At 46.0% G+C, this 144,179-nt stretch overlaps 4 protein-coding genes across 16 annotated transcripts in view; 1 reads left to right on the top strand and 3 right to left on the bottom strand.

The window, feature by feature from the left end:
* Positions 1 to 19,694: 19,694 nt before the first annotated feature.
* LOC119465372 (acyl-coenzyme A diphosphatase FITM2) lies at positions 19,695 to 21,623 on the bottom strand. The gene is made up of 2 exons (XM_049669319.1): positions 20,248 to 21,623; positions 19,695 to 20,201 (listed from the first exon to the last, which is right to left on the bottom strand). Exon 1 carries the CDS (start codon positions 21,597 to 21,599, stop codon positions 20,625 to 20,627), a length of 975 nt encoding a protein of 324 aa, XP_049525276.1. The 5' UTR covers positions 21,600 to 21,623; the 3' UTR covers positions 19,695 to 20,201; positions 20,248 to 20,624.
* A 609-nt stretch (positions 21,624 to 22,232) lies between these two features.
* LOC119465401 (uncharacterized) lies at positions 22,233 to 42,120 on the top strand. The gene is made up of 5 exons (XM_037726168.2): positions 22,233 to 22,413; positions 22,541 to 22,714; positions 24,805 to 24,906; positions 32,979 to 33,047; positions 38,528 to 42,120. The coding sequence occupies exons 1-5, from the start codon at positions 22,381 to 22,383 to the stop codon at positions 38,723 to 38,725; spliced, it is 576 nt and encodes a 191-aa protein (XP_037582096.1). The 5' UTR covers positions 22,233 to 22,380; the 3' UTR covers positions 38,726 to 42,120.
* On the bottom strand, positions 33,073 to 83,558 carry LOC119465384 (U-scoloptoxin(11)-Ssd3a). Of its 3 annotated transcripts, none has more exons than XM_049669378.1 (4): positions 83,441 to 83,558; positions 76,486 to 76,677; positions 75,811 to 76,044; positions 33,073 to 34,108 (listed from the first exon to the last, which is right to left on the bottom strand). In XM_049669378.1, the coding sequence occupies exons 1-4, from the start codon at positions 83,537 to 83,539 to the stop codon at positions 34,043 to 34,045; spliced, it is 591 nt and encodes a 196-aa protein (XP_049525335.1). In that variant the 5' UTR covers positions 83,540 to 83,558; the 3' UTR covers positions 33,073 to 34,042. The 3 variants fall into 3 exon arrangements, with proteins under 3 accessions (XP_049525335.1, XP_037582095.1, XP_049525330.1); XM_037726167.2 differs by lacking the exon at positions 33,073 to 34,108 and adding an exon at positions 70,681 to 71,640; XM_049669373.1 differs by lacking the exon at positions 33,073 to 34,108 and adding an exon at positions 71,515 to 71,713.
* Positions 83,559 to 108,620: 25,062 nt separating this feature from the next.
* LOC119465417 (uncharacterized) overlaps positions 108,621 to 144,179 on the bottom strand; it is a 67,595-nt gene continuing 32,036 nt past the window's right edge. For 5 of the 11 annotated variants that reach the window (XM_049669336.1, XM_049669344.1, XM_049669346.1 and 2 more), the window contains 2 exons: positions 142,771 to 142,881; positions 108,621 to 117,023 (listed from right to left, as the gene is read on the bottom strand). In XM_049669336.1, the coding sequence (XP_049525293.1) occupies positions 115,958 to 117,023; positions 142,771 to 142,778 (1,074 nt within the window). In that variant the 5' untranslated portion in view covers positions 142,779 to 142,881 and the 3' untranslated portion in view covers positions 108,621 to 115,957. Of the gene's footprint in view, positions 117,024 to 132,963; positions 133,240 to 142,770; positions 142,882 to 144,179 lie in introns of those variants that run through there. The other 6 variants (XM_049669332.1, XM_049669351.1, XM_049669358.1 and 3 more) reach the window with 2 other exon arrangements.

A 144,179-nucleotide genomic window follows, 5' to 3' on the forward strand; every position in this document is an offset into this window, starting at 1 on the left:
TAACTGGAAACTGTTGCTGTGAAATTTGCCTAAAGGTGGTAGCACCGTCGCCATGCAAGTGTGGATGGGTGGTCGATGGCATGCATTGAAATGTATGCCAAACTACTTTGCTGTTGAGGGATTACTGCTGTTTAAATGTGCTGACTGCAATGAAATGCTAAGATACTGGCCACCAACGTCTCATTTCTGCACAAAATGCGCAGCACCTTATACGTGTAAGTGTGACCTGTCAGGCAACGGCACTCGCATTCAGTCGCACAGTCTTTATTTTGGCACTTCCTTGGTGCTTTTCGTGTATGCTCAGCTTGTGTTCTGCCTAATGATTTGATGTTGTTGCTTAACCAAACTAATGCCACATTTTCTGTTAAATCTTGCACTATTATACAAAACCTTACATTACTGCACAACGAAGTTAAAGGGACGCCAAAGAGAAACACCATATATCAGTTTAAACTGACAAAGTATTCTTTCAGAATTGCTTTTATGGTAATTTTGTGGTAATAGGTGGATTATTAGAAGATAAAATTCATGTATAAGTTTCATTTTCCGAATTTAGCACCAAAATCCCAGTTCCAGTGTGTCATTGACGTCACGGATTTCAAGGTATTGTATTTGAGCCACTGTGGCGTAGTAAAGGTTCATTATAACTTATGTAATTACAGTAACTTAGTAATTACAGTGTAGACCGCTTATAACGTAAGTCGCCGGAGTTGCAATTATCTGCACTATAAGCGGTACCGCACTATAACCAAAACAAACATTTTATTGTGATAGCAACTATATGGACACTCCAGGCACATTTCTGCCGTCACCGTGAGGGCGACTGGCGATGGTCCAAGGGTATATCCAAAGGCGATAAAATCGTCGCCATGCACCGTATGCTGTATGTGCAAGTGAAAGCGTGCAAGGGTGAGCCAGCTATCGCAGCTCAATCTCGTGCACGCAAGGGAGTCTAGAGGCTGACTGGCGATCCTGAATTCTTGTTCCCTTGCCAGGCTATTGAACATTATCTTTGTTTTCTGCATATTAATCGTCAACCCCACTCTTGCACTTTCTCGGTTAAGGTCCTCAATCATTTGTTGTAACTCGTCACCATTGTTGCATATATGTAATGTTAAGTGCTTGTTTCGAATATGAGGTCCAATTTTGTTTTTATCATTTGGTTTTAACTTTATGCAAGCTTCCATGAATTCATTTTTAGTCTCTCAACTATTGTTATAGGGTAGGCAGAGCAATAAAGTTGGTCTGACGGCATTCCTTAAATCATACAGAAGCCATTGATACTCTGCTTAGTGAAATCTGAGGAACTAATATTTTGCAAATCTTTGCAGAAAAATAACGGAAGCTTGCGTAAAATTAGAAGCACAGGAGAAAAACAAAAATGGACCTCGTATTTGAAATAAGCTCATAACATCACATATGTACAAAGTGTTTAGCATCATAACTACGAAAACCAAAGATTTTTCAAAATTGTTGCTCTAAGGCCTAACTCTCTCCTTAAAGTTTTTTATAGCAGAGAAACATAATCGAGAGGTGCCACAATTTCTTTATAAGACAAAATTAGCTTTCCGTGATGATAGCAGAGCCGTTTTTCTCATTTTCAGGAAAGTAACGCCTCATGCACACCTTGAGGCTAGTCGTGTAGAAGATAAATAGAAGTCATGCAATTACATGTGTAAAATCAGGCACATTAGATAACTAGACATGAGTGTTTAAGCTTTTGTTATTACTCATGAGTGATCTTCATGCCACCTGATTCATGTTTTGTGGCATAACAAAGGTTGGAGAATATAGAACATGTCACAACAAGGAGTCTCGTGTCCTGTAGCAGCCATTTTATTAGTCAAACACCTTCTATGGTGTGCTTGAATTCAAGAACAAAGCGGCAATGAAATTCAAATGGTCTTGGTCAGCGGTGTGAGATCGCGCAGCAGTAATTTATCGCAGCACAAGGCCGGATTATAAAAAAAATGCGGAAAAATAGTACGGGTGCGCAATAATTGTAGTAAAAACTGTTTTTAGAGAATATTTGCACCGTAGCTTGTGTACTGCATGAGGCACAAGCAGATGACATGAGGTATCCAAACTAGACTTGGTTTAGCCAGTCTGTCAGGCAGCGGCACGGCTCGATCTCTCATCAAACATTAAGAATCGCATCCATTGTTTTGAGCTTACAGTGAGAAAGTAAAAAAAAGTGGAAAGGAGCTTTTATTATTGTTTCTACACTTGCAAGTTTTGTGGAAAACAGGCCAGCTGTATCAGCTGTTCAAAGTAGCTGTCCTTTGCTCACATGAATGTTCCCATTGTTAGGATGTTTTAGACGTAGAAGTCTACGTCTTTTTCGGAGTAATACTACATCAGGGACTTCTTACTTAAAACCTAATGCTGGGTTTTGCTCGCAGGTGTGATTCAAGTGCAGTGCAAATTAACTTCATTTAGGTTGGTTGACCAAACGCTGTGAGAGTATCCCCTCATCCTGCACCCTTCTTCCCTTCTGTCTGTTGCCAGGAATGAAATGAAAAGGTGTTTATTACATGCATAACATGAAACCCAGCTGTGCATATCCCTCAGTTGTCTCATTTAGGAATGTGTATTGTTGCCTTTTAGTTTATTAGGTGATGTAGTTGAGTAACTACATGATGTAAATATATACTGACCATAATTCTGTGAGTGGTATTGTGCTTAGCTAGTACTTTGTAATTGTGAGCCTTACATTGACGTTTTTCTCGCTGTCCTTTGTTGTAGGATAGTGTATTGTGCCGCTGTTTACTAGTATTAGGTCTGTGTAGTGGAAATGCTCCATATTTTCTTTCATAAACAGGATGCAAAGCAATAAATAAGCCTCTTTTTTTCCCTTCTGTTGTAAATTTAGAGTACTTCTATTTGGAAGGTCAAATAGGACTCATTAGTTCCCTATATTTTGCCAGTGGCATCCTGTTTTGGCTGTGTATATTTGTTAGCCAAGATTTCGGGGGCACATTTTTGTTTGTCTTTTGTTATTAATATTGTGCTCAATTGTAAACTGTACAAGGTGCATCTTGTTTATGAATAAACCCTGCATTTGAAAAAAAAACTCTATTCGTTTCTGCTGGCTGTTTGCAAGTTTCAAGGCATTACTGTGTAGTCTCGCTACACAAAGTATTGCATGAATAAACAATAGTAGTAGTACAGATACACATACAAGCCTTTCTAGCTATTTCTACAGTTGGACCTTGTTACAACAAATGTTGTGCTAATTTCCATGGCTATGGAGGAGTTTGGAATCCTTTAATTGTGACATATTGTATTGCTTTGTATTGCTTTAGTGAGATAAAGCAAGACTTCTGGCTATTTCATTTCCAGAATAATGAAAACCTAATGCACAGAATTTCACGAACAAGGCAAACACCACACATTGCGAACTGTGAATGTGGTTTTGGAGTGGGTTGTGCTTTCCTTTGCCTTCGGTACAATAGTCTGGCATTTCTTTCAGGCACTAACAGACTGCAGGAATTTGAAGCTTTATGTTGGTAATGAAATGTACCTCGCAGCTTAGATGGCACAGGATGGCATCATAGGTGGCACATTCTTATGTAATCGAGAGGCCTAATATGCTTGAATGTGAAAAGCAAGCCTTGCACAAAGAGTCGAATGCTGAGAGATAGCGATGACATAGCGTGCTGCTACGTGCTTAGTAATTTCAAAAGCAGATGAGATGTTGCCGTTAATTATGCGTCAAATAATATTTCGGTGCCATTTTCCACTCGGTCTAGGTCTGAAACCATCTTTCACACAGTTGCTTTTGCTGCTCGAAGCAGCTAAGTATGTGCGCAACGCCTCGGGGCTAATTTTAATTTGTTCTCATGGGCAGGTTTAAAGATATACGGATGTAAGATTTTGCATAGTCAAACTGAAGATGGGGGGGGGGGGGGGGGAATAATTGAAATTTCAATATTGTGCAGTAATTAGCATAGACATTATTGCGAAAAATTGGTGCCTGTAATGTCACATTGTAGTGAAACACTTGAAAGTGCACACACTAAATTGTTTTCTTCGCTACGCTAAAACGGAGAAAGCAATAACATTTGGCATGGAGAGAGTCAATGAGTGGGAAACAAGGGAGTGGCAAAATTCCAATCTTGAGATATTTGGCATAGTCTCGTAACAGCTAAAAAGGACAAGAAACCTTTGGCCAAGGGAAGTGTGGTTCACAGCACTTCAGCATAGCAGTCATTCTTGGTATTCACCTGCTGCTGTAGCTTAGTGGCTATGGCATTGCACTGCCGAGCTCAAGGTCGCAGGTTTCATCCCGGCTGTGGTGGCCACATTTCAATGGGGGCGAAAGCAGAAGACTCTCATACACTCATTTGGGTGCATGTTATTACTGTAACCCCAGGGGGTCAAAATTAATCCAGAATCCCCAACACTGCGTGCCTTAATCAAATCTTAATTTTGGCATGTATAATTCGATAGTTTAAGTTCCCTGTTCCTGTCACAATGACAGATCTCCACCGTCTTATATGTCGACCAACAAAGTGTCGTCATGTCATCGTTTTAGTGCTGCCACTGTCATGCTGCCTTCTTCATCATTGTCATTCAGCAATTCTTGTAATATATACTATAATATAATATCCGACTAGTGCCCCCATCTGTCGAACTTCTAGTTTACTGCTCCCTAGTCAGGCCTAAACTCTAATATGCATGTGCACTTCCGGATCCTGACTAGTATAACCATTTTAGCATGCTTGAATCAATGCAGAGCTGTGCAGTACAACTTATTTTTTCTTACTATTCATACACCTCTAGCTCATTGGAACTTAAATTGCAAGCCAACCTCCCCAGCCTTGGAACATGCCGCCAAGTTACCCGTCTTTCTCTCTTCCACAAACTTTTTCACACATCGCCTCGAACAGATATTATTACACTAGCTTACCACAACTCAAGCCGCACCAACCACGACAGGACCGTATACCCACCTCAAGCCTGTACTGTTTCTCATTCTTCATCCAGACATCAAAGAACTGGAATAACCCCTGCCAACGCCGTGCTTCAATCAAACCTAAACCACTTCAGACGCATCATTGAAGAACTAATGTACGAAAACAGCCCACCCGTCATGCAAAACCCCTCCTCGGGCATTTGAGGTAATAAAAATAAATTGCTTCGTGCAGTAAATGACTTATAGATGCCAAAGGTGACTTGTTTCCCTCCCTTTTTTGCCAGGTTTAAGATTGCCAGAAAAAGCTCTTGGTTTCTTGGCAAAGGTGTATCCTGTTGAATATTGTCGTGGAATTAAACTGTACTGCAACATGATTTTAGTACTTTGTTTCCACAGATGGATACAAATAAAGGCCAATTGCAACAAAATTCTAGGCTGTGTAAAAAGCCTAGTTTCAGATCAAAGCCATGCAGCCTTTGTGCAAAATTTTAAGTCTGAAATACGAGTGGATGTGTTGCAAAAAGCTCGCAAAAGTAGATGTCTTTCATACTGAAACTGAAAACAGCATCATTACCTCTTTCTGGAAGTGATGTACGACTCTGGCCAAACTCGCATTGAGCAAGCACATGTGCACTAGTGCACCTTTATATCTGCCAGTCTCTTTCTTTCTCTGCAACCACACTCACCTGCACTGTTTTTCTGTGATCATACAAGTTAGCCACTGATGCCCCAAAGTGCCATTCAATGTCTTTCCTATCTTACCTGGTGGACGATAGTCATGACTTGTCTACCTGCACTCCAAGCGATCCTTATGCCTACGTCATCGATGACATTTTTCGGGCCGTTTATGATATCGGTTAGCATGGTCCCGTAACATCTTCGAGCCAGGATATAATACCCACACCATGCGCTTCTGGCTTCAGTGGGTGAAGCAACAGCAGCGACAACAGTATGCTCATCCGCACTCTGCTTTATGTGCAGGTATGTTATCTTGTAGGAGCTACCACTGTTCGCTCAGACGATCGTTGCCTGCTGTTTCCTCGCCCACATGGTCATGGTTTTTTGCTTGTTTCTTTGCACTCTTATGTCATGTATTGCTTCAGCACACTGCTTCTGAGCGGTGACGTTGAGTTGAATCCAGGCCCTCCCAAACCATGTAAAGGTAACTCCGAAAAGGTGACTCGTTTTAGAGGCAATTCTACCGCAGACTTAACATATTCTGGATCTTCGGACGGCAAATCTGACGACATGGCTTCTTTCAGTATAAATCCTAACATAGGCAATATGCTTGCTCAGCTACTTGAAGGACAAAAGAGAATGGCAGAAGATATCAGCAACATTAAACAGTTTCAACATACAGTTAACTCTCGCTTTGATGCACTTGAAAAACGAGTATGCGATCTTGAGTCCCTGTCTACCGCTTCTCAAATCAGTACTTCCGGTAATAGTGCTACCCGTGTTGAAATCCGATCATTGAATAATACAGTAAACAAACTTTTGTCTTGGAATGGCGATCTCTATAACCGTTCACGTAGAAATAATCTTTTATTTTGCATGTAATTTCTCAACTAGCAGAAGAAACTAACGAAGCTTTGATAAGTCAGGTCTCGCAATTATTTACAGGACAGTTAAAAATTAAATGCCCCCCAATCGAGCGATGCCATAGGATAGGTAAAAGAAATGGCGATCGACCGCGTCCCATCATCATTAGGCTTCAGGACTACCGCAACAAATTGGTTGTTCTTAAGAATGCATTTAGACTGAAAGGCACTGATATTCATATAACTGAAGATTTCTAGGCTCGTGTACGATCAATCAGATAAAGTCTGGGGAGTTACCGCTTCTTACAGGAATAATGGTCACATAGTCGGTTTGCGCTATGATAATGCCTTCATTGGCAATGTGAAATACACCTGGGATGACAGTGAGAAAACCTTGATAAATACTTTACTACTTTTTCAAAGAGTCACTCAGCTGTGAAACGAGCTGGTTCACACTGACTTTGCCAAGATTCTTACGATAACCTTCGGCTTTTGAATACTAATGCCAGAAGTTTAATAAATTTTCTGATTTCGTATCCTTAACAACTGCTTACTCACCTCATATTGTCTGAATCACCAAAACGTGGCTACATGACGAAATCTGTGACTCAGAAATATCTCCATCAGTTTTAATGTAGTTCAGAGCGATCATAAAGATGGAAGAAGAGGCGGCGGTATCACACTGTTTCTGAGGTCTGACCTCAACTTCTCTGTGCTTGAAGGGCCTCATGAGCTTGAGACAGTTTGTTGTAAGGTTAAACTTCATAAGAAAACTCTTTTAATTGGTGTTGTCTATTGCCCTCCCGGATCACCTGCTACAGATCTTCATACGTTAAGCAATTTCATGAACGAACATAATGCTTCTTCAGCTAATGTTATATAAATGGGTGACTTTAATGCTCCTGGTATACACTGGCCAGGTTTATCTGTATCCGGTCACGATGTCCTATTGTGCAAAGAGCTGGTGGACCTTTCACTTTCATTTGGTATAAAGCAGATCGTTGATTGCAGTACCCGAGGGGCAGCCGTTTTGAACCTTGTGTTTGTCAGTGCATGTTTTCCTGATGACGAGTATATGAATGTGAAGTAGTAGATGGTCTGTCGGATCACAAAGCTGTACTGGTGTCAATTTCCTTTAGTGTCCCTGCATCTAGTTGTATTTATACTACTTTTCACAATTTCAATCAGGCTGATGATGACTAAATTATGATGTGTTATGTTGAACGAGCAGTTCAAACAGCTTAACGCGTCCTGCAATGTTAATGCATTTGTCTCGTTTTTCAAAACATTGTCCTCAGGTGCATCCATAGCTTTGCTCCTCTGAAAACTAAGAAACAAAACCCAAAGGTCCCTTGGATGACTAGAGAATTACTACACATGTCCCGTCGCATTTCCAGATTGAGACGCCTAAAGCGTGCGGGTGACATCCATGTTACAGCACAGTTTCATATTATTAAGGATGAATATCGCGCTAAGTCCAAGAAAGCCAGTGATTTTTACTATGTTACCGTAACTAACTTATTGTGCCCTAGAAAATTCTGTACCGCAATTTTTCAGAACACAAGTTCTAACAACACTTTTCTGGTTAACAATGTGCCCTCTAGTGATCCTAAGCTAATCGCCATGGCATTTTAATGCGAATTTTCAATCTGTTTTCACAATAGACAACCGCAAAATTTCTCCTTTCAGCAGTGATGTATATCCCCCTATTGAAGATGCCTTTGTCTCTGAGGAAGGTGTTCTTAACATGATCCTGAACCTTGACATGAAAAAGAGCTGCGGCCCAGATGAGATTCCCAATACTTTTCTGCGTCGTTATTCTCTTTGGTGTTGTCGCTACCTAACGCAATTATATTCAAGAAATCACTATCAACTAGTTTAGTCCCTTGAGAATGGAAAACAGCAATAGTTATTCCATTATGTATAAATCTGGCGACAAACAGTATCTGTTAAATTACAGGCCGATCTCTCTAACATCCTACTCGTGTAAAATGTTGGAGCACATACTACACAGGCATATTTCTGACTAACTTAATTGTTAATAACAATATTTTATCTAACTTTCAACATGGTTTTCGACGTGGTTACAGTACTGTTACTCAATTGGTAGAATTTAGTCACGACATTGTCAGTGAACTTGATTTAGGTTACCAAATTGATTCTATCTTTAACAACCTCTCCAAAGCTTTTGATACAGTTACTCATTCCAGACTGTTATGCAAGCTTGACTCGATATTTAACAATCCCTCTCTTGTTAACTGGATCGCTAGGTTTCTTAGTAACCGTGCACAAAGCGTTTCTTTCAGGAACACTAACTCTTCTGCTGTTGACGTAACTTCCGGTGTACCGCAGGGTTCTGTCCTGGGATGATTACTCTTTTTCCTGTATATTAATTATTTAATTAATGTTTATATGCAGACAACTGCGTGCTGTATCAAACTATAAACTCACCTAAAGATCATATTTTTCTTAATGATTCTTTTGACAATTTCTGCCAATGGTGTCAAACCTGGCAAGTTTCAAGAAAACCGTGTACATGTCATTTTGTAGGCGCTTGTTTCCATCCACGTTTCCTTATGCATTTAACGGTTTCGCACTGCAAAGAGTCTCCGAATATAAATACCTGGGTCTTTATTTTACTAATAACATGTCATGGTCTCATCATATAAATTATATTTGCAACAAAGCACTTAAGCTCGGCTACTTGCGGCGTACTTTACGTACAACTCCTTTAAATACTAAAGTAGTCACTTACAAATCAGTTATCCGGCCACTTCTGGAGTATGCCTGTGTGGTATGTAGTATGGAATCCACATAAGAAATCAGACACCATGAAGTTGGAAATGGTCCAGAAAAAAGCTATCCAGTTTATCTACCGTTGATATGACAGCAACTTTTCTCGGTCTTCTAAACTTTGAGAGTTAAATCCAACAACTCCCAGCATCCGTCACAACATAGAATCCCTAAAGCTATTGCACTCACTAATTAACTCATCGAAAACTTCTTGCCTTAGCACATACATAAAATTTGCGGAACCTTCCTCATCTAGGAGGTATCACCATCTTAATATTGTACCATATCAGTCACGAACTGATGCATTTAAATATAGTTTTTTTCCTTTAACCATTGAATATTGGGACTCTCTGCCTGGTGCCATTAGTTCCCTTCCATTGGACAATTTCTTGTTTAAACTTGAATGTTATTGATCTATGTTTTGTGTTGTTTATGTTTTTTGCTCTCGTGCTGCTTATATTTGCACTTTGTGTACGCACTACAACTATATAGTTCCCCACTCCTGCCATAGCCCTAACAGGGCTTCAGTATGTAAAAATAAACAAATAAAAAAAATATCTGTTGAAGTGGTTGTGTGGAGGTGAATTATTTTCATGGCATGAAATGACCTCAGAGATGCAAATGCATGCTACAGTGCACCAGATACGCCAATTATACATTCTTTATGTGTTCGGTGTAGCAAGAAATTTCACCAGAATGTGTGAATACCATGCCATGCAGTCGCTCGTGGAGTGCAAAAACTTGGCCATGGTGCAGCCCAGAATGAGCTGCAGCCAAAACTGATTTTCAGAAAAAAAAAATGCATTTCTGGTTTCCACTACACATTTTTTTTGTATCCTGTTGAATATTGGCATGGAACTAAACTACTGCAGCGTGACTGTTCTGGTTCAAATAGTACTTTGTTTCCACAGACTGATACCTGATACATATATAGGATAACCCTCCCCTACTGTGTTGACATGCTCACTTGGAAGAAAGATGTACATAAAAGTAACATTACAACCGTTTGTTCTTCTAAAATACAGAGGTCTTTCAAAACACAACTTTCCTTCATTGTTGTTTGACATCAGTGCAACCTTGCTGGTGTTAGTGGTATTGTAGTCTGTAGTCTTTGAGAGGGAGTCCATGTTTGTGAGTCTGACCTGAAGATAGCATACTGTGGTTGTGGCTGTCATCATAGTGTAATCTAATAAACTGGCATAAACCATAAGGGGAATAGAGAGAGGTGGCATGTGATAAACTTACGATTTGTTTGTTCTGGCATTCAAAATGTGGGCAAACTTGTTAAAAGAAAACAGACAGGGGGTGGTCGGTTTTTCTCTCTCTACTAAAACCATTCATTCTCTGTTTCTCAACAGTCGAAACATCTGAATGAACCACAGGGAATCAGAGCTCTGCATCATGGGCACAGTGGTTCAACTTTGCCTGTGCACTTGTTTTTTAAAATTCCAGCAGATGTGAAAATGAGCAGATTTAACTAAGTTACAATCACATTTGCATCCTGGAATAGGAAAGGAGGTGTCAGTGCATGAGGCCAAGTGTGCCTCCATGAAGACAAAACTGGCCAGTTTGCCACAGCTGTTATCAATTGCACCATGAAGGGCATGTTTATGCAAGAATGCTTCATAGGCGGAGCCATGGTGCCAAACTTTTCCTATTGATGAGGCTCATCAGCCTGCTTCTTCAATGTTATAGCTGCTCATGGAGTGTTCACTTGAAAGGTTACAATTAACAGACAACTATTGCGAAATACAGTGGAACCTCGCTGATAAGATTTTGCGTAATGTTTTTCTGGATGATATGTTTTTTTTTTCTTTTCCTGATAATACGATTAGGTTGGATAATACATTGGATGATACGATTTTCGGATGATACACTTTATTTTCCTGTTCCCGTGAAGACTGTATCAACGAGGTTCCACTACACGTACTGGAAGTCCACGGAGCTATAATTTAGACAAGTTAAATGACTTCATAGTGTTGCAACATCATGTGCTAAGAGAAATCAATAGGAAAGTACATATAGGACACCTTGGGCATCGCCTGATTGCAGGCTGTAAGTGTAATAAAGCTAAAGCTTAGGTGATAATTCTCACTATGGTGCAGCCTGAAATAAAAATTGTCACATGAAAAGCTCGATAAGCTAAAAAAAGGTGCAGTTTCGCCCCAAAGGCCAAGCATATATATATATATATATATATATATATATATATATATAGATTGCAATAGCAAATTATTAGCTATATGCAGTAAGGCTACAGTAGTTTTATCAGCTGCAACACTGCTGTAAACATTCGTTTGCTAACTAAATAAACAAGCACGGTGTCACGCACACACAGACAAATATAAACCTCTCACTCGATCGATGACTGCAGCGGACACTCGCTGTGCCAACGCTGGCGTGATGATGAGTGACAGCAGCGGTGAGCGAATTCCCCTTCGTGTAGCCTCTCGCTTCAACATGAACTAGGCGCATGAGAACACAGCACACATGAAGCGATCAGCTATCTCGGGTCGGTTAGCTTTCGAATCCACTGCAGATTACCTCCAAGATAGGATGCGGGCGGCTGCGCTCAGCCATGCCATGCGCAGCCACGGCTGGAGTAGAAGTGGAGAACTGTGCCCCTGTGCCCCCCTCTGCGCACTAGAAAAGTTGGCGCACACCCTCCCCATGTTACTTTCTTGTGCGCGCGAGCAGACGCCGCCGCACCAAGTCGGCGTCCTTCTCGGCTCACCCCCGTACGCTTTCTCTCGCACTTACTGCATATGGCACACGGCCGCAATGGTATTGCACTTGGACTTCATACGGAACATCACGGCAACGGCAGAAATTCGACTGGAGTGTCCATATAATTGCTTAACGCAATAAAAATCAGGGAAGGTGCTGTCTGTCTTTGTTTATCACCAATTGTTGACAGACTCTTGACTTGCAAGAAAGCATGGATGCATTGCTGAAGGTGTCATGTGCTTCGACCTCACATGATCAAATGCGAGATAGACTCCTGTGTCTGCAAGGCAACGCAAGGTGAACCAAGAAGCTAAATATGAAACGCAGTGGAGTGAGTGAAAGAAACAAGAGGAAACAGATGAAAAAGAAGATTGGTGACATGGTTCCCATGTGATTGGGAACCATGTCAGCACTGGTCCCATTTAAATGTGATGTGATATCAGCACTGGTCCCATTTAAAGGCATTCTAACAGCTTTATTTTCTCCAACTCAAAATTCAGTTTCGTGTAGCATGACTGAGCATTATATGGGGAGGGGAGTTCAACATGCCTGTAAAGTATGTAGAGGAGGAGCTTAACTTTCTTGTACGGATGAGCTGAACTAATTGTCAACCATTTGCTTGCTGAAAATACCAAAAGCTTCAGCTTTCTGTCGATATAGTCCAAAAAGCAGCTCAAACTCGCCAATCCCTGAGCACTTTTCCATAACACCACCTGGTGGCATAAAGATGCTGTTGAAGGGAAATTTTTTGACATTTAGTTGATGTACGTATTATGCTTTGCTTTAAAACAGCAGCCTGACTGCAGCATAGCCTTATATACAACACTGTGCTTCTGTATGTTCCAAACACTTATAAGAACAGAGCAGCTGCAATTGTGATGCTTCTGTCACAAAAGCTTTCAACGCTTTTGAGATACATTAGTACTATATATACATGTTTCTTTGTTGTTAAAAGTGTTATACCATAAAAAATACCAGGTGTTTCACGTAAACAAGCTATAAAAAAAGTGATACAGATAGTATTAGGTGGACTCATCCGAGTAAATAAAAAGATTGGCGTTCCAGTTAATTTTGTGCTTGAATGCATAAAGCGACGTTTTGTTAAGATACTAACTGGAACGCCAGCCAATGCATTTCTCCATCAATACTTCTTTTTGGGCGAGTTGGTACATCTTGAAACTTTGGGTAACAGCGCAAACAGACGACCACAAGAAGGGAGACACGGACACACAGGCGCTGACTAACAACTGGTTTTATTGTGAAGGAAAGCACACCTTATATATGCCAGAGTGAAGCAAGGGAAAGGGGAAAACATAACAAGGGTAACATCGTGCCAACAACGCAAGCGCAAAACAGCCAACCAAGCGCAACAAGACGCAAACAATTATTTTTCTTTCTAATCTGAACCCCCGATAGCCGCTTCCAGAAGATAAAATTCAGCGTCAAAGAGAGCAAGGGAAGGGGTGCTGAAGCACTTGCTACCGAACTTCCTGATGTGGTAGGCTTCCAAACTGATGCGCGCTGTCTTGTCACTACTCTTTCCTAGAATCGTCGTCTCCTTTAACCGGGCCACACAATCAGTGCACTTGCTAACGTGCGCAACTATATGTGCGTATTTGTCATCTCGTTTTTTCAGTTTTAGAGCGTGTTCCCCTAAACGGTCATTGACACAGCGGCCAGTTTCGCCGACGTAAAACATCCCACAAGACATGGGAATGCAATACACCACTCCAGTGGAACATTTAACGAACAGCGGTTGGTGGTTCTTCTGGCATCCACGTTTACTGGTGTTGCAGATACGTGGGCACAACTTTCCCAGCTTGTTAGGGGCAGAAAAACATATTGGCACGCCGTGCCTACTTGCCACCTTCTTCGGATTGTGGGAGAGTTTATGGATGTAGGGGACCACCTCAGGTCTATGTGCCTTCCGGTGATCCTCCGCCGTTGTAGTTCCCGTTCCACGCTTGAATTTTTGAAGGAGCGTTTCAGAAACAGCAGTCAAGACCGAGACGGGAAACCCTGCGGCCAAAAGACGGCTTACCTGATTGTTAAAACTGAGCGTCATCTGATGTGGGCACGATTTCTGGAGAGCCGATTCCATACACATCACCGCTATTCCTCTCTTAATTGTCTTGGAATGTGCCGAGTCATAGGGCAGTAGCTCCTTCTTAGCCCGTGGGTAGTAGCCCCAGCAAACGTGTCCATCACAGAACGTGATTTTAAGGTCTAAAAACTGTAAAATTGAAGAGTCCGGAAGTTCATGGGTGAAACGCAACCCACGTCCATGTTTGCTAAAAAAAGATAAAACTTCACCTACAGTAGAGGAGTAGGTGGAGGCAGGCTGCTTTTTTAAAAGCACTAAAAAATCGTCAACATACCTAAAAGTTTTTAAAACCGGCCCCCCATTAAACACCTGTTCTAGTGTGTCGTCCACCTTGGCCAAAAAAATGTCACAAAGAATAGGGGCTACGCAAGACCCTATGCAGATGCCATCACGCTGCAAAAAAGGCTGATCGTCAAATACAATAAAAGTAGAATTCAAGTAAAACTGCAGTAAAGACAGAAAATTATCAACAGACACGCCGGCGGTGTTCTGGAAGGATACGTCGCCGTTAGCTTCAATGCACTCTTTGACACACGCTAACAGTTGATTCTGCGGGACAGAATAAAACAAGTCCTGCACGTCAACAGAAAAACCAAAACCAACACGATCATTTCCCTCTAGAAACTGTGCTACTGCGGCTGAATTTTTGACCAGAAATGGGTCGTTCACAACAAGCGTCTTCAGTTTCTTTAACAAAAACTGGCTGACACACTTCTGCCACGATCCCTCTTCACTAACAATAGTCCTAAACTATTTCTCCGCAAAGTTCAGAAATTATCTTGAAACTGGTGTCATCCTGAGAATTCATTCCAAGTGGATCTGCCTTGCAAACTCCACGGCGACAATTTGAATTGCAACGTGGGTCATCAGGTAATTAGTTAAACCCTAATTAGTGAATCATTGGTAATTATTCAATTATGCATTTCAATTTCTTGTGCAAGTAATGTCTGCCTCTTCGAGTAGACCATCTCGTGAACTAAAATTGTGCTATCTGCCACAGGCAACCCTTAAAAATTTTTGAAAGTGTTCGCTGAAACACCCTGTATATATATCCCACAAAGCAAACCTAAACAGGATTCCAGCTGTCAGAAACAGGTTTGCTATAGCCTTAGTACTGCATGCATATATAGCTATAACTCATTCCAATTACTTTGAATGGGTTCATACACTGGAAATATGATTTTCCAGTTGGTTACGTTCTAGTTTATTCCTATGGGTAGTCCAATTAGACTTAGTAGTTGGGAAGGTAGCTGGTTCAAACTGGCAAGTCCAATCGGACTCAATTGGTTGCATCCCCGACTCAATCGTAACCAGTTGGAACTAGGGATTTTTCAATCGGTTCCAATGGGGTCCAGTTCATTACAATTGGCAACTCCAATTGGTTCCTCCTCTGACCCAATCGTAACCAGTTGGAAGTAAGGATTTTCCAGTTGGTTCCTGTTGGTCCCAGTTGATTCCTATTGGAAAAGCCAATTGGAGTCAATTGTTTTTTTTTTACTGGGCACCGTCAGTAGGAGTCAGCTGTGCTTGGTTGACCAGGGGCGTGCGCTCACGCAAATCTTTCACCAGCAAAAGTGCCTGTCACACAGTTTTTCACCTTGTTTGCATGCTGAACATACAACGGCAAATCTAGACAAACTAATTTGTGGTAACCCAGAGCCACAACTGCACCCAGAGCCACAACTGCACCATGGAAGGCAGCAAAGATGCCGGACATTGATAATTCCCAATTCGAGGACAGAAAGGAGGAAAAAATTTCAGACAGTATATCTGAAGTCCTTGGCCTCTAGGTGTCCTCGGTTGAGGTGACCTGGAGAGCCCAGGTCGTAAGGTTTTCTTGGATGGTCTTGTCTTCTGACCTTAAGAGGGACTGCCAGGCTCCCTCTGAGGGAGCTGGCAGTTTTTTCAGAGGGGGCTTGACAGAGCATCCCCATAAGATATGATTTTGGGTGGCCAGCTGTTTCTGGCCGCAATTTAGGCAAATTGGGTCCACCTGTCCGCACGTAATATATGCCAATCTGTGTGGGCAGGGGAAAGAGTCAGCTTGTATCTGACGTAAAATCGTGGCCTGTTCCCTGGATAGCTCCTTATTAGGAACTGGATAGATTTTCCTAATCTCCTTGAAAAATCTGGTAAGTTCATTAAATATGGTCACTGGCTCGCTCCAGGGAGGAAGGAGAGAGGCAAAGAAGAGTAGCATGGAATGACAACCATATATCACTTGTAAATGCTCGAAGGCAAACTGCTTTCATGGACCTTTAAAAAATTTAGCACGAGATTCGCTTAATAGGCCGATTCGTTGAGTGGTAGTAGTGCAGTGCATGGTAGCATTTGTGAGATTTTACTAAAACTTTGTTTATACTCGGCACATTGTCCATCTTTCAGTGTCGTATTAAGTTTTTTTCGCGCTGTTTGTCTCAAGAATGGAATACTAATTCACCCAGCAAGCCATCCTTCTGAAGCTAATAATATGTCCACCATTGTGATTGACTGGCATCTGCTCTTATGAATAATTTTAGTGCATGGACTTTTTTTTTTTGTGAATTCAGGCCCTGATATGTACTAGTTAAGCAATACCTTGTAGGATAGTGTGTTTGCTTATCAAAAGGGCAAAATAGTTATCATAAAGCACTTATTAGATGGTAACTGCAAATAGCTATCATGTAAGTGGACGATATACCGTATCACTGGACGAGACTGTTGTTTCGGCTTAAACAAGTAAGCCGGCAGGCATTCATAAATCTTCAGGATGGCGTCTGCTTTGAGCTCAGATCGCTCATGTTGCAGTGAGAGAACATTTTTTCAGGCAAAAACGAAATGTTTTTCCCTCATGCAAAAGTGTTTCGAATCATGTGAAGCTGAGAATTTCTCACCGCCGAATTGCTCGCTTCCACTTGTCTCTTAGGTGCACGTTGATAGAGAAACAAAACATGTACTTTTTCGTTGATGCCTTTGTAACCAAACATGTAGGCACACAACAAATGTTATGCATCGTCACTGTCGCAAAGAATTGCTGTCACCGCACTAGGCAAGATGTACAGAAATGGAACGCCAAATTGCACTTCGCGCTCACAATGTTCACACACCACAAATGGCAGCCGACCTTTGCAAAGTACTTGGTGTATGTACAGAACGCCTATGGCATCCATCTGGTGTCTGCTCCAACACCCTTCTGTCTGTACCAGCGCCGTGGCATAGCGTTGCAGTTTTTTTTTTTCACCGTAAAAAAAAAAAAAAAGCTGTTGAAGGACCCTGCTGGCACCATTGCTTCCTGGTACTCACTTCCTTTCACCAAGAGAAATATTATGAAGCTGCGATATCTGTTAAAAATTCTCAATTAGATTATGGGGTTTTGCGTGCCAAAACCACGATCTGATTATGAGGCATGCCGTAGTGGGGGCCTCCAGAAATTCGGACCACCTGGGGTTCTTTAACGTGCACCTAAATCTAAGTACACGGGTGTTTTCGCATTTCGCCCCCATCGAAATGCGGCCGCCGTGGCCGGGATTCGATCCCGCGACCTCGTGCTCAGCAGCCCAACACCATAGCCACTGAGCAACCACGGCGGGTTGCGATATCTGTTGGACACCTCAACTATAGCATTAGGTTCCAGTCAGAAATAAAGGACTTCACATTCCAATACCCATGCTCTGGCTGTGTGAAATTATTAAGGCAAAATTATAGGCATTCTCTCCTTGGGCAGTACATGGGGTTTACATAGTATTCATTGCCAAGCTTCTCGCTTTGTTGAATGTTCATTTTGATGCAACAGTGCTACCCAAAGTGTTACCTTGGGCACGTTTGCCTTTTCGTTAAACCATTTTGTTTCTTCAACCTTACAGCACAGTGCTACTCTCCGCTTTGTTGTCACCTTCTGATATGCAGTTATTCATGGCAGTAAACTTTTTTTTTTTTTTTAGTTAGCAACTGCACTAACAAAAGGCCCTGCAGGCAATTTGTATATGGAATTGTGTGGCTGTGTTTGTACTGCAACGAGATGACGTTCTAGATAAGGGCGCTTGGATGCGGCTGCACTTGCAGCACCAGTGCTCAACAGCACTGAAAGTTTGTCATGCAAGGCGTCTTGTTGCAAGAGTAAATTAAAAAAAGTGCAGTAACAGACTAGCAGTGTCGTATGCCACAGCACAGGTATCTGGATAATAACCTCTCACATCGAATATGCACACGGAAATTCAGTCCATTTTGATTCTCGCTGTGAACTCCACCGGAGCATTAGTGCATGGTGGCAACAAAGTGGTGATCACTCATGTGATTTGTTCACCTAAGAACACAGCATACAGGAAAGTAATCCAGCTGAATAGAACTTATTGTGCCGCAACTCGTACAAGCATGTTGTCCCAATAATCAATCCTTCAAGCACTATACATGTACTCACCTCATTCTGTCTGTTTAATTAAACAGTATTGTGAAACACTCTGAACTGAATACAATAAGCCGACAAGCACAGAGCCACGTCTCCTGAAAACAGCTTGCATGATTGCTGGCTTGCACTTCCTGAACTAGCGCCGCAAGTGAAGGCAGATCAAAGATATATATAGGCTTCTGAACCCAGAATAGGAGGGTTCCAATCCCATATGTGCCATTAAACACTTTTCTTTATGCAATTATGAACTGATAAACATCCCACAGCACTTGCTTCAACTTCCTAGTGCAGGCCAGCAATGTAATGGCCAAAACAGGGAGTGCCGAGCTGACAGTCCGAAAAGCAAGCAGTGTTGCAGCCAAAAATCTTGGATGAAGGGGCCTAGTTATGGAAAGTCCGTGCAAGAGCTTGATATAGTAGGCTTAAAAATGCAGTACTATTAAACTGGGCCACAATGGACATCGCTTGTTTTTGTTTTCTGCAGACACCATTTAATATTGCAAAGTACTGATTATCACCTAACAACCAGACCACCCCCGTAAAGGGTTTATCATTCCATATTCCAAAGTGCACTGATGGGTACATCACATTTATAACCATACAAGCACCTGTTTCACAGAATGAGATAGCTTCATAGTGCAGAAAATGACAACTTAAAGTATTGCTTACCTTTTGAATCCATTTCATGCTTGAGACACGGCACTAATAACATTGAATGACACCACAGACTTTAGGTTTTAATGCGTGTGCATCTTTTTTAGAGCAAAGTTGTATACGACTCGGGATTCTAGGATTTCTTCATCTCCGTCGACAGAACAGTCAATAGAAAACCATTCCACGAATTGAAGCGAAAGGTGGCAATCTCAATTGTAATTACGCATGCAGGACACACCCCAGCACTTGTTTCAAAAAACAAGTGTGAAAACCACATGACAGATAAGGCGCTTCAGAAAAATGCGAAGCATGTAGCGTTCACCACGGGTGTTTCCCAGTAAAGATTACGGTAGCATAAGCTGCAGCTGCCGGGAAGCGGCAACTGTAGCTTACAATGCAGGGAGTTTTAATCTCATTCCAAAGAAATAAAGTCTTGGTACAGTGCATTTAATTGTCTTGCTGTCAATCATTTCATGTAGTGCATTGCTCAATCGTTAACTACGTCACATTGGTCTATCAGATCAAGTGATACAAAAGCTTCGCTGGCCAACCACATTCACAACATGGATTGGAGCCTATTAAAATTACAGGACAACTTTTCTGCCTCCAAATGCAATACAATTTATGTAAAAACAAGTGCTCAATTACTAATGCCTGGTCTGAGTTATAAGCTACATGTATTTCTCATACTAAACACAAGTTTGCAAAGACAGCATTATATCATAATATAGTAATGTTACCACTGCTCCAATACTATGTAGTTAAAGTGAGAGCATTAAGTTGAGTTGAGAGAACCAGGACTTTCACATAAAATCCACTGTTCTATATATTTTTAGCAGGGTCTATTTTCATAGCAACTGCAAGAATTTCTGCCCAGAATTATTTTAGGCAGCTGAGAGGTGCCCTTTATATAGTGATGGTAGCAGAATTCTGCGACGCGAGGCACTATGGCCAAGGGTCGGCCAATGAATGAAAAGAAGCACACATCTTTTGTAAAGTTCAATTGTTAAAGCACCAACTTTTGTCATTGTTAAACTACAGCACGCACAAGAAGTATGCGGGTAAGTTAACAAACAGGCGCTGTAATGGGCGCCTATTTGTTAACGGGTGTGTATACAAACACAACAAACTTCTTTTTAAAATCATGAAAAGAAAGTTCAACGCGACAGTTTATAGGTTACATTTTTATGTGTATGAAGCTAAACATGACAGAGAAAGTTGACCAGCTGTTGTTAAACTAATTTTTTTTCCATTGTTGCAATATAAATGTGTGCACAAATATAAGCGTTTTCACGCAGCAATGCAACGCACTTCCAATTATCACAGCAACACCTACGGCCGTTTCAGGCTTCCGTGTGTTGTACACTTCACTGTCTTTCTTGCACCGGTCTACTCGTACTTCCAGATGGCTTGATACTAAACACCAGTCACCAATGATGTCTGCTGATGGAGGCACACCTGATGTAACGAGGGTAAGTCAACGTATAAACACTAGACAACTCCTCAGTTCCGAGACCCTTGCGTTTTCTTCCTTTGGACGTCACGATACTTGAAAGGTCCTTTTCCAGGGAGGCCCGGAGACCAAGTCATTGTGTACCAGACGCGATACAGCATGTACCACTCAACAATACCTATTACGCCGCCAAGTATTTTCTGGGCCATGCTGTGAAAGTACAGCACTGTGCACACAAGCATTAAATCCCAGAGAAGCGAAAGGTAGGTCAAAGCCACGAACAGCAGGCGCACAAACGGCGTCAGCCGTGGGTACGCGTCGTGCAGCAGGCGCAGCTGCTCGGCTGGCAGCTCCTTCAGAGGGCTGTCATCATCGTACTTCTCATTCCTAAGCAAGTCTCCGATCCTCTCCCAGCCACAGAAACTTCGTGCTTCTTCGGCAATCATTAGATTACAGAAAATGAGCAGAAACGCATGGCCCGAAATGTCAAATCCAAACCAACGTTGGCCAGCCCTGAAGCATGCTTCCCTCGTTCCGTGTTTGTCAACAGTACAGCGGCCGGTATACGTTTCAAACATTACAAAAAAATTCGTCGTCAAGAACCACGCAGCCGTGCCGACGGCAAGGCGACTCAAATGCCGCCTGACAAGTCCGCGATCACCGCAACAGTATACCCAACTTGAGACGGCTACGAACAGTCCCACCGTGATGAGTGTCCAGCCCCAGGCGACCTTGACGAAATACGTATTAAACACGTTGTCCTTGCGCGACAGGTAAGTACGCGGAATGGGGAAGAAGTCGCACATCACGGACCCGATCAGCAATACACCAAGGTACAGGGGTACTTTAACACGCGGTTCAACCCCCACCACACGACGACACAGGTGCAGTCCTACCATTACAAGAACCTGTGGGACAGACATAGGTTCTCCAAGAGGTTTCCGGCCTGTGGCTGTCTGTTTCGCAGTAGCAGCATCCCATTTCATAGCACCCGACACTTTGCTGCGCCTTTGATTGCCTGCCATCTTGCGCGTTGGTTTGGATTGGCTCTGCTAGAGGAGGCGCTGGCTCTGCTAAGGGCATCTATGGCTTATGGTCTCGAGGGGAGAGGGGGAAAAGAAGGAAGAGGGCTAAATCACTGATAGTGGAGATCAGTGGGCTAAATTAATCCTGTTTACAACATGGCGGCCATGACGTACTATGACGAGAGCAACCGCAAGCCATGCCGTGAGCAAAAGCATAGCCTTTGGGAGCTGGGGCTGGGGCGTGGATGGCGCATAGATTTGGGCATCACCTGAAAGATTTACAACAGTAAAAATGTGACTTCTAGCTTTTCTTTTGAATAATTATCTGCAAAAACTTTTTATCAAAGATTTGACATAAATAAAAATTAACGTAAACTCGCAGCACCACACTAAACTTGTGATGCCTTTTGTCATATCATTCGGGAATGTGGTATTTTATTGGTGCTTTTAACGTTACTGTTAGGGGAATCGATTATTAATTTTGCAGTGGAAGACATGTTTTGGATGTGGTACATAGAACGTATGCGTTCTTGGATCATGGGGGGATAGCCACCGTAGCCTTGGCTAACGATGCTGGCGACTACTAGCGGCGATAGAGGCTAAAGCTAAACGGCTAAACAAGTTGGTTCTTTATTCTATGGCTAAACTAGCCACTGTAGCTAAACGCGAACGCTAGTTTGTGGCTGTTTCGACAAAGCGTTTGTAAGTTCCGCTTTTGCGCAGCAGCGTCAACTCGAGTGAACAAATTGTTGGTGCAAAGCAGTTTGCAGTGTTTTGTACGATGTCAGGATCTGACGAGCCAGATGTTTATGAGGTACGCTGTCAAATTCGGCGCTCCATTTTGTGCGTTCCGTTTGAACTTCCCGTTACAGTGTGCATTGCAAACAGCTGTTTTCTCCTGTTATATTGAAATGACACTTTCTTTTCAAAAACCTAAATAGGTAGAGAAGATATTAAAGTACCGGATCCGTCGCAAGGGCAAGAAGAAAATTGAAGAATATCTGATAAGATGGAAAAACTTCGGTCCGAGTGAAGACACTTGGGAACCTAGGAAGAACCTCCTGGATTGTGAGGAACTATTAATAGAATTTGAAAAAAACTTGACCAAATCAGAGGTAAGTTTCTCTCCTCTGCTTGAGAAGTGTGCCTGATTTACATTTAAGTGAAAATTTATTACTGTGCAAACGTGACGCATGTCGATATATGCATGCTTGTCCACATTAGTTGTCAGGCTACTGTACTTCTCGTTATGCCCCGTGCAGACATGCAGCAACCAGCAGGGACAGCGAATGTACCGTGTTATTCTAAATTAGAAATTTGGGATCACATGAAGTGCTTCAGCGAAGTAAGTACATGTAAAACGCTTCGAAACGCGATATTTGTGCTCCTGTCCTTTTTCGCACACCCACATTTATGTTTCGCTGTTTCTTATAAACGATCATTATGAACGCTATCGCGCCAAACGCCGACTCTTTCGCTCATTACCTGTAGCCAGCGTTCAGTGTGCTTGAACTTGTCTCATACTTCCGAGGCAGTCGGACGGCCATAACCATATCACATAACCATCGGCAACTGAGTTGAGTGCATTTGTTGGAGTGGGTCAGTGGACACACAGGAAGAAATATGAGGGCCTGTACTGCTGTGTTGAAGGATTCCCATGGCGTATGAAAGGCAGCTTAGCATGAAGCATTACATGCTTCCTTGCAGACTATGAAAAGGAACTTGAACTTAGTTAACCTACAGTAGCCTGACGATCTATGTTATGCAAGATGCATCTTTTTAATAATAACCACGACCTGGCGCTTGCATTCTTGTAGAACAGCGAAATTTTTTCGGGGTGCCTGAGTGCTCTATTGCCTTTATGTGTGTCATGCAACGCCTGAAGTTTCCCCATTGTAGGCCTTGTGCTTGCATATGGAACAAGTTTCAGGAGTGATGGGGTCATTTCCCTTGTCTATTGCTGCAGAAATAGCTGACATGCAAAACTTATTGAGACAGCTGTCCCAGCATATTGTGAACAGCCATTTAATTAATTTCCTAGTAGTGCCTTTGTATGACCCCATAGTTTGAACGCATTTGTAAACGTATCTTCCGAATTAAATGATTGTGCTGGATTAAAGCCTACAAGTTATTAGCTTACTTTTGCGCAAACCTTCGCGATATTAATGCTTGATGACTTCACGAATTAAGCTTGGTTCCTCTTTCTCTTTTTACTCAATATTGAAATAAAACTGCTTTCTGGATTGCAAGGACAAGTACAATAAGTTTTTTAAAAGGCATTTAATGTGTTGAATTTCTTTCAAAATGCATGTGCAACTGGGAACCAACCCCAGCCATTCAATAGCTGAACAAAAATGCTTTTATTCATTTGTAAATTTATTTAAATGCATGTAAACCTTTTGCACCTGATCTCATAAGCTGCTTATTGCAAGCAATACGAGAAATGTGGTTGGGAAGAAAACTAGGAAGAAAATAATTTGGTGGAACAGTGTCATCATTGCAGGAACAGGTTGGGGTTTGCAGAACACTGTAATGTGTTCACCAAATAGGATCTATTCAGGAAGCTAGGTAGTCTGTAGGTGTGTTCATTCTGCAAATAAATGCTGGCTTGACTTGTGTAATGTGCTCAGCATTGTACCCCATGCTGGCAGGCGTCGGCAGTCGAAGTTGCAAGAGGCTAGCTTGTGTCGTCACCTACTTTGCAGAGACGTAGTGCATCTAACGGTTCTAAATTTCCTGTGCACCTGCACTGTGTTGCTCATTGCTCTATTCGTCAAACAGAATAGATGTTGCAGACAGTGTGGGTCAGTGTGTGCTCAGATAAGTGCTTATTTATTCTAGTTTAGTGTGTGGCATGCCACAAGGACGCTGACAGCTGCATAAGAAAAAAAAAAGTATTGGGTAGGTTTTTACAGACTACCAAGATTTGGCAGATCATGGCCACAGTGACCTAGAACAGTGCAATCACTGCTGCATCATCCATGTAGCTTCAGTGGTGAATGCACCATGCGCTGCCACAAGTAGGCAGGCCAACAAGGGATGCGACTAGTTTCGTGCACATAGTGACACAGTTAGGGACTTTCACTGTGCAATGAAAACAGGCCAGGGGTTCATGTAATAGCACAGCCAATGATGCCAAATGGCAGTTTAATTTCTTTTTAATTATTGCTAGTGTTGTGCAACATAATTTGTACATTATTTACAGTACGTTCCGAGGAATGAAGAAGGCACAGAACTGATGCCTACGCCATCACCACAAAAGTCGCCAAGACACTTCGACAGTGTTTTGGAGGCATCTGCTAGCAAGGTATCGTTACACCTCCATTTTGGCCATGAAATGCATTTTTGCAATTTAAAATTTTTTGCAGCGCACTTTTAGATGACTAATGGAATTGCTGGGTTGCAGTCATGTTAATACAGTTAAATCCTCGAAGCTTTAAAAACTACAAGAAAAGTCGAGATAAGTTGAGTTTTGAGATAAGCGAAATCATGAAAATAGAAGCCCGCTGGCCACCCATAGACCACATGGAAAGTTTCCAAAATGCTGCCAGTAATATTCTCGGTCACTTTTTTCGCATGCATCGGTAATTGACAAGTTGGCATCTTCAGGCAACGTCATTACTGGTACTGTGCCAAGACTATTGATCTTAATGCAATAATTGAAGCCAGTCATCTGAGCATAACCGGTTCCCTGCATTCAAAAAGCTGTATGGGTAACGCCTGTTACTTCAGTATCACCTTATTGTGTTTTTAAAACAAGCAGCAGATGCTTGTGATCAGATTAATATATGCTGTCAGTTTTAAGCACTTCACTCCTAGCATAGCCTTGGAACATTAACGCTCAAGTGCGAGGAGCATGAAGCTGTGCTAGTGCAAACTGGCGCAGAATTGAAACAGGCTAGCAAAGTGTGCAATGCAATGCTTGTGGCACGCACAGTACGTAGCATCAATGTGACCGCGGGCATAGCTCCGAAACGAGTGTAAAGTCGTGCGCATTTGACGCTGCCAGCAAGGTTTTGCCCACGTACAGGCCTTGCTTATTGTGCGTCCTTTACTGGCTGCAGAGACTGCATTATATTTTCATCAAATGAATATGAGTGTGCCTCTACTGAGCAGACTTTCATAGCTGCACTTTTTTCTATATGTATGCAAAATAGCTGGCATTTAGTCCGCATGCAGACCTATTGCCTTGGTATATGATAGCCAAGTTATTCGTGGAACCCTGTTTATGATAGAGCCATAGCAAGCAAGCATAACACCTGTGTACTATGCCCAAAACATTGTAATCAAACTTTTGCAGAGAGTATCTATTTGCTGTAACGGATGGCACTGCGCTACCCTAGTTCTCTGGCAGCTGTAATAGATAACATAAAGTTAAAGGAGGTTAGAAATTCTCTTACCTTATTGATTGACCACAGTAACAACTGTATAATTGTACTTTTTAGGATACAACTATTTGCAAATTTTGTTACAAAAGTCACAAATAGCATGTGTGCTGGTCTTGCTTGCTGTCTGCTACAGCTATTTAACAAGACAGCTTTTCAGTGTGCCACCAGGGCTGTGCTACCATCTCGTTGCACACTCCCTGTATAGCCAGACTGGTTAAATTTGTCACTGAGAGATGGCATTGTTGTGATCCTTAGTTGCCCTTCAGGTAACTAAGGACTACTACAAGCACACCTCGCAGCAGCAGTGGCATACCGAAAATCAAATCTGTCTATTGAAGTCAGTGTAAAAAATTTGCATAATTTTCAGAAAGTTCAATGCTGGGAATTTCTGGTCTGTTAAAAATAATTATATATATATATATATATATATATATATATATATATTGGGGGGGTAGTGGGGAAGAGAGTCCACAGCCATTGAGAGAGGATGACGAAGCCCAGCCGCCCGGAGAGCGCGAGACAGTGACCGACGCTCTTGGGCCAAGGCTGTTGTTACGTAGCCCCTGCTTGTAAATAAACCCCCTTACAGTTTGGTGGAAAGGTGCTGGGTATCTCCTAGTCTCCCAACCTGGAACTATGTAGCCGTACCCTGCCTCCAGCGCCAGCGATGGCTGAAGAAACCACCACCCAAGGTCCTTCTCAGACTCAACCCACCGTCTGTCCCGACGTGCTGCCTTAGCGTCACCCGCCGATATTCAGCGGGACTGACGACCAAGACGTCGAGGACTGGTTGGCAACTTACCAGAGGGTGAGCGCAGTCAACAAATGGGACGATGCGACTAGGCTGACCAATGTCATATTTTACTTGACTGGCGTCGCCAGTCTCTGGTTCCGCAATCACGAAGCGGATATTCATAACTGGGCCTCGTTCAAGACCACTTTTTCGGAAATCTTCGGCCGCCCCGCAGTACGCAAGCTCCGCACTGAACAGCGACTTCGTGAACGTGCTCAACAACCCGGTGAGAACTTCACCAGTTATATATATTGAAGACGTCGTGGACTTGTGTAAGCGTATCAACCCATCGATGCACGAGTCGGATAAGATCAAGCAAATCCTGAAAGGAATAGCCGATGACGCGTTTCAAATGTTATTGGCCAAAGACCCCCGAACCGTCGCAGATGTCAGCTTGTGCCAGAGTTTCGACGAATTGCGCAAGCAACGCGCCCAAACTCGACGCCCTTTGGAACAGAACGACTCGATCGCGGCCTTGACTCTGGGTGACCAGAATGCACTGTTGATTCAGATAAAGCAGTTCGTGCGTGAGGAGGTCGCCAGACAACTCTATTTTATCGAGCACGCTCGAGCCAGCACAGGCACAACATCTGGCCCCAGTCATACGCGAAGCTATCCAGGAAGAGGTCACTGACGCTTTGCCTTTCGCTCGTCCGCTACCTCCGGAGCCTGCGCCCTTGTCCTATGCGCAAGTCGTCGCTGCCGGGCCGCCTCGTCAACCGACCTATTCTTCCGCGTCGGCACCCGTTCGGCCCCCACCAGTTCCGTTCAGCCGACCAGTCCCCACAAATCCATGGCGCACTGCGGACAATCGCCCTATCTGTTATTCTTGCGGCTATGCAGGACATGTGGCGCGCTTCTGTCGCCGTCGCCCTCCTGTTCCAATAGATGTCATGCGACCGTCTGCTTACGATCCTGGGTGCTTTGACGGCACAGCGCGGCTACAACAATCCTCTTCGCCCGAGCACATGCCCTCAGCTACCCGCCGATCTCCATCCCCCCGACGTCGCTCTCTGTCACCTATGCGCCGTCGACCCTGCCCTTCTGACGCGGAAAACTAAACGTCGCAGTTCCCGAGGCACGAACTGCGTCATCGTCGAAAAATTCAAGTCCTCGAATTTCTCCAGCGAACCTCATTGACGTTATTGTGGATGGCTTTCGTACCCTTGCGCTTGTAGACACTGGTGCTGCCGTTTCAGTGATTGACGTAAAATTTTGCCGCTTGCTTCGGAAGGTTACGACGACGTCAACGGGATTATCCCTCCGTACCGCCACCGCACACCATATTCAGCCGTTAGCCGCCTGCACAGCCCGCGTCATAATTCAAGATGTAGTTTATCCCATTGAGTTTCTTGTGCTACCAGCCTGTTCGCATGATGTCATCCTTGGTTGGGATTTTCTTTCTCGCCATCATGCTGTTATTGACTGTGCTCGTGCCGAGGTGGCGTTCTCTGCATTGTGTTCCGCGTCGTCTGCACCTACAATGGAAAAGTTGTTTGTCGCTGAGTATACGAACATACCACCCAGTAGTACAGTCCTTGTCCCCGTGTCCTGTGCCGCTGTTCGTGAGTCTGCAGTTCTCTTTTCACCCTCCGAGACCGTTCAACACCGCAGGAATCTCACGTTGCCTTTTGCCGTTCTCGACATGACCAACGGTGCCGCATCCTTATTTGTTACGAATCCGTTGCCGGTTCCCTCAACCTTACTCCGTGGAGAGTGTATCGGCACAATTCAGGCGTTCGACGTATCCTCTATCTTCTGCCTTGACGACGTGGACAACTTCCACCTTAGTGCCTTGACACCTTCTGCTAGTACACCTGATCGACCGCCTTTAAGTATGTTCGGCTCCACCATCGACGACGAACTTGCAGAGGTGCACCGCGAGAAACTTCTTGCACTCCTCAACCAGTTTCGAGGCTCGTTTGATTGCCAGAAGACGTCATTAGGCCGCACGCATACTGTTCTCCATTCGATTGACACCGGCTCACAAGCGCCTCTGCGCCAGCGCCCTTACCGCGTATCCCCTGCTGAGCGGCATCATTCAGCCGTCCTGCAGCCCCTGGTCGTCGCCTGTTGTTCTTGTGAAGAAAAAAGATGGCTCAATCCGCTTCTGCGTTGACTACCGCCGATTGAACAAAGTTACGCGAACAGATGTGTATCCCCTGCCACGCATCGATGATGCCCTCGACTGCTTGCAAGGAGCCGAATTCTTTTCATCACTAGACTTACGGTCCGGTTATGGCAGGTCCCTATAGCACCATCCGATCGCCCGAAAACTGCCTTCGTAACTCCCGATGGGCTGTACGAATTCAATGTTATGCCCTTCGGCCTATGTAATGCCCCAGCTATATTCGAAAGGATGATGGACAGTGTCTTGCGTGGGTTGAAATGGAAGACGTGCCTGTGCTACCTGGATGACGTCATCGTTTTGTCCCCTGATTTCGACAGTCACCTCCGTCGACTTCATGAGGTACTGAGCTGTTTGACGCACGCAGGCATTCAGCTTAACATCAAGAAGTGCCGATTCGGAGCTCGCAAACTCACCATCCTTGGCCACATAGTCTCTAAGGACGGCGTCCTTCCCGATCCGCAGAAACTTCGTGCTGTTGCTGAATTCCCGAAGCCTACCACCGTGAAAGCGCTTCGCAGCTTCCTTGCAATGGTCTATGCTCATACTTTCGCCGCTTTGTGCAGAACTTCGCTTCTATAATAGCATCACTGACGAAGCTGCTCACCGGCGATAGCTATCTGTCTGGTTGGTCGCCGGCGTGTGATGAGGCTTTCGCAACATTACGCCGTCTCTTGACTTCACCGCCCATTCTACGTCACTTCGACCCTGCCGCTCCGACCGAGGTACACACACATGCTAGTGGGATCGGCCTTGGCACTGTCCTTGCCTAACGTAAGCCAGGCTTCTCCGAGTACGTTGTTGCCTATGCGAGTCGTGCCCTTACCAAGGCAGAACGCAAGTACTCGGTTACCGAGAAGGAATGTTTGGCAATTGTTTGGGCGTTGCAGAAATTTCGCCCTTACTTGTATGGCAATTCGTTTGATGTCGTCACCGATCATCATTCACTCTGTTGGCTGGCTTCACTGAAGGATCCGTCGGGTCGACTTGGACGCTGGGCGCTTCGTTTGCAAGAATTCAATATTCGCATTCTTTACCGCTCCGGACGCAAGCATGCCGACCCCAACGCACTTTCCCGCTCGCCGGTGTCTTCTGACGTTGCGCCTGTTTTCCTTTCCGCAACTTGCTTCGCCAGCATCAATATCACTGACATGCCTTCCGAACAGCGCAAGGATCTCTGGATCGCCTCGCTGATCGACGTTCTCTCTATGCCTTCGACGACACCAGCCCCACAGCTCTCTCGTGCCCTTCGTCGTTAAGTACCTCATTATGCGCTCCGGGACGACATGTTGTACCGCCGCAACTACCAGCCCGATGGTCGAAAGTGGCTTCTTGTTATACCTCGCCATTTGCGCTCCGATCTGTGCACGGACTTTCACGCAGACCCACAAAACGCGCATGCTGGCGTTTTGAAAACGTATGATAGACTTCGCCAGCGATTCTACTGGCGTGGAATGTACACATACGTCCGCAAGTACATTCGTTCCTGCATTGAGTGTCAATGCCGGAAAACAACTTGTCACACACCTGGCCCATTACAACCTTTGCCGTGTCCCGCTCGCCCGTTTGATAGAATCGGCATAGACCTGTACGGACCCCTTCCTTCCACCCCTGCGGGCAATCAGTGGATTATTGTGGCCGTCGACCATCTTACTCGATATGCCGAAACCGCCGCTCTTGCAACAGCTTCAGCTCGCGATGTTGTCTTGTTTGTCTTGCGCCACTTCGTTCTTCGCCATGGTGCGCCACGCAAGCTGCTTAGTGACCGAGGGCGTGTGTTTCTTTCTCAAGTCATCCAAGAGCTTCTCAGTGAGTGCAATATCATTCATCGCACCACTACAAGTTATCATCCACAAACTAATGGCTTGACAGAGCGCTTTAACCGAACACTCGGTGATATTCTCTCCATGTACATAGCCTCCGACCATTCTAATTGGGACTTGATGCTTCCTTTTGTGACATATGCATACAACACAGCCACGCAAGCCACCACTGGATTTTTGCCTTTCTTTTTACTATACGGACGTGAGCCATCTTCCACACTGGACACTATACTTCCGTACCGCCCGGATGCATCCGAATACCACCCAGTCTCAGAACTTGCTCAATGTGCCGAAGAGTGCCGCCAACTCGCACGCTCATTTGCATCCGTGACCCAAGGTCTTCGAAAAGAGTGCCTTGACCCGGCTGAACCTACCCCTACCTTCCCTGTTGGCTCGTTCGTGTGGCTTTCAATTCCGTGCCCCACCCCTGGTCTCTCCCCGCAAGTTTGCAGCGAAGTATCACGGTCCCTACCAGATCGTTGAATGCACATCGCCGGTGAACTACGTCGTCGAGCCTGTGACACCTCCCACCGACAGACGCTGCCGTGGTCGTGAAACAGTCCACGTGGGCCGCTTAAAGCCCTACTACGACCCTCTGGTGCTTGCCTCACCTTGAGTCGCCAGGATGGCTCCTCTTCGTCGCCGGGGCCAATGTAGTAGGGAAGAGAGTCCGCAGCCATTGAGAGAGGATGATGAAGCCCAGCCGCCCGGAGAGCGTGAGACAGTGACAGACGCTCTTGGGCCAAGGCTGTTGTTACGTAGCCCCTGCTTGTAAATAAACCCCCTTACAATATATATATATATATATATATATATATATATATAGGTATGACATTAGGCAAAATAAGAAAAATAGCTTAGTGGCACAACTTGCCACCTCGTTTCAAAGGGGACGCTCATAGAACCAATCCATAGAATCTGGTCACCGTGCTGACCAGAGCGCATGCGCAGCAGCCCTGTCACCGCCATATTGACAGTAGTCCTTTGCGCTTTCCCGCTGTACTTGGATTCAAGGCAACATGGAGGGCAATGCTGTGGACAGTGCCATTGGGGATTTTTCCAGGGAACTTTAGGGGGAAGTGGGGGGGGGGGGTGCCTCTCCTCAAAATTTTTTATTCTCACCTAATTGGCTTTTGATCTCAAGGGATAAGCAGGTTTGTCATGGTACAAATGCAACATGCATCTTACCATAGTTGCCCTTCAGGCAACTATGTTAAGATACATAGTAAGAAACTAGTAGTCCTTAGTTGCCTGAAGGGCAACTAAGGACTACTAGTTTGTACTAGTTTGCTTGTAGTAGTTACTACAGTTTGCTTGTAGTAGTCCTTAGTTGCCGGACTTCTACAAGCATGCATTGCAGCAACGGTGACATACCGAAACTGAAACCAGTCTATTGAAGTCAGTGGTAAATGTGTTGCATAATTCTTTTTCTTTTCTTATCTTTCTTTTCTTTTTGTCTTCTCAGATACCTCCTGACCCAAGTAATTATAGTATATATGAATGTTCAACATTGAAATGCACTCTTTAATGCATGCCAGTAGGTTATGCAATTACTTATATACAACACTAAGCAACTATTATGCACAATGCTATAAATTGACTGACATGCATAGAACAACAGACACAATTCACAATGTCACATTTTGAAGTGGGAGAGAAAGCACTCTGCTTTTATTCTCTCTGGACTGCCTCCCTCTGCACACGTAAAAGCAGCACGTGATGCTGTCATCTAACGCTACCTTTTTACAATGTAAAAACGCTACCTGCAGCTGTAGCTGCTAAGAACACCGCTCTTAGGTACATGGACCAATCCCAGAGTCGGTGCAATACCGGGCCAACCTTCAGTGATTATTGTTTTATGGTGGTGCTAATGTGCGTAAACCGTTTTGTGATCCTTTAGAACGCATTTCGACCATTTACAGCTTGTTACTGTGTATATTTGAGGCTGAAACAGCATCTCTCTTACTTTTTTTTTTATTATTACAAATAGACATACCCCAATCTCCCATGAACGCACACCATATTGACTCCGTCAGTAGCGCACAGCTAAGGTTCAATTCCAAACTAGATCATAGGCACTTAAATTCAAACTCCCTTCAGCTTTGCCTTTCGGTGTGTGTGCTTAAATGCTTCGTAGATACTGATGTTAAGGTTAAAAATTATGGTGAATGCAATAGTGCTGGCAGCATTTTTTAAAGCCTTTTGGTAAGTGTGCTGTGCAGGCTTCATTGTGTTTATTACTTACAGACATTGGAGGCTGCTGAAATCATTACTCGACGACGACTGAAAATTGACCAGTGGCAGAAAGAGAGAAATGTAAGTTTCATTTCACACACACACACACACAAAAAAAAAAAAAAAACAATCGAAGATGGTTATCAATGTCAGCAACAGCTTTCTTGTGTGACCTGTTGCATAACCCCATGCCATCCATAAATAATGAAACCTTATGGGCACATAAGCAGACAGATGAAGTGGCAATAAGGCCAAATGATACCACAACATAGTATATCTCGTAGTCGCAGCACACCAGTTGAAACTCTGTAGCAACTCCCTTTTTCCTAGTATCCTGGCTGCAACTTTGTTGCAATGAACATTCATCACGCGACCGCGTTCGATGCCGAGGTGTCTGTTGCAGATGGAGTGCTATCGGTTCAATATATTAACAGCCAAAGGAAGCTGTTGCTTTAAAAAGCAATAGAATACAGAGAGAAGCTTGCAGTACTCGACCTCTGCTTGCGTGCAGCAACGATCATTGTATACGAAAGCAGAGCCTTGGAGCGCAACGCTGACATGTTCACGAAACTCTGATAAGTTGAGTGACAACCTAAAGCAAGGGCAGAGGTTATATTATGTAAGACGCATTTAATTTTCCATTCTTATCACTTTTTGCGCAGAGTGCGTGATCCCGACTGATATGGCTGTGTGACTGTCTGAGTCGATGAAGGGAAGAAAGGAAAATTTAATGGATCATTATAAAAGACGGTCCCAGATCGGAAAAAAAAATGTGTTGACTGTGCTTGCAGCTGTTTATCCTGGCTGTGATTAGATGGTGCAGCACGTACTGAACCATCCTTCCTTCACATACCACAAGCCAGGCGCTCAGCTGTTCTTGTTTCATTTCACGACATTCAAGCAATGTGCTGAGTGCACAGGAGAATGCGGGAGTCAGTGGTGTTAGGTAGTGTGTGAGGCAGCTGTGGTGTATGCGTGCACGCCTGTGTGGCGACTGACAGTCGTGCAGCTGGTATGGCTTGTTGCCAGGTAGCTGACCGTTCTGGGAATTTTGAACTGCTGAATCAGATGAGTTACTAGCAGTGTGGAGCACCACCAGATTTTAGCTTCATTGGCGTAGAAGTGATCAGTAAATCATCAATCTGAAAAAAAAAAAAAACAGTTCATTATATCCGTTCAACTTGATCAAAATCATTGAAGATTGTGTTCTTAAAGGATTCATCTTCAGAAATATTATCTTTAGTTACCTCACAGGTACCGTAAATATTGAGGGCTGCTTAAATATGTGGCACAAACGAATTTCTTGCTTGTTAGAATTGTAAAATTTTTAGAACACAACTTGGGGGGGGGGGCAAATGGAATTGAAAAAATTGAGCAGAACACAAATACTCAGTTTGAGCACATGCATTCACATGAAGCATACATACTGTTTTAAACTGAAAGGAATGACAGTATATGCAGATTTGAAGGTTCATGATTTGAAAATGGCCTTAATTATAAGTTGTCAATTGTCCAAGTATCGGTAGTCATGTTTCTCAAAACTTTCATGCATTTAAAACAATCTTTTGCTTAGTGGTGACCTTAGTTGATCTGTTGGCATCATAAACGGGCCAAAACATTACTTGCATTAAAATATTGACCATACTATTTATTATGCACTTCTGCATCCTATTCTGTGTCATCTAGGACAATAAAAATTTTTTTTTTTGTTATTCTTGCGCAAACAAGTAGCATTGAAAACGGGCTATTTGTAGCTTTCTCAAGGCACTACTCATAGTTCATATGTGTGATACAATGGACACACAGAAATTACATGTCTAGATCAGTCTACCAGTGAATACCAGTTAATGTTAATCAGGGAGCTTGCTCTTTTTAATTAAATAAAAGAAATTGAAACAGCATTCTTAGTCTCGTACTCAAAGAATGGTTGAACAGTCATGAATATGGTGTATAAAGCACCTTGATTTCCGAGCTGCCATTGCTGCATCAATTCTGTTTTCTTTTGTTCACGTTTTGTTGTTTCGATTATTGAAAAAATTGTGAAATTAGAGCTATGGGGCTATGGTGTCTGTATAATGCAAATGATTCTTTAAAGAGGCCCTGAACCACTTTTTATCGAATTGGAGAGATCCATTTGAAGTGAAAATAGGCTATTTCAGAAATACTTTGCTGCAAAAAGTACTTCAATGCGTTCAGCAGAAGCGGAGTTATTGGCAACCAAACACCGCCTCTGCTGTGCTCCTGTCCCTTCTTCAATGCCTTGCACTGCGAACAATGCTCCGCCTTCGAACTGTCACAGTGGCATGCAGTTCAAATTTCATTTTGGAGGTTAACGTAGATGCCACAACTTTCGATTTTGGTGCCTACAACATGCTAAACGTAAGGCCAAACGCGCTTGTCCTCAGCGAGCCGCAGTGCGCTTAGCCAGTGGACTCTTGACTGCACGCCGCGACACCGCAGTGACCAATAGCAGTCACGTATGGGAATCTGCCTTATTAAGAAATAAAGCGCCCAGAAAAGAGTGAGAATCATAGCTTCTGTTGAAAAGAGAGCGTTTCAGACAACGGGTGACTTCGCGCTCGGCTCGTGAGCTCCACGCACCGCGTACGGCAGCAAAACTTGGCTGAGATGTTCACAGCCGGGTATGCTACCCACGGACTATGTTATTTCACCGAGCTCGAGGGGTGGTTCAGGGCCCCTTTTATAGTAATGTCTGCTGTAAACCAATCGGCTGCTAGCTTGTGCATTTAGTTAATGCTTGCCAGAACAGTGCCCGAGTTGCCTTACAAGAGCTGTGACTTTCCTCATGTTGCACTGATGGTATAAAGCAATATTAGTTCATGCATACAGTTTTGTGAAGGACAAAGGTGATCTAAAATTTATATTGTCAAAAGTGCTACGAATGATTAGGTTGGGCATTGCCATATGGCCGTCTAACCTTCAAACACTTGTGCAAGAATTGGTAATATGCTGTTAAAACCTCTTGAAACATGGTGTGGGCAGTTCTGTGTACTGCATAGTAAATTAGGCCAGGTGGTTCAGCGACGACTGTAATTTTGAAAGCAGTGCAGTATAGAAAGGGGTATTTGTTCTAGCAACGCAATATATTTACACTGGCAGGTGTGTGAAATTGTACAATAGTGACTGGTAAACGCTTTAATTATACTCACTCATATGCTTCATAACCCTTTGACTGTCACATTTTTTATTGCAGATTTAAATTGTTCAGGTGACTTATTTAAAAAAAACAAGCGAATAATTTTTTGTGATAATAAAGCGACAAAACTTTTTATTCATGACTTATCATTGAATACATAGATAAACTGTCCGAATTAATGTTTTACGTATTTGATAATGCATATTCTCACAACATATTTTTTTGTTTAGATAGGTTACACAACTGGGGCCCGTATGTCGACACGTTCCATTTCAACTCCCATATTTAACGTGTCGTGCTGAGGGTACCATTCTAGCAAAGACAGTGGCATGGCAGCCTCTGATTTATGTCCGAACTAAAGACGAATAGCCAGAATAATTGAAAATGATGTGGATTGTTATAGAATACGGCCCTAGGAACACGCGGCCATAGTGAAGGCGATGCATGCCATGTGAGCACCCGCACGCAAGCTCAGTGTTGCGTGCCCATCAGAAAAGCAAAGGGGGTAACAAACTTTGTTCAAATGTTAGATCGCTAAACTAGATTCTCTCAGTCCTCGCGTGTCTCCCAAAAAGGGACGCATGTGCGGCAGTATTGCCGGTTTGAGAGTGCCCGCCTGTAAACAAAGTAATCGCACGCCTGCGGGAGAACTGTGCGGGTGAGCATCTCGTGGTAGTGATTTCAGTGATAAAGAAACGAAATAGAAATCGGGTTTCCCCGATGCCCTTAACAGAAAACAACACGCAGGAGAATGCCAGTTATAAAATGTGCATGCGCGGGCACAAGCATGAGGCAGTAGAAGCGGAAATACTCCTAAACTGTCACTGTGGCAGACACCATAGAGTGAAGTGAGAAATCGGTTTTGACTGCAGTGCATTAATAACTTTTTCTGTAAGTCTGAAAGGTTGTAGCACTTCCAAAACGTTAGGTGGCGCTTCGTTCCGAAAAGGCATGTTTTTTCAAATGTTCAGTCGCTGATTTGTGATTTTTTTTTTGTCACTGTACGTGCATGGTGGTGACCCTCAAAGTCTTCAATTAATTACTTGAGGGCACATGTGGCAGTTGTGGAAAAAAAGACATTCAGCGTGCAAGGCATGTCCATTTAGGGATCTGTGACTACCACCATTTCTGAGGTATTCATGCCGAAAATGTACCACCAACAGCTTTGTCCCACAGTCTGTAAGAGAAAGGGGAAGGGGAGTTGAGGTACCTGAGACCGGATGTCAGGGCCCTGAAGACAAGTTGTTAATAGCAGTGGGGTCAAAACGTTGGCTCCAACTGACGTTTTCTTTGTTTGATCACTGAAGTCTCCATCTTGCTGTGAACCCTCTGTCTTTCGATTGCATTCACTATGCATTTTCCATGACAGGTGTTGTCAATATATGGTTAACTTCATTCAACTGGTATGTTTTTCCGTTTCTCATGTAGTGTCATCGCACAGACTTGTGGTTGCACAAGCACAATAAACCTTTAGTTGGAAGTTAGTGCTGTGTCTTGTCTGCTGCTTTTCGTCTATGTCGTCATGTGATGCAGCTTTTACATGTTCATACCTCAGCTCGGTAGTTACTTGGCACACTGTGGAGGCTGCTTTAGGTGTTCTGGGGCTATTTTTATTGTATGCACATAGAATACTTGGCCAAACAATTTTTTTTCCCATGTACATTAATAATACTCACATTGGTATGCATAGTGGTCTGAGAACAATATTTTACAAGTTACGGAGACCATATTGTGATATTCATGTTCAAAATTGCTTTCTTTTGCGGAGGTGCAAGAACACTGAGAAAATAATTATGTGTTTTGTTCTATAATCTTAGCCAAAACAGCTGAAAAAGTGTCCGCCACCTGACATAGTTTATTTATACAGACTGGGAAACATTTTAATGTGTGACCCTGTGACATCAGAGAGTCAGTATTTATGCAAAAGCTGTAGTAAACAGCGGAGGTAGGAGGCTGGGTAGTCCAAACCACCTTGTGCAACATGTCATTAGCCACAGAATGCTATTGTCGGTGGGAGTGCACACTTGCTCGATGTTCGCCTTTTCCATTGGCCAGCAATGTAACCTCTCCAGTGCTGTGGAGAACTGGTGTGAAGGAGTATAGTCTCAAGAATGTGACTGAATGCCTTTAGCATTGCCCGGCTTAAATTCGGCTATTGAACATATGTCCTACAATAATTCATTAAAAGCTAATCAGTGGACTTGTTGGCAGTGTGCTTTGTCATGCAAGTAATCTCCACCTCTCCATGTGGTCCAACTGAAGGCACTATGTCACGAGCTGTTTTTTTTTTTTTTTTTAATCGCTATAGCTGAATCTTGCATTGCAAACTTGCATTGCCATGTTTAGCCATGCAAGGAGCATATAAGTAACATTGTTTTACGTTTGTTATTGATGCGCTTTGCAGGGAAGCAAAAATGCAGCCAAGGTCGGACAACTGACTCAAGGGAAACCTTCAACAAGACACTCTAAATGGCTGTATGGAACCGCCTCTCTGGGTATTTTTATGCTTTTTGGCATGCTGATTGTATTTTGTAGAGGAAGTGATGTTTCTGCCTTGAAAGATCTGTGGAAACAGTGGCCATCTCTTGACATCCTGCAATAACTGAAAAAAAAAAAAAAAAAGCATATTAGCTGCCATGCATCTTTGCAGAGTTAAATGCATTGTTGTACAACACCACCTTAATGACATTAAATAATCATGCCTTGCAAAGGTAAAAAGGCACATGTCCTAAGACCAAGAGGCAATATCAGTACCTTAAGATATGACGGCGCACATTGTTGTTAATATACAAGGTCATCCACTATTTGGGGAACAGTTCATTAAGAAGGCAGCTATTTAAGGAACGTCAACATTTCTTTAAGGGAGACAAGTGGCCCTTAGCATGCTCTCACACGGTTATGTCTTCATAAAATACTAATCTGCAATGAGGTTAAGCTTTCATGAGGTATCAGTGAGGTGTTTCCCCAAAGAGTAGATAATCCTGTATCTCGTGAACATATTTACCCTTGTTTTTAATGCATTTTTACTTCTGTTTACTTCAGCAATACTTTGAAGAGTAATTTGTGCTCCTTAATGATTTCTCAAAACTTGCAATGTATCTTTTTTGGATGACTTGAGTACAGTTGTTTTGGTTATACACATTGTGAAACGGGCTTCATGCTTGAATTTTTGCCTTGTTGTACTTGTACAGGCCTGTGAATGTGGGGCTGTTATCACTATCACCTGTCAGAATTTTTGCCTTGTTGTACTTGTACAGACCTGTGAATGTGGGGCTGTTATCACTATCACATGTCACCTTGTAGCTTTCATGTTGCCAGAACGTGAAACAGCAGATCAGAGATTTCGGTAACTTGCCTAACAGAGTGAGTGACATGGCTGTTGCCACTGGTGACTGTGTTGCATATCTTACATTCAAAGTGTGTGCCCAAAACATTTCATATACTTAATACCTTGTTTCTGTGTACTAGCAGCCTATTGACGTTGAACAATCGAACAATGCCTTTAAATTTTTAGCGATTGGTTTAAATACATAAACTGTTCTAATATACAGTCATGTTAGCTTTTTATTTTGTATTGTTTTGTTATCAGTGCACCAATATTTCAGAATTGTGGTGACCTTATTGTTATGATTTGTTTATGGTAGTGTCTGTACATTCACATAATAATGTTACTTTAATTTTACTTAGTGACCTGGAGGGCTGATACATTTTTTAAGCCTATCCTCGACATTATTTAGCCGTACATTGGAATTTTAATAAAAGGGTTCACCGTGGAAGCTGTAAAAACAATTATTTCACATTGGTAGACTTGCCGAGACCAAAACTGACAGAGGAAAATGCATTATGCTGCCAGTCTCACCATCTACACCTTCATACTGGCATGGCCCCACTACCATGATGCCGCCAGAGTAGAGATGGTGCTGCTGCCAGGAAACAATAGGATAAAAATGAAAGCAGGCTGCAACCAATGAGGGCACTTGCCTGTGATGCAATAGCAGTAGTGATAGTGCAGGGGTTCTCAAGCATGTTAATTCCAGGGAACCCTGCTAAGCTCCATGAAGTGCCAAGGAACCCCCCCCCCCCCCCCTCCGAATTAAAATGTCCAAATTAACAAATTTTGAATTATCAAAGGTATCAAGAAAAACGAGTGCTTACCACGTCAACACGCTTTTATTTACTGAATTAATCAGCAAATCTTGTTTCTATTTTGCACAAGAGCAGTGCAGAAGCTGAAATTCTCATCTCGTGATTGATTAGCGCTCACAGCGCTGCCACGGCATCTGAGACGCTCTTTTCACTACCACGCACACATTTCAATTATTTTTTCGCCGGTAAGCTGGTCCCCAACAAATCGGTTGTCCATTGTGATGTAGCCGGTGCTCTTCATCTTCGACAGCTTTGAACTGAGTCAAAGTGAAACTACTCCTTGTCGCAACTGCTGTGGACGAAACCGCGGTCGCTATCGATGCGAAGATGGACGGCGACCTTGAGGTTCTGAATTGCCGTGCGGCCGACACACGCACCAAGTAAAAACGAAACTACCATTTGCTGCAACAAGTCCGGACAAAACCGCGGTCGCTATCGATGTGATCATGGGTGGTAACTACGCAGTTGTGAAGGCCCGCAGCCGACGCGCGCACCGAGTCAAAGCGAAACTGCTGCGGTCGAAATTGTGGTGGCTATTGATGCGATCATGGATGGCGACTACACACTTATGAAGGCACCCAGCTAGCCATCAATGCGGTGTTACGCGTGGGGATAAATGCAAGAATAAAGGGCACAATTATGCCTTGTAGCGTTCCGACTTTGCTGTCAGTCACGTATCGCGTACGATTGCCTCTGAGGACCATGGCGATGCGGACTGTGCCGCTTCGTTTTCGGTTGGACGCTAGCGCCGTTTTTGCTCTTGGCTAGGCTGACGACAGTAGTAGTGAAGTACGGGTCCACGTGTTGTTCCCTTAGTGTCCGAAAAGTGGCGGCAGTCAACAAAACAATGTAACAATCTCGTACGATAACACCGATTGTGCTGTTCTGTCTTTGCGATGGTGCAGAGTGTGTGTTTGTAACTTATTGTTCCCATGCCTCATATCAGCACGGCAAGATGCCAACGGGACATCAAAATCCAGAGGGGACCCTTTGCTGTCCCTTTAAGAGATACCCTGCTAGCGTTTCTTAAACGTAGACCTTAGCGTACTTTTTTTTTCTGATATCTCGGTGATATCTGAGTGTACTTATAACGAATATTGGATATACTGGAAGTATTTTTGTGGCAAGTGTAACTTTGTTATAACAAGGTTCGACGGCATCAAATTAATAGAAATCTGATACATGTGACAGTCCCATAAATAGTACTGCTGTAGAAGTTTTCCAAGCACAATTGCAGGTAAAGATATGTAAAGGAACGAGCATTGGACAATGGTTCAGTGTGATTTGAAGCTGAGGAGCTTAGACATAATTGTAGTCAAGCAGTACCAATGCAAGCTGGGATGAAAATTGCTGCATGAAGCTTATAGATGGCATCTTGGCTTTTAAAATGTAGAGCTACTTTTCATTCGAGTTAGTAGCGTGATGTTTTCTCTCTCGTTATTTTATTTTGTGACCTCGACGTGCTGTACTATAATTGTTATATAATTTGGGAGTTCTTACCATCACAATTTCTGTATATACCCCCTTAAAGAATGCCCTTCTGTGCTTGTAAGGTATTTTGAAGTAAATATAATTGTTATAAACTATGTACATGTAAACACCAATCATAACAGTAGCCTTTGTCACACCTAATAGTCTTTTGCTCTTCCTCTTATTTCTCAAACAGGAACAAGTCAATAAACTTCAAGATATCTATTTTTATAACACAGGCTTCTTTACTTAATTGTGTCATTCATGGTAACCAGTTCTCTGTCCTGCATTTTCCATTTTGTGCTGTGTATTTTCTCATTTTTCTGCTGCTGTTCAAGCATCTGTATATTGAAAGCAATAAATCTATTTTGCCTGATCTGAGCTGCGAGTACCTGGTACAGATTTGAAGGCATTTGCTGTAAATGGTACTTCGCAGTTGCTAAACCTGCTGCTAAACATTCATGACTGCTTATAACACTGTTGCTGCTGCCCTCCCCACTCTCCCCTGTACCCCTATTCCTGTGTGTGTGTGTGTGTGTGTGTGTGTGTGTGTGTGTGTGTGTGTGATGTTGCTGAGGCACAGCAGTGGTAGTCTGGGCTGTGCCACAGCTGTCTTTCAGAAAAGGGGGCATTTCAAGCGTGCTTAGCAAATATGTTCAGGTTGTGGGCTTCGATTAGAGGGTGAGAGATGGCCAAGTCTTATTGCTTTTCTTCATATCAGTAGTGATAGCAAAGCACATGGCTTGCTTTCCTTATTCTATTCATTGGGAAGTGCACGGTTAAGTGCTACATATCTGTGGCCACAAAAGATAAGTTGGCATGAATAAGAGAAATAGCATTTTTAATAGCATTCTTATGGCATTTTCTTTTGTGGAATGCTGTGTGTGCGGTCACTTGTGATAAATTACAGCCCAGAATCTGCCAGTAAGCAGTGAAGGCTTTATACACTTCTGTTAATTGATCTCTAACAAAACATGGGATAATTGGTTTGAACTAACCAAGGTTTAAATTGATGAAGTGCATGGATATTTCTTGAGATACGATCAAACTGCAGGTGAGGTTGAATTAACCTATCCCAAAATAATAAAGTTAACAGTAACAAGAACATTTCATCATCATCATCAGCCTATATGTCCACTGCAGGACAAAGACCTCTCCCTGTGATCTCCAATTACCCCTGTCTTGCGCTAGCTGATTCCAACTTGCGCCTCCAAATTTACTAACTTCATCACCCCACCTAGTTGGAGTGCATACGGCAGGCATTGCCAAATCCTGACAGGGAGCTTACCACTGTCGTTGAAAAGTGTACAATCATTGCATTCTACCGGTGCTAACATATGGGGCAGAAACTTGGAGGTTAACAAAGAAGCTCGAGAACAAGTTAAGGACCGCACAAAGAGCGATGGAACGAAAAATGTTAGGCCTAACGTTAAGAGGCAGACGGAGAGTGGTGTGGATGGGAGAATGAACGGGGATAACCAATATTCTAGTTGACATTAAGCCAAAAAAATGGAGCTGGGCAGGCCATGTAATGCATAGAATGGATACCAAGAGAAGGGAAACAAGAACATTTATGTTCCTGTAAAAAATGAAAATAACAACATGCAATTCACCTCTGCGTGATTTACACTGGGCATGCAAATGTATATGTTGCTTAAAAATCACTGGTAAATCTGCTAAAGTATGTTTTTGTTAAAAACAGTTTAACACCTTATCCAACACCCCTTAAGCACGGTGTTGTGGCATTGCGTATATAGCACCTAGATTTGGCCTAATAACACCAATGATGCTTCATTAACCTGGTGGTCAAAATTAATCCAGAGTACCTCACTACGGTGGTGGCGTGGAGCAGAGGTAGAATACCCAGCCTCAAATCTGAAGGTCGTAAGTTCGAATCCTACTCCAGTCCACTACATTTTCGGGCGTGGAGTGGTGCCTGACACCGGCAAGAAAAAATATATATATATTGCCGACAGCTAGTGGGGCTATACTAGTTCAGGTGCAACCAAACTAGGAAGGCCCACTAAGCTTCATCAAAGTCACTCCCTCACCAGAACAGGAATTGGCCTCCCTGGTGCAGTATTCGGCCACTACCTCCCTCATAACTCCGACAATTAACCCAGGGCCCTCAGTCCCCAGTGGCTGCGGAGCACCTGACCAAGGCGGCGGTCAGACCTGCTACGCGGCAGAGGGTGCTAAGAATCTCTGGGTCCGGACAGGCCGCCAATGGAAACTAAACCTGGCAGCGTTCAACACGCGCGCCCTCTCGAGTGAGGCTAGCTTAACAGGACTATTTGAAGAATTATCAGGCATTGCCTGGGATATTATTGGCCTTAGTGAGGTTAGAATAACTGGTGAGGCTTACACAGTGCTGACTAACGGCCACGTCCTCTGCTACAGAGGTATTCCAGATAAGAGAGAATCTGGGGTAGGATTTCTAGTCCATAACATAGCAGGCAACATTGATGAATTCTACAGCATTAATGAGAGGGTAGCAGTCGTACTAAAGCTGAATCGGAGGTACAAAATGAAGGTAGTACAAGCCTATGCCCCAACCTCCAGTCACAGTGATGAAGAAATGGAACAGTTTTATGAAGATGTTGAATTAGCAATGAGAAAGGTGCAAACTCAGTATACTGTAGTCATGGGCGACTTCAATGCAAAAGTGGGGAAAAAGCTGGTTGGTGAGCAAGCAATTGCACAACTACGGCATCAATTCTAGGAGTACAAGAGGAGAGATGTTAGTAGAATTCGCGGAAAGGAATAGGCTCCGAATAATGAATACCTTCTTCAGGAAGCGCAGCAACAGGAAGTGGACCTGGAAAAGCCCTAATGGAGAAACAAGGAATGAAATAAATTTTATGCTCTCTGCCGATCCAAGCATAGTGCAGGATGTAGAAGTGTTAGGTAAGGTAAAGTGCAGTGACCATAGGTTAGTGAGGTCTAGGATTTCTCTCAATTTGAAGAGAGAAAGAGTGAAATGAGTCAAGAGGAAACAGGCCAACCTTGAGGCAGTAAGGGTAAAAGCAGACCAAGCCAGGCTGGTGCTCGCAAACAAATATCCAGCTTTAGAAAAGTAAGATAAAGACAACATAGAGGTAATGAATGAAACCGTAACTAGGTTGATCTCAGAAGCAGCAATTGAAGTGGGAGGTAAGGCACCAAGGCAACCAGTAGGTAAGCTCTCCCAAGAAACAAAGGACCTAATAAAGAAACGACAAAACATGAAGATGTCCAACTCAAGAGATCAGATAGAATTCGCTGAACTGTCAAAACTGATCAACAAGAAGAAAGTTAGGGATACAGTTAAACCTGCTTATAACGAACGTCCATATAACGAATTCCTGGATATAACGAAGTTTTTCTATTCCCCGCCGTTACTCCATAGAAGCACATGTATTTGAGACTTCTACGTAACGAAGTGGCAGCGGGAGACCCCCTCGAAATAATGAATTTTCCCTGCCGACAACCTAGAGATTTCGCCCCAAATTTTGTCATTTTTGCGCGAGCCGCAACCGGAAGCACCTTCTCCGCCGCGACGGAATGCGAAGCGGCGGCGTCGCGCTTGGCGCGCTCGAATTCACAGGCGACTGCGAGGCGAGAGTGAGCGCACGTGTGCGAGCGTGCGCGAGGCGGGCCTGCATCCCTCGACCCGATCTTGCGGCGACCTTTCCCCTTCCCTTCATTCAAACCTGACCCCGCCGCTTGCTGCAGCTGGCCTAGCCCGCCAAGCCGGCACTCTCCTTTTCCAGTTGATGTTGCTGAAGGAAAAAAAAAAAGCGTGTTTTTTTTTTAACGTTCCAAAAATTGCCTGCGCGTTAGAATCGAGTACGACCCTAAATTTGCGCTACCATATCGCCATCGGCATTTCAATATGGCCACCTCCTACGCATTTCAAGCCTAGCTCCCGTAGCTTCGACCATTTGCTGTAGTACGTGTGCTTAGGCATTAGTCTACCACGAATGTTTACAAGTTTATACGGCCGATAAAACTACTATCCACACTTCGTATAGCTGTCTGCTAATTTGCTGTCGCAATCGATGCTTCGCCTTTTGGGCGAAAGTGGGACTTTTTTGTTCATCGCAATTTTAGTGTATTGGGAGTAAATCTTGAGCGATAGTATTTCTGTATGAATGCATGAGGTGCGCGGTACTGTAAAGGATTTTTTCCCTCTCTTTTGGTCACGGAAAACGGGTGCGCGTTACAATCAAGGGCGCGTTAGAATCGAGTAAATACGGTAAGCGTTTCTTTTTCGAATTTTCGTGCCTAACCTGAATATAACGAAATCCTCTTTACAACGAAGTTTTTCGGGAATTTGTCAATTTCGTTATATCCAGATTTAACTGTATTCGAAATTATAACGTGGGAAAGATTGAGGAAGCCGTAAAATATATATGGACGTAGCATTAAATCAGTAAGAAGAAAGCTTGGCATAGGACAAGGCAAGATGTATGCACTGAAAGATAGCATGGTAATATCATCAGCAATTTCGATGACATAGTAAAAGCAGCGGAAGAATTCTATACTGACATGTACAGTGCCCAAAACAGGCAAGCTACTTTCATTCGAAATAGTGATGAACCGGATGCAGAGGCTCCTTCTATAACTAGTGATGAAGTTAGAAGGGCCTCGAAAGACATGACCAGGGGAAAAGCTGCTGGAGAAGATGGAATAACAGTAGATTTAATCAAAGATGGAGGAGATATCATGCTTGAAAAGCTTGCGGCCCTTTATACGCAATGCCTCACGACTTCAAGTGTACCAGAAAGCTGGAAGAACGCCAACATTATACTAATACATAAGGAGGGAGACGTTAAAGAATTGAAGAATTATAGACCCATTATCTTGCTCTCACAATTGTATAAAATATTGACCAAGATAATTTCCAATAGAATCAGGGCAACACTTGACTTCAGCCAACCAAGAGAACAGGCTGGCTTCAGGAAGGGATATTCTACGATGGATCATATCCATATCATCAATCAGGTAATCGAGAAATCTGCGGAGTACAATCAATCCTCGATATGGCTTTCAAAGATTATGAAAAGGCATTTGATTCAGTAGAGATACCAGCAGTCATAGAGGCATTGCGTAATCAAGGAGTACAGGAGGCATATGTGAATATCTTAGCAAACATCTACAAGGATTCCACAGCTACCTTGGTTCTCCACAAGAAAAGTAGAAAGTTACCTATCAAGAAAGGGGTCAGGCAAGGAGACACACTCTCTCCAATGCTATTCACTGCATGCTTAGAAGAAGTATTCAAGCTCTTAGACTGGGAAGGCTTAGGAGTGAGGATCAACGGCGAATATCTCAGCAACCTTCGGTTTGCAGATGACATTGTCCTTTTCAGCAATAATGGAGACGAAAACAGCAAATGATTGAGGACCTTAATCGAGAAAGTGTAAGAATTAATTGGTTGAAGATGAATATGCAGAAGACAAAAATAATGTTCAATAGCCTGGCAAGGGAACAAGAATTCAGGATCGCAAGTCAGCCTCTAGAGTCTGTAAAGGAGTACGCCTATCTAGGTCAATTACTCACAGGGGACCCTGATCACGAGAAAGAAATTTACAGAAGAATAAAATTGGGTTGGAGTGCATACGGCAGGCATTGCCAAATCCTGAGTGGGAGCTTACCACTGTCATTGAAAAGAAAAGTGTACAATCATTGCATTCTACCGGTGCTAACTTATGGGGCAGAAACTTAGAGGTTAACAAAGAAGCTCGAGAACAAGTTAAGGACCGCACAAAGAGCTGATGGAACGAAAAATCTTAGGACTAACGTTAAGAGACAGGAAGAGAGCGGTGTGGATCAGAGAACAAACGGGGATAGCCGATATTCTAGTTGACATTAAGCGGAAGAAATGGTGCTGGGCAGGCCATGTAATGCGTAGGATGAATAACCGGTGGACCATTAGGGTTACAGAATGGATGCCAAGAGAAGGGAAGCGCATTCGAGGTCGGCAGAAAACCAGATGGGGTGATGAAGTTAGGAAATTTGCAGGTGCAAGTTGGAATCAGCTAGCGCAAGACAGGGTTAATTGGAGACCGCAGGGAGAGGCCTTCGTCCTGCAGTGGACATAAAAAAAATATATATATTGGCTGATGATGATGATGACCTCACTACGGCGAGCCTCATAAATCATGGTTTCGGCACATCAAACCTCCGGATTTAATTTTTAACCAAACCTACTTGGCAGAATAAAGCTTGAAACTAAAAAGCCTGAAGTGGGTTAAAGGCCAACTGCAACGAAATTTCACTTGGGGCTGAACTGCCTATAAATGCTTAGCATATACTATCAATGTTATCTTGGCAAAGCCGCAGGGCTGGTAATTGTCTATTTTTCTTATTAGCAGCCTTTAAATGGCGCATAAGCAGACGCGTGCATCTATCGGTAAGCGGTAGTGATGCGGAAATAACGAAAGTTGAGAACCGTAAACTAAAACCCGTGAAACTTCGTTTAGTAGCAACACGCTTTGAAGAATACCGCCTCCTCGCGCGCCCTTGCGCGCCGCTATTACCCTACTGGCGTCACGTGGGACCTCGCGCCAACTTCGTTTGTTTACAGTCGCGCTCCACCACCATTTATGCTTCAGAAGCGTCGACCGACTAGGGAGGAAGCGCATGTTAGCGCCGTTGCCCTTCCGCGTGCGTTGTTTTTACAGCGTAAGCTGTTATGGTCTCATTCCAATAGCCGTTTCGGTTCGCGATTATGCCGCCGCCGGCGTGTGGCCGTAACTAAAGTCCCTATATAAGAAAAGTACCGCCATCCTTTGACAAATGTCGCTTCGCTCTCTCCTGTGTTATCCTGTATCTCCGATTGGACGATGATAGCGCGCGCTTTTCACTTCTTTATATTTTCTTTTTTTCCGCCTCAGAGCCATGTTGAAAGTCCTCTGCGCAGCCGCAGTCGCCGGCGGCGGCGGCGGCGCGCGCCCGGCCTGAAAGCTTCAACGTGGACTTTCTAGGTGCGCCACCGTCGACTTGGCTTTCGCAAGCAAAAAGTAAAGAAAAAGCAAGCGCTTTAGGAGAGGAGGCGGCGGAGGAAAGAGTAGATGGCGGTACTTTTCTTATATAGGGATTTTAGCCGTAACCACTATCGTCGGAAATGCGAAAAAAAAGTACCCGCTCTCCGCCAGGATCGAGCCCAGGCCCGCTGCGTGCGAGTCGGATATTTTACCACTGAGCCACACAAGCGCTTGCCATCACGCAGCCGAAATATTCCTTTTAAACGCGCAGGCGCAGACGACCCGAGCCTCCGCCAGTATGGTGGCGCCATCTAGTTAAAGTACCTGCAACCGCGCCGCGCGCGCAGTGGCAGACGACGAGATGCAATTCAGACGAGGCGCGCAATCAACGCTATGCCGATGATAGATGTGTGCCACGTATTCTAGGTACCTCTTCGATACACGTTATGACGTCTCCTCGCAAGGTACGAACCGCTGCTGAAGAAGCGAATCGTAGAGCTATACGTGCGCGGCTACAACCAGGCATCATCGGGCTCAGCAGACTGCTGTGCAGAGAGCATTACAAGCCGCAGCTCACCGTCGACGCCGGGCGGACAGTTCAGATCGTTCTCGTGAAAAAAGGAGGCGAGGACACTTTGCCGCGAAGACCCTGTTGTGCGTGGTGCCTAAATTGGAGCTACTCTTGCGCCGCTCAACCAGCTTACGCTGTGACTGTGCTGCGTGTGCCGCACAGGCCTGTGACTTTTTTTCGTTGTTTGCGAACGCCCTCAGCTAAGTATTATGGCAAGTGCGACGTCGCTCGCGGCGTTTTTCATCGCAATGAGCTGCTGCGCCTTCGGATGTCAAATTAAATTCAGCGAAGGCAAAAAAAAATTTACCGACGATTACGATACTTCGTAATGCGACATTTGAGCGCAGCTGTATAGGGGTTTTTGTTTCGCGATATATTGGCTGGCGATGACAATCTGTCTCGTGCGGCACGTTACAAACGGAGCGAAGTGTGGCGCGACTGCCTCGCTAATCTGGAGATCGCGAGAGCCTGCGCGTGGGTGACACGTGGGCGCGATTCGTAGCAGCCGCCGTCGACAAACCTCCCAGACGACTCGCGCTACTCTGGCGCCATCTCGTAGCGATCGTCGCCGCACTACGCTTTTCTTCTCACCATTTCACCGTACCCTCCGCTTTCTCCTCGCGTCTTTCTTCCCCGGCTGCGCTCCGTGTTCGCTTTCATCTTTCGCTGTGCTCGTTCGCTCGGTTACGCCGACGCTCGCCGCCGGAACGGGCTCCTGCGCCCAAAGCTCTTCGCGATACCGTCCGGTAAGCGCGACCTGTTAAGAAGAAAGACGTGGATTCAACGAATTGGGAAGAGGAACTTCAGACCGACTATACCTCCACACGACTATTCGAAGTTGCTAGTCTCTCATAGTACAGTATGTGTCGAGGCTTGCGCAATTTGCTGCGGGCCATATTGTAGTAGATATGACAGTTTACTGAGCATGTTGCCCTTTATCTGCACGTTTTACCACAATTCTTACGCGACGTGTACTTTGTTTATATAAGCACTACGTGGTCGTATTTTGTGCGCTTAATCGTTATGTGCGCCAACATGCTTGAATTCGCGGGCACGCGATGCTGCGTGCGAAAACTTGATCACGAAACTTGTGAAAGCAATTCGCTGCCTTTTGTGGATACTTACTAGCCTTCTTTCGTTCGTGTTCGTCGTTGGCGGTCGGCCGGTGGATTTGCGATACAAAGGCCCCTATGAAAAGCGAGCGTGCTCTCCCGAAACCGAGTTACGGGTGCGTTCTTCGCCGAACGACAGCATCATAGGTCTTTGAGACGTACGTACGTGCTAATTCGCGTGAGCTTTAAAGTGTGTGAAGGTTTAGATGCGGCAGTGAAACACTCGGAAAGAATACGTGCGGTCACCCGCTTGTTTAGTCGTTCGCTTGCTTAAGTCGTTCGTTCGGTCATAACCTCACTAAAGTCATATCTCGCAAATGTTATTTCGGAGCGAGCACAACCGTCCTCAATGCATGTACTATCGTGAGCAATACGAAAGGGAACTCAGGAGCGCGTGTCAGATAGCCTCGAACCCTGCTATGGCGATACGCGGCGGCCGCCGTCGAAAATAATGTGGAAAGGGGGACGCTGTTCTAATAACTGTTGGTACTCCCACCATGGGTCTGTTTACACAAAGTGCGGAACTTCTACTCGCCAGCGCACAGTGATAACTGTTTGGTATTGCGGTTACTGGTAACTTTGGCCGCCGAAGCGGGGCCAAAAGTAGCACTCTATTAAGGCTTTAAGAAACTGATCGTGTCAATTGATATAAAAAAAATATTGAGAATACGAGCCAAGGTCTAAAAGTTCTGTCATACGGTTGCACAAAGAACAAAAAATAAAAAAAAAAGCATGAGAAAAAATGACTCGCTGTAAGTCACTGCGGCACATAACCGTCTTACCGGCTTTCGGCGGCCAGTGAAACGCCGTAAGCTGCCGATTTCGACAAACGCAGGCGCGGTGGGAGTGTCAACAGTTAGCGGAAGAGCGCCCCCCTTTCCCCTCTGTTTTCGGCAGCGCCATCCGCCTATCGCTCTATCTCGGTTTCGAGGCTATTTGCCACGCGTTCGCGTGTTCCCTTTCATATTGCTCACGATTGTACCTCTAAATTACTGATGTGCTATTCAGTTCGCGCCGACAAGTGCGTCACTTAGTGAACGGACGAGCTAAACGCACGATGAAATGTTACTCGTGATCAGTCACTAACCTGATAGGCTAAAAATAATTTACTCAAATGCTCTTGTTTGAGCCTGAGTGAAGCGCTGTTACCGCGTTCCCGCTTCGCGAACGAATGCTAAAAAACTGATTTCATTTTCTATGTACGCAGAGTCCCGACTCGATAATCGGCGTGGATTATTTAGGTTACTCAGGCTTGCTGGAGGCCGGGATGTTAGCGTTCGATCGTTAACGTGTTATTTACAACCATTCGCAACGAGATCTCGCGATACGTACCTGACAAATGTTGAGTACCTAATTGTAGCGTACGCTATTGACCCTTCTCGGGGAGCAGTTTGTTATAGAAAAAAGAAATTACTCCATCTCCCGCTAAAGGGAACCATGTGTGGATGCGAAGCAGCGGGGAGATGGTTAGCTTGAGCGGGAGATGGTTTCGCGGCAGCGGCCCGAGCGCTCATCGCGGCGCTGCACAGGGGAGAGAATGAGGCGCGCGCGCTCCGTCATTTCCATACCGAGGAACTACCGTGGCGCCCCTAGCGGAGTATGCAGCTGTCGCACCCCCTGTCGAGCGCGCCGCTCCGGATTAGGTACAGGTACAGTGTACTAGAACTCTTCTAGTACACTGTAGTACAGGATTCCTAGAGGAGAGAAAGGGGGGGAGCGTAGGAGAGGAGAGAGAGGGGAGGGAACGCGCATGCGCTGTGGGGGTGTGGGACGCGGGCGTCGCTCCGTTACAGTGTACTAGAAGGGGGCAGTGGGCTTACTCTGCCGCTGCTCTGACGCAGTCAGCGTCGCATTCAAGAGGTGGCGCCACTGGCAACTTCAATGGAAGCTTTGCTTGCAGAAGCTTTGATTTTCCTTGCGTTTCTGACGGATTCAGTTCGAAGCAGTCCACACTCTTATTTGTTTTTAATTTTGGCATACTTGACAGTCCTTACATATCTTTAGCAAGCACTATATTTGTTTAGGCCACATGATATTTGCCACAATAGTACCTTGTGGAAAAGGAAGACGGCTACTCTTGGGCTTATGTGGAAGGGGCCTTCAAATTTTCCGAATTATCGGGCAATCGTAAAAAAAATTGAAAGAAAATTTTGAATGAAAGGGACGGTGACCAAATATACGGTTTCATGCCGTGTCGACCTAATGTAAAATTTTGTCAGACAGAAAACAGTGCGCACATACTACCCAGCTGGGCTTAAAAAAAACAAAAAAACTCAGGCATGCTAACCAGGTTTGTGCCTTTGCTTAGCCAAAATGAATTTGTATATATGGCTTAAATATTTCATTGTTGCACTTTAGTTGTTCCTTGCTTCACAGTAGCCTTCTGCGTTTATTATTAACCATCATTACGCTGGCACACATTTATTAAGTCAAATCAGGTTGATGTTTTCCATAAAGAAATGGAGGGAGGCCTGAACAAAAAGTGAAAACTAGTTCACTTGACAATTAGGCTCAGGCCAGTGTTTATGTACAGCTATATGTGGCTCACTCTGACAGAAGCATTCTGTGAAAAGATCCTCTAGCTTTTTCACGAAGCCGTACAGCTGACTGAAGGGATAAAGGAGGCCTCCTCGGTCACAGAAGTTTGTTAGCCGGGCATGAAAACTTTCGCCTGGTGGCGTCATAGTAAGCAGCTTTATGCATTCTTGGCATTTTGTGCTGGAATTGGCAATATACTCCCGCGCAACATAGCCCGCAGTGTGTTAAGTGAGTCTCGAGTCGCTTCTGGCCACGTGCTGGTTATGGTCGTTTGAAACCCGCAGGCCCGTGCAATGCTGGGGCACCACGTTTTGTGTGGCCTCTGTGGCAGTAGCGCTAGCAGCAGTGTGACTGCACTCATTTCGGTCACATGATGCTTCGAGATAGTCAACTTCCAGTAAGGAGCCCAGTGTACCTTCCTCGCAGTTTCCTTCGCTAACTGACCTAACTAGACCATAAAAAGAAAGACAATTCAGTGATCTGGAACTGCGGTGGACATGAGCACAAAACGTGGCTCGAAATGGAGCTCGCATACTGCGCTCGTGTCGTCCAGGGGCTTGTCAGCTCTGTGGAGGTTTTTTCCCCACTCTTCCCGCCTATTTTTATCCTTCGGGACGCCAAACAAGGACAACTTCGGCCCATCCTTCACATAAGCATAGCCTGTTTGGCACCCAGGCGCGAAACAGTGATTTTGTCGATGCCGCGGCATGGCTCAGTTACTGCAAGGCATACTAATCTCTTGAAGGCTATGTGCGAAAAAAAGACGTCCACAAAAAAAAAAAAACAAATAAACAAAAAAACAAAAACAACGCAGCTCTGCAAATCCAACGAATATGATCGGGCACTGGGCGGGCACTGGGCAGCTGCGCCGTCGCACCCACGCTCCATTGAAACTGACGCCAGCGCCGCCGCTCGGGCTATCGGAGAAGCTGATATCTGTGACATTCGTGGAGCCGCCGCATCGCATAGCCTCCGCCGGAGAGTAAGCCCACTGCCCCCTTCTAGTACACTGTAGCTCCGTACAGGATTCCTAGAGGAGAGAAAGAGGGGAGCGCGCGGCCGCAGTAAAGCCTGGCGGGAGCGCCAGGCTCCATCTGGCGCCTTCGAGCCTGGCGGGAGCGCGCGGCCGCAGTAAAGCGTGCCCCCTCCACCTGCCCACCCTCCCCCCGGAGCCTTCCGGCCCGGCGGGAGCGCGCGGCCGGAGTAGAGCGAGGCCCCTCCACTTCCCTACCCTGCCTCCGGAGCGTTTTGCGTCACTGGAAGACTGCGCGCTTCCTTCCAGCCCTCGTGTGCGCGAGCCGCGATTGCCGGCTCACCGTCGCATGCTTTCACTCGCACGCACGGCGCGCGGCGACGATTTTATCGCCCGTGGACTTTATGCGGAACCTCACGGCGACGGCGGCAGAAATTCGCCTAGAGTGTCCATATAATTGCCATCGCAATAAAACGAGATAGCGCTTTCGGCGGCGTGCTGCTTTCAGCGCCGCATGTGGCCTCAGCGATAGAGCACGAATACGAAACCATTACCGCTTCTACCTTGCTTCTGTGAGATCAGCTGTCGGAAACGCAACTGAGTGTTTATTAAGGCACTGTTCTCCAATGATGTGGATTGAGACGTGTGCAGTAGTTGGCTGCACAAATAGGGACTGGCATATTCAGGAATGGAATATACCAGTGTGGCCAAGTTCGCGGACCGCTGCTGCAACTGTCGGTACGTGTTACTGGCACTTCGAAATTTAAGGCTTTCCTCGAGGATACATAAATCTGCTCGCTCTTTCTCGACACACGTAGCTCCTCCTCTTTCCCTTCCCTCTGACCCTCGCTCTGTTTTCATTGCCCGAAAATCCATCCTTCGGCGTGACACACGTGCCCTCATCCCCTCGCGTGTTTGCGCTCCCTTCCCCACAATCTTTCTCGGGTGGAGGAAGTCTCTCTCCGGAGACTTCGGGCCGGGTCGGCCCTTACACTAGCCGTCACTTGTGTTTGGGGTCAACCATACGAATACATTGTCCAATGTCCGAAGTGCTCTGCTCCTGCATCTGCAGCAGATGCTCACCATCTACTTTGGACGTGTCCTGGGACAAAGACATTTCGCGAAGGTGTTCTTAAATGTGTGAAATGGAACAGTAATCAAGTAGAAGACTATGAAAGATGGATTAAACGCATTTTATAGGTCACTGTTGCAGTATCTTTATGAAACGGGCCTCAATGCTTATATGCAACTCCATTATGACGTTATGCCGCGTGGTAACCCAAGCGAAACAAAAAAAAAAGAAGAAAAGAAAGAAAGCAAAGGAATAAAAGAAAAAAAAACTGTCAGCCCTTCCACTGGGGTGGAGATGGAAGACCAGCGAAGCTGTACTATGGTGGGAATTATGTAATTTCAATTATGACTATTAAGATGTGATGGTGTAATTGGTTATTTGAACTATTAAAGAACGAGGAATATGTATGATCCGGTGGCTTTCATTTATTTAGTTACCACAGGAACCATGGCCTTATGGTCGCTACGGTACACCGCCATAGGGTATACGGCAAAGGTTGGCACGTTCTTCATAAACACGTCACCAACGGCGCGCGCGTTCGGTGCGAACGCGGGCAAAACGCCGCCGCCGTCGACAACAGTTCTGCGCGTTGTTTGTGTAACCGCACACAACCGCTGTCAAAACGCTGGCGTGAGCAAGCGCGTCAGCAGCAGCGAGTGAAGGTTCATACGGTCTATCGCTTCAACGGAAACTGAGCGGTGAAAGCACAGCGCATACAAAGGTAGCAGCCGTGTTGCAGATCGCTTTCAAGATACGGTGCGCGCGACCGCCCATCGCCGTGCAAAGTACAAGTACGAAGTTAATTGCTCGCAGAGGAAAAGCCGCACTCCCTCCCTCCCGCGCTGTCTTCCCGCTGTCCTCCTTTCGCGTGGGTGATTGAGTCGCAAGTTCCCCTTGCGCCCAATCGCAAGATACGCATTTGGTGCCGCAGGCCCGCAGCTAAACGTCGCCTCCCCTCCCGTCCCCCCACGGCATTTCGCACAACGGAAGAAGTCGCGTTTGCTCTCCGCCGTGCGTTCGCTCCCCGTGAAAGCGCGCGTCCCTCGCGCGCTTTCACTAGCACATACAGCATACGGCCAATGAGAGTTTTCTCTACACCCGGACAAGACCATCGGAGACTGAGCCGTTAACAGCTTCACTGTAAAATTGCTCATCCGCCAGCGGTCTATCACTAACCTTCAAAGGGCTTCAGCCCCGGAACGTCGGCAAGAGTGAGTACCGCTCGTTAATCAATGACAAAGGGAGTAGCGCCGCTTCGTGTCATAGTAAGTTTCGCGCACAGTATCTACACACATCTACCCCAACTGACACGGAAACTTACGCCCACTATCGCCAACGTGTCAAGAATAAGTGAATCGGCGCACACTTGAATATACGTACACTATAGACGTTTTCACGAGGGCGCTTCCGACGGTCTAGCGGGGAGAGTATGTGTCAGTGTTGCCTGTTCGGTCTGGACTGTGAGCTTGCCTTGCGCTTGCATTGCGGAGTGGTAGCTTTCCTTCCATGCTTCCGTTTATTTTTGTCACGAATGACTTACGCTCGTAAATAATGGCATATATACTCATCAAAATGCTACAACAGGCCAGCACTGTGCAGTTTATGGGTGCACAAGCAACCAGCGGAAAATAACGATTTTGGGGACTAAGTGTGTCCACAACACAGCACTCCGCGAGACCACTGCCGCGATGTGGTATGTTCACGCTTCACCGGTTTCCTGCATCACCTGAGGACTTGGCATTTCAATCTAATGTGAACCAATGCACACATCAGTAAAATAATGCATTTCGGTAAAACCCTTTTCGGCATATTTCCCAATAGGTTGCGTCAGCTCTTCAATGCCAGCTCTTCGATGCAATATTTTCTCGTATGTAGTGGCAGAGGCTACAATTGTTATTCTTTCAAACACGACTTCATTCCAGTGCCTAATACGGGGGTCACACGAGGCACGTTTGATCCAGATCGAGCCTGATCTGGATCAAATTTCTCTGGCGCGATTGGCTTCTTTGCGCAGTCTGCGGAAGGAAGCTAATTGTGGTCGAACGTTCCGATCCAGATTGGGCTCGATCGCGATCAAAAGTGGCCGGGTGACACTGGTATGAGACAAATTGAAGTATTCTGCAAGAGAACTAGTCGGTAAATACACTTCGCAACGATCTGGAAAAATCGTGCCCTATGCAACATGTATGCAGCCCCTGTGTCCGCGAAAACATTGTCTCTGCGTTCACACGCGCCCTGCGCTGCCCTGCACATAAAGGTAATTTCGAAATCTAGCACCTGGGCTGTATCAGTTCGCCGCAGGTACCGCGCAGCTCGAGCGCTACGCTTCTGCTTTGACATTTGGTTATAAGCACCCTGCGCTGCACCAGATTCAATAATTTTTTCATGACTGAGCTGTTCAGTTGTGCCGGAAGCGTATGGAGTAACCACCGCATATCTACCAACAGCTGACACGCGTCGGCTGGCCGCCTGCGCCTGGTTCTAAGCATTGCCGGACTGCTACGTACGCGCCTGCTGTCGCTAAATGAAGTAACCTTCAACCGCGAAACGTAATGGGGATCTGAATTCAATCGACGACTACAGTCACATGTGCCCAGCAATAACAATGAAAAAAATATATATTACATTCGAGAGCAGCACAGAGCGGGGTAATAAATGCAGCTCCACTAACGTGAAACCTGAGAAAGTGCCAAGCAGTCATGCGCCGGTGCTGGAGTAGCGCTACAGCCCGGACGTGATCACGCGCGACTGACGCCCACAGCCCGTGCCCCTAAAGTGCTTCGCACTTAAACGCGCCACGGATGCCGATGTCGACAGCCCGGGCCCCTAAAGTGTTTCGCACTTAAAATACCGCTGATTAGCACGGCAGGTCTCGACGAAGCAGACGCGGCTGCGGCCGCTACCGACGACGAAACGCCACATACGTACGTCGTACACTGGCTGGGCTTTCTATTGCCATTGCACTTCACACTGAGCGCACATGCGAGCACGTGAAACATGTAACAAGTCAAGCAGCACAAGACAAGCGAGGCGGAAGAAAACAATCGAAATAATTCTCGGCGAAGATCACACAACCGAAGTGCGGCCAGCCTGCTCTCGCAAGGCCCACAGTCCAAAATGGTGGCATAGCATGTTCTGACGCTAGACGTCGCCCATGTCGGGCAATGGAGCTACTCAAACGTTGGTTTGGGAAAAGGTCTATACACGCACAATAGATGATGGACTACACCAATAGCGCACGAATGGTCGAAGCTGAATGTTTCGTGACCGGCCACTAGAGTAAGCGAGTTACTAGCGATAATACATATTTGCTACACGGTATTACAATTTACAAAACAGCTACGTTTCAAGCTTAGTGCTCAGCAAGACCAAATTTATCAGAACTGAACACACACGCGAGCGATTAGGCCGAAATTAATCATAGTGACCGCACCGAGGAACATTACTGATTCAGAAACGTCACAAGCCGCTGCTTCAAAATATTTGCCAAGTAAATAACGAAGAGAAAAATACACTGATCCTGATTCAATTCATGAGCGGAAAGTTTGGATAACTTAGAATACATATTTAGCCCCACTTTTCAAACAAGCACCACATACGCTGTTTACGCCGTTTGAACATAAAGCGCTTTTGCATGTTCTCTGATGCTGTGGCCAAAGCTTCGTGTCATCCACCCAGTCACCGTCTACGGTATCTCCCGAAACAGGTTTACTAAGCCGTACCGACGTCATTCACATCCATTGTAAACACGGAGGCAACAGAGGCTGTTGAGGCAAACAATGTACGCGTCACCACGTGATCAAACATGGTAGCGCCCACGGGATCGCCGCGAAAAGGGTAAATACATTCGGAGTCGTCATAGGACGGCGTTAGCGCTCGTGCAGATACTTCTTTTTAAAAATACTTATCAAAATAGAAAAAAATTTGGAGGACCCTCTTGCTTCGCCTTTAAGAGTGGAACGCGATAGCATTCAGAGGTCCCTGACTGCTTCTCACGCTTCCCGGCAACCGCAGCTTTCTCTTTTTTCCCCCCACCTTCGCCTCCACGCGCCGTGGCTGCGCGAAGGCGAGCGCCATCTGGATGGTGTTGTTGCAAGGAACTGAGCGGGCCGCGCCGCTTTATGAATGCTAGAAACGCTGGAAAAGGGGTTTCCGCGTAACAAAATTATATATTCTCGTACATTCAAATTACAGTCCAACGCTTTCATATCTGTAGGTTATGTTTTAAGTTGTACTTAATTTACAATTTCTTTTGGCGCATTTTACTTTGAGAAAGTCAATTAGTTTAGTATCGTCTCTGCGCCACGTGGAGGCCGGGCCTTCGTGGTTGTGGTTCGGAATGATTTTTCGCCAAACGACGGTCGGCACCGACACCGGATTTTTTTAGACACGGTGCCCTTAACGCTATCGCGTTAAGAAATCTTTCATAAATGCTTCTAAACGGAGCAACACGCGCTTTCGCGTTGCTTGGCCGGCTGCACCGTACAGATGACGATGATGATGATTTATTGGCATCCCCTTTGAAACGGGGTGGCGACAAATAGTCACCTAGCCTGCTTGATTTAATCAGGTATACCATACATGTTCTTTATCTAGCATTTTTGTATACCTCTCATTATTATTTTTCTTTTTCAAAAATTTACCTTGTACCGCTGCCTATGATTTTAACAGATCAGGTCGTATCCATCTTTTCCCTGCTTTTTTTTCCACCAGTACTCTAATCGTCTCTTGCTGATCTCTACGGCTGATCTGTTTATGTTTCCTTCCACTTTAAACCCAAGCGCTTCTGGGAGTTGCACGTTACCGACGGTTCTCGCTGGGTGGATCCCGTCGCATTCCATCAGGATGTGCTGAGTGGTTTCTGGATCTTTACTGCAGCATACACATGCCTCATCTAGTTTCGAATATTTGCTCCGGTATGTTTTGGTCCTTAGGCAACCGGCTCGAGCCTTAAATGCAAGGCACTGCCCTTTGTGTTATCGTACAGATTTTCCCTTCTAATTTCTTTCTTCTCATTCTTGTAAATCTCCATGGTACTTTTTGTTTCCATTCTTTGCATCCAATTTACGGTCTCTATTTCTCTCACTTTCTTTCTGATGACTCCTGGTTGTCTATTTACAGTTTCGATTATCCTGTACTTGGTTGTCAATTTCCTTGACCTCTTCCTCCATTCTGTGTCCACGCTTTTCATGTAGAGATACTTGTGCACCTTTAGCCGCCCATTTATTTTCATCCATGTTCCTGAGCCTTTCTTCAAAACTAATTTTGCTCTGTGCTTCTCTGACTTCTAAAGAGGCCCAACCCATGTCACCTTGCACTGCCTCATTTGTGGTATTACCGTGGGCTCCCAAAGCCAACCAGCCTACTGATCTTTAGTTAACTTCCAAACCCGCCAATATAATGAAACTTTTGCGCACACAACACGAAACCACAACGAAGAAGTACACAAGGACTAGCGCAGACTAACAACTGACCTTTATTCACTAAGAAAAAACATATATATGGTCGCGACACGCACCTCACGATCACTGCACATGAGCACAAGGGCATTTTGTAATCTATTACATAAAAGTAAAACCTTTAACAAAAACATTGCGCTATCACATCTTATTCCTTGTGTATCACATCTAGTCCTTGTGTACTTCTTCGTTGTGGTTTCGTGTTGTGTGCGCAAAAGTTTCATTATGATGCCAAACCAACTAGCCCGCCTATCCGTTTTAATGCCGCCAATATATCCGATTTTAAGCATATAATGGCATTTGCGAATGTTAGCGCTGGCACCATTACTCCTTTCCAGATTCCACGCACCCCCTCATACTTATTGTGGCCCCACAGTGCTCTGTGTTTCATTATTGCTGCATTCCGCTTCCCCTTTATTTTCCGATTATCTTGGTGGTTGCTTGAGTAATTCTTTCCTTCGTTTATGTGTACGCCGAGGTACTTATATTGCTTCACTATGGGTACTACTTGCTGTTGAATTGACACCACGAAGTTACTCGTGTGTTCATTAAATATCATAATTCCTGATTTCTCTGTGCTAAACTTAAGACCTAGATTTGTCGCTGCATTCCCACAGATATTGGCAAGTATCTGTAAATCTTTTTTATTGTCCGCTAGTAGCACAATGTCGTCTGCGTACATCAGTCCAGGGACCTTCTGTTGCACCATTTGTCCATTACGCATGTGGGATAAATCAAAACCTAATTCGCTGTTTTCCAGTCGTCTTTCTATACCCTTGACGTAAAGCGTGAACAACAATGGTAACAGAGGGCATCCTTGCTTCAATCCTTGGTGAATTCCCACCATTTCATTTCCTTTTCTACCTTCCCATACCACTTGTACTTGGTTGTCTCTATATATCTCCCTCAGCAGCTCCACGAAATCGTCATCCATGCCTTCGTGCTTAAGGATATCCCACAACAATTCCCTGTCTACGTTGTCATAAGCTCCTTTAATGTCTAGAAATGCTATCCATAAAGGTCTTTTCTGAGCTACTGAAATCTCTATGCACTGAGTTAGTACAAACATATTGTCTTCTAAGCGTCTGCCTGGCCTGAACCCATTCTGTAGTTCCCCCAATACATCGTTTTTCTCCACCCACTTCGACAGTTCTAATTTTATGGTTTGCATTGCCATTCTATATATCACCGACGTTACTGTAACTGGCCTGTACGAGCTCGTCTTATCCTTATCTCCTTTGCCTTTGTAGATGAGATTCATCTTGCTTTCACGCCATCCAACGGGCATTTTCTTTGTTCTAATCACCTGCTCTATGGCAATAGTCAGCATGCCTTGCTTTTTGGACCGAGGTTTTTGATTAGCTGTATTGGGATTTCATCGGGTCCTGCTGCCGTGTTATATGGACATTTTCTGCTGCCTTTTTCCAATAAAAGCTTTCTGTGCTAAATTTTTATCTCTCTGGCGTCTCTGCTATTGCTGGATCTGTTGTCTGAACTACGCCTTTTTTCGTGCCGAAGTTATCCCTAATAACGTCTGTGATGTACCGCATCGCATCATCTCCTTCGTGGATGTTACCGTCTTCATCCCTTATAGCCGTTTGCGAGTTTTTAGTTGGAGCTCCGAGCGCTTTTATATGGTTCCAGAATCTTTTTGGAGCGCCTTTGTCTCTTTAGTGAATGTTATGCACCCAACGTTCACTTGCGCATTTAATTTTCTCTTGCACGAGCTCACTCGCAACCCTTTTCTTTTCTCGGTATGTATTGATTCTAAGGAGCACCTCTTCTTGTAATCCCAACTTTTTGGCTTCTCGATGAGCCCTAGATGCCTCTTTACGCTCTTCTATAGCTTGTTTTATTTCCTTTTTCCACCACTTACGTGGTTTCCTCTTGCCAATCCAACAATTGTTTTGCCGTGTCCGCCTTATTTCATGCTGCATAACGTCCACCAGTTCCTTATATTCCCAGACTGCTGTAGGAAAACCCTCAATTTTCTTCTCTATGTTGTTTGCGATCTTTGTTATTTGCTCGTCATTCATTTTTAGAAACTCTGAGGCTATTGGTTCATGTTCTGCGCTAGTATCTCGCCCATACTTTATTGCTAAACGTCTATGATCGCTTCCCAGGCTATTTTTTCCATTTTCGTCTATTATCATTTGGTCTAGTTGTTCGTAGACCATTTCCGAGACTAAGGCGTAGTCGATACATAACTGCCTGTTTCCGCATTGCCACGTTACCTGTCCATGGCACTTATTCTCCCTGTTAACTACTATAAGGTTCTGTTCATCACACAGATCCAGCACTAGAGAGCCGTTGTAATCAGTATATCCGTCTAAATCGTCCATGTGTGCGTTCATATCTCCCACTAATATCACCTGGCCCGATTTACTGAACTCATTAATATCGCTTCTAATGCAATCAATCAATTCCTTATTTTTTTCTCTGCTATCACTACCTGTCCATAGCGACTGCAGCCCACGCGACTGCAGCGCCTCCACGAACACGCGGGACCTGTAGTCATTTTCGGCTTCACGTAAATGCACGGCGCGCGCGCTCGCTACTACGTACCCCTTTCTAGCTGCACTGTAATGCTGCAAAATATGGAGCGGAAAAGGGAAAACGCGTACAGTAGTTGCCTGCAAAAGTAGTGACTGGCATTTAAGGAATGGAATGAGTCTGTGTGACCAAGTCAACGGACCGCTGCTACGTAAGGCCTAAATGTTGCCGGCCACGTACCCTTAGCGTTGCGCGGCTTTGCTCGAGGATTAAAAAAAAAAAAATCACTCATCCGCCAGCGTTGAATCACTAAACTCCAAAGAAAGGACTTAAATATACCGGAACGTAGGCAAGAGTGAGTACCGCTCGTTACACAGTGACAAAGGGACTAGAGCCACTTCCTAGCATAGTAAGTTTCTCGCACGTTATTTACACGGTTTTACAGCCAAATTGACTCTTTACTGGTTAACAACCCTGCCTAATTTTTATATCTCACTCACTCCACCTCAACTCACACGCCATCTTATGCCCACTCTATCACCAAGGTATCAAGAATAAGCGAATTGGCGCACACTTTATTCAGTGCGCCGAACCATGGGGGACGGTGACTGCACCGACAACGCACGAATATTCGAAGTGGAGCGTTTCGTGACAGTCCACAGAGAAGCGAGGGACTAGCGATAATACGTATTCGCTACAAGCTATTACAAAGTACAGTACATCTACATCCCCAATAATCATTGTATGCTATTGGCAGCCTATAGATTATCGATCGCTTCAACGGGTCGGATGTCCTTATGTACCAATACATTCAGTCTTAAGCTCACGGCTATCGTTCACTGTTCGGTCGTAAAATTTACTATTCTTAATTAAATGGGTCGTGCAAGAGCACTTGCCATGCCTGGACGACTTATATTCGTGGGCTCGTTATGTTCGCGGAAATATATATAGGATGTGTACTGGCTGGTGCTATTTAGTATTTTGTACGCAGTTCCTGGCGCATAAATTATTTTTTGTGCGCTATCTAGTTTTGGCAAGCGCACCTGTAACGTCTTCGTGTAATATTTTGTGCATACACCGTCCAGGTCCACCATATTGTCCACTTCCGCCATGTTAGCGTTTTGAGCCAATGAGACAGGGCGTAGCCGCTCAGTGGGCCAATCAGAGCTGACAATATGGGGAGTTCGACAATATGGCGGAATTTGACAGCGCAGCAGGGCGTAAGTTTCTTTGGGCGTCAGGCTCATCTCGTGCACCACTGCCGAATTTTTCAACTCGTCAAAAGCAGATCATTGTATCCGTCATACTTCCTTGTCCCTATACTCAGCTGAATATTATTTCATGTGTAAACATCGCCAGTGCTTGTCTCGTCTCTTTTTTTGTGGTTGCCCTGGGTGTTTTCGCTGATTTTTTCACCTTAGAATACTCTGTACAAATTAGCCCCAACCAAAGTTTTATTGAAGTTTCTTTCTAGTTCAGTGGGCCCTTCATTTTGTGTGTATTCGTCATGTTCTTCTACTGTCGTCAACGCATTACTCAGCTACATCATCCACGCTACATGCCATGCAAGACTGTACGGGGTCTCCCTGCGCAAAGGACTTGTCCCGGCAGATGCGAGTGCTTTTTTCGATGTCGTGTCTCCTTCGTTGGTTCATGTCAAGAGACTGTGTAAACTACTGCGCTTGGAGCTTGGGCGGCAAATCCGTCTTTTTCAAGACTGGCTTTGGGCTGTTTGCCATTCTGTTGATCCCGAATGGCTTGCTCGTAGAAAGTACACTTTTATTCGCCTCGCTGCTCAGCTCATGGAGGCTAGGTGGAGTTGTATTTTAAAAGATTTGTGCCGGGCACGTGGAAAGCCAAGACCTGCTGAAAGATCAAGCGTCAAAGTATTTGGAAACGTCAGCCTACCTGAACATGTCAACTGCATGCTAGAGAAAGGCCCCAAGTTCTGTGTTCTTTCCTGTGTCCCTGCTCACGAATTGGTTGCAATGAATAGATGTGTCGCCTCTAAGGCGAACCAAAAAGTCCGCGAACGTTGCCTACTTGAAGGCGTGGAGTGTTTGGAAAAGTCTGCACCCAAATGGACTTCAGTGTTCGACGTGCGTTGTCTTTTTTTGAAAGTCAACAAGTTGTCCCTTTTGCGGGAGAATAAGGAAGGAGGGTTTGTAGTGGCTGAAAAGGGCGTTTTTAATGAAAAAGCGCTGCAGGCGGTGTCAAAAAATTTTGTATCTCTTAAGAAACGCGAGGTCAGAGTAAAAATTAAGTTTATAGAATTTCGCAAAAAAAAAGAAAAAAAAAAGAAAATGCAACTGACGTCGCTCGCTAAAGGAATGGAACAGTAGAGGCAAATGGCTATCAGAATTTTTAACAGCTAAGACTCGCAAGGCTTTCAGAACCATTATCAACGTGAGTTTGGTAGCTGGCAGCATAACGTAAGCCAATTCTTGCAGCAGAAATTAAAGGTGCTAGCGGTGAACGACCCATCCCGGACTAAGAAATCGGATGAAGCTGTGCAATTTTTGCGTGGCAATAAAGATGTTCGTGATGTTTTTCAGTTGATATAGAATGTTTATTCTATTCAGTGCTACAGCGTGAACTTTTGACTTCTGTGAATTCGTGCATTGATGAAAACGGTACGATACCGTTCCAGAATGATGTCGGGCTATCAGTGGGGAATTTCTTCAATCTTTTGGAATATTACCTTAAGGTTACATTTATTGTTTTTAATAACCAGCCGTTTTACAGCGGAATAGCATTTGTATTGGGTCCATGTGTTTCTCCAGTTCTCTGCGATATTTTTTTTTAGTTAGTGTATAGCGGTCTTTAGACCAAGTTTTTAATGAGGGGAACATTTTCTAAGTTTTCAGGTACGTCGATGATTTTTTAGTTTTTTTTAAATGTTTGACTCCTGCCTGGATACGGTTGATAAGGTTTTAAATGATTTTAAGCAAGACTGACAAGGTCTTGTTTTTACGCGCGAGCTACCCCATAAAAATGTTTTGCAGTTTTTGGACCTTATGCTCGAGGTCCGCGAACGACATGTGGGTTAGGTTACCCAACTACGCGCAAAAAAAAAAGGAACTCTTGTTGTTTAAGTCTACTCATTCGCAATTAGTAAAAAGAGGGATTGCGTCCTCATGTATGGAATCGCCTCTCAAAAAAACGTGTCTGCATTAGTTGCAGAAATGTTTCTACAATCAGGTGCGCCGACTATTGGCAGCAGGGTTTTCTATGTCGATCCTAACAGCTGTAGCCTAAAGTCCCTATATACCGTAGTCGAGGCGTTGATTCAGAAAAAAAAAAAAAACAGAAAAAGGGCGGTGGCCGAACGTGAAACGTTCAAGCCTGTGGTGGTGCCTTATCTTTTCAAGGTCACTAATAAATTCAAGAGAGTTGCTAGCAGGCATGGTGTTCCTCTGGCGTTATCTGCGCCGAACAAGCTTGCTAAGCTTTGCTCCTGCACTTGCGGTGACTGCAGGCGTGGATGCCAAATCAGGCATGGAATCACCTAGATACCATGCGCCTCCGGTGTGGTCTATGTCTTCCCTCTTTCATGTGGAAATACTTACATCGTGCAGACAGGGCGATGTATCAATGAGCGACTCGGGGAACATGCGCAAAAAGTAAGCAAAAATGTAGACAAAGGTGCACACTTTGTGTCCCATCTTAATTCTTGCCGCAATTGTAGACCGCAGTTTGATACGTCGATTCTCAGCAGAAGCAAAAATAAACACGCGCGGCTCGCCTTGGAAGCTTACCACATAAAGAAGCAGATGATTGTATCAGTGATACTTCCTTGTCCCTATACCATAGAGAAATGAATTCAACAAGAGGGGACACTCCCATAGGGCTCAGCGGACGAATTGACTGCAGCGTGCCAAGCGGTCGGTGTCAATCACTTACATCACTTCCGGTTTCGTTTTTGGGCGCGCGTATTTTGAACGCAAGCTAGCACGCCGGCATTTCCGGGCATTATTTCAGCACAAATACACGAGCGACTTCGCGTTTCCAAAACTTGGCCTCGGGCAACGTGACGGTACGCTACATACATAGAGACGGACGCAACAGGCACTCAAGACAAATGCGTGGGTGCAATGCCTTTTTTTCAGTCCTTTAGAAGACGTAATTTTCGAATTACACGTTTCTGATATGTTCGTCGTTCGCGCGTTCTGCCGGCGCCAGCAGCACACCCCATGTTATCACTCTTGGCAATCGCCCATCGCGTTTTCAACAGGCGTGAGTACCGAAAGAAGGTATATGTTCTTGCGGAGCCACAAAAAACGTCACAGACTTGTCCCTCTAAGATTCATTACACGCCAAACTAACTTTATCACCACGGCCGAGCTGCTTATCGCTAACTGCGTCACAGCGCGCTGTGCGGCCAGCGTGCCTTAAAAGTACCCCAGAAAGTAACGAAATTACTTTTCAGTAATGTCTGGCGTCAGAGAAAGCGGCCCAAACTTCTCCTAGCAAAATGCACTATAGACTACACACCACGGCTGAGTTCTCGCTAACTGCGGCACGGCGCCCTGTGCGGCCAGTGTGGCTCAAAAACCGAAATAAGTTACAATAGTCCCATAGGAAGCATCGGAAACATGTCTCAGCACGATTCATTAACTCAAATTAACTGCGCCAGGATGGCCGAGCTGTTTTTCGCTGACTGCGTCTTAAGTCTCGGTCCCGTGCCGTAAGCCTAATTGCGTCGTAGACTGTGAAACAAGATTTCTCACCTTGCCATAGTCCAATAGTGCAGTGGTGTCTTGTCCCAGTGCAGAAGGAGCGCAAGATACGCCGAGAGCCCAATAAACCAGGTTACATTTAAAAAAGAAAAAAAAAAGGAGACAGCTAGACGGGTCGCCGCGCGCGAGCGCTCAATTACGTGCAGGTGGCACGTTTTCCGAGATGACAGACGACCCGACCTGAGTGCTGTAGCCTCGCCCAACAAAAATACGTCTGCTTCCGCTTAGGGTTCTTTCTGTATACGGGCACGTCACAAAGCTCACCGCCGCTTCCTCGGCCATCTTTGAGAACTCCTGACCGAGAACCAGATACTATATATGCCGCGAACCGGACGGGTAAACGCGCGCGCAGCCATCCTCGCTGGCTTCGGGGGAGTGTCTGGCGGATGACGCATGTATCTGGCGCGTCATTGACCTGTGGCTAGCTAAGGCAAGGAAAACAAGTCCCAAAGCTTTAGTTCATTTATACGCAAAACGTTTTAGTTTTCGCGGCAAAGAATTAAAAAAATAAATCAATGCCTGTTAACTTAAGTTCACTTTCTTTTTTTTTTTTTTTCGATGCTCGCGGCAACTAACGTTCGGTGTCAAAAGTATAGCGTGACGTATGGTGACGTGTTTCCTGTTGCCAGTTTTTGCCGAGTGTCCCCTCTTGTTGAATTTCTTTCTCTATGCCTATACTCTGCCGAATATAATTCCATGTGTAAAAAACAGCGCCAGTGCTTGTCAGTCTCATTTTTGTGGTTGTCCTGGGTGTTAGCGCTGATTTTTTCGCCTTAAAAAAAAAAAAAGTACCGCGTAAGTACACTCTAAAAAAGTTTACACCCTTTGGGTCGTATCTTGTCCCCAAACAATAACCGTCATCTGCCCTGCTTGTGTTTCCTTTCCTGAAAACTCGGCACTCACTACTTTCCTGTCTAGAATGCAATGTCACGCTGATAACGCGCAAGCCTTTCGTGACTAGAGGCTCTAGTCTGGACATTCCGACATTTTCTTCGAGGCGTGACGTAGGCGTGACGCTTACAAAATGGCGCCGATAGCCCCGTTTTGCTTTCATAACGTGACGCAAATTTGACGTTTCGCCTAAGAAATTGTAATGTAGGCATTGAACGTAGCGTTCTTGATAAAGGAAAACAGTTTTCCTACCCAGTAAAAATAAAGCAGCTAGCTCAAAGCGTACGATTATTCCATCAAAATCGTTTCTCGCTCCCGTCGTCTGCATGCGCACAAGCTGACGCCTGCTTGATTAGCTAGGATGCGTGTCGTCTGGAAACGGAATGAGTCATTGTATATTGGCGCCCACGTGCTTGCCTTCTACCTTGAGACAACATAAGCGACCTACCAGTGATGATGAGCGCACGCTCTGGGTCGCGTTATCGCTATCTCGTGAAACGCAAGTGACTCAGCCCGATTCGTCTGGCTGGAAGCGGCCGAATATCATCGATAGCGTTGCGCGCGCCACAGGTATCCGCTTGCGCGACGCAAGCGCCGGCACTGCTATCTCTTGCTCACTTCGCTGCTTACTCGCACCGCGAGAGGAAACTTCAAGACGCCGCCTTGCGTACATTTATTTTTATAAATTAAAAAGTCGCCGTTGTGATATCCTTTGATGACGCGAAAGGACATTGATATTGATTACAATACAAACGCAGTGCAAAAAGTCGTAAAAAGTCGCAAGAAGTTTGCTAATTTCAACCAATATTATTTCAAATAAACGTGTTTTTAATAGAAATGATGGTTCAAAACACAAATCCCAACACCACCCGAGAGCGATGCAAATGCTATGAGCACGCGTTGTGGAAAAAAGATTTTCATGGCCCTAAATGACAGGGAAAATGCGGCGATACGCATGCTTCTCGACCGCCATTGCATATGGCCGCTCATTACCATAATTCGCGCGGCTCGTCGCACCACAAATTATGGCGGAAAATCTCTGCAATGGCGGCCCAGCGCAACGTCATGCAACGTCAAATTGACGTTTACGAAACAGCCCCTCCTGTGACGCTCCTCACGGGATATTCTTTCAGCCAATCAACAACTGACATGCCGGCTATCTTGGAACGCCACCACATATTCGCGAAATTGCAGATGCATTGCACGGGCTTCTGCACGCTACCGTCCACTGTTGCGTCACGTTTCGTCATTCTGACGAAACGTGACGCAACATTGCAAAATTTGAACGGAAGTTTGCAAAATTTGCAAAACGTTTGCAAAGAAGATTGCAAAACGGAAGTTTGTATTTTCTTCCGTTTCCCGGCACAAATTTCAAAACACGTGACCTCTGGACAGCCAATGAGACAGCCAAGATGGCGGATAATGGCGGCCGTGCAGCCGCCATGCGTGTCCAGAATAGAGCCTTAGGAAGTACCGGGCTCGCAGCGTTAAAGAAAGGAGATGCGGACAAGACAGATGACGATTATTGTTTGGGGACAAGATACGACCCAAAGGGTTTAAAATTTTTTTAGAGTTTACCTAAATATTCTCAATTCAACAACTACACGCAATCAACAGCGCAATGTCTTTAATAAAGCAAATATTTTTAACCTTTCTATGCCTGCTTTCCTAACCAATAAGTAGACCCAAAACGGCAAAGCATCGCTATCTCGCGGATTTGCGCGATGATGATCGCGTGACGTACGTACATGGGAACGAATTTCGGTAGAGCCCGGAATAAAACACTGTTGTGTTAAAAATGCAAACCGCTTGGTTTTTTTTTTTTTTTCTTTTTTTAGTCAGCACGCGTGCCACCTGCTGTCCTAACGCCGTGGGCTGGGAATATAGCCATAAAAATATTGCAACGTGCTCCAGATCTCGGAGGTCTCATGAGCGAGATAACGCGCTGCATGGTCCTATTTCCTCGGGTGTTCAGAGTGTTCCCACTTGCTACGAGTGCACATGAAATGTGCGAGACACAAGGCACGCACACCATTGATACTACCTCCGCGCATGGGAAACAAAACCAGTCGCACTTTTGACACGGCAAATAGAATGAGAAAGAGAGAGAGAGAGAGAGAGAGAGAGCAATTGATCCAACTTTATTTACAAACGGTTTGCTGTCCGAGTTGTCGGCGCTGGTACGCGCCCCCATCCCTCTCTCACTAGCGGGTGAGCTGGACCACTCCATCTGAACACCTCCGCTCCATGCTGTGGCGACTCCTCGTGCGGCACATTCAGCATGCACATCCAGAGAATTTCCCAACCTCAAAGCAACGCATGAAAACAAAAAGACATCTCCCGCTTTGCGGCATGGAATCGCCTGAATTTCTGCGCAATGAAGATGCACCGGGCCTTTGACTTCCAAAGTAATCATTCATGACAACGCGAGCAGTAAGGGACTTCTTAAGGAGCTCTCTCATATTCCTCTAATGGTTAAGGCTTTTGGAACAGCTTATTGTGCCCTATAAAAACCTTACAAACCAAGTGAAATTGGAGGAAATGTACAGTGCAGCGATTAAGCCTTGGCGGTTTTCGATCAACCGTAACCATCACGCTCTCTCATGCGCGCCAGATAGTCTATATGCACCGTCAGAGATCACCGAGACGTGAATCACTGCGTTAGGGCAGTATAGATGCGATGAGGCGCGTTTATTTCGCCACAGCCCATAGTACGGAAAGCACCATGAAGTGTTTTGCTTGCTGTGTATTTCGCAGCTCGCGATGTCGTTAACTCCTTTGGCTGTCGGAGTATACGTCGGCGCACGGTAGCAAACCGTAAATAGCTTTAAGTTGCGTAAAATACATGGTTGAAAGCCTTTGCGACTGAGATCCTTGACTTCTTTTGCTTCTACTTCGGCAGGCACAGCGCCAGATAAGCAGTCCCTTCGTACAACGCTTCCCTCACGTTCACAACCTTGCGGTCACTGAAGTTCAGAGGCACAGTGCACAAGTGGTGGGCCGGGCAGTTACACGTCTTGTACGTGGCGTAGTAGTCTCGCGTGACGTGTCCGCACGGCTCTCCAGGGTTGCACTCACGTAGCTGCGCAGATGGTGTGAAGCCAGTTGCGATATGTGAAAACGCACGGCGAAGTCCGGTGGTGTGCATCAAGCGTCTTTAAAATACAGAAAAGCACACGGAAATTGGAGAGTCCTGCCGTTACAGTCGTGTTGCTGTTATAGCTGCGAAAGCCTTGGGAAGCCTGGCTACTAAAGAGCCGGAATTCCCAAAATCTTAGCAAAGCAGCAACACTGTAAACCAAGAGGGGGAAAATAGGGGTGAGGAAAATGATGAAATGCAAACAAGACAAATCTATAGACTAATACTAAACAACGAAAAGAGAAAGAGAGATGGGAGGAAGGAAAGGCAGGGAGGTTAACCATACTTTGTCCAGTTTGCTACCCTACACGTGGGGAGGGGGAGGGGGAGCGAAAGAAAGAGAGAGAGGACACGAGTCTTGATGGCACTTTCACATGCACTAAGCTAGGTGCAGCATGTCTACAGACTGGCACACAAGTCTGTCGCCTTCAGGTGCTGAAGAAGAGCTCGAATGGCTTTCTGGGCTGATGAGCTGTGAGGCCAGGCTCCCAAGACCTTTGCTTCTGTAAATGGCTTGTCATCCAGTCTATTCAAGGCACACTGGAGAGTATGCGCGCAAAGACATACACGATGCAAGTACTACATACATGCATACATAATCTGGGTAAGATGTGAATTGATTTAGTTGCATGGCTTTTGCTTTAGTGAAATCGAACGAAGAGAAAATGGCGATGTAAAGTAAATGGCTATCTGCAAAGCTGAACGCTGGTGTTCCAGGCCGGTCGCGGCGCAGAACTACACTTCGTCGTTAAGAGGAATGCTTGGGTCGGTCTCGGCTCCGATTACCCAATTCGAATGCGTTGTAAACGCAAGAACGTTCGCATTAAGGAGCCGATTAATGGAGAGGATTCAAAATTTGTTACACTTGAACGAAAAAAAAAGTCACATTTTATTGGCGGTGTGGTCGTGCAACTTTGATTCATAACATCGTATGTTACGTATAATAAATGGCTAAAACTTCAAAAATTCACAGAAAGTTGGAATGGCCAGGTGTACAACTCTGTAAAATAAACATCTTGTCATTCTGTGCGCGATATTGCAATCAGACGTTAAAATTCAGAAAAGTCAATATGTTAAACTGCAGTTTACATGTATCACTTGTTTCGTGGTCTTTCAGGTGATGTTAAATATCTGAGATATCCGTTTTTGTTGTGGAGTTACAGTATAGCTGTATATTTACTCTATATTTTTAAAATTTTGCTAATCTGAATGTTCATCAGAGATTTGAGGGCCTAAATAATGACTATGCGGCCATCAGTCACTAGAAAATGTTTTTTATATTAGATGTAAAAAAAATTATCCCAATTAGTGCAACTGTCGCCTAATCAGTACATCTATGAGTTTTATGTCTATTTGAATTATTGCAAGTATTATATAGTTTTAAAACACGTACACTTGAAAGGGAGGAAAGGCAAAGCAAGGAGTAGGCTGGCAACTGCCACCGGAAGGGGCACAACGCCTGCCTATATACTCTTCAGAAAGGACGGGTCAAAAACATAGAAACGGAAGTTAAGAAGAAGGGAAGGAAACAGAAAAGATAGAATAAGAAACTCGGAGTCAGGCCTGTGCTAAAGCTTCCTCTGAAGACCTGTCGTACGCAGATCTTGGGACTGTCATGGCAATCAGCAAAGATCAAGCAGAATGGCATGGTACAGTGCTTAGCGATTGAAAGGCGATACTTGGAGCGCATGGCTGCCGGAACTTCTTGCGCCGCCTGTGGGCGCCGGGGACACCTAGCTGATGCAGTATGGTATACGATGAAAGCGAGAGCCTTTGTTAATTGTGATGCATCGTGGCTGCATTTGGCCACCCAGCGATCACCGGTGGCGCAATAAGCACTAGTCGCCATACGGTCCGATTATCGCGTTCGAGTCGCTGAGTACTGCACACTGCAAGTTGTCTTTTTTTTTTTAATCATCGGAGCTGTTTAAGCTAGGCGTATTTTTTTTTTATCAGCGAAGCTGTTTAAACCGGGCGTAATGTGTCTGCTGAATCCAAAAATGTGGGCCGATCCTGGCGGCAGTGCAGAAAGGGTCCAAGCGCAATGGCACGTACCCCTGTGAGCTAGCGAAGCTGAGCATGGCTTAGTCTAGCTAAGCATGGTTGGAACTACTTGAGCTTAGTGAGTCATCAATATCCAATCGATATCCAATCAACAGCTAATTGATAATCGATCAATAATCAATAAATTCCGGGAAATGCTGGCGATGACTTGGTAGTGCTTAGCCTAGCCCAAAAGCCAGGACTATAGCTAGGTGCCCATCAGCTCCGCTGTCTCTTTAGCACTGCGCCTCCAGTGCAAGCTACGCAATTTTTTTCTCCTTCCTTTTCTGAAATGGCTTACATAGGTATGTGACCTAGTCTCATAAAATGATTACTAGAGAGCACAATGGCGGCGCACACCTACAAACACCACGAGGAACATGTGTATAGTGCGCAATTTTTTTTTTCTTTTGCAGCTCGTTGGGAAGCTTTGCTGAAAACATGCCCGTATTTCTAAACTTGGATAATAGAAAGTTTTAGATTAGGGGGACGCAAGCGTAGGGGCCCGCTAGCGCTCGGAGCCGCGGTACTGCGCACGCGCAGACCGGTCTGCGCGTGCGCAGTACCGCGGCCGCAAGCGCTAGGGGGCCCCTACGCTTGCGTCCCCCTAATCTAAAACTCTCTAATATTCGTACGCTAGTACTCATCGTCGATAAATTGTTTTTGATCTTCCGAATGGTTTATTCTGTGAGAATGATCTGAAAACTTAGCTGTGTTCAGCGCGCACCACTAGACAGGCAATAGTCACGACAGCGCAGTAAAGGCGCAAACTTTTGCAATGGATTTTTTTTGGGTGAAGGTAACTTATTATTGCGACGTATCATTATCATGTTATTATTGCAACCTATAAAATGTCACAAAAGCAAGCATGACATGACTACCATTCTTCTGCGCCGCTCTCCCTGATCGTTTGGCTCCCGAGTTTTCAACTTGTCCATAATTAAAGCGGTAGCATAGTTGCTTAAGTGAGTATATTACGTCATGCTTTCCAGCGGTAAAAGAGGTCTAAGGAAGAGCACAGACATACAGGCGTACATGTGTCTTTCTTGTATGCCTTATTTCTTCCTTAAAATTTTTACCTCTAGAAAATATGGTGCATTACGCAGTCTCTTATTGTGTCGCATTTTCTCGTGCTGTTTATTCCTGCAGGTAGCAATGAGGAATTAAATTACACAATGATTTGCTATATAAAAAATCATGATGACAAATTAGCTTCAAGAAAGATAATAAAAGAAGCTACAAACACGTTGGATGTCATCACACATGGAGGCCAGAAAAGCTCACCTGTCATTCTGAAGCTGGTCGGGTCACCATGTAGGTGGTTGCCGCAAACACGAGTACCAGGCCTCGCCCTAATACTCCTGTAATACTCCGCGATCTGCTCAACAGGGAGCGAACACGGGAAGCATCAGTTATGCTGAGGCTTCCCTTCGCCCACTGCTGATCAAATGTCAGTCTTCATGTTATCCCCTTTGCCTTGTTTGGATTCGCGATCTGCCGTTGTTTCAGCCATTCTAGCTCAAAGACTTACAGTTGTGCCATCGAAGTTATGCAAGAGCGTCCTTTCTTACATGGGGAACGAAGATAGGACTTTGGTGTGTCATATTCGACTTGACCGTCAGAATATCTGTAGAATGGATAGTGATGGATAGCTCTAGTAGCGTCACTGTGTACAACATCCCTAGCAAAAATTGCATTTCCGATGCATATTCAATTAAGTGCACCTCGTCTGTATTTCTCCTTCCGTCGCCTTGCGATTCAGGTCCGCGCCTTCACCTTGCTCGTGCGCGGCCGTGTCGTGAACCTTTGAGTTCCCCGAATACTGCGCGTGTGTTTGTGCTGGAGGCTGTCTTCGTTTCTGTACTGTCGCCGATTTTCGCTGCTTGTGCGTGTGGTGCGTAACTGGGGGCGTCTTCGTTGTTGCTCTTCGTGCCTGTGTGTCCTGTGTTTTCAGGGAGCGCTGAGACAAGAATAGCAGGCGCAGCGCGCTTCTGTGGGACGAGCTTCCCCTGCATTCTTAACCTGTCAAACATTTTGCCTGAAACTCTGGGTGGGCATCGCTAAACCTACCGATTCACAGGTGAAGTACTGGCGCTGTTCGTAGTAGGTCAAATCCGCCGTGTTATTTCCATGGGCCCGACGGTAATAGACGTCCGAATTCTGTCCAGAGCAGCGGCACATCACCTCTGCGTGCGTTTGCTTGCCGTTTTCGTCGTGGGCAACACGTGTTATCTTTCTGATGGTCTTTGCTACCAGTGATACCTGGCTGGCGTTACAAGGGGGAGCTTGCCAGCCGGAACACATCTGCGAGGCAAATGAAGAGAGCAAGAGGAAGAGACAAACTTATTAAAAGTGGAGAGAGGGAGGAATAAATTCTTACCTGCATTGTGCTGCTGCCAGAGTGACGCCGGATGAGACTTAAGCGGAACTTTACAAGATGCGACACGAAAGTTGCCGAACAAAGCAAGCTTTTGGGCCTAAATGTTCTCAGTGATCACACAAGCGTGAAAATGCATTCAAAGTACGGCGAAAGATGACAGGTGGAGAAATAGTATTCATGCGTTGGTTGTAATGGAACGTCATTTTTTGTGAACGATAAGAAGAACCCCAGGACCCTGCTTGAAGAGCGGTTAGTTATTGCTTTTATCAACTGACGCAGGGTGAAAAACTATGCTGCAGAGAAGCCAATTAGCTATTCTACAATCAAGCAGGCGGTGAAAACCTCGGGAAGAGCTGAAGGCGAACCTTAAGTTGAGTCCTGGCGGTGACGTTGAACGCCGATTCATTGGTCGCTGTGTCGAAACCCTCGGGACAGGGCTCCTTGCGCGGGCAGCGGCAGAGCCGGATCTCGAGCGGGCTCTGCCAGTAACGCCGATGGACCAGGCTGCAGGCCGAGCGCTCCGAGGTGCACACCGGCAGCTCGCGTTCCCACGTGGCCTGTGTGCGTGTGAGTGTTGAACAAAGCGTCTCTATATACGAACGCTGGTGGCGCAGCTTGCCCAGCAGAAATGTTTGAAGATACCGGCGCCAAATTTAGCGAGCGTTTGCAACTTTGCTGCAATCATTGCGCCAAAGAGGGAGAAACGAGTGTTTGGTCATAAAATGTTGTACTGCTCCAAGAGGCAAACACGGTTCCCTAAGCCGCATTTGCAACCAGTGATGTCTCAAGAAAAAAAAAAAAAAGAAAAAAAAAAACACCATCCGCTGCATGACAGCTTAGCCGCAACAAGAAAGGTGACAAAAAATTATCCGTCGTTAAAGTGAGCGTGTATTAACAAATCATATGTTATGCTGCGCGTCGCGTTGATTTCAACTATATCGAGCAATATATTGCTCGATAAAGTTGTCTGGCGGCTGAGTGGTATACCACTCAGCCGCCTCTCTTCTCATTTACGCAGTTCTCTGGAAGAGTGTATAAGCTGAACCGTGCCCGGTAGGGGACTATATATGCTGCTGCTCCTTAGTGGATAATGGCCAAATCGTTTCGTCGTTTCGGCTGCCAAAGGAAATGTCGCAAGGAGGAGTGCGTCACCCTCTTTTCGGGTTCTGGCAACCATTGTATGAAGTCATGCTGTTTGCCGGGATCGATGATCAGTAAACACGGAGGCGTATACGCACCGCAGTGCGCACTTTTGCATAAAAACGACAAAGTGCACGGTGTTGGGCTGCTCAGCACGAGGTCGCGGGATCGAATCCCGGCCCCGGCGGCCGCATTTCGATGGGGGCGAAATGCGAAAACACCCGTGTACTTAGATTTAGGTGCACGTTAAAGAACCCCAGGTGGTCTAAATTTCCGGAGTCCCCCACTACGGCGTGCCTCATAATCAGAACTGGTTTTGGCACGTAAAACCCCATAATTTAATTTAATTTAATTTAAAGTGCACGAACACCGAGCCTTCGAAACTTCACAAGGCCACTGTTAACAGTGGCGTGAAATTCTATAGAGCAGTGGTGGTGTCCCTCGTTAGCGTTGTCTTCAAGATTTACCAGAAGAAGTCTGGTAGTGCGTGCAAGGTACGGAAGGCAAAACATCAGTGTAGCCAGCATGTCTAACGCTTTGGGTCTCGCAGACATTACGCCGCTACTGCGCTGCGATTGATGCACGTCATCCTAAGATACTCTCCGGTGGAACATGCGAAAACGCGTGCTGGGTGAAGTTAGACAGGCTGAACATTGGACTCTACACGAATGCGTGTATCTACACTAATACGCCTGCATGGTCAATTTTTTTTATCAACGCTCTCAGCCGTATCCACTAGCCTCTGTCAAGCAGTACAGGTGATAGTCTGTAGTTATGATGTACCATAACATTTTCTTTCGAGCGATTTACAGCCAGCAGGGAGGCTAACTCCCTCCGGTTATCCAACTGGAAGAAGGGTAACGGAATTAATAAAAAATTAAGACGTCATTATTTTTTTTATTTTTGGTGCGTTTGTAAGCGCTGACGCGTGGCACATGCAGTATAGCGTACTGCTGATAACTAGAGTGACATTTGGAAAAAAAAAGACAAAACAGGGGAGAACTTCGTAAGATTCTGACGTTTCGACAGCTGCGCGCGCGTGCGTCATGGTTTCATTGATCAAATTGACGTTTCTATACCTCGTATTCCTTACAAACTTGCAATTTTGTGTACACTGTGACGCTCTCGTGTACGCTCAACACACCTCGAGTTTTCGTTAGCGATCTCCAATTGCGGGTAGAGTCCGCCTATAATGTTATAAAGAAATGCGTGAGCGATGGTGGAATCGAACCTCTCTCTTCCAGCACAGGAGCCCAGTGCTCAAACCATTAAGCCACGATCGCACGCATGCTTCTATCGTGCCAAAGTTGCTCTTTGAAACGTCTGGCGCGTGCATCACGTGCCAGTTTCTCGCATTCTTTCCTCGTGACAACTAGCGCTCTGAGACACTGTGTTAGGCTGACCTGCCTTCGGGATACTGTACAGCCTTCGGGATCGGCCCATATTTTCTGTTAGGTACTTCTAAAGTGAGCGAAGTTCAGTCTGTAATGCTATCGCACTAAAACGGTAGAAAGTGCGCAGCCATCGTGCCGACTACTCATTTGATGGTGATATAAGCCATAGCGCCATCTACCGTAAAAAAAGCTACATAACAGCGAAGCGAAACATATAGTATGCGGTAGTCGTTGGGATCCGGGAAAGCAAAACTAATTTATTCAATTTTCCTAAAAGAACTGCAAATGCATCGTTATCTTGCTCACCGAGTAATGAAATTGTGCTCCTAAATCGCGCGCGCCACCACCTCCCTTCGCACATTTCACTGAAGCGTGTAACAATATACCGTTAGAGCTGCAATACGATGCACCGGTGTCGTGCAGGCGGTACGTCGAAAGTAAGTTCGCTAATCAATTTTATATCCGCTCCGCGTTTGCGTTGTACGGCGTCGTAAAAAGCAAATAGTGGTGTGAGTTCATGGTAGGTGTTAGTCAAGGAATATGAGCCGTTGAAACGCCACAAGTGTTCACTGCTGTGGGCTGCTGAAATTAGTTTGGTGAGCCACGCACACACGAGCGAGCTTGAACTGTTCGGCGTGCCATGCCGGTAACTGCTAAGTAGCCATCATTATCGCTAATAATAAAACAGAAAGTTTATTATCTACTCGAGTTTCACCAGCTTTCGCTCGGTGCGCATGAGCGTGATTAGAACATAAATTTAACGACTGGGTTTTCCTGCAGCACCGATAGTGTAGCAGATGTTTCCAGGCAAAACGTAGTATTAGTGTTAACTTGATCATCAGTTTATTTCACTTCGACTTCACGCACATAGTACATGGTTAACATAACGTGCTTTCTGTCATCTGGTCACGGGATCAATCCTCGACAGCGGCAGCCGCATTCCGATGGGGACGTAATGTAAGAGCTCTCGTGTAGCGAGCTTTGGTGTTCAAGTTAAAGAACCTGAGGCAAATTAAAATTAAATTCTGGGGTTTAATGTGCCAATATACCACGATATAATTTTGAGACACGCCGTAGTGGGGGACTCCGGATTAATTCTGACCACCTGGGGTTCTTTAACGTGCGCCTAAATACAAGTACACGAGCGTTTTTGCATTTCACCCCCATCGAAATGCGGCCGCCGCGGCCGGGACTTGATCCCACGACCTCGTGCATAGCAGCGCAACGCCAGAGCTCCTAAGCCACTGTGGTGGGTAAACCTGAGGCAGTCAAAATTAATCCGGAGCGCTCCACTACGCCGTCTCTTTGTCACTTTGTGACGCTCAATCAATCAATCAATCAATCAATCAATCAATCAATCAATCAATCAATCAATCAATCAATCAATCAATCAATAAAATGGCCAAACATGACACGCAAAATATTATAAGCGAATAAATAAAATGGCAAGTATTCCTTATTGCGGTGTCATAACCGGAAGAACAACACAGTACCGCGTGACACCAGGTTGGCCTTGAGTGCAAGTGTTGTACACTCCTTCTGTCCTTGTTCTTTGCGCACAGCTTGCACCATGTTGGACTCCAGACAACACATTGGACAGAATGCCCTAAGGGCGCAAGGCCCGTGGCCTATGAGCTTTGTTAACTTCAACTTCTTCCGAGAGCTGGCGACTTTTTAATTAGTAAAGTAAAACGAAACGAAACGAAACGAAATTGGTTCTACAGAAACGCGCTCAGTCAACACCACCGAGGCTAGCTTGTTGGCTCAGTGGTATGTGCTACTCAAGAACCGAATCCTCAGCGCCATACCTAGCTTTACGGCCTCTTACGAAGCCCAATAATGTGTCCTCATATTTAAGATAGATATAATGGTTATTTATTTATCGATCGGTCTCTAAATGATCGTGGCTGACCGACCTTTCGGGAACTGCAAAAGCGGCTTCATCGTAAATTCTAAATGCTGCCCACTGCCTTTCTCTCGGGAGACTTCCTGTGGAACTTATTAGTAGCCACCCCACGTCAGTCACCTTAACGCGACGATGCAAGACAGGCGTTGACCGTCCGGTGCGCTGACAACGGCTGACTCAGCAGCTGCAAATCTCACTGGCACAAACAAGTTGAGAAACGTTTGGTGAAATCACGTGCGCTCGAGTTTTTTAGGAACTCGCAAAGCCAGTCGACAATAAAGCTGACTCTGCTCTTGCCTCATTTGCTGTCTTTGTCTAGCGCATATTTCTGCTAAATGGACAATTCCATAGCGGGTTGTAATGTTTGCCGTACTAGGTGACAATGCTATACCTTCGAACTTTGGTCTAAGTGTTTTCGTTGATCATGCCTGTACGAAAAATCGAGGCACCCTCCCACTCTTTTGGCGTGCTTCTAGAGAAGTTCATTCACTACAAAACTAGCAAAAGTGCCGATGTTGCTTGCTTTTTTTAATTATTATTCAAAATTTTATTTAGGAGTGACACTACACTACGGGCGACAAGAAGCAAGAAGAGCTTCTTCAGATAATGCACAGACGTATAGTTCACGACGCGAACAGTGTAGCGGAAAGCCAGTCACATTTTGAACGCGGCTGTACCTACGTGCATGAACAAATGAACAGTGCTCGTAGTGTGGCGCGCACTGTTCCTCGCTTTGTAAGACGGCCCGAGGGGCCCCGCTGGAAGTTCGTGTATGCTTGTGCTGGGACTATTCGAAAAAAAAAAAAAATGCGCAACTAATAGCCATGGGACAAGATAACTTCTGCTGGGTGAGTAGGTGTTTACTAGGAATTTTCGCAGCGTAAAAATTCATTAAAAAAAGCTTGATAAAGAAAAGAGCACACAGACAGGCGCTACAACATCGGCACTGAATTTTTACGCTTCAGAAATCATGTCTTACAGTAAGCACCAATTCACCTGAGAAGTAATCTCGCAGCACATTTCTTATAGAGTGGGCGCTTCTTTATATAAAGTAGCGCCTGTCTTACTGTCAGGTCTTTCTTTTCACTAGTTTTTTTCTGTATGTATCATGTATTAGCCCTGGTGTACGACTTGCTTGGCAGTTAGTACAGTACCGTGCTCCTCTAGCTAAGATCGTTTTCAATAACTAGTGTACAATCTCCTCTCAATTATTGAACTCAGAGCCAAGATAATATTGTGTCGGCATGCTTTCTTAGGTTTCGTTGTCCGTGACTGATCACGAAGCTCGTCATTCCCTACAGGAGACACCTGACTACAGCTCAACAAAATTACGTGTGTATACGTCTGTTGAGTTGTGTATAGCATTAGACGCGTCAAATCATGATTAGTAAATGCCTTCAAATGAGAGCGAGAGGCTGTTTAATGACGCCAGGCGCTGTATTTTGTAATTACTCTTTTAATTTTCCATTGTTCTTGCCCTTCATCATTGGCTCGCATGAAGCCGCGCCCTCGATATCGCCGGGATGACCCATTTGGCGAGACAGATGACACGGAATTAATAGACTCAGAGGAAAAGAATCCTTACAAAATATGGCTCGTTACAAAATATGGCTTCAGGAGATGTTTGCCTGGAGACAAGCCAATCGTTATATAGATGAAAATGGTGGGGTATAAAATGACGCACATACACAAACAAAGCACACTGCACACTCGCAACACACACGAATACCCAGTCCTTAAGCTCATAAGAATGCGTTCAGCCATCATATTTTGTTTTGAATTATTTGGTAACAACCTACCTATCCAACAGCGAAGACCTACTTTTCAGTACATATGGTCGGCAGTGGTGAACATAAACATGACTAGTACCTATTCTACGTACAACATGGTTTTGGTCATCCTGCATGTACATAAAAATCAATAATTAGAACCGCTTGAAGAGTAGACAACGTGTTCGAAAATATCCGTGCTGCCGTAAGGACGTGGGCTCGTGTTCATGTCTTACGTAAGAACATTTACTCGTTAACGGCTGCTCGGGTAACCAACACTTCGGTTAGCGACTGGCGTAAGAACGAGGCTGCCGCAATGGCAACAGCCAAAAGCGGGCGGCACTTACGCAGGATAATTCTTGCGAATACGAGTACTGTGCCGTCGAACGGCTTAGTCAACGTAACCATGCACTGGTGCAATAAGCAACTCTTGTGACGTTACTCAAGTCCAAAACATGGCCTGCCACTCAACTTTTTCTGCAGCTTAAAAACGTTCTCCGCTATGCATCTTCAGTCGAAGCCGGTCTGTGCGCAGGCGTTTGCAGGTGCTCATTTTGTATGCAGGCAAATAAGTGTAAGAATAATGGAATGGAACCTATGGTCGCAACGTAATGCGGTAAAGATATGCTTGACAGGCGCCTGGTTCTGGACCATAATCACGAAAGCATTAGTGGGTAACATTCCCTCCGACAAGGCTTCTGGCGTGAGAGTCCGTGCTTGACGGCAACGCACGTCCATCGCGTAACGCACAGCGCCTTCAGGCAACAGGAAAGACGTCACAAGCACGTGCGTCTCTCCTGTGGGATCGCCGGGCCAAACATGCCGCCCTTTTACTCGGCCTCGTTCATCCGGAGCCCGCGTGTTCACAAAACACGCGGGGCCGTCAACTCCAATCAAAGGCCCATCGCGACGGCACGTGCGCGAGGCGTCATTGGCCCCCTTCGGCATTTGCGTCCGTGTGTCTGCAACAAGCGCTCGATGTGCAGGTGACAAAACACATCCGGAGGGGGCGCAGGGACGCTCAAGCGATCCTATATACTGTCGCAACTCCGGCGACAAGAGAAAGAGGGCAACCGTATCGCCAGCGACTGCACACACGGCTGCTGCTCACCCCGTTTCCGAACACGACGAGCGCTAAGGCAGCGCCCAGGCTGCAACAGGACAAAGCCGCCAGCACAAGGCACCGTCGCGCGACGCCGCCGGACGCCATGCTCGTCGCACCGCTCCGAGACCTCTCTACGCGCGCAGCTCGCTCGACTGATGCCCCCCCCTCCCTTCACCCCACGCGTGCGCGCGTAGCAGTGCGACTCGCGAGCCAAGGAGCGAGAAGGAAAAAGTCTACAATGAAAGGGAGACCTGACAACGCCAGCTCGTCACCTGACTTCCCAGAATATCTCGCTGGCCGTTTCGCTTTCCGTTTTGCTGAGTGTAACTTTGGCGCTTTCTAAGTTTGAGACGAGCCTTTTTTCAAAATAGACGCCCAGTTTGACTGCAGCAGCGCGTGCCCCAACAGCCCGCCGGAGACCTCTGGCCTTCGGAGGACGCCGAAGTGACCTGGATTGCGCTTAATTCACGTCGCACTGGACTATAGGCTTCTCCGGGATTTATTTTGTTTTAATTTTTAAAAGACAAAAAAAAAAAAGGAAATGTAGTTGCATTTAGTTTTCTTCTATGACGCCGTTGTGTCTAAATTCTTACGTGCATTTGCATGCTGTAGTGTTCACGTATACAATCTAATTCATGCTTCAAGAAAAGAAAATGTCCGAATTGTAGTTGTAGCTAGGCTCAGAGGTACACATAATCCTTTTCTTATGCTTCACGGTGAAAGAGGGCAAACATAGAACCATAGAACCTCCTCAAAAGTGCTCATTAAATTTTTTTTCAGTTATTATTTTGTAAAAAATTTGGTTGTTCAGCGTGGTGCAAGGAATTCATAAAAATAGCGAAGGCACACAGACTTGTGACCAGGGGTCGAACCGAAACATTTGGATTCGGTTCGGGTTCAGGTTCACGCTTTTCGGTTCGATTTAGGTTCAGCTCCGGAGCGAAAATTATAATGATTCGAACCGGTTCGGAGCTTTGTGAACAGGTTCATTCGGGTTAAAACTGGTTCGTAGAAAAATATACGTTTGCATGCCTCCGGTTTCCGCAAAAACGCGTGGTACATTTAGAGAGACAAGTTCGCTTGGGTTAGAACTGCTGCGAACCATTTTCTTTAGCACGGGCATTAACTTTCAAAAAATCAAAAGGAATGAGGCGCCATGCACAGTTTATATACGCATGTCAGATTTCTAGATTCATAGGGCTTCGTGGCGCTCTGTAAGGCTATCAAATGCGTTTTTCCAATGCAATTTTCGTGACCTGCAACAAGCTCTTGTAAACAAACTCTACGCCATGAAGCCACGCTCCATTTATTTCGAGATTTTAGCAGGTCACTTTAAAAGAGGATATAGTTAGCGATTTGTTGCGCGTTCGAGGAATTCTGGCACCCTAACGTAGTTGCGGGGTCGGCAGCTATCTATAATAGAGAAAAATAAGCAAGACTGTCGGTACTCCGCTACAGTTGCTTGTTGTCCACACTTTCCTGTAACAAATGAATATGCCTCATCTAACGCTTAACTGAGCACGCATTAAGTGTTTATTTAAAAAAAAAAAAGTCGCAGTTTCTCCCGAAAGGCGAAGCATCAATTGCGATAGCAAATTGGTAGACAGCTTACGAAGTAAGGACAGTCGTTTTATTGGCCGTATAAAGTTGTAAATATTCTCTTACTAACTAAATAAACAAGCACGGTGTCACGTGCGCACAGGTAAACATGGACACATCTCGCTCGATGACCGCGGAAACTCTTCAAAACGCTGGAGTGTGAAAGCGCGCCAGTAGCAGCGGGCAAATTGACCTTCGCGCTGTCTTTCGTCTCGCTTCAACGCGAACGTCGAGAGCACAGCGCATACGAAGCTACCGGCACTCGGCGCGGGCACTTTGTACCCATCGCAGATCGCTTTGAAGATGAGAATAGTGTTTGCCTGATCTCGTTGGTTGCACATATAGCACAAATGGTTTCCAGCAGAACGTACGGAAACGGACAGAAAGGGACGACGACACACGCTGGACTAGCAACTGAATGTTTATTCTTGGTTTCCCACACCTTTTATGGCACAAGACAGCCAATGCTTTTTGTCATGCCGTTTATCCGTCTTTCAGAGCGAAATATCGTCTTTGTGCAAGTAGTTTTTTTTTCTTTTTCTGTTAGTACTATCGATGGTGTACTGATGCATGATTGCCCGCTTCGGTCAATGGCCATGGCTTCTAAAATTTCGCGCGTAAGCTTGTCTTTACTTTTTTTCTAAAACCTATATGTCGTAAAGTTGTACGGTGCAATGGTGCTGGCGATGATGAAAAGCGAGATGCCCAGCGGAGATTCCTTCTAAGGATGCTGCATGCTCTCTTGTCCTGTCATTGACACACCTGCCTGTTTGTCCTATATATCTTCGACCGCATGATAAAGGTATATCATATATCACCCCTGTCTTGCAGGTGGTGTACCTCTTCTGGTGGTTGATTGTGCACTGCTTATTTTTCTGGCCATTGTTGACTCGCGCACACATTGAATATGCCTTGTTTGGTGCGGAACATACAACCGTGACGCCTTCCTTTCCGGCTATCTTCTTTAGCTTATGGGCTAGGCCATGTATATAAGGCACAACAGCGACCTTCTTCCTTTTCTGTTGACTCTTTTCTTCTTCTTGAGGCTTGCTGTTCAGGAGTTTCATCTTCTTTAGCAACCCTTCGGCGACAGCTGTAAGCAGGCCTTTCGGATAGCCAGCGTTGTTGAGCCTGGTTACGTGGTGCATAAAGCTTTCTTACTTCTTTAGGGCGGCTTGTAGCACTGTGGTCACGATGGCTCGTTTTACATTATTAGAATATATATATATATATATATATATATATATATATATATATATAGAGAGAGAGAGAGAGAGAGAGAAATAAAGGAGCCAAATAAGTAACCTAGTGAGAGCAGTCAACAAATGCATATTTCAATGAAGGTGCGTAGCCATCGCTATTTTGAATGCAAATAAAAATCAATTTCAACAAAAATAATTTAAAGCCCTTGATGCTGGAAAAAAAAAAAGAAACAGCTCGAGTGCCAGCGAAGGTGTTTCTTTGGAGCAGTTGCGTTAACAATCTCGGCTGCCCGTACAATTCAACCACACATTTTAAACCATTGCCCGCTGATGACGCTTTGGAGCTTAGGGAATTTTTTAGCAAAGGCCGTACTTCACCTACACATCTTTACCTTCGCATGCGCATCAGCTCCATACTGTTCGTCCATTTTCACCAGATTTGATCTCGGTGGCTCTTGTTGTTCTTCCAGCACAGCTAGCTAAATTCTACGTCCATTCTTAAAACGGACTTATAACGTTATGGAGCGCTTGTGTAACGTAGTTTGCTGTATACACTGTCAACCCACACACGTTGAATTTTGACACGTTGCTCATAATCTTCCCTCTATTTGCACGAAATTTTAACAGGGTGGCTTGTTTCGTTCACCGAGGAAACCGCGCGCGTACCTCTTATCTGTTATGAAAATTGAAAAAATACGAGGGTTCTGTAATTTTTTACAGAGCTCATAATTAATCCAGAAAGTTTCGTCACAGATTACACTTAACATTCTCCCCATTTTCAACAAACTTAACTCATTGTGACGTACACTTCTCTCAGTACACTACGAAATAAAGTTTAATGGCCGTATAGCGCTTTCGAGCACTTTCTCAAGGAATCTTTTGCAAAAGCCGTACTTTATTCACACATATTTAACTCCGCATGGCCATAGGCCAAACTGTTCCCTACATGTTCACTAAATTTGATCTCAGCGGCAGTTAGGTCTTCCACGACAGGGGGCTAAATTCTGCGCAGATTCTTAAAACGCACTTATAATGCTCCAGAGTGCTTCCAACGCCGTGTTTTGCAAAGGCCGTTATTAACCCACACAATATGAATTTCGGCTGCACATCACTCATACCATGCCCATTATTTTCACCAAATGGCTCGATTAGTACACCGAGGACACCGGGGAACCTTACTATGAACCTCGTGATGCATCAAAATATGGAGAAAAAGAAAAACGAGGGCTCAGTAATTATTTACAAAACTCATAATTAAGCCAAAACGTAAACCTTTCCCCACAAGTTCCCGCTAACACGACCCCTACTTCCACTGAATATGAACTCGGTGTCATGTACAGTTCTCCCTGGAGATTGAGAAACAGTGCCCACACATCACCTATTGAATGCCCCCTATTTCCTTGAAATAGTATCTTGTTGGCATGTCGACATCTTTCGGAACATTGGGCAAATTTCCTACGCGGTTCATAAAACACGCTTGTAAAGCTCTGGCACCCTTGTAATTTAATGCCAAGGCTGTAAATAACCTACACAGTTCAAACTTTCTGTAATGGCCATCCATAGCATGGCTCCCATTTTCTCTGAATATTGAGCCTTTTCGCGGCGATCCCGTGGGCGCTGCCATGTTTGATAACGTAGTGACGCGTCCATTGCTTGCCTCAACTGCCTCCGTTGCCTCCTTGTTTACAATGGAAGTGTATGACGCCGGCGCAGCTTAGAAAACCTCTGGTTTCGGAGTTATCGTAGACGGTGACTAGGTGGACGACACGAAGCTTTGATCACAGCTTCCGAGAACATGCAAAAGCGCTTTCGGAGCTAATTAAGCTATGTCCAAACGGCGCAAGCAGCGTATATGGTGCTTGTTCTAAAAGCGGGGCTAAATATGTATTACAAGCTATCCAAGCTTTCCGATTATGAATTCAGTCAGGATTAGTGTGTTTTGCTCTTTGTTCTTTATTCGGCAAATATTTTGAAGCAGTGGCTTGTCAGTTTCTGACGCAGTGAAATTCCTCGGTGCGGCCACTATCTGATCATTGTCTGCCTAATCGCTCGCGGGTGTGCTCAGTTCCGATAGATTTGTTCTTGCTGCGCACAAGGCTTGTAACGTACGTAGCTGTTTTGTACATTGTAATACCTTGTAGCAAATATATATTACAGCTAGTAACTCGCTTACTCTTGTGGACCGTCACGAAACATTCAGCTTCGACCATTCGTGCGCCATAGGTGTAGTCCATCATTTATTGTGCGTATACAGTGCGCATATATTCAAGTGCACGCCCATTCACTCATTCTTGATACGTCGGCGATAGAGTGGCCGTACCGTAAGTTTTCCTGCCATTTGGGACAGATGTGTATAGATAACGTGCGCGAAACTTACTATGACAGGAAGCGGCGCTACTCACTGCCTTTGTCATTGTTTAACGAGTGGTACTCACTCTTTCCGACGTTCTGGGGATGAAGCCCTTTCTTTGAAGGTTAGCGATACAAGGCTGGCGGATGAGCAAATTTCTGTATCCTCGAGGAAAGCCGTACATCACGAAGTGCCGGTAACACGTTCGGACAGTTGTAGCAGCGGTCCGCGAACTTGGCCACATAGATTCATTCTATTCCTTAACATGCCAGTCACTATTTTTGCAGCCTACTACTGCACACGTCTTCAATCCACATGATTCAATCTAGCATGATTGGAGCACAGTGTGTTAGCGAAAACTCGGTTGCATTTCCGACAGCTGATCGCACATAAGCAAGGTAGAAGCGGCAGTGGTTTCGTATTCGTGCGCGGTCGCTGAGGAGAGGTATGGCGCGCCGCCGGGAGCGCCATCTCGTTTTTCTAAAACAAACTGCTCCGCGAAAAGGGTCAATACGTTGAATCACTGCCATTTTTTGGTTCTCCCATGGCAGCGAGGAAACATTGCAAGACAGTTTCGAATACTGCCTCTATAAGCAGGTATAAAACGAGGATTTATCAAGTTTGACTTATCCCCTAACGTTGATAAAGCCAATTTCCTCTAAATATAAACTTGGTGAATGATGTAGTTCTTTCAAGACACCGTGAAAACATGTATATAGGGTGTCCGCGTAAATTGAGCCAAACTTCTTTAAAAAATTATGCAAATGCCACGTATACCTGAACAGAACCAAAGTAATGTTGTTTGTCGTCGCTTGGAGATACTCATATTATTTTTTGCTTTCCGCCTAATTTCATAATTAGTCTTAAGTAACTAATCAACTTCTCAAATATTATACTTAGATGAAAAGTGTCAATGAGAAAATTTTTGAGCAACATGAATAACTCTCGATAGAGCTTTCTGTTGCTCAATACGTGACAGATAAAGGTGTTTTAACGCGATAGCGTTTAGGGCCCCGTGTCGCAGAAAATCCGGCGTCGGCGTCGGCAATGCCGCCCGCGGCCGAGAAAATCATCCCTAACCACGCAGGCCCTCCAAATATATTTTACCACTAAAGTTGCTCACACTTTGTCTTACATTCTTTACAAAGTTAATCGTACAGCATGCACGACCTCAAGACCATTGGCGCACGGAAGACAACCGTCCGATTTGTTTTTATTGTGGCCGTGCTGGACACGTGGCACGTCACTGTCGCCTACTTGCACCGAACGTCTCCAACAATGCGCGTCCATATGCGCCACGTTTCCAACAACGCCGCAATTATTCGGACACCTATGAATCTCCTCCTGCCGCCGAGACCGCATTCTCCACTCGCCGTTCACCATCTCCTCGCCGCCGCTCCGTTTCGCCCATGCACCGTCGGCGGAGCCCTCTGCGCCATGCAGGAAAACTAAATATCGCAGTTCAGGAGGCAAGAACTGCGGTGTCAGCAAAATCTATAAGGCCTCGCAGTTCCCCGAACAACGTTATTGAAGTCGCTATAGAAGGAATATTGACGCTAGCCCTTGTCGACACCTGCGCTGCACTTTCAGTGATAGATGCCCGTATTTGCCGCAAAATTGGAAAAGTGACGACACCGCTTTCTGGATTATCCCTTCGGACTGCCAACGCGCAGCACGTCGAGCCGTCCGGTGCGTGCACCGGTCGTGTCGTCATTCAGGAGGTTCTCTATGTCATCGAATTCATCGTGTTGCCATCATGCTCTCACGACGTCATATTAGAGTGGGACTTTCGCTCCACACATCATGCGATCATCGATTGCGCCCGCGCCGAAATTGAGCTGTTGCCGTTTTCGACAGATATTATCCATGCCAACAAGGGTCCTTGTCGCAAAATCACTGTTTCAGAACATACCGTTATACCTGCCTGGTCTTCTGCTCTTGTCAGTGTATCTTGTTCCTCTGTAGATGCCGGCACAGTACCCTTCACGCCGTCTGAACTCTTAGTTCGCCGCCGATCACTACCACTGCCTTTCGCTGTTCTCGAGTTCATCACTGGTGTCTCTCTGATGTGTGTGTCAAACCCATCGGCCGAAGCGATTACTTTACGCCGCCGTAAAAGCCTTTGGGGAGCAGAGCCACTGGCTTCACCATCAATCTTTGGCACAATGGACGACTCCGCTTATTTTGCCGCACTCGAAGAATCGCCTCCTCAGTCACTGCCACGTTCGTTTACGCCGTCTATTGCCAGTGACCTCACGACGACGCAGCGAGCCGAAATTCTTCACTTGCTCCAAGGCTTCTCTTCCTCTTTTGACTGTCAAGCAACGTCACTCGGCCACACAACGACTGTTTCGCACACTATCGACACCGGAAGCCATGCATCCATTCTGCAGCGTCCGTACCGAGTATCGGTGAGCGAAAGACGCGTTATCGATGACCAGGTGAACGACATGCTCAAACGCGGTGTCATCCAGCCTTCTAGTAGTCCCTGGGCATCACCAGTCCTCCTAGTTATATAAGAAAAATGACATCATCTCACCCTACGGGCAACCATGGTGGGATGCGAAAGCATCGCGGGGGGTGCACATCGAGTTTCCGTTTCGTTTCACTTGGCAACACAACCCAATGAAAGTTAGAGTGAGAGAATGTATTGAGAAGAGAGGAGACGTTTGTACGGGGTTGTTGCGTCTTTATTTAGAGATCGTACGTGATTCCTAGCGTCGGTGCGCGCGGTATATTGAAGACGATGGCTTTGTGGTCGGTGAAGTTTGACGTCAATGGGTCTTGCTGCAGAGGGTCGAGTTTGAAATTTGCGAAGACGAGGTCTATGCACGTTCCCCTGATGGTGATGGTTGTGTTTACGTTCGGATTCCCTGGCCCGAAGTTAGGGGTCCACTTGCCGACGCTGACGTTTACGTTCGGCTTCCCGAGCCTTCCTCTGCTCCGCGGCGGTAGCGCTGCCGCTGCAACTAGCGCCAACGTTGATGTTGATCATGGCGTTTCGCACATCGTTGCACAGAGAGAGAATGACGGCAGCACAGCGAACGCGCGCTTTATACTGCGCCGCGACACTTGAGCCGCCTACCGGCGTACCCTTAGAGAGAGAGGGAGAGAGTGAGAGAGAGAGTTATATGCAATGATTTGCTGCGCCGCACCTGTGGCGGAGACGGGGAGAGGAGAGGAGGAGAGCGCACACCTGCGTAGGAGAGGAGAATGAGGGAGAGTTGCGCATGCGCAGTATGGGTGCGGACGTCGCAGAACGGACACTGCCCCGAGCATAAGATGCTCTCGCATCTAAAATGATGGCACCATACGATTTTGCCTTGATTATCGAATGCTTAACAAGATTACTCGAAAGGATGTATACCCGTTGCCACGTATAGTCGACGCACTTGACTGTTTACAAGGAGCAGAGTTTGTTTCCTCCTTAGATCTCCGTTCTGGCTACTGGCAGGAGCCCATGGCTGACGCTGACTGTCAAAAAACCGCGTTCGTAACACCAGATGGCTTGTACAAATTCACTGTAATGCCGTTTGGTCTCTGCAACGCACCCGCCACATTTGAACGCATGATGGATGGCATCCTGCGCGGCCTGAAATGGCATACTTGTCTGTGCTACCTCGATGACGTTGTCGTCTTTTCCCCAGATTTTCCGACCCATCTTCGCCGTTTACATCAAGTTTTGACCTGTCTCCGGAATGCTGGTCTCCAGCTTAACTTGAAAAAGTGCCTATTTGCAGCTAGAAAACTGACTATACTAGGCCACGTTGTCTCCAAAGAAGGCATTCTTTCAGATCCTGCTAAACTTCGTACCGTATCCGAATTCCCGAAGCCCACTAACTTGAATGCACTACGCATCCTCATTGGACTGTGCTCCTATTTTGGACGATTCGTTCGCAATTTCGCTACTGTGATCGCACCCCTCAACCAACTTCTCCGAGGCGACAATGAACTTTCTAATTGGGCGGAAGCCTCTGAGGATGCGTTTACGACTCTTCGCCGCCTACTTACGTCTCCGCCAATCTTGCGCCATTTTGACCCAAGCGTATCTACAGAACTCCACACTGACGCCAGTGGTGTAGGCCTTGGTGCCGTGCTCGCACAACGTAAGAACACTAATGCCGAATACGTGGTTGCTTATGCCAGTCGTGCCCTTACAAAAACCGAGGCCAATTACACAGTAACAGAAAAAGAGTGCCTGGCCATCGTATGGGCACTTCAAAAATTTTGCCCATATCTCTACGGTTGACCCTTTGACGTGGTGACGGATCATCACGCTCTTTGCTGGTTATCTAACCTCAAAGACCCGTCGGGTGGCCTCGCTCGGTGGGCCCTCCGCCTCCAGGAATATGATATCCGTGTCGTCTATCGCTCTGGACGCAGACACTCTGACGCCGATGCCCTCTCACGCTTCCCAGTTAATTCAGACGCCAGTACTTCTACCGACAGTCATGAGATCTCACCCCTTGACATCATGGGCATGGCCTCGCAGCAACGAAAAGACCCATGGATCGTCATGATATTCGATATTTTGTCCAACCCTCCGGTGGCTTCGGCCACTCGAGCGTTACGCCGACAGGCCCAGCATTTCGCCATCCGCGACGGACTTTTATACCGCCGCAACTACCACAATGAAGGCCGCACATGGCTGTTAGTCATACCCCGCACCTCCACCAATTGTTAAGGAGGTTGATTCGGGTCGTAGAGCGGCAGCGACAAACGCAGCGCCAGCAGGTAGGGCGTAGCTAGAGAGCGAACTGGGTACGAGCCACACGATGGCAACGGCGCTGTTCAGAGTGCCGATGTTCTTCCTCACACTCGGAATTTCGGGAGTGACAGCCCACAAACAATTGTCATGAAACAAAACACCAACAGCGCATGCCTTTTATGCTAAGTCTTCTCAGGCTGAAATATTAAAGGTGCAAACAATAAAAGAAGGCCGGCCCACGAAAGAGGCCGCGTTTCTACCAGAAAGCGCGCCTTCGTGCATAGCGTTCACCGCTAGCGTTCCCTGGTAAACATTACGGTTACATAAGCTATAGTTGCCGGGAAGTGTGAGAAACATTCAAGGATCTTTGAATGCTATCGCGTACCACTCTTGAAGGCGAAGCTTAAGCGTCCTCCAAATTTTTTCAAGCATGAAAGAAGCCCGTGAATACAAGCAAAATTGCCGTGCGACTGACCACTCGAGACACTGAGGTAAAGCAACCTGAGTATCGCGAAGCGACGGCAAACAACGTTACCTTGGTTCTGCCTAGGTATGCGTGGCATTTGCATATTTTGAAAGTTTGGCTCCAGTTACGTGGGACGCCCGGTATAACGTTTCCGAGTGCTTCTATAGTCGCACTAACAGCTTCGCTGTATAAAAAGCAGATAGGTATGTATGGCGGACAGTGAGCAGAACTCGGTAAACATAGTGTGACATTTTTAGTGAAATGGACTGCTGGGCTAGTTATGTGTACATGCTCATGACTAAAATTGAGAACGGAAACAAGACGGGAGGAGAGACACAACTGGACAGAGAAATTTTATTGTGCGAGAATAAAGTTTGAACTGAAATGGCAAACAGCGTACATAAATGCATGAAACAGTGCATTGCATACGTTGTGTAAGAAATAGCCTGCATGATTTTTTTATGAACCTTTCATCGACGAAGTTTTTCGATGAAGGAGCGAAAAAGATGAATATCATGCATGGTACATGACTTTCTACTTAACGGAATTTTGCAACGGAATGTAGAAACTCTTTCATCGACTCCGCTGGACACTTCATTTGACTACACGATCCACATTTCATGCAAAACTGTTTGCGCGAGGTCCTCGTCTAGAATTCGTGATGAACCAATTGGAAGCTGCCACTTCGGGCATGATGTTAAGTTGTCCACCCTATTCCCAGCAGAGGCGAGTTGCGTTATAGACTGCAGCGTGGAGAAGTTGTTGGACTGTATTTGGAAACTATTTTTGGGCCTAGACGTGTCTCTGGCCTCGAGAGGGCCTTGTTATGCATCTTGATCTGAGTTTTTTAGCGCGAATAAGACTGGACACAAGAAAACACACTGGACAAAGACGGCCGCTAACTTTCAACAACTTCCGCTCTTATTCGCGCTAAAAAACTCAGATGTCATTCCAAGAGGCCCACGTTGCTACTCTGGTCAATCTTGTTATGCAGCCCGATACTTTTCGTTAACATACGACGTAGCTTTAAAGTACGGCGTTGCCGTGAGTGAATGATACGTGCGGAACCCTGTTCTTTTCTCCGCTCAGTTTTAGCTCGAGTCATAGTTGCGACTCTGCGTGTTTCCCTTTTATTTTTAAATTTTATTTTATTCCCTGTATCTACCCATTTGTAGCGAACCAGTCTCGACATTTCTTAGCTCTAGTGCATTGAATTTGTACTTGCATCAACGACACGTGAAATGGTGTAGCCGAACGAAGGCTAGCTCCAGCCTTCCTACCCGAACCCCTATTTTATCTTAATCTACCGTCTGTCGCCAAGAAGTGCAAACCACTGCGACCGTACTCGAGCGGGTGCCAGGTTTTGTGGCGGCGCTACAGTCGCCAATACCGGCCTGATCTGGTAACTTTAGAGAAACTAGACGGTGGAGGTGGCGGCTTTGATGGGAAAGGGTGTGAGAAAAAAGTGTAAGGGAAAGGCTGGGAGGTCAACCAGATGCATTTCTGGTTTTCTACCCTGGAAAGGGGGTTAGGAAAGGGGGCAGTAGAAAGGGAGTTAGGGGATGAAAAGAAAGAAAAGAGAGAGAACACTGAGAGTGTCCCTTGTCCGGAGGTGCTCATTTTTGTCCGGAGACGCTGAGCGACTGTAGTTTGAGGGATGATGGAAGTGGCGGTGGTAGCTACAGGGGCGATTAGCGTGGCGAACGAGAGTGGCCGTTGCTCCGCCGCGATGGTCACTATGGCATGCAAAGGCTTCTGAACACCCAAAACAGAAGCGTGCACTGGCAACTGCTAATCTGCCACAATTAAGGCGTTACGCCCAGTCGTGCCGCGGTCTTAACGCGCTATCGGCGGCATCGGTATCGGGTAAAGATGGTATCTTCTCGTGCGTCGTGATTGCGCGGTATGATGTTGCGACTTTTGAAACACGAGGTCAGGAACATCCACTTTAAAGAGAGTACTCTTTCAACTGACGCTGCGACAAAATGATTTAAAACAATTCGATAGGACGTTAGTAAGATTGTTATTGGCTAATTGTAGCGGTCGTGGTCGGATCAGTGAAAAATATGAAGCACACGCCCACACGCCCAAACACATTCATTGAAATGTTGCTGTACAAAACAGGTGAGTTATAGCCTCCCAGTTTTTTTTTCTCAAGAGAACACGTTGTATTTCACGGATGAAGTTTATGCAAGGCACGAACCGACAGTGTTTTTTATCCGCCACAGTGTATCAGTAGATGGCGTTCTGCAACTGGACGCGAGGTCGCGCGTTCGATACCCAGCCGCGGCGGCCGCATTTCGATTGGGGTGAGTGCAAGAATGCTGGTGTTCTAACAAATTTAGGTGCACGTTAAAAAAAAAAAAAGGCCCGTGCCTATTCGCCCGGCAACCGGGAGAATTTCTGAAACGAATTTCTCCCGGCACTCACCTCCTATTGGCTCTCGGAAGGTTAGGTTAGGTTAGGGCACACCTGCAGGCAGTTTTCCCCGACAGTTTGTCACGTGACTTTCGAGTGCCAATATGAGGTGAGTGTGGGGAGAAATTGGTTTCAGAAATTCTGCCGGCTGCCGCGGGGAGAATAGACTCTGCCTTAAAAAAAGCCCCGGTGGCGTGGACAGACGTGATGTCTTGTGAAATCATCCTCGCGGCATCGTTATCTTTATTATTATGATTACATCCATTGCTGTTTATTTATTTATTTATTTATTTATTTATTTATTTGCTGTAGAACGTAGAGAAACACAGTCGCTGAGGTCCCTCCACCTCACTCTCTCCACAGTTCCTTCAGGGCTAAATAAACTGCTGTCTGGCTTCTGCCATTTACTTGTACCGCAAGATTATATTTGGAAGCCTTTATAAATATCAGCCGGTGAGTTCTTTGATGTACTATGTATCAGAGCTTTAAAAGCGATGCTGTCAACAACCTCGCTTGCCGTTGCACTCGTCGAGCCACACGAGGCACTCGGTGTCGGGCGCCGAAAAGACGCCTACGCAGCTGCTTATTCAGGGGTATCGAACACTGCGCTAGTGCCTTTCCATATAGGAGCCCCCACACTGCATTTTCTGGCTACGCTGGCTTGTAAACTGATAAAGGCATAATTACTTACGTTCGGTAATCAGAAATGCGCCTTAACTTGAAGCCCTTGCTTGACTTAGTCAAAATAACGCCTGACGTGAACGCGCCGAAGGGAGCGCAATGAGCGTCTTTGGACACGTTCATGCCAGGCGTTATCTAGATCAAGTCGAGCATGGGCTTCAAGTTAAGGCGCATTTCTGATTACAGGGGTAGCAGTGCTTCAAGGGGAAGCTCTAGCTACATATCTATTGAGACCGCTTTTATCCAATCCAGACGCACAAGGGCGCAGTGACGTCAACTATATATATATATATATATATATATATATCATAAGAAGCCAACAAACATTGACACCAAGAACAACATAGGGGAAATTACTTGCACACACTAATTGAATTAAAGAAATGATAAATTAATGGAAATGAAAACGGATGAAAAACAACTGTCCGCAGGTGGGGAACGAACCCACGTCTTCGCAGTACGCGTGCGATGCTCTCACCATTGAGCTACCGCGGAACCGTTTTCCCATCCGCTTTCTGGGGTATTTATGTTTTTTACAACTAGAACTAACTCTGGGAGTATATATACTATATATTAAATTATGGGCTTTTACGTGCAAAAACCACGATCTGATTATGAGGCACGCCGTAGTGGGGGGCTGCGGAAATTTGGACAACCTGGGGTTTTTTAACGTGCACCTAAATCTAAGTACACGGGTGTTTTCACATTTCGCCCCCATCGAAATGTGGCCGCCGTGGCCGGGATTCGATCGTGCGACCTCGTGCTCGGCAGCCCAACACCATGAGCAACTATGCACGGCGGGTAACTATATACACGGTATGTTCAAAAAGAAACTGAACTTTTGCTATAACACCTTTACTGCTTATGGTACAACATTTTAAGTGCTGTCCCCTTCAAAGCAGTCCCCTCTACTGGCAATGCACTCTTCCCATCTTTTGTTCCATTTTTAGAAACCCTCCTGGAACGCCCTTTCTGGAATGGCGCGCAGGTTTCTTCGCGCATTGTCCTGGATCTCCTGTATGGTTTGGAAACGACGTCCTTTCAAGGTGGTTTTCAGCTTCGGGAGTAGAAAAAAGTCTGCTGGGGCTAGGTCCGGAGAATATGGTGGGTGGGGCACAACAGGAGTGTGGTGTTTCGCTAGGTAGCTGCGGACAAGGAGCGACGCGTGAGCCGGGGCATTGTCATGATGCAACACCCAAGCCCGATTTTCCCACAATTCAGGCCTCTTATTGCGCACAGAATCTTTCAAACGTGCTAGGATTCCCTGGTAAACTTCTTTATTTACCGTCTGACCATTTGGCACAAATTCCTGATCTACAATGCCAATGATGGTCTCAAGAAAGTTTTCATCGTCATTGGCAGCGGCGAGCAGTTCCTGACTGATTTCAACACGGGTCTGCTTTTGTTCGTCAGTCAACAAACGCGGCGCGAATTTTGCGCTGACACGACGCATCCCAAGTTTGTCACTCAAAATTTCATGACATGATCCTACGCTGATACCCACTTCGTCGGCGACTTCTCGAACAGTCAAACGACGATTTCCACGAATCACAGTTCGAACTCTCTCGACGTGGTCATCATCTGTGGATGTGGAAGGTCGTCCAGGCTTGGGATCGTTACCGACCGACATTCTTCCGTCTCCAAAACGCTTGAACCAATCATAGCACTGCGTGTAACTCATACAGTCCTCCCCGTATGCTGGGCTAAGCAACTGAAATGTCTCTGTGAAAGTTTTCCCAAGTTTGTAGCAGAACTTCACACACACACGCTGTTCTTCAAATTCATACATTGTCACTTTGGCACCAATCCGAAGAACAGCTTGTTCATGTGCTGATTTCAGCGGCTGTAGCTCGCCAACTAACGGTCAGAGCGAAACGCGGACACAGTCGGCGATCGTCGAATCTGATCAGCGGCGAAATATAAACAAGTGCACGTGTTTCAAGCGGTGTAGGTGGCGCAACGGTCGAAAAAGGAGCGCGAAAGAGAGGAGAAACGAGGAGGAGGGAAGGCGGAGGAGGAGAGTGTCGCTACTTTTTATATATAGGGGCTTTAGCAGAACCTATATGCAGCTTCATTGTAAAAATAGCCTGAGTTAATTCAAGCCGACTGCGAGAAATATAGCGTTGGTTTCATTGGTATATATGGTGTACCACTATATTTTCAAGCTTTGGTTCACAGCCCCGCCAAGGCAACAGGCAATAAAGTCGGAAAAGCATAGGGAAAGTTAGCTTTGGTTTTAATTGAAAATGCAGAATTGATAAGTCAAATGCAAATGAAAATGGACGAAAAAAAAAACCTACTTGCCACCGGCGGGAGCCGAACTCGCATCTTCCGCATTACGCGTGCGATTCTATACGAATTGAGCTACGGCGACGGCCATTCTCCCGTCTATGCTTTAGGGATTTCTGCGTGTGTACAAGGTATGACCGTGGGAGTGTAAGCCAGCGCTACTCATGGCGGTATTCACACGACGGACCAAAATTCGCGGATGAGCACTACGAATCTCCGTGTCACCCACGTCGCACACAAGGACGAAGCAGATCAGCTGCTGGAGGCGCAATTTGTCGCGCTGAAGCCAGGTCCTGCTCGTCCGCGGAATTGGGTCCATCGTGTGAATACCGCAGGGGTTGAATGGACAACCACCGCTGACACTACGCGCAGCTTCGCGTGCGAACAGCGGTGCCATAACACACGCACAGGCTAGCGAGCAAAAGCAACAGTTTTCAGTAGCACATACAGCTCATCCTGAGGCGCATGTTTTTCAGCTTCTGATCTAACTGGGCACCGGTGTACTTTAGGAACGTACAGAGCGCGTGTGCACCTCCCAACGCGCATGGCCATGTACCGAGCTTGGCTTGACGCATCGGGTAGACGGAAAAGTTGATACAGACGCAGGTCTGTTAGCCTTCAAAACAAAATTGAATTGCTTAGGTATCCTTACATGATTTGAATGCGAAGGCATTATGATTTCTCTAAGTTATCATCATTAAAGACTTCTTAAGTACTACAACGTGTTGGCGTTCCGTTATTAGTTTTCCTATCTCTACGTTCATTAATCACCAGACCGCAACCATTCGGAACTCATCGCGAAGTAGTTAGGAGTTCGTATTGTGATTTATTCATTATACCACCGTGACACACACGCGACTGATGTAAGCAAACATCAGTTATTTTCAGACATCGAGACCTTTGGAAGAGCAGCATGGAGTTTGGCTGTCCTCGCAACATTATTCGCCTCCTGCGCTTCGGCCTTGTTGGCGTACTTGCGTGGTCGACCGCACTTAGACGGCACAGAAACTGGTGGTACATCCGGCGCAGTCAACGTAGAAGCACTTTCCTTCACGAGATGGCACGCGAAGCACTGCAGATATCTGGCAAACTGACGAAGCCGTGTGCCGCGGCGTTTATATGCCGTAGCGGCGCTTCCTCCTCTCCACTACTGCCCTTTTCCAAAAGCGAAAAATGGGCGAGTTGGTGTGGAAGCATGGCTAATTCTGAGCGCCAACAACTGGGACACACGCTAAGGCACGGGAAGAGACATGACACACGTCTCTTCTTGTGCCCCTTTGCTTGTGTCCCAGTTTCAGATGGCTGCGAGACGACGTGTGCAATGATGCACGCACTAGGCGTGCCTTTAGTCAGCCAGAACCGTGGAGCCTCCATGACATCGGGAAGCGTGCTCGTCTCGTACCCCGGAGGCCCGTTTTCGATTTCTACCCACACCCAAATGTACCAAATTTTATTTTCAAAGCTATTAATTTACTGTGTTTACAGGAACCTCCTTGAGAAATTTGACGTCAATCCGAGCATTTTTTTACGCGTTTTTACTCTTTGCGTCATCGGCCATTTTTGGTACCATCGTTTGATCCCGCCGGATTTTCAGCCTCATGGGACATATAATGATTTCGCATTAATAACGTGTCATATTCGGCGCCTCTTGTCTAACGCTGATTTCCCATGGCTGCAAGAACAGGATAGAAAAGAGCGCTGCCGTGATGTAAGTACGCTTGTCTAGAATGCTGTGGTCACGTACATAACACATTTGTCTAGAGCGCGGGAGCCGTGTGATCAGCGCAACGTTCTACCGTGGCCGCTGGTACGAGACCCGTAAACATGATTGGCACTATATACTCTTGCTTCTCGCTGTGCAATTGACTTTCACGGCTCCCTTCTAAGAACGCTCTACATCAGGTAAAGCTCAGCAGTCTTTAATATGCAATATTAAAGGCGTTTGTTATCGCCTCGCGCGACCGATCGCACACCGTAGCGGCTAGCTGTGTTCGCTGCACAGAAGGCAGCATGACAAGCAGACCTTCACTAGACGGGCCAAACGCACGCTTCCGCTCGTTCCCGCGCTTAGACAAGGGTGTTGGGGATGCAAAGTAGAGGGCGTTTCTAACGCACTCTTCTGACTGCACGTGGTGCAAGACCCATGTAAGAAGCACTGCCTGGAGTGGGCACGTGAGTCGTTGATTATTTGCTATAGCACCTAAAACAAGCCGAGTCAGGAGCATTATAAAATAAAAATAAAAATAAAAAGAACAAACAAACAAAACACTAGAGTCTGCCGTAAAGCGCCATAGCCGAAATGGTAGGGAAAGGGCCTAAATCAATGAGCCATATACACTTGATCAACCACTCGTGAACAGGAAGCCAGCGATACAGACGCTTGCACAAGGGAATAAGCGGGCAGGACGAGCGCTCATGCCGCCCACATGTTCCCTTATATATACGTCTGTATCGCTGGCTTCCTGTTCGCAAGTATGCACTCGCCCAGCAAGAAGCTCTTATGATCGACCGTCTTGCAGTGATACCTGAGCTTTTGTGTGACGTAATAGCCTGCGCGGCGTCTGACTGAAGCAACCGGCATCCTGCTGCCACTGCTCTCGAGATCTACGCGACGTATTAATAATAATTGAATGTGGAGTGTTGCCAGTCCTTTGAAACATACGCTTCCGCGAGCTTGAAGCGCACTGAAAGTGAATATATATATATATATATATATATATATATATATATATATATGTATGTATGTATGTATGTATGTATGTATGTATGTATGTATGTATGCTGTGAGCACAATATTCGCATCTTCTCTTCCTCATCTGTACATAACATCATCACAGGCAGGCAAAACGAGCAGCGACTTCTTTGTCGTCGTGGCACGGAATCTTTGAGAATGAAGAAGTTACTCAGTAGTGGCTGCTCGGAGAATGGACCGTTGCTCAGCTGGTCGCCGCGCTGGGCACCAGCCGGAACAAACGGCATCCACGAGCAGCAAGCCACCGTTCCGACCGACCAGCCGTTGCAGCCGCGATGCTCTCCCGCCTCCGAACGACTACGACGCGTTCCTGAAAGAGCACAGGCGGTTCTACGACGCCAGAAGCATGCACCACCACGTCGTCATCACGGCGTCGGCAGCGGATGCCACAAGGAACCGCCACCGAAACTGTTTCGAAGCGCACACCTGCTTAGCTTATCACCGCGCTGGGCACCAGCCGGAACAAACGGCATCCACGAGCAGCAAGCCACCGTTCCGACCGACCAGCCGTTGCAGCCGCGACGCTCTCCCGCCTCCGGACGACTACGACGCGTTCCTGAAAGAGCACAGGCGGTTCTACGACGCCAGACGCATGCACCACCACGTCGTCATCACGGCGTCGGCAGCGGATGCCACAAGGAACCGCCACCGAAACTGTTTCGAAGCGCGCACCTGCTTAGCTTATCGCCGCGCTGGGCACCAGCCGGAACAAACGGCATCCACGAGCAGCAAGCCACCGTTCCGACCGACCAGCCGTTGCAGCCGCGACGCTCTCCCGCCTCCGGACGACTACGACGCGTTCCTGAAAGAGCACAGGCGGTTCTACGACGCCAGACGCATGCACCACCACGTCGTCATCACGGCGTCGGCAGCGGACGCCACAAGGAACCGCCACCGAAACTGTTTCGAAGCGCACACCTGCTTAGCTTATCACCGCGCTGGGCACCAGCCGGAACAAACAGCATCCACGAGCAGCAAGCCACCGTTCCGACCGACCAGCCGTTGCAGCCGCGACGCTCTCCCGCCTCCGGACGACTACGACGCGTTCCTGAAAGAGCACAGGCGGTTCTACGACGCCAGAAGCATGCACCACCACGTCGTCATCACGGCGTCGGCAGCGGATGCCACAAGGAACCGCCACCGCAACTGCTTCGAAGCGCGCACCTGCGCATGGCGGCCGGAATGGGTATCGAACGTGACGGTCTAACCCGCTGCCTTGAAGACCGACCTGAACGGAACGCCGGCCATTGGAAGACGTCGCGTCACCACGAAGGACGAACGAGGAGTCGCCGATGGTTAGGCCGCCTTAGCCCAAACAAATGAGGTCGAGAATCGCAAGACGAGAAGGGCGGCAGCGGGCGACTCGTCCGCGGATGACATCGCCAGCAACCAGGAGACGCCCAAGCCCAAGACCGCGCGCTTGGAGATTGGGGTTTCCAGGTTGGCTGGAGCGCTGGATTGCCAGATGCGCTACAAACCACAGATACACGCTGCAATGGCTTGGAAGTACCAGAAGACTGACTTCAGAAAGGCCGCACGACGCGGCGCCATCGTGAAAGAAGAGCGGATGGTTAACGCGATGAAGGTGCCCAGCAAAACGAATACCTTAGCAATCGCGAAGGTGACCTCGACAGTGACGGCTCGGGAGCCTCAGCAGAGGTGCTAAGAACCTAGACCCGGCAGGGACCGGCCACAATGTCGTTCGACCGCGACAAAGACTCATCCGAAAACGGCCCCGGCTAACGACACGCTTGGCAAGCTTGTACGTGGAAAGCGCTGCACGTAAGCGATTGCCTTACTGCAAGCCGCAGGCCTCTGTTCCCCGTCACGGTCTTCCGCCGTCCAAGTCCCCACCACGTCCGACGAGGCATAACGTGGTCTACTGCGACGAGTTCTTGAAAGGGCGATTAATTTTGCCTTCCTTTTTCTGCTGCCGCGTGACTTTCGCCTCTTCACCGGTGCTTTATAAATAAGCTCAGCAAGGTGGTCCGAGGCGAGGCCTTTACACTAGGATGGCCGGTGCAGCTTGCGAAAATCTGACAGCGAAGATCCCAACCGCAAGAAAAACCGCAACGATGCTCAAGCTGACGTAACGCCCACTTGTATTTTTGTTATGGTGTATGATGATGATACGTACAGATGAGGAAGATTAGATGCGAATATTGTGCTTACAATATGTATATATTAAATGGTTGTTACAGATTACGAGACCTGTTTTGTCGAACGACGTACGAATTTAAATGCAAATAGGTCACGCCGCGTATCAATTTCTGTTTTTGAGCAAGCACCTTAGGACATTCAGAAGTGCTTCGACGTAAAGTTGGTATGGCGTGACTATGTGGTGCATGGATTGCGCTGCTAAGGTGGCACTGACGCCGAAGCACGAACCGGACACGGACCTTGCGCAAAGAGCCGTGTCCATTTCGTGCATAAATATTAGTTTTCCTTTGTGGTGCCACCTTAACAACGCAACCATACACTATACAGACAGCTCCGCAGCCTTCTGCACCCACATCGGCTGCGCATATCCATTCAAGCACTGCCGATGTATATAAAGCACCTAAGATGCTGCGCATCGGCGGCAGTCCAATACTGTACCATTGACATCCCGGGAAGCGCTGTTGCGAAACATGTGGCTTTCTCTGGTATTACAGCGCTTGTTGTTAAAATCTTATCCTCGCTTTACCAGGAACCCTATACTCCATTCGTCTGGTCTTCAATGCGGTTTTCAGTGTATACAGGGAAAATATTCAATGAATTCGCGAAGGCAGACGAATAAGGGGTAGTGTGCTGAAACTTTGCGAATACTGGGGAGAGATCATACACACTACAGATAAGACTAAAATTATACCCCAAAAAAGCTCGCCGTGCGGCCAAGCCGTCACTAATATTGTTTTAGGACAAGCTTGATGATGTCTCTTACCATGAAGTATTAGCGAAACCATCATTGTTTTCTTTAACTCCCTCAGCAATTTGGTCATTATGGACGCATTTCTTACTGTTTTAGTTTTTATTAGTTATTACACTTAGCACGAATTAAGTCGTAAGCTTGGTTTGAGCGGTGAATTAAATTTTATGCGTATGTGTGACATGACCCATTGAGCGAAATGCAGCTTCACTAACGTGAAACCTGGGGAGGTGCGAAGCATGCAGTGATTCACCGCTAATGGGCTCATACTGCCTTAAGCAATGGCTCACAACCCCGTAAACGCGGCCTCCCCATTACGACGGCAGAAGAGAAGTGAAATTCTACGCTTGAATGATGAGTGGCAACACAGCCAGCTGTGGAAGACGACGACGACGACGACGAACGCGGGAGCAGTGGCACGATCGAGCGCGTGCCGAGCGCGAGCACGAGCCGCTTGCTTACCGTGACTACAACGACGACAGGAGACGCCGACAGCCCGGACGCATAAGGTACTTCGCACCTAAAAAAGGGATGTTGGCCAGGCATATAAGTCCGGTTGGGGCCCTACAGACAAAGCTTTTCAGATACTCGCAACACCCCGCTGCGTACGACCAAAACAGTTCGTTTGCATGTAAGTGATAATTGAAATAGAAACTCGGCTTTGTCAACACAAGCGTGGAATTCGTTGGCCACTTTTATTGTTTGAGACGTAAATTTCTTGGCAGTCTATAGTAAATATTCGTCAGCTCAGAGAGTGAATCTACGTATGAAAGATAATCTTTATACTTTCCGGTTACTCAGACGTTCACATTAGCTCTAGTACCAGCGCTAAGGGAAAATAAGGGAAATAAAAGGGAAAATATAGAGCTCATTGAGTGCCTTGCGAACACAAATATTCCTGGAACCTGAACTCAAGTAAAAAAAAAAGAACAATAAAACGGAAGCAATATGGAATAGGCAGCCGGCAATGCATGCATTTACACTGCCCGTCCTATGGAGACGTGAACGGAGATGGCGGCTACGAAGGCGTTGTCCCAGTCACGACAAGGCTGTCGACGAAGTTTCCGTGCCTCATGCTTGGCATATCAGTCTTTCCATTTTCTTGACGTGAAGGGCGGTACGAGCGGTCAAGGTTCGTGAAGCAGTGAGGCTTCGTTTTATATTTTTGTCTCGATAGTTTTGCTTCTTTTTGGAGACCCAGGCCATTCCTAAACTTCTTTGGTATCAAAGAAAAAAAAAGTTTGAGAGAGGGCAGGACAAAAGGAAGAATTAGATGGCCAAGCAGAATGAATGGCGGCTGCTTCTCGGTTTTCATATCTCCTCATGGTCCTCCTTATTTTTGCTGTGCTCCATCCCAGTGTACGCACGCACACACACACGTACACACGCACGCTTTTCTTCCTGTAATGGCGGTAGGGGCATTTGAAGAAATGGTGTAGTCGTCTCCTTGTATAAGTCAACGTTTTCATTTCTGATCCGTGTTTATTTGCCTTTCTGCCTGAAAAGCCCCCCCCCCCCCCCCCCCACCACACACACACACACACACACACACACACTCTTCCTTTTCACTTTGTATATTAACATGTTCTCTAACAAAAATAAAGAATTCGTAGTTTGCGCGTTGTCCGTCCGCGTCCTTGTTCTCTGCTATTTTTTTTTGCCAGTGTAAAACTCGGCGCAACCTAATCATGAACGTTAGTGTACTTGTTTTTGATTCGAAGTTAAATTTTTGAGGGGGGGGGGGGGAGGAAGAGGAGAGGGTGATATCTCGTTTATGTTCTTAAGTGACGTGATGTGACTCTAGGTCTGTATCCGAGCTAACACACACACACACACACACACACCACACACACACACACACACACCACACACACACAACACACACACACACACAACACACACACACACACACACACACACACACACACACACACACACACACACACCCACACACACACACACACACACACACACACACACACACACACACACACACACACACCACACACACACACACACACACACCACACACACCACACACACACACACACACACACACACACACCACACACACACACACACACACACACACACACACACACACACACAACACACACGCACACACACACACACCCACCACACACACACACCACACGCACACACACACACACACACCACCCACACACACACACACACACACACACACACACACACACACACACACACACACACACACACACACACACACACACGCGCGCGCTCTGTTTATATATGTTTGCCACTCGCTTATCCTATCTTTTGCGCTGGTGCTTACATTACCTTTGAGTGTTTTATCAGAGTCCTTTAAGACTCTACATTAAAAGACTCTGCTTTTATGTTACTTTTTTATTATATGGCCTTTCCTTTGTCCAATGCCGAGTTATTCTTACGTTTCTTTTTATGTAATAATTCTGTGTTAAAAGGCGCATCTAGCGCCACCTAAAGGCGTCATCGCTCAAATATCGCCTATTGCAAAACGAAACGCACAAGGCGGTCCATAGCGGTCGCTATAGGAAATTTGGGGGAAAACTTTGGTGTGAGCAGGGGAAAGACATGGTAGGCAGCTATCAGGTTATCGCTATGAAATAAGGTCATTATTTGTCTCCATGCACTCCGGCATAGCCGCGGCACAGACAAACGCTGCATGGACAGCGTTCGCATGGCAGGTATCTGCGGGCGGTTCGTGTGATTCCAAAATAGCCTTTCACAAACATCACGCCCAGCAGCAAGCTTTAAGGCAGTGTTGCTCCTGTAGGGCTCTGAAATTAGTCGGTTAACGTGCCGATTACTATATCCACTACATAACCGCTTTATAACCGCTTTCTATACTATGACCTTTAATGTAGGCCTGCTATTGCGCCTATTATACTTTCCCGCCTTATACAGCGGCGGCTGTCATGGGCAAGTGAAAGGCGAATAGTGGAGCTCGTGGCTGACGGAACATCCTGCACCTGCTGTGCATCGAAGACCAGTGAAACGCGGCAACAACGCATTACGTGGCTCAGTAGCATCATATCAGAATAACGTCTCGTTAAATTTCTGCCGTAGTTATTTCGTTCGTTGCTTGTCTTGGCGCCCTGCCACCTGAGTGCAAGTTTGGCCCTGGTATAGTCTCTCCTCTTGAAATCCGGAGGGACAGCAACAAGTCTTTGTTTTTCCACAAAATATTGCTGTTCTAATTGTCGTTGCGGACAATGTCGTAATGGCCTGTTTGGTAGATTAAGAATAAACAAGGACCTTCTCAGTTTCGCTGTTATAGGCTAAGTTTATACAGGACGCCAATTGTTTCGGAAGTCCAATTTGATCGGAGATTCTGGACAGCTACCATCCTTATTACAAAGCTACAAATTCATTAGCGCTGTTTCTCTTCCGCACTGACGTTCGTGGAAACACCACCCAGAACTTTCTTTTACGGAGTTTCGAGTCTCTTTGGCCAACCTAATTTGAGCCTGATGGGGCGCAACGAATTCGGAGACGCCGTGCAGTGCTCACTTGTGGATAACCATGCATGGTACAATTCGTACACAAAATACCACACTTAGCTGGTTATGAGGGGGCAACGACTCATCTGCACGTTTTAGGCAGCTTCGATCAGGCGACGAACTGCACTACGAAATTTTGTGTGTATTAATGCGTGCGATGCGGAGTGTTCTCGGCGATGCAGTGCATACTTACTACAGATAAGAAAAGGGGTTCGTCTGGAATAGCAGGCTATCGCTCGCCATCCTTTCCAGTATTTATTTTATTTTCACCTAAGAAGCAACAACAACAGCCTTTACAAAGATACCGGCAACATTTTTATTATCATGTACACACAAGCAGTGCACAATTTCGTAAAAGGCTTGTAAAACGTACCGATGTAACAACACACTGACAAAAGCACGTTGACCGCCGAATGGGTGGGCACCACCTCCTGTTGAAAAATATCCTGTCGCTCTGCAGTCCGTCCGGTCGGCCACGTGAAATGCACATGTAGGTAGAGTATAGAGTACAACAGACGGTGCGCGGGCGCGCTTGCAGCAGCATGTCACTGCCGGAGCCGCTTCGCGCGCTCGCTTTTTTTCCCCCCAAGGATAATCCTTTCCACACCCGGCACCCGACTCTCAGTTGCTCGTGGCAGTCAATCGGATGAGTACTCGCGCCCGATCCTCCGTGTCGGCTGCCGGGAGGCGTGACGGCGTGCCCCGTTTCGCCTGGGCCTCAAGGTGACTGCACCTAAAGCCACGGCAGGCCAAACCCACGACACTGTTCCGTGTTCGCGACGGAGTTCCCGAAAGAAGTGGTTTCACCTTTCCACGGTGAAAGCTCGTGAAGCTAGAAAGGTATGACACGAGAGCGGAAGCTACGATCTTCGGTGGCGGATGCATCGCAAACGCGGTCATGCTCTGCAACCTAAGTTTCGAAACCGCCTGCGCCGTCCCTGCTGCCCTGGCGACGCCCCTGGGCGCAGACTGCGTCCAGTGCGTGCGCAGCGTAACCAAGGAGCCCCGCCGCGTCGGAGGCATGGGGCTGTGGCGAAGCTTCTGAAACAAAGCGTCGGGGGCGAGTCGTTCGAACTTGGGCGTTGCCTGCGCGGAATTTGAGGCCAGCTATCCAGGCACGTGCCCGGACGGGCAGAGCGATGCGTTTGTGAAAGACCGTTCGCGTTCACCGGCAGCACTTCTTTTTTTTTTCTCCGGTGCTAAAACACCTTACCGCATGCTCTGATGCACATGACCTTCTTGCTACGAACACATACGCACGAACATACACGCAACGAAATCAACCCAAAGTCCACGGAGAAGGCAATTGAAGCGAAGCGATACATACAGTACAGAACAAATTGCAATCTGTAAGAGCAGCATGTATATGCGAAACGTCCACAAACATGAGCACACGCGTACTTGTATAAGTCGACAAAAAATATGGACAACATGCTACAGAGTATACAAACAACAACCGTTTCTGGGCATCATACTGGCGACACTGTTTGTACACTGTTTCACTCGCAGTCTGCAAAACTTTCGCTCTTTGCCGAGCGCTGGGGAACATACGCTGGGGTGGGTAAATGGGAACTCTGCGAATGTCGTACTTCTGCAATACTAAAGCGTTTATAGTTAGTTCTTTAACCGCTCCCTTCAATTTATACCACTTCGATAAAACTAGCGAGCGACCGAACATGTTATTTTTTTTTCCTTTCTGCACAAGGTCGCCTTCCACCATTCACTTCTTGCCTTTGAAAAACTCAATTCACCGCATGCATTACTACTCGAAGTAGTCTGTTGCTAACGGCGTAAAACAACCTGACGCACAAGAGGTTGTGATATGGTGTCTTCTTATTTCTTCCCCCTTGAATTGGCCCATTCGTTTCATACTAGTTGATATTTTCACGCCAAATGTAAATGGTTTATATATGCCGACTGAAATGTCGGCCATTTTAATGTCAGGTTTTATTCCTTCATTGCGCTTTACAAGCACGTTAATTGGCTGCGCAATATACACTACCAAGATAATGAAATCCCCTGCAGTGTCCTCATTCTAGTCTTCGAATACACACACGGTTATTCTATGGTCTCTAAGATAGGTTTGTCAATATATAACACGGCTAATGCAGTATCATCGACGCAGCGATACTTCGAAAAGCCTTGGCGAAGGTTTTGTATGTTCTTATTAGACATATGGTAATACTGTGTGTTATCTGTTTTGTGTGGCAAAAGTTATATAGGGTTTGAACACCGCAGAGTTACCTTCGCGATCGACCTGCAGGAAATTGTGTGAACAACTTTTAATGAATGTTTATCGTGCGCGTGATCAAGTAATGTATCGTGTAGGGTGTGTGCCGAGTAAAAAAAAAAATAAAACTATTAATGAAAAGGAAAAGAACGTGTGCGCGTAAAGATGCTGTTCTTTTTCTTTACCACATTAGCGGCGAACCAATGCGGGGTTGTTGAAGCACAGTTTAATACTTTAACGGTTGCGGCAGCTGCAGCAACATTTTACAACGCCTTGCCCGTTGACTCAACCGCACGAATAAAGCGAAGGCTAAATCTATTCCCTACGCGCTTTCTAAACGCTAGTCATGGTGGAAGGAATCGTAAATCTTCTAACCGGGGCGCTGTAAAAGCGCACACTGCTTTCGTTTAGAACGCTGCCCGTACTTAGGAAAGCAAGTAATCCACAACCTATGTGAGATTTCCTTCCCTCTTTCTTCGAAAGGCGCACTGGTGGACGGCGATAAATCACTGCGTGTGTGTGTCCGTGTACGGCGTGTGTGTGTGTGACACTAAGCTGGGACAGTGTGTGATGAGGCTTGAACTCGTGCATGTGCGTGTAATTTTGTGTGTGAAACGGGGTGCGCATTAGCGGCTCCGCCCCTCCCCCTTCTTTCATCTGGAGCGTGCGTGCGTGTGACGTAGCTGGTGCCTGGACCAAATGGCGAGATGTACTGAGGCCTCTCTTCTCGTCCAGTGGCGACGCGTGCGAGTCTCAAGGACGGTCTCTCGGTGTTTGCGAGCGCGAGGCGAAATGGTCTCGCGACCCAGAGGCGAAGCTGCGGTGGCATGCCTGACGAGAAACGGCCCCTTTCTCACTGCTGCTCACGCGGTTTTTGTGTAAGCTCGTGCTAAGAGGACCGAACTCGAAAAGAATCGACAGGTGGCACTGAACCGTGATCTGCTCCTGGATCGGAAGTGCACAATGCGTGGATTTTGGAGCCGTCATTAAAGTGAACTATAAGCACAGACCGAGGGCCGGGCCGAATCCAAAACGAAAGCAGCCATTCCGAGTTCGGTCCAACAACATTTGCAACTATCTTGCCTCTCTAAAAAGGAGAAATGAATAAAGTAATGAGTACACCAAACCTGTACGTAGGTGTCTATGGAAGAACCACAGTGCAGACAAGGGGGGAAAGAAAGGGCAAAGCTACTGCTAAATTACTGTGCTTAGCACAAACATACAAACTGCAGCAACACCGTGGTGCACTATATTTAATTACGCCATATGTATAACGCTAGGAAAAAGCGCTTTCATAGGAAGCGCTTTGCACAGTGCATATATATATATATATATATATATATATATATATATATATATACGCGTTCAAATTAATGTTATGTCAGCCGTCTATGGCTTTTCACGAAATTACGACAAGGAGAGACAACGCGAACAGCAGGCCAAATACGTCGCATCTATACTACGTCTGCGAAAAGCGTTTGGAGCACAAAGTTGCAGACGACTTTTCAGGAAGCGCTAGACACCATATCCTCCAGATCTACCAGGTCGGAAATCATTTCTGCATTGTAACGTACAACACACCTAGAAGTAATCATGAACCTGAAATCAGTATCTAATTCTTACGTTTCGATAGCAAAGAATCAGTAACGTACCAGTGTTTTTGTCGCAAGGTGAGTCTTTTTTTAGTTCCTTTTTTAAAGTATAATGTTGCTGTGAAGATCCATCTGTTCATGGTCCCGAAGCTTAGAAGAGTGTTAGAAACAAACTCTGAACCATTAAAGAAGCTGCTATCATTTCACCTGCGACCTTCCGGACGACGCCATCCCTCAACACTCCCTGGGCATGAAATACTTAATTTTACAGAGATGAAAACACGACTTGGGCATTTAATCTTTCACCCCATGCTATCACTACGTAAATGATAACTTAGGTAACCGCCAAGCAAATGATGTATATACCGCGCACGCCTAGATACCCACAAGCAATAGGCTGTGACGGACAAGAAGCATGCATCGTGGCTGAACACTGACGGAGTTTTTCGGTGCCCTGATCTCCGCTTTCGAGCACAAGTGTCAGACTTTGGCTGACGCTCGAACTCGCCTGTCAGGATTATAAGGACGAGTATGTCGCGTGCGACATAACAACGCGTGCGCGAAACGCTTTCGGTTTGATATGCATGACGAAGACTCTAGAGAAACTTCATGTGAAGACGGGATGTATACTAGGTATTCTTACAAAATGCCTGATTTAACGTGCAGTGGGGCATTGACGACCATATATGTAGTAAAGCATAAAACTGCTAACTCTAAGTACGCCATGCTTGCCTATAACCCCCTTGTCTTAATTGCGTTTCAAAATTTAAATAATTCGTTATAAGTGTGCAAATGTTTGCACCTCATGAACGTCAATATTTTTGTGCAACTTTTCTCCGTTATGTGACCAATGATTGCAGCCTTCTTTGAGATTCGGGTGCGCGATTGCTATTGATAAAAAAAAAAAAAGCAAGCAAGTCAACCGCGCTGCATCGCGTTAGGTCACCATATAATATTTATCCCGATTACGTCATATCATTACTTTCGTGCCTGCTGCGGAGTGTAAGTACATCCCTAAAAGCACCTTATTGTGGAAAATATTGTCAACTTTTAAAGAAGAATACTCTTTTGTTTTCTGGGTCACCCAATGTATAGCGGTTTATGAGTAAAAACAGTCATTGTGACGTATAAATACATTCTAAAGGATAAACGAACCGCAGCGAGATTAACTTCTTGTAATATAAATTAAGATATTGCCAAGCAAAAGAACTTACTTAAGTAGCGTGGCAGCAAACCGCTTAAAGAAACTCAGCGGTACCGAAAATTGTGAGGCTGAATTTTAATCAGCGTTCAAAAACATTAGGTTGTGTGCCCTGCACGTACAGCGATGAGATAGATGTTCACACGTCCTGATGACGCTAAGCCTTCCAAGCAATGTCCCCGATAGACGGCAACGGTATTCTTTCCTGGAGACTCGAAACGACATCGCGTGTTGAGACATGCCAAAAGCATTCAATTTTCGAGCACGGCTATCGTGTCCGTGTTAATCATAGTACTAAATATAGACGCGAAAAATCGCTGCTTTACGCCTGCACTGAGGTCCTTCCACAATGGTCCTCAGCATAAATTGACTGAGCGCGCATTTTCCTTAGGCGTCTATGTAGGAGAGAAACAGAAAGGTTACTTTCATTCCTAGTGATTTATGTTCAAAATTTTATGCACAAACCTCGCAGGTTTGATCCTCATATCTTTTTTTTTTTTCGGTTCGGTAGAAATTTAACTGATTGCAGTCCTGGTGTGCGGTCCCATATCTGCTTGGATCGGCGTTCTTGATTGAAAGCAAAAAAAAAAAAAATGAAAAGAAAATGATACCACGGGAGCACAGACATGCCAAAAGAATCGGTTGATAATAACTGTCTCGTGTACACATAATCTCCAACTTTAATCGAAATCCAATAAGTCGTTTATTCAGCGCGAGGAGAATAATTCGCTAATTTCTTTTGGAACGACAACGATGCCCTCATTCTTAGCAAGAATGAAATTAATTCTTGCCAAAAATATATTAAGAACAGAAAAGGAGTTTGATAGCAAAAGTAACCTGCAATTGCGTCTCCTCGTTGAATACGCCAGCTGTTGGCTAAGTGATCGAGTGGTGTCGATGCGAAGCTTGTTTGACCATCTATCGAACCGTCCTATAGTGATAGCAGGCACTTCATTGGCTTTTTTTTGGTACGTTTTCAAGCTTACTGTAGTTCTTATGTCAGTGTTCACTTTGAAATTTCGGGCTTTTTAAGTAAGATTCATATTTCATTGTTCTAAGCCTAAGCACTACTCATTTGGTGAAATAGTTTGGCACTGTGGTTGCGGCTTCTCACCGATAATCGTGGTCAACAAAGGGACCGCTTCGATGTCTACACGGCGGACATTTCAGTCGAAGCTTGTTGCAAGTACACCTACGAGTAAGCAGCAATACTGTGTCACGGCCGAGGGATAGAGGGAACGCTTTGTTCAAAAATAGAGCCCGTATCGCGGCTCTTGGGCAATGCTTTTAAGTGCCGTGAATCGTTTAAATGCAACTGACTGCAAAATTTTGCAATAAAGTAGACGTCTAAGAGCCTCAGCCATTTGTACCTGAAGGCCATTTGTCTGGTAGTCGCCACGGAAAGCACTGCTGAATATTAGTAAGCCCGACGCCTGCTTTGGCAATAGGATGCAACAACTACAAAAATGATTTCTTTTAATAGCAAAAATCTGAGTATGTGCGCCGACGCGTCACTCCGAACAAAAATAGTCTAGCTTGAGCACGGCAATGCTTCTTCGTGGTTGCTCTCACTCGCTCATCTTAAAAAATAAAGCCATCTACGAAACGGATATACATAAATATTTGATTCTGTTCCTTCGTCGCAAATTTTTCGTTCAGATATTAACAGACTTCTATAAGGCGCAGCTATAGCGTGCCTGAAATGCCTTGTTGCTGCTCAGAATGGTTACCAATGCTGGTGATTTAACGTTGTGTCCCTAGGATTACACATAGAGTACATGGGGTCCATGGTTCAAGGAGTAACAGCGCTTCCCCGAAACTGGAGTAATGAACGCATTAACAATGTTTTAAATCTGACAATGTCAGATATAAGCGAGTTCACGCTTTATGTGGGAATGTATGCGTAAACATATTTCAATATTTTTTCATTAGTAAGTGCAATATAAGACATGACATACTTTGTTGTCCAGGCATTGTTTTCCTAGTTTCTTGCATTACAAATACTAGATTGAGTTTATGTATTATCCAAATTTCAGACTTCTCTGTTCTGCTGTCAACAGCTGGCGACGAAAGCAGCAGCTGACGTTACTCTGTTCTGACAGTCAGTGTGTCTTCTGTACAAGCAAGAATATAAATAGTGTTGCTGGAGGTGTCTTTCTTTAATTAGGGCATTGCGATCATCGGAAAACAATATTAAGTCTACGTGCCCGTATTCATCATCATTTTTCCCCCGCATCCACGAGTTTTCTTATCCTGCATCTAAGGACAAAAGCACACATAACTTGACTCGTGGAACACAGAAATTTCTCAACATTCAATAGGACGGGGATGGAAAAAAGACTCGCAAAGAACGTAAGTACACTTCTCCACTGACACATAAGTCTGGACCGTTAGATATATGCTTACACGACAAATGCTTCCGCGGCGCTCACTTGCCGATGACACGTATAGGAATACTGAAAACACATATAGCACAGACAGATAATGTCCCCGTTTGCGCCGACAGCTGAGAAGAAGAGCTTTGAATGGGTTCTCTGCGAAGACCTGCGGCGGTCAGCGCCGTAGCACCACACTGAGAGGAGTAGGAGGAGGGAGGCCGCCCGCAGCTAGAGGTCGTAGCTGCAGTGCAGACCTTTCCCCTGGACGCAGTGCTTGACGGCCGCCTGGCTAGAGTCCTTTTTGGCCGAGTAAATGTTCATGGCGGGAATAATGTGAACCCGGAGGCCGACGCCGGAGCCCTGCGGCCCAATGCGCTGCTCACGCGAGGGCCTTGAGAAGGTTACGTGGCTCTTGCAGCAGCAGTAGAAGAAGAGCTTGTTGAAGGCCACACGGAACGTCCGGTGCGTGGCGGCGTACACGTAGCTGTAGAGGCAGGAGTGCGACAGCGCCAGCCACCACGCCACGTCGACCAGGTGCGGCGGCACCTGGCGGCTGAGCGACACGGCGGCCAGCGCCACGCCGGGCACCCACATGGCCAGCGTGAGCAGGTACACGGCCACGTGGCTCTTGAGCAGCTCGAGCGCCGCCCCGTCGGGCTCGTGGCGCCGCGCGCGCGCCAGCGCCACGCCAAAGCCTAGCACGGTGAGCAGCACGGGCACCAGAATGCAGAGCGCCGCCACGGCCGCCTGCAGCGGCACGTTGCTGGCCACGGGCGCGCCACCACAGAACGTCGGTCCCAGTCCGAGGCCACGCTGACCCAGCGCCACTGTGGCGGCCACGGCCCAGCTGGCGAGCGCCGCGGCGAGCACGGCGCCGCGCGAGCAGCGCAGCGCCAGCCCCTGGCTGGCAGCCAGGCAGGCGAACGAGAGCAGGCTGGCCACCAGGCACACCACGAGCAGGGCCCACTGGAAGTGGCACAGGCCCGGGTCGCGCGTCACGCCCGCCAGGATGGCCACACACGTGGACGGCAGCAGCAGCGCCGACACTAGCAGGTGCGCCAGCGCCGACGACACGAGGAAAGCGTTGCCGCGAGTGCGAAGCGGCTCCATCACGATCACCGCGCTGATGACGAACACACCGCCCAGCGAGCCCGCCGCCGACACGCACGAGAGCAGCGTGAGCCGCACGGCCGCGCTCTGGCCCGAGCCGGGGTCCTCGTCGCGCGTCCAGCTGGCCACCGAGCCGTTGGGTGCGGTCGACATCGGGTCCGGCAGGCCACCCGCTCCGTCGCGCCTGCATGCGACATCCGTCTCTTGGAACACTTGGTGCCCTCGGCATTTGCAAACGATATTATGGAAGCACCCGAGGGGGCCGCAGAAAGGCGAAACGGGGGGGGGGGGGGGGACGCAATTTTCTCACGGTGGACATACCTACACTTCCTGCCAAAAAAAAAAAAAGAATGTTAATTAAAAGTTTCAGTAACCTTCTCATTGAACGTCCCTGGAAGTACCGTGGGAGCACGGTGAAGGTGAGAATTTTCGCGCTGCATCGAAGGAGCGTCATTTAACTACCAATCGTTCTACCACAGTGCTCATGGCGGTCTGCTGGGAGTGACAATGAACGCATTTGTTCGGTTTGTGTTTCATTTCTTAGCCGGTGTTGCTGGCGAGTGCCAGCCAATAAGCCAGCACCACTGCGTCACTTGGAACAGAGAGTCGCTTATTTTGTTTGCTCGCAACCGATAAGCCTCGGCCACTTCGCGTCCAGTGTGTCTGCATTAACGCATCTCAGCTTCTGTCCCCGGAGAGTCCCTGTTGTTCTTGTTCCATTAGGGGCTCAGCGGGAGAGCGCTTCCCTTAATGGGCCGCCATGCGGCAGCGCTGGAAATACGCGCAATCAGGCCGAAAGATTGGGCCAGCAGTCGCCCTTTGGCCGCCAGTGAGGACGGAACGCCCGGAGAGACGACGCGCCGGGCGCCAGCTAACAATCATGCAGGTCTCCCCTGAAAACTACTCGTCACAAGCTGCGCGCCTTTTACAGCGAAGCTTTTATGGCGACTGGGTGCGATGGAGAATATCAGCTCCAAAAGTCTACTGCAAATGTCGGCGAGTATTGAGATAACGATTAGATCTAGCGAAATTAAATTTAGAGGAGATCTTGGGCGTGCCAACTGTTACGTATGTGTAATTAGGCGCGCTGTGGAAAATTACCGAAGTCACGCTAATTGCGCTGTATGTGGTATTCAGCAGTGCGTCGTTTGAGGACTATGAGGTGCATAATATTACACTTGGTGGAAATAAAGCCTGTCTTGAAAGGAACGTGCAGGATGGTGATGTAAACTTATTTATTCAAATAATGGTTTCGAGTTTGTCTTCTGCGCGATATATGAATGTATGCCTTTATTTCTCATTAATTTCAAAGGAATTATATGGTGGGGTTCTGGGTAAACGTTGCTCGCAGGCAACTTCATTGGCCCAAAAACCCATCTAAGACAACAGAAGACAGCGGGCGCACACTTGAAGAAGAAAATAAAATAAAGAAATAGACATCAGTTCACAAACTTGTCTGTATTCAGATCAGAGAGAAATAGTGAACTTAAAAAAAATGTAATCAGTGTGCTCTAGGAATTAAAAAAAATTGTACAGAAGCATTATTAATTAGTTATACGGGATTTATAGTACAACATGGTGCAAAAAATATAACACGGATGCAATAATGACAGTACAACACAAACTGGGCGAGCGTTCATATACCCGAAAGTACATGCATAAAGGTAATATAAAAAATCAAAAAAATTATTTTGACTGGAAGTAGTTTTGTAGGCTGAATATGAACAGTAGACATACAGCGTGTTTCAGCGAACACTTTCAAAATTTATTTAAGGTTGGCTGTGGCAAATAACCCACTTCTAGTTCATGAGCTGGTCTACTCGAAGAGGCGGACATTACTTGCACAAGAAATCGAAATGCATAATCGAATAACAAAAATTCACTAATTAAGTTTTTACCTAATTACCTGATGGCCCATATTGCAATTTACAAATTGTAGCCGTGGAGTTCGCAAGGCGGATCCACTTGGAACGAATTCTCGGGATGACACCAGTTTCGAGATATTAATTCCCGAACTTTGCGGAGAAATGCATTGGCGTTCCAGTTAATTTTGTGCTTTAATGCATAAAGCGACGTTTTGTTAAGAAACTAACTGGAACGCCAAAGTTCGGGAATTAATATCTCGAAACTGGCGTCATCCCGAGAATTCGTTCCAAGTGGATCCGCCTTGCGAACTCCCCGGCAACAATTTGTAAATTGCAATATTTTAAAACTAATTACCATCAGGTAATTAGTTTAAAACCTAATTAGTGAATTTCTGTTAATTATTTGCTTATGCTTTTCAATTTCTTGTGCAAGTAATGTCCGCCTCTTCGAGTAGACCAGCTCATCAACTAGAATTGTTCTATCTGCCACAGGTAACTTTTAAGAATTTTTGAAAGTGTTCGCTGAAACACCCTGTATATTTTGTAAGGCAAGGTTATTGACTAAAATCGGAATCGTATGTCGAAGGATTTGCAGACCGTAATTAGTTCTTGAATGCGGAACTTTCCATTGTTCAGGTGATCTCGTGTCATAAGCTGCAAGCTGTCTGTGCGAGCCGGCTATACTTCGAATATTGTTTACCACGTAATTGAGTTCCATGCGATATGTCAGTGCCAAACGGGGTTGAAACAAATCTTGAAATCTAAGTAGGTCAATTGCTTTAAACAGGGACCAAGTTGGAGCGTCGTAGGCTTATTATATATCAAGCGTATCTCTTATTTTCTGCAGGATAGAGGCACAGTGTGTATTAATTTTCGATGCCGTGCCCCAAACAAGACAGCAGTAGTTTAAATGACTTAAAAATAAGACGTCGTAAATCGGTAATTTATATTCTGTGGAAGATGTCTAAGGCAGTACACTGCGCCCACGACTTGGGACAGTTTTCCGGAGAAGTAGTCGTAATGGGTTCACACGTACTGTTCATAAAAAAAAGCGCCTAACGTATTGATCTATTTTTGAGCCCTCTAATAGTAAAGCTGTTTCTAACGTATTTTTCTTACTTTTATAAGCACTGACTTAGTTTTATTTGCGTTATGTATAGTATTAACGCCGTTTTCAATATAACAGTCGCGCACTTTACTTGGAACAACGTTGGCTGTTGAACAAGGTTAAGTGCGTCGATTGATTTATGTAGAAAAGTAATGTCATCAGCATAGATAACATATTTTGTGTTAGGATCAACATTAACTAAGTCGTTTACGTAGGGACCTACGCTGCTACCTCGTGGAACGCCAAGCTTAACTGGCCAGACTCGTGATACAGTGTCAAGTTGCACTAGCTGCTTTCTGTGTTTCAAGTAAGATGTAATTAAGTCAACAGTAATTGAGTCAAGTCCCGTATACCATAATAACTTAATTTTTGCTACAATAGGACATGATTTATACTGTCAAAGGCCCTTCTTGTAATGTACAAAAACGACCAGGGTTAGAAGATGCTCTTTCAGGTTGTTCAGAATGAAATATTTTTGTTTAAGAAGGGCAACTCGCGTGGTTCTCGAAAAGCATACTGGCACTCAGAAATCAATGTTTTTCTTTCAGCAACTGTTGTACGATAAGCAATAATTTTCTCTAAGCCATTGGAAAAAATAGGTAATATTGAAATGGGTCTAAATTACACATCTGTGTCATGTCTCATTTTTTAACGATAGCAAGTAATTTGGCAATATGCATTTCACACGGAAAAACACCAGAAGAAAGACAGATATTGTAGATGTACTTTAACACTGGAGCTAGAATATCAACAGCATACTTCACAGGCCTGATTTGTAAATTGTTAATATCACATGTACTACTGTTCCTCGACCAATTCGCAGAAAAACGGTGACTAGTGGAGACGTAGTCATAGGGCTCAATAAGATGGTGTCTGCCACTTTGACAGGCGTCGACAGGTGTTCATGTTCACTGATGAGTTGTCAATCTGAGTAAAATGTTCTTTGAACGCTTCTGCTAGACATTCCCCTTGTATTTCTTTTCCGTCGAGTAAGATACATTCTATGTCGCTAGCCTTTTCCTGCATCATATAAATTCAGGCCAGACTCAATGATGTAATAGAGGAGCGAGTTACGGTGAGTACCATACGGCGTCCTATGCTCCGAAGCCATCGGGATCATTGGGCATTTTCTGCGGTAGAAATTTGAACACTGTCGAGGCTTTGGGGTAACCGTAGAAAATAATAAAATTTACGTTAATTCTGGTTCTCCTCGATGCTCTCCGAGATACTAAACGTTTGCGTTTGCAAGCGTGTGCACATCAAGATGAAACCTGGTAGGAGTAAAATGTGCGTTGGGAGAAAACGTTTGCAGAAACTTCAAGGGTGTAGTAGCATTTAGGGCGCAGTAGAATATTTTCAAACTGTTGTCCAATCCTTTAAAACGGCGCTTTGAGCAGCCAAATGTTAGAACTTGTTGCTCTAAGCAAACGGCTCAACATTTCTGTTTTAAACTTCACACACGTGCCAGGGGAACTCTATGCGTTTAGCATCTGCTTTCGCATGTATATTTCTAAGGTCAAAAGTATCCATTTGAGGTGACTTATTATTCTGAGCAGTCGCGCATTCAATGCCAGCAGCATCGGCGCAACAGTTGTGCCTCGGCTCGCCGCGCGGAGGTGGTAAGGTGGGTGCACTAGCACGGCGGAAAAGTTCTACTGGAACCGAAAGCTTCGTTTTTGCCTCTCAAAGTCACGAACTCTGCTTCGATGGAATTTAGGCTGTGATTCTGCAAGGTCGCACAAGTCTGCCGAGGTTTTCTTTTCTTTCGGTTCTTCAGACGCATTTTCGCACGTTGACATCTCTCTTTAAATGGCTCGCTTTGGCAACTTTGCCTTCCACGAAACTTCCTCCACCTTGAGGATTTCCGCAGAACTAATTAGCTGATGGTTAGGGTTAAGGCTCCGGAGACGACAGTCGATGAAACGCAAGAATAAAAGCGCGCGTGCGAACGTGTAAACGCTCGTGCGAAACAACGGGCGCAGCGTGCACGCACGTCTTTCGCCGTCGGCGCTAACCAGCCGCGCTCCCCGGAAAGGGGGAGCGCGGGCGTACGGAGCCGCGGCACAAGGCGTCTTGCATCGCCGTCCCGCGCTCGGGTTGCCTCGTGCGTGCGGACCCGCCAGCGATGGAGAATCGATTTCACTTTTGTTGGCGTCCGGTCGCCGCCGCCGCTCCTGGGCGGCGTTGCCCGCGCGTGCACTGCTGCCGACGATCGCGGCCTTGACTTTTTCGACAGGGCGCGCTGGGGCTCCGCGCGACGAGGTTGAATATTTAAGTGCAACCCCATGCCTCCACGGCCCCTATGCGACAGCCGATCCCACTCGGCCCTGGACGTAGATGTCCACCGTCCATGCACTCAACGCGCGCGCACACTCGCGCGTCCGCAGCTTTTGAACATCTAAATTCCCGCGCATCCCCTCATTACGTGCCAAGACGCACTCGCGCGACGCTCTTTCGGTGCCTCTCTCCCGTCCTTTTTCGCAAGTGTACCCCCACTACGCGTTTTGTACCTTTCTTTTATTTTTCGTGGACCTCAGCTGCTCGTTTCCACGCAGAGTGATGTAAACCGAGAAAGGTGGAGGGATTTGCCGATACCGCAAAGACAAATTTGAAGTACGAAACGTGGTTTTTCCTTTACTTCGAGTAATTAATGTCTGACCACGCAGTGCCTGCCTCGTCTTTTCTTTTTGTCGCTCTCTCTCTCCCTCGTCTTTTGCATGCACACCACATACGACTCCGGTTGTCCTTGAAACGTTGACGCATAACCTCTGGAGTTACATAAACAGCACGTAGACGTAAGTGCGTTATGTATCGTGGATGTAACACATTTAAAGCATTGAACTTTTATCTTATTTACTTTATTTTGGGCCCCGAAAGTTCATATGATACTCCGCCATGCGCACGTTACTGCAGTGCACATGTTCGGCTAACTTCCCACTGATTATTTATACGCTCTTTGTCATGACTGCTGCCGTTATACGCGTCAGACAGACAGTCTTTGAAGGCGGCGTTACACCTTAAACAGGACTCGAGCTTGGAAATGCGGCATATTCTCGGCCCATGGCAAAGCGCCACCTGTGCGTTACGCGCCACGAAAGCGCTGCTAACGTTCTTGCGGGCTACGTGCCTTTAACGAAACTTTGTAAATAGTGTAAAATGTGTGTGACTGTATGTACTGCTAAATGTTTATTACTGTATATATCATAACCATCACCCAGCACCTGGAGTAGCATATCAGGCGAATAGCCAGGCTAACATCTCCAGGATCTCATTAAAGTATGTTTCTCTCTCTCTCCCACTGATTACACAATCGGGGGCGCAAAGGAAGGTTTTTAGCGGCCCACATCGGCCGCGGGCGTGTGCCAGCGCTTCCCCACATTTCGCTCTCTCTGTACCTCTACTCAATTAGAAATAGCAGTCTTTCGATAGACGCAGTTAGGCACAATGCATGCCATTTCCACCATTACCGATAAAACTACTTCTGAAAAGCTCACACTGCAATCAGCAAGGGCATCTGCAAAAACCCTCCAGGTCTCATACGCATCGAGGAGTTCCAGAACTCTGGCTTTCCTTGAGGCCGAAACGATACATTATATAGAGACCGAACGTGCTGAATTCTAACAGGTTCCCGAAATAGTTGGATATACGATTTGAAAATTATTAAACAAAATGCCGATATGGAGCCGAATTGACGCATATATGCCCATCTTTACATAACTTATCGCAAACCACGCCGTTTTGATTCGCTGAGCTGGGCGCCTGTAGCGTTCCGCTAACAATATATATGTATATACGCGCTGTACTTAGCATGTGATCCGCGTAGGCGTGCAAGGTGCAGCTGCTGTATACGTGGTGCATCCATGCGCGGTCGCTCGAAGGCTGCCTTTTGCACTGACTGCTCACCGCATGCGTCCTCATGCACTGGTGCGGCCCGTGCACCGACTAACACTCTCTAGATGCCCGACGTACAATGAAGTGCCGCCTTGGGTATATCCGTATGTATAACTTGAAAACGCTTGAAAAAGTAATCACTGCACAATAACTTTATCATCGATAATACTCTATACATTACAGTATTATCGATGCGCTGTTGAAACTGCTATGGATTACAAGGCATCCTTTTTTGTCACTGCTTTATTTCTACTATACATGGTGTTTCACTTAATTCTGGCCAAGCGTTTCAAATATGCAAATGATACGTAGCTGGACAGAACCAAGATAATGTTGTTTGCTGTCGCTTCGAGATTCTCAGATTATTTTTTTTTGCATTCTGCCTAATTAATTAATCAACTGCTCAATTATTATATTTAGATGAAAAGTGTCAATGATAAAATTGTAGAGCAACACGAGAAACTCCCGATACAGCTTTCTGTTGCTCAATACGCGCTACACAAAGATGTTTTTGCGAGCGTGAAAGATGCCCGCGAATACATGCAAAGTGCCTGGAGAGGTCAGTCGCGCGGCAATTTTGCGTGTATTCCCGGGCTTCTTTAAAGCTCGAAAAACACCTTTATGGAGCACGTATTGAGCAACAGACAGCTGTATCGGGAGTTTCTTATGTTGCTCTACGATTTCTTCATTGACACTCTCCATCTAAATATAATAATTGAGAAGTTGATTAATTAATTAGGCAGAATGCAAAAAATAATAATAGTATCTCCAAGCGACGGCAAACAACATTATCTTGGTTCTGTCCAGCTACGTAGCATTTGCACATTTTATAAAGTTTCGCGCAAGTTACGGGAAACACCCTGTATGTCTCCATGTCCACCCGTAAGTGGCAGACTATGCTAACCTGTGTAATGGAAGCGCAACTGATCGAAACACATGCATTGCTATACGTTGCTGTGAGGCTTACTATTCAATATGACGTGAAGCAAGCAGCTATGAAAGAAAATTCACCAGCCCTTCCCCTGTCGAGAAAATGGGGGTAAGCGAAGCTTGTCGTGTGTGTATCTGACCTTCGTCAGAGTAACGTAAAGTTCACGATATGTCACGGTAATAAAACACAAGCGTTTATGAAATGTATGCATCGAGAGAAGGAAGCGCACAACGCAACGGAAGGAAAAGTTGCACCAAAAGGAAACAAAAGTAGAAGGAAAGGGAACGAAAAGTAGTAGGAAAGGGAAGGGAAAGTAGTCGGAAAGGGAAGGGAAAGTAGTAGGTCAAGTACACACACGATGACCTTCGCTTACCCCCATTGTCTCGACAGGGGAAGAGCTGGTGATTTTCTTTCTTTCTTTCTTTCGCTCTCTCTCTCTCTTTCTTTCTTATCCCTGGTATGTGCCATTGAGCTTGGACTCTTTCTGCACTGTCACCAGGATCGGCCCACTTTTCATCGTAACAACACCACCACCGCCGAAACTTGTGAGCCTATAAAGCTTCGCTTAAAAAGGAGAATGAAACTGTTTACACAATAGTGTGAAAGTTAACAATGCAAGCGTTCGCTTTGATAATATTGGCATCCACAAACTTTGGAATACTAGGTGTTTCAGCGACGACTGCCTCTGATAATTATATTTTTGTCGACCAAGATTCAAAGCAGTGGTGAACATCGGAATTTGCGCGATAATTTCGATATGATCATTAATTAACTAAATCTCTCTATATAACTTTTTAGTTAGTAACTTTAAAAGCTATGCTGGGATTACAGATGGAAGTCGAACAGCACGCTAAACCTTTATGAATTTTTTTTTCACATTTTCCTGCAGTTTGGGGAACTTTTTTTTTTTTTGTCCAGAGCAACACATTTCGCTGTACATCTTGATTCCGTATTTCTCGAACTAGTGCAAGGCACTGGGGTTATAGCATAGGTAATGCTTATATTTTGCGTACTGGCTTGGATTATACGAACGCTTGTCACAGCGGAGATTCCTCTGTGACTGACTCTGCGAATGACTGACTATTCTTTTTCTCCCCTTATCTATTCTTCCCCTTTCCCCTCCCCAACTGTAGGGTAGCCAACCGGGCACGTCCTTGGTTAACCTCCCTATCTTTCCCTCTTCGTTTCTCTCTCTCTCTCTCTCTCTCTCTTCCGTGCTGGCTGACTCTACTCCTGCAATTCCAGATTGCCTCCAGAATTTTTTATAATAATGTAATTAGTTAAGCTTAGTTCGCGATCCTATCAGCAATTATAAAACAAATTTTGACGTCTACCACTGCTGTGAATCTTGCTCAGCAAAAATTATCATCCTACATTGCATTCCAATCACAGAGGGTCGTCAGTGAAAAAGTCGGTATATCTGGCACCACAGCTTCTGAGGCTCCACCGACATGATAATGTTTTGATGACATTGCTTCAAGAACAACTGAACACAAGGAGGGTCGAGTACCGGCAACTTAAAGCAACGTTTAACCTGCCTGGTTTACAAACACACCCCCTACCACAACCATCATCACGGCCACATGTAACGTCCCGCGCGAAATGGAGCACCATCCCGTGCAACAACAGAGTTTCTTTTGGCCTGGAAAGCTTTCGAAATATGAAAGGCCCAGCCAAGAAAACTCAATCATCAAACGGTTCCGTTGCGTAGGACCCGATCAGACGCTGTCAGATTGATCGTACAAACATGGTTCGACGACCGCCGTACAAACCGAAGACTCGTCTTCGGAAGCTGGATTTCTCAGACGGTGTCTTGGATGACGAAATAATGGTATAGGATACTGCCCCTCTGGCGTGCAACAGTTCTATATCACAAACCGTTCTGCGGCGCGCCGGACGTTCTCATTACGAAGCAGCTTGGTCAGCGCATGCCGCGTGTAGCGTCGCTTCTTCTTTCTGCGGTTTTACGTGCCAAAACCAGTTCTCTCGCAACTCTCTTGCGCTAAGTGCTTTATCTTCCCATGTCCTTAAGCCTTTCCGAAGATACGGGCGAACGACCTGGCATGGAGGGGTGTCGTGCACCAACTCGTCTAAACAGTGCACTTCACCAGAGCACTAAGTCAAGTGTATAAAATGCCCTACAATGGACGCTCACCATCTGCTGTGGCTGTCTCCTGGGACAACTTCATACTACCCGACAGAAAATACTTCGAACCGTCGTGCTTCGGTCACGTCAACCGGGTAAGTATATATGCGTTGCCTCAAGAATAAGTTCCAATGCTTTTATTAGAAAAAGCAAGACTCGTTGATTACGAAGCAACATCAATGCTTCAGACTTAGTGTTTCAACAGTGAAAAACCAGTTCACCGAGAGCGATCATGCTTCTCTAGAAAGAGCCGCTGTTGCTGTATGGGTCCGAGTCAGGCCTTTAAGCAGCCTAGCATCTCCCCGAAATATTCAACGACTGCTAAAGTTACGCAAGTAATAGCAAAACGATGTAACGAATACAAGTTGTTCAGTTTGTTGCGTTAAGAAGATAAATGTCTTTTATTGATGCCCCTCAAATGTCACTACAGGGGATCTCAGCTGGACACTGCGCCTAAAGAAATCAAAAGCCGAGTGCTACGCCAGCTTCTAAGAATGTGACACGCGCTAAAATCCTTCAATCACTGTGACGTGACCAAACTGCGCAAATGAAGCACCAAACCACGAGCGAATTGTTGTAGCTCTGCAACGACCGGCTCATAAGCAAGAATCCACCGTGTCCAGCGTGCGGGCGGCGACGTGTGGCCATATATATCAGGTGTACCAAGAAATTCCTTTCGGATGGAGTGAGCTGTATTGCGTTCCCATGGCGCAGGCTTGATGACGTGTTCTCACTCCGATGGAACTGCCAAACTCCCGCCAACTCGACTCGCGGCGCAAGATTCGTCAGGCAGCTGCAGGAGGGATCACCTGTCGAGTGGCCGCTTGGAGCAATGCAAATCCTCTCTCGGCGCACTTTCGAAAAAAAAAAAAAAAAAAAAAAAAGCGGCAGCGATGTGGCTTTCCGATGTCGCTCCTCACTCATCCACGTCAGCGGCCACCCCAAGATCGCAAGCAGCAAGCAAGAGCGTGTGCCGGTCTTCAGAGGTCGCGGCACCGACTCGAGTGCTCTATCAAACCGATGGCCCGCGGTGGCCCCTGTCCAACGTGTCGCCGGGGGTGCAGTTCACCGGCATAGCTGTGGTTCGTTATTTGACCGTATAGGCTGAGATGTCCCCGAAGTTTCACAAACCCTTTGTACTCGGAGGTCGGCATCCGTGCCTAATGGTCATTTTTGCTCTTTTCAATCTTTTTTCGTGACGTTCATGGACACTTTCGCTGTGCCTGTGTTGCGCACTTTTGTCTTTGCCGAGATGCTTCGATTCTTTGAGAATGTGGTTTCCTGTAGCACAAGCACAGCTCATACCGACGAATCAAAACAGAGGGAGTGAACCTACATGTATAGCGTCAAGTTGTAGTGACGGTGAAAAACACAGTAGCAAAAACCGTGAATCACGAAACTAATTCTTTATTGGGCGAACCTGTTCCCAGAAAACAGCTTAAACTCAAAGCACAACGATAGCGACAAGCACAGTTTGCGATCGTCGAAAATCTGATTCAGCGGGTCAAGCGTGTCGGGTTTTATACATGGATCGTCGAATGTTCCAGCGTAATCGCTGGTGCCCGCGTGTCTTCCAGAAAGTACTACACAATTCGCCTCGCGCATACATTCAGATCACACAAGGTTCGGTGACTAGCAGACAACGGATAGAACCGACGATAACATTCGAGAAACTTCCGATACATGCAGGCGCGTCCCCGAGAAAGATAAACAAGTGCACGTGTAAATGTTTATCTCACATACACCGATGCTACATAAAGCTCCACCTCTCGTGCGTGTGCAAATGCGATAGCGCGTTGGACGAATGTGATGAAAATGCAAATGTACTAAGTGGGAAGAGCCAAACATTTAAAGGACAGTGCAATAATTTTTAAAGCGAAGCTTTGTACCTCTACCAGCCAAGGGTTCTGTCGTGTCCGTCGTTGTAATCAAAAAACGATCCCGACGAACCGCTAACAATTGCAGGTATAGCAGTATAGCTTACTTGAATTCAGGCATTCAGCGTACAACTAAGCACTCGTTTTCGCAAGAAAAACCACAAAAACAAGGTTCAAAGTGATGAGCCAACATGATGGGTGATAAGGGGTGCGATCTTATTGTACGCGTTCCAAAATGGAACGGAGGCGTTGCGTTCCATCGAGCCGCACACGATTGGCCAATTTCAACCGCGACGTTCAAATTGACCAATCGTGTGCGGCTCGATGGAACGGAACGCCTCCGTTCCATTTTGGAACGCGTACAAGATCGCGCCCAAGGGCTGCGGGCAAACAACGGAAACAGGCTCGGCGCGGTCCGTAAGATTAGATTGCAGCTGTTGCAAAGCTTATGCAGCTGCTTGAAAGAGGGTTGACGTCATTCGAAACCCTTCCAGCCTAGTAACTGCTTCGGTTCATTTTCTAGACTACCCCACTATGGGGTAGTCTAGTAGTGTATATCACACCGATCATAAAGCAGTAGTGAACATTGTTATGAAGTAAATAATAATAAAGGCCGTGGTTAAAGTTACGTTGTAGTGTGTGAAATATCAAGTGCGCCGCAGTCACCGTGAGGGTGGCGTAAAAAGCTTCGCTTTCCAACCACCTTCACAGGGTGGATTGGAGGGCAATTTTTTTTCTGGAACGTATTACTATCAGCAGCGCACGTCAGTGAATGGGTGTTAATAAGTAATTAACTTGTTAATTATCTGGATTGCTAAGTTCTAATTAATTAATTAATTACCATGGGAAATTGTGAAATTCTAGCTAGCCTGCGCTCAAAGCTTGTTCACTTTGTAGCATTCATGAGATTAGGAGGAGCTTCGAGATATTGTCCTCAATCTAAAAAAAGAAAAAAAATGCATAGATGCTTCACTTGGTTTTGTCCCGTATTAAAATATTGAAAAAATAGTAAATGAAACACGAGTTCATTACTCCCGAAGTTCGGGAGAGATATTTCGAAACTGTTGCCGTTCTTAGCATTCTTACTGAGTGTACATGCCTCGAACACACTGACAGGCTTCAATTCCGCAATTTCAACATGTACCCTAAGTCGATTATAATTAAGAAGGTAATCCTCAAACCTGTTTAGTTATTTAGTTATTAAGCGAATATTTTTATTTATCTATTTATGTACATACTGCAGACCATGGTTAGGTCCAGGCAGGAAGGGCACAGTTATACAAGGGCAAAATCTATGCAAAATAGGATGATATAGTAACAATATAACAACATAGATGCATAGCAATACAGTAATATAACAGATAAGTATACAACACAGAATCATGGAAAGATTGTAACACAAACGTATGTTAGATTCAATGGGGTAGGCTAGATACGGTTAATGACGAATTCAGCGATGTGGAATGCTGCCAGAAACTAATTATCGCAAAAAAAAACAAAAAACAAAAAAACACACACACATTATCATCTCCACTGCAATGTCTGTAAAACTGAGAAACGTATTTCGAGCGCTACAAATAAATGGCAAGCGATATTGTGCCCTCGACAAGTAACCCTCGGAGGCCGTAGCTGCCTCCTCCCACGAATTACTGAGAGCATGCAGTGTTGCAAGCTGCCTCTTCTAAGGCAAGGGTTGCCTAGACGGCACAGCCCGCAACTGGGATTGCCGGACACAACTATCGACAGCGCTGGCCTGACTTCGCAAGCGTTGTAAAACACAAATTTCTTCTTTCAGTTCCGTTTTTCATCTTTCCACTGCTCCGCCGCCCTTCTCTGCTTCTTTGCCGTCCCTTTCGATAGGTCGGCTTCCTTTCCTCCTGGTGACGTTTTGACCTCTCCGTGACCGTTTGATTAAAGTCATTCTTGATTTAAGGATAAAACAAGCTTTTTGATCGACGCACTTAATCAGCTCGTTATACGTGCGTCGCCGAAAGAAAGTGGTGAGGTGCTCGAGCCGGGTAAAAAAAACAACAACCCACGAAATTAAAGAGCGCGGTGATGCCATATGATGTCACTTTCTGACCTTCAACTTTAGCAACTGTTGTCGCGTTCGTTACCAGGTGGTAGACTCGAGCCCAGATTCGGCATAGCGACACAAGCAAGCGCTGGTTTCAAGGGAAAAAACGCTAAAAATCGGTTCGTGCTCGGGGCATACAGGGTGTTTCAGTTAACTTGGGCCAAAGTTTAAAAAATATGCAAATGGCCACGTAGCTGGACCGAACCAAGGAAAGGTTGTTTGCCGTCGCTTGGAGATACTCAGACTATATTTTGCATTCCGCCTAATTAGATAATTAGTCATAATTAATTAATCAACTTCTCAAATATTATAATTAGATGAAAAGTGTTAATGAGGAAATTGTAGAGTAGCATGAGAAACCCCCGATACAGCTTTCTGTTGATCAATCTGTTCTACATAGAAGTGTTTTTCCGAGCGTTAAAGAAGCCCGCGAATACACGCCAAATTGCCGCGCGACCTGACGCTTGAGGCACTTCGTGTGTATTCGCGGGCATCTTTCACGCTCGAAAAAAAAAAAAAAAAAAAAAAACACTTTTATGTAGCACGTATTGAGCAACAGAAAGCTGCATCGGGGGTTTCTCAAGTCGCTCTACAATTTCCTCATTGACACTTTTGATCTAACTATAATATATGTGAAGTTGATTAATTAATTATGGCTTATGGCTAATTATCTAATTAGGCGGAGTGCAAAAAAATACAGTCTGACAATCTCCAAGTGACGGTAAACAAAATTCCCTTGGTTCTGTCCAGCTACATGGCATTTGCATACTTTTAAACTTTGGCCCAAGTTAACTGAAACACCCTGTATATGCGTCGGAATTACGTACCACTAAATTTCTTTTGCACGCCAGTAAACTTATTTTTTTAATTATTTTATGCAAGTGTATGAACCGACAGACATTAACTTACCATACAAAAACTATCACCTATAGAAGGACCTATAGAAGGAGATACCATCATTAAAACTAAAATACCTTCTCGCACGTGCAAATTTATTTTCTAAGCAAACGTCAAAAAAAATAATAATAATAATTTCCAAAAGGCGCTGAACTTGGGACATAAAACTGGGCGAACCTCTGGCTTAACGTGGCCGTGAAACACTTGCACAAATGAAGAAGGCCGACTGCGTTCAGGCGTTGTTATGCCTTGCTTCGCACAAGCAACATATGTGGGAGATTGATCGTGTATTTTTGCGCACGAGTCTATAAGGCCTGTTTCTGCAGCGGCGTGACACGGCAGTGCAATTATTTTCATTTTGCGCGGCGCTGCTCCTTTCAATTATTAGCATATTTTTGTTCAATTTACTGCATGAGGTCTGCCATTGTTTGGCACCCTGCATTCAGATTGAAAAGCTCGATAGAGCATGGCGACCAACATGGCAACCGACAGCTTCTGCGACCAACAGTTTCTGCGCTTCGCAACGGCGCTAAAGCAAAACAGTGGCGTTTCCTTGATTCTTTTCCCCCACTTAATGGATTTCTTTATGGCGACGACCGACGCACACTCCCGTCTTTTCTGTCCACACGTGCATCACGGCGGCTTAACTGTGGCTTCTCATGGCAGATTTGGCTGTGAAGGCTTGATTTTGGACATTTCCTCCTCCCGTTGTCAGTTCTATCTTCGGCTCGTAGCAAGTTTCTCATTTAAAAAGAAGAAGAAGGAAAAATAACTAATTGTGTTCTTTCACTTTACTTGTATACTGATCCTGTGGAAGGATGGTGCGGCTCGAAATGTCGCTGTCAACAGCATTATAGCAACGTTTAGGACTCACCTCTTGCATATACGTAAGCATGACTTCACCCTTTCAACGGTTCTTGCTCACGCTTCTGTGGCGTTGTACCGGAATATTTCTTGGGCGGATAGTTCTGAGATTCTTCTACAGAGCTGCACGTGGAGCCTGCGCGTCGTTCCAAAAAGATATTTTTTTTTCGAAATTTGTCCGGCATCGAAATTCGAACAGACTGCCCAAATTGAGGGGAATTCGGCAGTGTGTTTAAATTCCGCTGACCACTGCGGGGGGAGGCATCGCTCAAATGCATGTTATCGCCGCGGTGTTTGTCCATAACTTGGAGTGCGCGCGAATTCTATAGCTAATACAGAATTCCCCAATACAGAATACTGAATACATATTCCCGGGGTGCAAGGAACTAATATGCGTTAGGGGTAATTAACGACAAAAGCACACTGTCTTTCGTTGATTGAAAACTCCGGACGAAAAAGAAGTGTTACCTGCAGAGATCTGACACTTGGCAGGAGGCGACAACACGATAGGTGAACCGGAACCCGACGAGAACTTTACAGCCTTTTCAGACTGTCTGATATGCAAATTTCTGCAGACGCACAGAGGTGGTCGCGGGCTCTGCACGAAATCACTGGCGCAGAGCAAGCGAGGAGGCGAGCTGCGCACCAAGTCAGCGCAGCAGTATAGAATATCGCAGTAGAGCGTCAAAGGCCCCTGCTGACGCCGCACTTTTCCCGCACGATATGAGGAGAATCTTGAATTTTCCCTTCTTTCTTTTTCCACAACTCCGCGCAACAATGCACTCCCGAGTCCGACGATATTCACGCTTGTGAGTGCGCTTAACAATGCACAAAAGCGCGCTTATAAAGCGCATACTTGAAGACAATCGAAAAAAAAGAAAAGAAAGCAGTAAACGTTCAGGCAGTGCTCGTTCAACTTGTGCATCTGTGGGCTGCTGCTGCATGCTACGCATATTATCCATCGGTCAAAGGTTTTTTGCTCGTATCGTTAGCTACACCGCATTCAGCTTTGCCTTCGTCCTGGCAACCTTTCCCATGCCACTGCTTCTGTTACACGTTCCTGTCGTGCGGGGAAATTCAAGTGAAAGGCTCCGAGAACCTAATGAGAACAATTAGGACAACGGCGGAAGCACAAAGTTACAAGATGTCGCCAACGATAACAGCTAAATGTCTCAAGCTATGTAGCCTCTAATCATACCAGTGATCACATATAGTCCACGCTCCTGTCTAAGCTTGATCTGTCGCCGAAAACCGGAATGATTGTTCGATATATTTCTTGAGCCGAAACCTCTAAGAGGCAGTAGAAGGCAAAAAAAAAAAAAGTGTTCTCTTGAACGAACTGATTAGCGCCGTACCAAGGCTGGAACCAAACCCTGGCCACCATAAATCTTTATGCGACGATTCCTAGTTTAGAACTCTGGATTCGCATTACCCCTTTTGGTTGCTTCGTGCCCATGGGCGTCCTTCTGCTAAGAACGGAGTCGTGCTCTCAGCTGCCGGCCGCGTCAACTGCATTCCGATGGGAGCGGAATGCGGAAACACCTGTGTATTGAGATTTATGCGCTCATTAAACAACCCCAGCTTTTGAAAACCTGCACAGAGCCTTCCGCTGCAGCGTCTTTCATAGCTCATAATAAACACTTTGAAATACGTTACACTGTTGCAGAATATTTGCGCGAATTCGATGACAGGAAGAACCGGAAGTGAAGGAGAGTGCTTGTGACGGCAACTAAAAAAAGAAAAAAAAAAGAAAAAACGAGGAAATTAAAAAAAGGCGGGGGGGGGGGGGAGCCGTACTCCAGCGTCTCTTTTAATCACTTGATTGAATTACTGCAAGAGCACTTAAAAGCCTTCGACTATTCCACGTGAAATTGAGAAGAACCTCCTGGTTCTCCTGGAAAATAGAGCACCAGTGCCACCGGAAAAACTCCTGGACGACGCTTGCCCGCACTCTGGCAAAGCGTGCAGCTTTCATGCGGCAGCAGAGGCCGTGCTGTCCGCAGTGCCTCCACTTTGCAAGCAGGACATGCAAGACGTGCCGGGTAGCGAGCCCTCCGCGAAGCGGCTTTCAGCGAGTTCGCTTTACCTGCTGGGACATTTCGTTCGCGCATTGGCATCAGGACCCAGCGAATTTCGCCGACAGCACGTGTAGCGCGATACGGACGCCAGTGGAGCGAAGGGAGAGAGAGCAGCAGGCACGTGTGCCAGCGTGTAGGCATCGCGCCTCGATTATATTACGCTGTGCGCAGCCGGATGCTGTAGTCCGGTGCACGAGGTGAGCCTGCCGGAAAACCTCAAAGTTGGTCAGCACCAAATGCTGTTATCTTGCTCAAGACGACGGTGGCGTTGGGGTAAGAATGCTCGGCTTGTAAACGTGCTTTCGTTGGTTCGATCCCAGGTTTGATATCGGATTGATTTACGTCACGTGGCACCGTCCTGAACCATAGCGTAGCGAACGAATAAGATCGGCTCTTTTTCTAGCTCATAACTGCTGTTCGCAATAAGCAAAATAGTATAACGAATATACAGCGAACCACAGTGGTAGGCTTAAGACAGACCGTTTTAGCACAGCGTGATGCGCGATCCGCTGCCGCCACGCGTGCTCGCGCGAGACCTCCAGCGCTCTTGCCAACACGTTCCGATTGAACTGCGATGCGTAGGCCCCAGGTACCAGATGAGAACGCACCGAGACATCTGCGTTTGCATTTTGAACATTTGAAACCGCTCGAATGGCGCATCGCTGTAATGCGCAGCGCGCGGGCGTTGGGATGTTCCCTGTCGTATTCTTTCCGCTCTGTTCCGCTCTCTCGTCCTCGCGCGCATGCGCGTCTGTATTCTCCCCTACGTTACCGAGAAGCTGGCTTTTTTGCAAGCTCCATCGCCTAGTGGTTGAGCTCGCCGCGTGAGGACGAAGAGGAAATATCTCCTCATGTTCGTGTACATAGGTAGGCAGACCGCGGCCTCGGAAGCGGTTAATATGGTTAATCAAGGCGTCAGGAAATCGAAGTGGTGCTTGAATTCAGACCAGAATAAAACAAACGTACGTGCTGCAATATTTCTGCGAACACGTTTCTACAGGCGTAGATATATATAGTACGCGAATGGTCGCGGGGATATATTCTCCAGCACTGACTGCACTTACGCGCGTGAAGTTGCAGCGTTGCTATACTCAGCAGCACTAGGACCATAGGAATTAGCTTGTGTGTCTGAAAACAACAACAACAACAACAACAACGCCGCAATGCATTGTTGCTTGTTGAGGCAATGAGCTAGTCGCACTTCTGCGAGCAGCTTCTGTTCAGTTTAACAGTAGACCGTTCCAAGCGTCCCAAATGACAGTTCGAATTAGCGTGTTTCCACGCAGGATGAGGCCTATTGAACTCAGCCCTGGGATTTTCTACTTCCAAGCGTGGGGCGCTCGAACAAAACTAAGAAAATATAAAGACGGAAGCGATTATGAAAGAGTTCATCAATTTCTAATCGCTGGAATTCGTTATAGACGATATCACACGGCTGCTCTCTCTCTCTCTCTCTCTCTCTCTCTCTGGGTGCGATATATTGTTATCTGCTAAGGTGAATTGCTCCATCCACCGGGTAAGCACACTGCATCGCTGCTGCATATGGTGCGAAAGGTGTCGATATTTCTGTAGTACAATGGTTGTCTTTGATCGACCCGACGGTCCGTCAATTTTCGCCACTCTCGAGCTGTCGGCGGCGTGCTGTGTTCCGATATCGACCGCGCCAATCGATCACTTTGAGAAACGTGTGCCAGAATGCATGCGCGCTTGTCGCATGCGCCGCAAAAAGTGAGGCGCCGCGTGAAAGGGATGGAACTTGCGAAAAACGGAAGAGCGCTTTTCATCGCATCGTTTAAGAAGACGCGTCGGCAAAGGCAGCGAATGTCGAGCCCGAAAGGTTTCTTGCGCGGCAGCGACTCAAACAAAAGAGCCCTGGCGAGGGTCACCGCGGCCGTGGCACAATCGCGCGCGCGCGGCGCGCGCGCGCGCACACACACACACACACACACCACACACACACACACACACACACACACACACACACACACACACACACACACACACACACACACACACACACACACACACACACACACACACACACACACACACACACACACCACACACACACACACACACACACACACACGCGCGCGCGCGCGCGCGCGCACGCACACACACACACACACACACACACACACACACACACACACACACACACACACACACACACACACACACACGCGCACACACACACACACACACACACACACACAAAAAAAAGATAAAGAAGCATCGCCCTTTAACACGCCTTTGAGCACGAATGTGCCCTGTCTGTCGTTACGCGAGAGACTGGGGGTTCAGTTGTCACGAACAGCAACAACTGTCCCCGCATTCGCGGTAACCACTTCGTCGACGCGCGCAAGACACGAATCGCCGGAAGCCATGAAGTGCAGTCACTCAGGGAAAAATATCTATAGCGCTGAAGTGCCGAATGCGAAGTTTGTGGGTACAAAGACACGATCGCGCAACTTCTCTGTGACTGTCGTCGTTTCAGAAAAAAAAAAAAAGACCGCTAAGCACCACGCTCGCCAAGCTTGACAATCGTTCTCTTACGGAAAATAATTCTTAAACCCTGGTCCGAGTCAACTCCGGCCTGAGTTGCTCCAAAAGAATTACCGTGGTTTTTTTTCGCTTTTTATATTCTTTTTTAATAATCTAGACTGCATGTAACACCGTAGTCGTTGTCAGTTCACCTTCCTCGTGCGTGTGCGAACAGATTATTTGCATAGCTGCTTTTCTCTTCATCGTTTCTACCTTTCCCCCAGTGCAGAGTGGGTAGCCGTACAATTAAGCCAACTTCTGTGCCTTTCTTTCATATATATATATATAAATATATATATATATATATATATATATAGCGCTGAAGCAGATATTATGACAGTTTGGTTGTTACCAACGTGCTGTCCTTGTTGAACTATTTAAAAGCCACTCCGTGGACGATAACATACGTCACCATGGGCCATGTTGCATGATTCTTGCAACACGCCTGACGTTGCAAAACTGTGGAAATAGTGTGATGCTTAACATCTGGAAACGGTGGCCCTAGAACAACGGTTCCACAAGGTTGTCAAAACGCGGCCGACGACAGGTCCTGTCATATTATGTACAGTGGCTTCGAAACGTATGACATAAACTGCACGTTGGTTGTGTGCCCCTGTTATTCGTGATCTCGCTGAGAGTGAGTGCCGTTAGTGTTTTCCAGCGCTTTCTTCTTCTTCTTCTTCTTTTTTTTTTTTTGGGGGGGGGGGGAGGGCGTGGGCTTACTTAGTGAAACCTTTTCTTTTTGTTTTATTATTGCCTATGGTTTTGCGACCCGTGGCCAGTGATACACGCGTGACAAAGAGCAAGCTAGCTGATAAAGTGAGAGTGACACAACAAAAACAAACTGTGACCGAAATGGCGCGTTCGCAAAGCACAGTGCTTGGCGAGAGACATGAGAGAGGAAAAAAAATATTAAAAAGAAGGACAAGAAAGGGCAGACGGCTGTGATTTTTGCTGTCGGCAAACGATAGCAAAAGACCGGAACACCATACAGGCGGGGTAGCCGCGTTTGTGGTAACGTCGTGTTTGCATCTCGGCTCTAACCACGCGTCGCAAATGTTTGCCAACTAGCGTAATTAGAAAAGTGAATCTAGCAAACAACTGTCAGTCTTGTTCAATAAACACCCTTCCTGATGGTTGTTAGTTCATAGTCGGGACTTTATGTTTCTTATTTTTCTTAAAGAGGGACAAAAGATGGAAGGCGTGGGGAGAAGGTTACCAAGCCTGCAAGGGTGTTATCGCAAATGAAGAAAAAGAAAAAGGAATATGATAAACAAACCGCGCTTTTCCACTTTTTTTTCTTTTGTTTTACAAAAGTAAACGTTGACGTAAAGAAAAAGAAATAAAGCAGATAACATAAAGATGATTGCGAGCGTGAAAAGAATGAAAAGATATCGCATGCGTGTGCACGTAGTTAAATCACGCCAATTTTCGCTACGCCAATGAAGCTACGCTTAGAACATCGAACCACCTTTCATTGTTCTCGTCTGTGGCACTTGAAAACCGGCGTTAGCGCTACGAAGTAAAAGGCTGAAATTCAGACCAGACCAAAGCTGCTGTCTCGATCCTCTGTTGAACGACTGAACAGCAAATTCGAATCAGTGACATGCGGCCGGATATCGTGTCCCGCCTCAGAGATCCTTCCAAAGAGACACACCCGGCGTTTCCATGCCAAAAACGTCCCGCGTTTTGAACCACCTTTGTTTCATTGTTCGTCGCTATTCTACGTTGCGGCATACATACAGTTTGTGTTTTGACTAAGAACAGTTTCACTACATAACGTATACATACATCTTTCGAAGCCCGCATGTTTGTCCAAAAACTAAAAATCTTAAAAGGTGGTGGAAGGTTCATGAAATAGCAAAAAAGATGGCATCCATCCGACTGTAATACGAAGAAGAAGAAAAAAAGGCAGAATGTTCTCAGGCTTTCTCAGATAAGAAGATCCGCATTTGAGAAAACGTTCCTCCTGGTCTGGGGATCGAACCGGGGACCAACGTCTATACGGGACGTTTCCTTTGTTGCCTCCTGCTAGAATGGGGCGGATGACAATTTTCCCCCTATCACGACAGTTTGGGAAATCGACGTACAAGGAACGTGACCTTCATCGCAACTGCCTTTACCCCGTACCAGTGCCTACGCCCCAATTATTTCGGGTGCCTGCTCGGCCTATTGGCGTTCGGCACTTGTATGGCCTGGCCGCTGCTCTTGTTCCGCGTACTGGGCGCACTTGACAGAGGAAGCCATATACACTAATGAGATTTAATTATGCGGGTTGGAGCAGTAGTTTACCTGAACTAAGCTAATGAAGTTTTGATTAGTCGTCTCGACCACCGCCCGCAAGCGCGGCGAGTGTACACGTTTCTCGCCGCCCGATCGCATCCCCACACTTCTAGAAAAACAGGCTTGGCTGGACAAACTGCACAAGTTTTGCAACGGCGAAGGTCGTCCGAGAAGATTGTAATTCGGAGGTTAATTAGCAGCTAACCATTGAAGCTCGTTTAGACGCCTTAGACGCAAGTCTAGACGCCTGATAGCGATTCGCCGCCAGATTATATGCAAGCAATGTCAAACATGACCCTTGAAAAACGATGTAACCAATGAGGTCTTGATAAAGCTTCTTCTTTCTTTCTTTCTTTTTTCGCGCGTTTCGAGGACAGAAAGCTGCCAGTTCATAACGGCACGTAATGTTGTGAAAACCGGTATGCATTCATGCACGCTTTTGCTACCTACGTTGCGAAATCATTGTTTTTTTTTACCGCATTTTTACACCAGGGATATAGGTAGCCAAAATTTTTTTTTTAAACTCGGTTTTCTTGAGCCGAAGTCATCGAATTTCGGAAGTGTCACGCTGTTTAAAAAAATACGTTGGCACGCTCTAATTACGACCTTATGAATCCATTAATCGATTCAAATTATAATAACACGAGCGGAAATCTGAACCTCTTTATATATATATATATATATATATATATATATATATATATATATATATATATATATGTTTAAAATTTATAAGACTTGATTTGCCCTCGCACCATATACATATTGGCCTACGAAACCTCACAGTGATTGGTAAATTAGCGCAAGCTGTTGCCTTAAAGCAAATGACGCAAAGGAATGCATGCAGAACACGTACAGTGCAAAGATATATATGAATATCCACGGCTGTGTTGTTTTACACGACCCCACATAATACATCATCGTATGAGTAACGTGTAAGAAACTAGCGTACGGCTTTTGCAAGGCACATCGAGAGGCTTCTGCAATGATTGGCGCAGATGCCCGTCGAACGAGCCGTAATCGAATATGAACAATGTGTTGGGCATGTGCATTGGCATGCACTTATATTGAGCAATCAGTACGTGAACAGAGGGCGGTCTCTTATACAGAGAAGTTGCTGAAAAAGTTACATGCGATATATATACGAACGAGGTCCACGAGGCAATCTCTCATTGCTCAGGTCAACGGCTAGCATTGGGCTACATGAACGTTTATTTCATTAATGAACTATTAGTTACTTAATTACACACTTGCAATGCTGCACTGCCATTTTCACCTCTGGGTTTTTTGCTTGAACTAACAGTTGTGTCAATGTATGAACTCCACTGCATCTGGCTCCACTCGAAGTACAAGGCCCGAATTTACGAAATTTTTCTTTCATAAGAGCCGCTTGACAGAGGCCACCTTGACTAATAAAATGTTCGTTGTCATAAGCGGGTGGCACCTGTTCTTACTAACGGCTTTAGCCTATGCGAACAGTTTAGTGAACACGAACCCTGATGAATACCAGGATTTCACTCCAACAAGCTACGTCACCGTTAAAGAAAATAAGAAGGTCTGGTGTTCTAATAGTAAAGTTCCCGAATCGAATACGAATATTTGAGAAAAGTGACTTCAAATTTAGAATTCAATGCCGATTATTTTTCTCATTTCTAAACGAAGTAAAATACAGAGGGTGCGTGCAATGCCCGTAAACAAATGAGGAGGCTTATTTACATTATTTAACGCATGCAACGCAGTTCACAACTAAAGTTCGGTCAACTGAGGAGCTTGTAAATGAGGAACAACCGACAGGTGATCGTTTATGGCGCACCATCACAATGGGGAGTAAAGAAACACGGTAGGTCACATTGTCCAAATAATTAACTGCTTTGCCTAAATCGGGGAAACAATTTCGTTGGCTGCCTATAAAGGCGACGCATTCAATGACTGGAAATTACTGAGCAGAAGTTAACTACTCTACGCATTTGCTCAGCAACTGGTGCCTTTCCATGTATATATATATATATATATATATATATATATATATATATATATATATATATATATACTTTTTTGCGCACCAATGGACAACTCTCAGTGCACGCTATTCCTTTATTTCACTTTCGCGATTAGTTATACAAACATGTGAGAAATCCAGCGCCATGCAATCTACCGCATACACCGATGGAAATGATGAGATATTTTAGCGCTTTTGTCACTAAGTATACAATATAGTCTTCGTTTGGGTCTAAGCCACACGTGCACACGTTTTCCTTTCTGTCTACCACAGCTGAAGCAACAATTCTTCCCGCTGTACGTTTCATCCACGTGGTGGCTCCTGCGCGGCAATTTCGCTCGTCTTGTGAACATTTTTATAGCGCTCTTGCAGCGGAAGATGACAGATCCGTGCAGATTATTATTCGTTTTTCTGTGCGAGCAAATTTAATAAAGGAGACGAAGGAAAAAGCGGCAGCTTTTGTCAAGTTCAAAGGAAGTGCAATCTCGCTCGAGGAAATGAAATGAGAAACTACTGAAGTTTTTATCATTTACGGACTGAGTTTTAGGCGCTAAATCTTTTGTTGCGACTCTGAACGGCAAGAGCAAGAGATCCGTTCCGGAGATAAGTTATAAAGAAGAATAAAAGAAATAAAGAAAACTTCATTCCCGAGAGATTAAGGAAATAAATTTTCATTTATGTGCGTGAGTTCTTCCTGGAAACGTTATGAAGCGAATATGAGCTGAGGAACGAAGGCATCACTTTACGCTCGCGACTAGGAGGAGTGAGAAACCTGCTGCGTGGCGCCGACGGGCATGTAAGCAACAGAGAAACATTAGGATGATTACAAAAGTAAGCATTAGCGGGAGCCACATTTGACGGCCTGAAACATTGTTTTATTACCGTTAATTAGTTGGCTTGCTTGTTATCTATTCATTTTGCTTAGTAAATGTCGAGTGGAAGGCGAAGTCACTCTGAAATGTCGCTATACAATCTCCCTATAACGCTCATTCACGATGACACATCACCGCGACTCGATGCAGCAAAAGAGAAACAATTCCCGCCGATTACACCTGCGACAAGGTTCCGCGCAGCGTCACTTTTAAGACACGAAACTCCTTAATCACTTTCTTTTTTTTTTCTTTCTTTTGCGATCTATCCCGTGCGCCGCTGTAAGACCCGTGATAACTAAAGTCGGGTACAGCCTGCAGACGTCACCGAACACAGTCCCGGACGCGTCCCGGACGAACATGCGTGTCTCGTAGGGGGAGGGGGGCGAGCGGAGGCGTGCCTCTACGGTACGATTTGGCCGGCAGCCAAGCCGGCAGCATGGGTTCAAGGGAACCGCTTCCCCGCTCGTTCAGACTGCGCAACAACTGCTCTACGACTTACAGAATCATGTTATCCTTTCCGCGCTTGCCGCGTCCATCGCCAGGCGGCGAAGCGGGCAGCTCCGCTGTGCGAGACTGTGCTGTCAACTGCAATCATGCTTTCGGTTATTACCTGCGTAGAGAGAAGAAAAAAAGAAGGCGCCCGTTGGTTCTCCCGGCCCCGCGGTGATGTCGCCTTGAGCGCCATATTGTGCCTCGTTCTCAACAACAGCCCTCATCGCGCTGTGCTCTTTTTGACACCCTATGTGGGACACGCTAAATAGGTTACAAATTCATCGTGGTCCGAGATGCCATTTGCTCGTGCCACGAAATTATACGCCCAGACTGGCCGGAAGAGACGGAAAACAAACAGCGATGCGAGATCGTACTGCGCATGAAATTATTTCACCTATCCATTCGGGCGTCGTGTGTGCGTCAACATCTTCTTGAAGGTCGAAAAGTTCCCACAAGGTGTCGATGCACTCTGTTTCGCAGCACCACGCAAGTAACAGTGGATACGCGAGAAGCACGTACGGTAGCCATCGCTTGTATTTGGATGCATCAAAATATAAATATCCTCTTTCGAAAGTTCACGAAACGCCTGAGTTGGAAGCAAGGTGTAGCACGGCGCTTGCTTGTATTCTGTTAAGGCCAAGCGCGCTGCAGCGCTCCAGTCCGACCGTGATAGTCGATCCACTCGACGCAGTTACCAAGAAGGACTAGCGAAGGGTGGGAGCAAATTACCGCTGGGGATATCGTTTTTGTGTCGCGTGATGACAAGAAAGGCTGCTGAGCACCAGGTATGATAAGGGTCGCAAGCAGAGTTACGAGGGCACTATGAACGTTTACGCTATGAGAACATTGTATAGCAAGGTGTTGCTGGAGAGTCTGCCGACATGTCGGCGTTCACGATGTCTGCATGACCTTTTCGATGAACCACTTAGCAGTAGACGAACTAATGTAATGCGCACAATTTCGCCTATATAAAGTCGGGGACTCTGCCTATGCCACTTAATTCTGACAGCACCGCGACTGATTAAGTAAGCAGGTGTGCTGCGGCGTAAGTAGACCGACATGAAGAGAGACTCGATGACCACGAGAAGGCGCGTGTGAAACGGTGGTGTTGATGAGAAGCGCTGCCCGTGGGCAGCGCGTGCGAAGGGACATACCTGTCCCGGGCAGCATTGCATGTGTAGCGTGCGTTGGAAAATGTGGCCCGACTATTACTAACTGATTGAACAAGCGTGCTGTGAGCGCGCACAAACAAACATGAATAGATCACACTGAATGACTGCAGACAATGACTGTCAAAACGCTGGCAGCAAGCGCATACGCCGCACCAACGGGCGAAGGAACGTGCGGTCTATCGCTTCAACGGAAACTGAGCGGCGAATGCACGGCGCATAAAGGTCAGAGCCGTGTGGAGATAAG

The sequence above is a fragment of the Dermacentor silvarum genome, chromosome 1 (assembly GCF_013339745.2).
Source record: "Dermacentor silvarum isolate Dsil-2018 chromosome 1, BIME_Dsil_1.4, whole genome shotgun sequence".
Taxonomy (NCBI): Eukaryota; Metazoa; Arthropoda; class Arachnida; order Ixodida; family Ixodidae; genus Dermacentor; species Dermacentor silvarum.

Coding starts and splice junctions, on each gene's coding strand:
- LOC119465372 (XM_049669319.1), bottom strand. CDS start 21,599: ATGGCAGGCAATCAAAGGCGCAGCAAAGTGTCGGGTGCTATGAAATGG.
- LOC119465384 (XM_037726167.2), bottom strand. CDS start 83,539: ATGGCGTCCGGCGGCGTCGCGCGACGGTGCCTTGTGCTGGCGGCTTTG. Junction 76,678..83,440: donor TCGTCGTGTTCGGAAACGGG/GTGAGCAGCAGC, acceptor ACACGCACACAG/GCCACGTGGGAACGCGAGCT. Junction 76,045..76,485: donor CCGCCAGGACTCAACTTAAG/GTTCGCCTTCAG, acceptor TTTGCCTCGCAG/ATGTGTTCCGGCTGGCAAGC.
- LOC119465401 (XM_037726168.2), top strand. CDS start 22,381: ATGTCAGGATCTGACGAGCCAGATGTTTATGAG. Junction 22,715..24,804: donor AAAACTTGACCAAATCAGAG/GTAAGTTTCTCT, acceptor CATTATTTACAG/TACGTTCCGAGGAATGAAGA. Junction 24,907..32,978: donor TGGAGGCATCTGCTAGCAAG/GTATCGTTACAC, acceptor TATTACTTACAG/ACATTGGAGGCTGCTGAAAT.